This window comes from Ixodes scapularis, unplaced genomic scaffold (genome assembly GCF_016920785.2).
Source record: "Ixodes scapularis isolate PalLabHiFi unplaced genomic scaffold, ASM1692078v2 PGA_scaffold1__304_contigs__length_218370807, whole genome shotgun sequence".
Classification (NCBI taxonomy): Eukaryota; Metazoa; Arthropoda; class Arachnida; order Ixodida; family Ixodidae; genus Ixodes; species Ixodes scapularis.
In genome coordinates, this window is record NW_024609846.1 from 91,877,999 (window position 1) to 92,022,177 (window position 144,179).

At 45.4% G+C, this 144,179-nt stretch overlaps 1 pseudogene; it reads left to right on the forward strand.

Moving 5' to 3' along the window:
• The first annotated feature begins 7,669 nt into the window (after positions 1–7,669).
• On the forward strand, positions 7,670–79,996 carry LOC115319935 (annotated as a pseudogene).
• The last annotated feature ends 64,183 nt before the right edge of the window (positions 79,997–144,179 follow it).

Below are 144,179 nucleotides of genomic sequence, written 5' to 3' on the forward strand. Positions count from 1 at the left end.
TTGCCGGTGCCCGTGTTCTACCAGATCCGTTGAAGTAAAAATCTACTAGTAATCTTTTTTAGAGCGCAGCTCTTAGGGGCCCGTTCCCGGCTTGAGCGGCGTCGGCGTAACCGAGGTCACCCCAAGGTCACGCGACCCCCAAGGTCATCTCAAGGTCACGTGGCCCCCATGGTCACCCCAAGGTCACGTGACCCCCAGAGGTCATGTGACCCCCCCCGAGGTCACGTGACCTCCCCGATGACGTTATCGTCACTGATGACGTCACCGGCATCCGCATCATCATCGTCACTGATGACGTCACCAATGACGTCACTGATGACCTCACCGGCATCCGCATCGTCATCGTCATCATCACTGATGACGTCATCAGTCACGTCACTGATGACGTCACCGGCATCCGCATCGTCATCGTCATCATCACGGATTACGTCATCAGTGACGTCACTGATGACATCACCGACATCCGCATCGTTATCGTCATCATCGCTGATGACGTCATCGGAGTCCGCATCGTCATCGTCACTGATGACGTCATCAGTGACGTCACTGATGACCTCACCGGCATCCGCATCGTCATCATCACTGATGACATCATCAGTGACGTCACTGATGACGTCACCGGCATCCGCATCGGCATCGGCATCATCACGGATGACGTCATCAGTGACGTCACTGATGGCATCATCGGCATCGTCACGTGACCCCCCTTGGTCACTTCACCCCCCCCCCCCAGTACCCTTCCCTCCTCCTCCTCAAGAGCTGCGCTCTAATTCGGTGTTACAGGGAGTTGTAAACGGCTTTCACTTTTTTTCTTTAAAGGACCAATGCAACAATATTTGTACTTTGCGCAAATACCGCTTAAAACGGATCCCTAACGTTAATGACCTATGAAACACGCGTTCGTTTTTAACCCCACGCAATAGAAGTTCCAGAAAAAAATTTAAGAAAAACGAGCAGCGTTCACCCCCTCAACTCGCAGCCAGAACAAGCGGCCACGTGATCTGGAGCCGATTATATGCCGCCAGTGTTGATCATAGCCACGCGCTGGGGTTGGCAAAGCGCAGGACACGCGCTGAGTTCCAGGCATTGTTATGGCTCGGCTGTTGTCGTCGTTGCAGCGATTGGACACGGGTCAAAACCCGAATGCTTCTCGAGCTAGCAATTGTCACGAGCCCAAGTCGAGTGCCCACGCAATGCTCGGGTCCAATCTATGAACCGCATTCAAATATCGTCACTTGGGTGTACTGGGACCCCCGAGTTACGTCATCAAATTTTGCAAAGGAGAGATTGAATGAAAAGGATCGCTTTTGTCCTTGAAATTACACCGCAACAAAGGAGTTTCTTGGCCAATGGCGTTGCGTGTGAGTATCCTTGAGTCCCAGGTGTGCCAGTAAGCTCGTGTATAGAGAGATACATTCCAATTGAATATCGTTGCACAGCTCCTTTAACTAAAAAATATATGCACATGATTATATCAGTTGTACCGATAATTGTCAGAGGGGTGTGCTCGAGTTAAAATGCAAAATTATAAATTTTTTAAAGATTTTGTTTTATTGCTTTGCACTTCTGCTACGGCCGGGAGTTCGCTTATATTTTGCCTAAACGGACAGTCGTGCAATCGACCGGAAACCAAGGGAAAACATTTCTGCTTGGAGTTTTCAATAGACAATATAAAAAATATAGTTCGAAGCTTTTTGGCTCTTGTTTACATTTGTCAAAGCATTGCAGCAAAGAAAGTGTTTTCACCTCTTAGATCAATCAGGCTGCTTGTGTTCCAACAAGACGTATGGCGGTGTTTACACAAATAAAAGAAAGTTTCTAATTAAACTGTAGTCTACGGCATAATTACGTTTACACTTTACGACATTTCTAACGCTGTTTTCAGTGGTTCAAAGTATCAAACGATGAATTGTTTATGTCTAAAAAAGTTTATAACAAAACACATTATTTTGTAAATAAAGCGATTTAAAACGTGTAAACTTTATTTAAAATAGTTCTGATTTAAAAAAAAACTGACTTTAATCAAAATATACCTTACTTATTATGAACAAAATTTGAATGTGTGAACATGTTTTATATAACGTTCCACCCTACACGTGGCAGCAGCGGATGCTACGACCCATCGAAGCCAATACAAGGCGGCGTGAGTCTTATGAGACCATTGCGAGGGGGCGCAGTGGCGTGCGGAGAGCGTGTCACGTGGTACATTCACAGAGCTAGATATGCTGGGGTGGCTAATAGTGTCCGCCGCGATCGGACTTAAGGTGAAATAAAATAGAGTAAAACAGTGAAACACAAGTAGATATTTTATTTCATTTCATTTGTAATTATAACTGGCTCTCGTTATACCACCGTGCGGCAGACAAAATACCACACGTTTTTAACTTTTTAAGTTACAACTATTCAAAAGTCCTTAGTTTCATGCAAGCCTTGTAGTAGGAAATGATCGCATCATTCGGTAAAACGTAGACGGTAGTGACTTTGTTTAATGTCATGATCACAGAAAAAGCTCCTCGGTAGGGATTCTATAAACTTTTGTTGGTGAACAAAACAAGAAAAAGTAGCATACTGCGGTCTCTTCAATTACGCCTACTCACTGACACTTGAACAAATAAGGAGTGCATAATATGAACATGCATCTAACCCAACCAATGCTTTGGCTACACATGCACGAACTAGGGGGAGACAAAAGCGGATCTCTCTGCTCCGTCGCCAACTTGTTTCCGGTGATGTTGGCACCGGGCGCCATAGGCAGTGATAGGGGCACACAATCCCGCTTATTTTCAACTTCCCATTCGACATCGGGCAGTTCATTTGTGCTTACACAAAAGAAAAAAAATTAAAAAAAGGCAATTGTTTTATGTTGTTATTACTCTATGTACCCTTTTCGATCCGGAAAAACAAAGATCTTGTTGCTTTTAAAGCTGCTTCATATGTGCGTCATTAGACTCAGCATAAACATCTAGTTTGGGCATTGACCTCGCGCCCGTATTTTTTTATCTGCACTGCAGTTAACAAAACTTCGGGAGAAAAAAAGAGGAAGGGTAGTGACTGCAGGACACGTAGTAGGAGCTAGAAGTGGAAGCTCCAGAACCCTGCCAATCACGAGCGCTCGTTCTGCGAATGCATCCTTCAGTGCAACATGCCCCTGCTTGTGGCTTCGACCTCGCCCCCACATAAAGGGAAAGAAGCTATGCGCCGAGAAACTGAGCGAGACGAGGAGACAAGAGCGCGTGGGGACGTCAGACCGCCGAGCTCTGGTTGGAACGATTAGTGGGAAGAACTAAAGACTAGCTGCCTTTTTCTCCATTTCACTCATCGAAAACAGGATCGGTGGCCGAGTTGTCTAGCGCACACCACCTTGGAGCACCTGGAGTTAAAACTTGCGCTGCAGAAAACCCAGGATCCTGGATTCGATCCCCACCCCTGCCCGTTTCCATCTGGACGAGCATCGTACCGGCGTGCGGTCATGTCTCACTACTGCGTGGTTCACGTCAAAGACCCCAGGCTAGCGGTTGTGCTGCACTGGCTAAATTGCTATCTACAGCTGAGAGAGAATAAGTTGCTCGTTGAAGGCAGACTAACTTCAAGGTTGTATAAACATACACACATCCAATTTTTTTTTTTCACTCGTCGAACACGTTAGAAAGCGAAAGTCAAACGCTGGACGCCATGGCGTTCTGCGTTCAAACGGTTCGACGAGTGTAGTGGAGACGGCTTCTGCTTTTGTTTCCAAGCCACTCATCGAAAGGGTCTGTCAGCGAAATTGATACGTAAGACTCCGGCGTTCCGCATTGTAAAGCGTTCGACGATTGCTGTGGCATAGCCTCCTATATACTGACAAACCCTGGCAGATCGCCAAGAGAAGCGGCCTCCGAAATGGAAAATCTGGAGCGGCAGGCAGCGGATGAGAGGATGTGCACGTGACTGGCGCCCCCCTACGGCGAGACTCCGAAACACACTTCTGCCGAGCAAACAAGTGTGTTTCGGGTCCTCGCCGCTCCAAAAGCTGTGCGCTGACGTCCAGGTTCCCCGAGAAATGGGTCTTTGATGCTCTGTGCTACCACACAATCGCCCTCCAAATCTGCGACCGGGCACTCTATGGCTCCGTCGTCGAACTGCCAGGATTTGTGAGTATATAGGAAACTGTGGTAGTGAAGACCAAGACAGCTAGCCTATAGGTCTACCCACAAATCATTCCAACCAGAACTAAGTGTTCTGACGTCCCCACGTGCTTTGTTCTCCTCCCTTCAGTGTATCGGTGCGTTGTAATATCCGCAGTGCTGGGCTGAGGCGCGTGAGCCTATCTCTGGCGAATGATTTTGTTTCTACGAGATCGCATACAAGGCGTTTTTTAATGTCACAGGCTAACGACATGCTTTCGTCAGCACTGCAGATGTTTGTGTAAAGTAATTTATACTCCAGATGAAGCGCTGCCCGTAGCCGGAAGCAGTAAAAGACACCTCTAGAAAATCCGCATCCTAGGTTACTGAATAATAAATGAACCACACCACCGCATGCCGTGAATTTCTGGCGGCGGATAAATATTGTCACGGATGGTGACTAAGAAAAACAATAAATAAACAGGAAGAAATTAACGTTTAATGTGGCGAACTTGTGCCAAAAATAAATGGGTACAAAAGATAATAACAAAGCGTCGCGGGCGTCGAAGTCGGCGTAGCAGCAGAGTCAAACGCTGGGGCGAAACTGACTCCGGCTTGCCCGCGGAGCCGCTTTTGTACACACGTTGGCTTCTGGAGCTTTCGACGTAGAAGGTTCGACGCGTAGAACATTCTGACCTCGAATCAGCTAGACGGTTCTCGATTTCACCAGAACATCACATTACAGTGTCAACAAAAATGCATAGCCGCGGCCAGGAATCGAACCCTGGCCCTTCGCGTGGAAGGCGAGCGCGATAACCGTTAGGCTACGGCCGCGCTGCCTACTTGGCGCGCGGCAATATAGCGCTGCGCGGACTCATTGATCACTGCCGCGTGGTGTTTAGAGAGCACGGTCACGGGATGGCGCTGCTGCGTAGAAGCCGAAAAATGGTGTTTAGCAGACGCCTTTTCGATTTCATAGAGGCGCAAACTTCCTCAATTCATATTGTAAGGGCAATGCGTCAAGGAATTATTTTAGCATATATAAATAAAAAATGCATATACACTGCAATGCAGAACTACACGTTCTATTTTTCTTTTAATGACTGCTGGGAACCTTAAAAGCGAAAGCCAAGTATAGCCTTTCTTTTTTAGGAGTTTGAAGCCCCGTAAAATAATATTGAAAGCAAAATTGAAAGATGTAATTCAGCAAAGCAGCGTGCTTTTTTTTTAGTTTTTTTTTACCATTTTTCGAAATCAACCACTCTGACGCCAATAGGTTCAGTAGTTGCTTAGAATAAGTACAATTTCTCATAAGAAATATATGGGCTCTTCTACTGCGATATCCTCTTGAAGGGGTCATGAAAGATTATCGGGCTGGAATGATCATGACTTTGCAGAGGCTTAATGGTCCTATTCTGGCTCAAGTATGGTCCCACAGACGGCCACTGAAACAAAAGCTTCTTTCTCTCGGTGAAATTGCGAGGATAAAAGGGGACTACTTCTTTCAGTCTTGCCTTCGCAGAGCTCGACGACGGAATTGTGGGATTAAAACAACAAGCATGACGGCAGTCAGGCGCGGCTCATGAATTGGCCACGAGAACTGCGTGGAAACTCAACTTCGACTCGGAAATATAAATGCCTCAGCGGACAGTCGGGCTTGTGTCCAGCCACTGCGGTTATAAGAATAGCCGAACTCAAACAATTCATGGAGCTCAGCACGCGCTTTCTATTTTGCTAACCGCAGCGCGTGTCTATCATTAACGTTGGCGGCGTGTGACAGGCACTAGGGCACGTGGCCGCTTGTTCTGGCTCCGAGCTGACGCGATAATAAATGCTGATATTTCTCAAATTCCTTTAGGCGACTGTCATTGCCTAAAAAAATGAAACTAAGGCAACTTTATTTAAGCATTAACTTTAGTGAGTGGCGCTAAGTAGTATTTAGCGAAACTGGAAAAATCGTTTGATGGCTTCTTTAACATGACAATTAAGCGTAGTTCCACTACTTATTCATAAGACTCCGGACAACCCTATTTTACGTTCTGACGATATTTCTGAAATAACCTCCTGGGAATCGAATAAAACTTTTCGAAAGACACATTTCAATTTATGTTTAAGGTTACGCCGTGGCATTTGACTACACAAAAATAATTGGTGACCTTCCCTTTTGCCTTCGGCATCTCATTTTACGAAGCGCGAGGCCAACCCAAGCACAGCAGCTTCCAGAGTCGTCTGCTCAGCTCACACGTACGCCTAACTGGCGTGCGTCGACAGGGGAAGGAGCGGCGCGGCCAAGCTTCCAGCCGGACAGCCCTATACTCTTCGTTCAGCGTACTTGCGGTAGACTACCGGTAGACTAAGCACTGATACCCGTTCCCACCTCAAGAAAAAATGAAGTTTCGCTCATTGTTCGTACGCTGCGCGAAGTACTTCTTTAAAGATATGGTCGTCGGAGGAAAGAGCAATGTTTTGGCGTTTGAAACGTGTACGTCTTGATAACACATGTATCTAATCTAAAATTCCCCTACATATATTTTAACTTTTTACATACAGGGGCTTAGGCGTAGACTACGGGGGGGGGGGGGGGGGGGGGCATCGGGGCTCGTGCCCCCCTAATGCTCTGCCGCCCCCCCCCCCCCCCCCGGGCCCGGGCTGTGATCCTTACCGAGACGCTGTTAACGTGCCATGTAACGAGTTTCTAGTAGTGGCATGTTAACAAAAAAATGCACACGTTGCCTTTATTGACAAAATACATGGGAAATAGAATCCCAGAGCACTTCCGGGGAGGGGGGTGCTTTTCCGCTTGGGCGGAAAAGCCCTCCCCTCCCTCCCGGGAAAAATGGAAAGTCTACGCCGCTATAAAGGGGGAAGCTAGTCATGCTTTCCTAGGACCAAGTCTTTTTTTACTTCGGTTCTTGAGGTGAAAACGAGAATAGGTTTTTTCATGTTTAGACTGGGTGTTTTTTTCTTTGATTGCTCCGCACAGAAATTAAAGGATTTGGTGTTCACTATTTGATTCGACGTTAGAGGTTTTTGAGCACAATTCGGCACCATTACATTCGAATGCAATTCGTTCTCATCTTCCCCTTTTTGCACAAATATTAAAATATAAAATATTTGCTCAAAAACAGCAAGAAATACGTCATAATAGAAGAAAAACGCAACGATCGTGAAAAAACCTTTACATCCAGGAATGCCTGCCACGTTAATGCAGCTGTCAAGTAGCGTAAACGCGGATATGTTTCCAGCTGTTTAGAAGTTATGTTTCCTTAGATCCTGGTTGCCCTTTCAAGTCAAAAACAAAATGAGCGGAATGCGAACGCTGGACTTTGAACAGATCTTTTGAAGAATAGATTCCAGTGGCTTCTTTGCGCGGAAACGTAAAAGATTCAGAGGTGCGTTACTCTTTATGTGATATTTTTGCTGAAAACATGAAAGAGCTATCGAGCATTTCAGGAACTTGATAATAATTTACGTATACTCTTTTTCATTCGTAGAAACTCGTCTATAGATATATAAGGAGGACCTCATTCAACATTCGCTTTTTGTTATCACTTCGGTTTAAAAAAATGCTTATCATGGATAGAAGGATTGCAACACTGATATTCATCTTGACAGCATTCTCCAGCTCAAGGACTGCGGAAAACAAAGGTATTATGCGTCAATTTGCAAGTAGACCACGATGATTTATAAAACACAATTTAGTCGATTCATCTTTAAAAAAAAAAAAAAAATTTAAATCTTACATTGAAGCGTTGGTGGCCGCGTTGTGGCGAGTTGTGCCTCTTTCCTGCGGTGCTGCGCTTTAGTAAACGTTTCCACGTGTTTTCAAAGGACAGTCTCACCATTTACATAAGATTCTAAAACACTTCTTCGGCGAATGACGATGAACGAGCTGAAACTGTCTTCAGCTCTCTGCCACCAGCTTCAGGCAACGCTCCAAAAAGGCAATTGTTCGACATGCGAAATGGCCGTCCAGTGGCCGCACTCACGTAGCGGGGAAGTGCGATCCAGCAATCGTCATAGAAATCAGTGGTTGTAGCCATTTGACGGAGTTAGCGTCAGCGAGTGGTGTATCTGCTAATACATTTCTGTTCAATCTAAATTTAGAATTAACAATACTTAGTTGAAATCAGTTGTTAAGCTTATAATGAAAAGTTTCTATTTCTTAATCTGCCACACTCCTACAATCACGACCACCTATACACGAACTCAACTCTGTCTGTTATGTCACGGCGTGGTGGTGGCGCGTCGAGCGAACTTCCGGTCTGGGGCTGTGGGCGAAAGTCATCATGCAGGACGGGCATTCCTGCCTTGTTTTGACAGAAACCAGACAAAAACCTGCCGTCTCGTCAAAACGCCGCGATTGGAGCTATATCAAAAGAGTCGAGAAAGGTTTGAAGGTCAGTTTTCATGTGCTCGGTTCGTCCGAGTACGTGGATATGTGATATGAAAAGGGAAAACCAGACGCTGTCGGAGCACGACTGCTTGGGCGGGAAGCACTTTGGGTTGAATTCACGGATGCTTGTGGTCATCAAATTTATTTGTTTTTTTCCAACATGAACGTGGGAAAACAGTCAAGTTGTACGGACCACCTGTGGACTACGTTCAGTGCGTTTTCATGTCAAAAGACCGCCGAATCGCTCGAAACTGTCGTCTGTATTTTCAAACGTTTCTGCTTGCCGTCTGCTCTTTCAGACGACACCGGCCAATACCACCTAGAACACGAGGCCTGCGCGTTTCCTCCTCTAAACGTCATCACTAGTAGATCCCCTCAGCGCCCCCTAGCTAGCCCCGATGAGAAACATCGTCTGCTACATCGTCTGCTCCATCGCCTGCTTCAGTGGTTTGTGTAACAGATAATGAAACAGATGCTCACGCCGAGTTTCTCTTGCAAATAGCATACGATGAAGTTAGACGTTCACGTGGAGCGTCAAATGCATGAGCGAAATTGCCTTACTGCTGCGCGAAGGGCTGAAAAGCCCTTCGTTGGACGCTGGACGCTGACACTGGACGCCATTTTCGAGGGCGCTGTTCATACCCCGGGTAGCTGCTTCGAAGCGTTCTACCGCAGAACGAGCGCGCGCGCTAGAAATGCGCGTCTCAAAGCCAGGAGCGCGTGCTAGCTCGCGCTCCTGGCCGAGGGAGCGTTCGCGTGCACGTCGCAAATGCACTGGAAGCTCGCTATCAGCTCGCGCTCAGCAGTCACGCACACAGCTGCGGCAGTAAGTGAATGCGACGTAGTTGCGACGCGGCCCCTACTCTCGTCAAGCTTCGGGGTGTTTGCCGCTTGGGGCGGGTCGGGGATCTACTAACGAAACGTCATGCGCAGGCCTTGTCTTCTAGGTGGTATTGCACCGGCACGTAGACCAGCCGTTGGCCTGGTAATGCCGATAAGAATTAAATGCAGGCCTCAGAAGACTTTTAAGTTTGACATCTAGCAACCAGTAGCGTAGGCAGGGGAGTGTTGGGGGGCGGGGGGGGGGGGGGGGTCGGGGGTCAAACCCCCCCCCCCCCCCCCCGAAATTCCAAAGCTACACCCATTCCCCGGTGCCCGCATTGGGCCCGCTCGCTACCCTCCTCACGCAGTCGGTCTTGCACGGGGCACGGAGTAAAGGGGGGGGAGTGCGGACTATCTCCAACTTATGTGGTTTCGGGAGGAATGTTTGTGGGGTAGAGAATGCTCACATAAGTAAAATAATCACTATTTCTTTATTGATGCTTATTTGATGGGATGCGGAACTTGATCTCGGATATATAGAGAACGGATATTTCGAAACATTTGTGGGGTGAAGGATGGCAATTTGAAGGCAGATTATAAAAAAAACTATCCTCACTAAATACATAGTTAAATCAAACCAAAGCAAACATAATAATACGAACACATGGGGATACTATAAGATAATGACATTAATATAAGTAATATTAAATTAATTATAAAAACCAGTTTCACTGTAAGCAACGGGTGGCGCTGAGCTCACGCACACCTTGTGTATTGATCAGAATTACGTGCTTTCGACTAGAAATTACCGCGAATAAAAAAGTAGCTGTGACTAGTTCTTTCAAAAAGCAATTTACAGGCTCTCTCTAGATTATTTCATTTATGCCAAGCGCCTGTATATTAAGGTGCAGCTGCCTGCGTTCACGGCAATGAATACCCAGGATGTCCACCACTTGAACTTCAATGTCGCGGTGAACATTCAGAAGCACTAGACCGAGCGGTCGCTCATTCGAAGTAAACGCTCTCAGTGCTCTCAGGTGTGTTCTCAAGCGCCGTAACGAAGAACGAGCGCTCAGCTTCCGCCGTTGTTACGCGCAGAGTCGCTGGGATCTTGAGGAGACGATAGACGTTTGGGAGTAGGGCCTCCGGTCAGAGGGTGACCGCCTGTAGCGCTGACGTGACGGGCGTTTCATGTTTCTCTCCGTTTTATTGGACGCGCAAGACTTTTTTTTTTTTTTTTTTTTGCGAATTTTTTGTAACTTTTTGAAATTTCCCTCTATCGAAACACCCTTCTCAGTGGTCGCTTCGAATGCGATGGAGTCCATCTTGCTTTCTGCTTTGCATGTCGAGGTGATATACGATGCAATTTGTTTATTAGATTAACTTTTTCGTTGCACGGAACATCAGAAAATTCGAACAGCCTTGATATTCCCACTACGCACAGGCGCAAGGGTATTCAAGTTCGTTTCCATGTTCGGCGTGTGGATTTCACATTTGTGCGTTGTTGGGGTGTCATTTCTCCGAGTGACGAAACGATGAGTTCGGACTGACGACTTCTCATTGCCCGAGGATATGCCGCTGCTGCGTTTGGACCGCACTGCAAGATGAAGCGGCCTAGCAAAATAAGAGTCTCTTTCCTTTGATATTTGTTCTGTAGCAGGAATTTGTTAAATCTTTAATAGATAACAGATTTTGGTTTTGTGATTGTTCAGAACTTTCCCTCGCCCTATATATGGGTCCCTAGTGTGTTTGCGAGAACGGTTGCTCTGTTTTTAGGCGTCAAAATTTTTTTTTTTTTGCTGTTTAATTTTTTTGCGACAGTATAGCCCGCCGGTAACAGCCAGACGGCGCCAATATATAGTGAGAGTCCCAGGTTATACCCTCCCTCGGTGTACCTCGGCAAAGGGTGAACGATAAGCCCCCAATTGTGTGCCGACGGCTTCGATTTGCGCTACGTATACGAGCGCAACGCCCACACAGTGGAGCATGACGCAGCGAAAAGCCTGATACTTCTTCGCAGTAAAAGCGCACTCCAGTGATACGTATTCACGTTCCGCGATCACGGCTTCCCGGCCTACCCAGTATTTCTGGCTTCAGACAATAGGCTACTGTGGCGCCACCAGAGTTATAGCTCACGTTTGAACAATGCAGCTGTCACTCCCAGGCATGCCCAATGTTTCTTGCTTCAGTCGCTAGATAGCGCCAAATCGAACAGCACTGCACGTTGCCCATAGACCAGTGTCCGAGATTCTAGCCCCCAGCGATAAAAGTGTGAAATACTAATCTCGAGCGCGGGCTCTGGTGGAGGGGCTGCGCATAAAACAAGGCTTTTCCTTTTGGCAATGGTGTTGTTCTAGCTTCGTGACTATGCCTTTCCGACATTCTAGCACTACGGTATGTGCGAAGGTTTCTAAAAAAAAAAAAACGGAGTCTCGCAACAAACCCAGCCTTCCCATCCCCCCCCCCCCCCCCCGGCATTTACTGTGTCATTGCGTCATCATAAACAAACATGACGGCGCCCACGGAGCAGAGCAACCACTGGTCTAAAGCTATCCTTGTGTTTTGTCTGACCTTCACACCTTGGTAACGCAGCGCTACCTCAAAAAGCGGGGGGAGTTGTATGCTGAGAGGAAGCTTTTAAAGTTGGTGGGCTGCAACTACGACGACAGTAAAACATTGAGCCACCACGCCGTGCACTCTAAAAAAAGTCTGTGCGTCTACTTTCACGCAAAACACTCGGAGAACCAATCAACGCAACTTACAGAGGCAGCTCACCGAATGACGATGCCGAACATCTGTTTAGACCAAAAAACGCAGACTGAGTTGTGACATTAAGCAATGCGAACGTGACGTTTTGCATTGCTTGATGTCACAACTCAGACTGCGTTTTTTGGTCTAAACATATGTTTCGGCATCGACATTCGCTGAGGTGCCTCTGTAAATTGCGCTGATTGGCTCTCCGAGTGTTGTGCGTGAAAGTAGACGCACAGACTTTTTTAGAGTGTATATTCCTGTAAATGAAGCCTGCTCTGTTTTCAAAAATTACAATGCAGCTTTACCGGTTTAGCTTAACAGTGCCTCTCTAATCTTTGCGTGAGCGTCCGTACCGCTGAAGTCACCCTGTTTCGTCAATGGGGGGGGGGGGGGGGGGGGGGGATTCATGCTATTGGGTACCCCCCCCCCCCCCCGTGAAATAAAATCCTGGCTACGCCACTGCTAACAATGCTTGGGTTTCGGCTAGTTGGTTTGCCATTCTGAGGTATACGCGTGTTAAGGGGGTATGGAAACCAAATTCTGGAGCTTACTTCTTTGCTTCAACGTGAGCAGGGTTAAAATAGGACTTCACCAGTACCAATATTCTGTAGGATAATCCGAGAAGACGTATTTAAACAGAATAAAACGATAACCAAAAACCACCCCGTGGATGTCTGTGAAGCTTCGATGGAATGTCGTGACAACAACATGTTCGTAAGAGCAGCGCCACAACGGTAAGTACGGTCACTCAAAGATATTACTCATGCCTGAACGTAGTACCGAGGCGTTTTGGTGAAGAAAGTAACAGCAGGGTTGGCCACCGTTCGTTTTACTATCGGGTGTTCTTACCGGCAACGCTTGTTTGGGGTGGTTTGGGGATGCGAAGTAATATTCACGCTACGAAATGTATAATTAAACGGGCCCTAATGCCCACCTTTCCTGATGACGGGATAGCCACCTTGGTCGACAGCAACTGATAACGGACTCGATCGCTAAGAAGTTAACATATCCGCCATCGTTGCTAGAAGGAGACGGCCCGTACGGCTCTGCAAAGCGGCGCGCATGTAAGCAAATCGCTGCGGTGTTTTTCGTGGCTTCGGGGATGCAGGAGAGAGTCAACGTCCAGGAAGATACGTTTGAAGTAAAAGCGTGTCAGCAAGATCCACGTAAATACCTGTTCGCACTGGGAGCGGAATCGCACTGGCATTGCCTTCTTGGCAACCGCTTCGGAAACGATCTTTTACAACCGATGTTATGAACCGCTGGGCCTCTAGACAATCGTAACTCAGTGCTGACGTGACGCTCGGCAGATAAAGATTGGACCGGCATTGAGCAGCACCCAAAAACTGCTCTAACTCGACATGTGTTGGCGTACCATCATGTCGGAATAAAATTGACATATGGAAAACGTGTACTACACATGTTGCGAAGGCAATCCATATGGCGTTTATTTGAGCTGTATAACACAAAAAAGAGGAGATTGGATCGAGAAGAGAGTTCCTTTGCGACGAGAGCGTTCCTCACCGCTGCACCTGAAAACAAGCTAGATACGACGAAATAGAGGTCAGGGTTCAAACTGTTCATACGAGAAGGTTCCACAAAGGTCTCGTAGGCGTATTCCATTAGCCGCCGGTCGTGTGAAGGTCTTGTCCCGGGTCGTCGAAGTGTTTTGCTAAGCTTAGCGTCCCTAAATAGTCTTCGGTGGTCGCTTGGTCGGTGGGATCGTTGTCGTTGTAGCTTTTTGAGGTATCCGTGGTTCTAGCGTTTGTCCCGCCGCGGCGTTCAGTTTCGAGTAGTTTGTTTTTGTTTTTTTTTCTCCCTCGTTGGGGCGCGCACAGAGCAAATAGAAATGCACGATGTTCGTCGCGACGGCGTCTGCGAGCGATGTTGCCGGTGATGTAGATTTGATCATTAAAAGTGCGTAAAGCTTTGTAGCTGTCGTCGGCGTGGTAGTAAAATTTCATCGTAGCGATGAAATTTTACCCGCCGCGGCGTTCAGTTTGTCCCGCCGCGGCGTTCAGTTTCAAATAGTTTTTTTTTTTTTTTTTTTTTTTTTTTTTTCTTCGTTGGGACGCGCACCGAGCAAATAGAAATGCGCGTTGTTCTTCGCGACGGCGTATGCGAGCGATGTTGCCGGCGATGTAGATTTGATCATTAAAAGTGCGTAAAGCTTTGTAGCTGTCGTAGGCGTGGTAGTAAAATTTCATCGTAGCGATACGAACAACTTGCGATAATTTAACTTCGTGAACACGCATCCCTTCTTAGGGTTTGCTGTAAGATCGTTTAGTGAATAACCTGTTGCCTGTTATGGACGATGTAGACAAGGCAGACGGGTCGTACAAATACGACTCTAGGCCTAATCGCTTCTCAACCATCATGGCCCCTGGTGATGTAGCGGCGTGGCGGCGTCTCCGTCCCTATTAATGTCATCATACCCACCCGTTTCCTTGCCTTGGTCGGCGACCGTTCACTGGAGGCAGCTCCGCCGCTCCACCGGCTCGGCTCCGCGATATGCTACGGCCCTCGGGTACTCCGACTATGGTGCCTGGAACGCGTCTCCGACTGGTGTGTTTACCGTGCCCAAAAGAGTGGTCCCTCGATTTCCGCCTGATGACGTCATAAAAGTGTCATGCTGTCGCCGGTCGCGACCCTGGCGGCGTCGCAACAGTTGAGGTATAAATGGCAGACGCCTGTTCTGCTGCAGGACGCTCTCCACTGTGACAGTTCACGGAAGCTAGGAGAGCCGGAAGTTGGGAGGCCTGAAACGCCGTAACGACAGCGACACTCGCGTTCGCTCGTGCTTTTCGTCGGCATTTCTACGGCCGACCGCCAGGATCGCGACAGGCAACAGCATGACACTCCGGCTTGTGTGACGTCATTTGTTGCCCCTTGGGGACAACCTTTGATGTATGGGCGGAATAGGACGCTAAACACACCAGTCGAAGACGCGATCCAGGCACCATACTCCGACTAAGCGAGACTGCAACACGTTGACGCCTCCAAGTGGCAAGACTCGTAACAACGGTACGCTTGGCCCTCCGTGGCATGATGACGTCAAGACCGCGCCGGATCGGCCGGATCTCCCGAGATGCATCGCGTTCTTTGACGGCTGATTTTGAAGCGCTTGCCAAAATCTAGACATTTAGAACGAAAAATATAGCCATCCGCTTAAACTTTGACTATGCAATTATCAATTACAGGGTTATCCGATTCTATTAACTTATCTCTAGATGTTTTCTATTATATTTTAAGTTTCGATACAGTATCCCTTTAAGTGTTATGAGTGTTTACACTTTATACATATTCATGTTTCAAGTGTAACTTCGCAGTGCGGTATACCTCAGAATTCTAAGTTTGAAGGTTGGTTGAGGTAAGCAAACTCGCAGTAAATAGTAGATACAGGGAGATGTTGATCATTGCTAACAGTGGCCATCACCGACTTGTTAAGCCTGATTCGCTTGTTCCGATTCTGCTTGCGGTTTTCAGTGTCGGCGTCGACCATCTCAGCAACGGTTCACGCTTTTGCAGCCCGAGTGACGTCGCGACTGAAAATTGCGAGTGGAATCTCATCATGCAAATCACGCTTTAGCGTCCATTCAGTGGCGTCCACGCGGAATGAATCGCCGCATGTCATATTATTCACGCGAAGTTTTGCAGTGTAACAATACATAATAATAATTTTTATTTTCACAGCGCTGTTGTGTTTGACGGCTTCCTCTCAAACACAACATTGCTTGTGTGTGTCTGCCCAAACAGAGCAGTTCGAACAAATGCGGAGGGCAAGTTCGTCTGCTCCTTGCGCAGAAAGGGTAGCGGTGACGTCAGAACGCCGAGCCCTGATTGGCTGATCGCGACCCCCTATCTGAGCGTCGTCTGCTCTTTTGCAACGTCGTCTGCTCGCAACGTCGTCTGCGTCTGTCTTACCTTCCTGCGACTTTCGGAAGTGCAGAAGCCAGATTCACGAAACAATCTTACGCCAAAAATGTGCGTAAGACAAAACTTAAGAACAAATTCGTATTCACGAAACGAAATTTTCGTAAGTTTTGCGCAGCTTACGACAAATCCTACGACAGCTCCGAAGCTGTCTTACGCACTTCTTACGCGATCGCGGTCGTGACGACCCACGGACGTTTTGTTTTCTACGTGCGCTTCTCACGCGTCCCGACTTCAAGCAGCAAAAAAAAAAAGTAAAAAGTACTTGAAACAGACCACGACGAACAAGAACGCTGGATCCACAAACACCCGGGAAAAGCTCCAACGGCGTCGATTCCACCGAACGCGACCAAGCGAGCGCGGCACTTAGGCCTAGCAGGCACTCCGCGACTCGGCGACCGTCTGCCCACGACCGGCTGGCGTGCTGAATGGAATATGCCCGCGCGACCCTTGTGAACCCTTCCCGTATTATACTTTCATCACTGATCTCAATTTTAGATTAAGAGGTCTATTTCTTCCTTTTGTTATCTCCTTGTTTCCCGAGGCAACGGTGACTCCAGCCGGTGAAAAAGCGGTGAATCTCCGGCAGACGCAGGATAGGTAAAGCAGCCATCGCTTTGACTAGCAGACGTAAAGCAGACGACGTTAACTGCGCCACCCCGCCGACGCCGTTAAAGAATGAGGGGTCTCGCCGCACACGAAAGGAGGGAAAAAGTATTTGGGAGGGAACTTGCGGACACTAACACGCTACCTCTCTGTTCTTAGCAAACAAACCTCGGCGCCTCGGGACACATCGCCAGTGAGTCCTTTGACTTCCCTCCTTGATGCGAGTCTGCTAGTTGTTAGACAAAAACAACGTACCGCTCGATTTATTTCGTCTGGCCCCTCTGAAAGGCCAAGTCGAGCTCGCTTGTAAAGACCTGCACTTCCGAAAGTCGCAGGAAAGGTAAGACAGACGCAGACGACGTTGCGAGCAGACGACGTTGCGAAGGAGCAGACGACGCTGAGATAGGGGTCGCGATCAGCCAATCAGGGCTCGGTATTCTGACGTCACCGCTACTTCCTTTCTCATGCGCAGAAGACGAAAATGAGCCCACTTGCGAGGCGTATAGGCTATGTCCCCAGGAGTGTCGCGTGTTCGTAACAAGTCAGACGTGAAACTACTTTTCTTACCTTATTGCCTGGGCTCTAAAATCTAAAATAGCCTTATGAAAACCGCGTCTGCAACTGTATCCACGTGATTGCCATTCACGGGATCGCCGCGGTAGGTGGACGTTGTCACAATCACCAATATCTCCACCCATCATCAAAATCACGAGTCTAGTTTTTTTTTTTTTTTTCTCTCTCTTTTCTGGGGAAAATGTGTTGGTTTGTGTCACGAACAGGCGCTTTATTGCATACTGGAAAGAAAACTCTGGCTCTCGAACTTCGAAATTGACGTTTCTAAAATTGACGTGAAACCGAACCCCAGGTTCGGTTCCATGTGAAAAGATATAAAGTACATCTCTGATATAAATTCACAAAGTTTATGTTTGCTTTCTATATTTTTTATTGTCTGCGTGTTTTTGCTAGAGTTCGTTAAAAACTCTCACATAAACCACCTGTTTACAAGCTCCTATGCACCCGAAAATCAACATCAATTACGACTCTACTCAAAGAACAATAAAAAAAAAATAATGATAAACACTAATATTATAATGAGTGTGTCGAACCGAAAAAAATACGGGTTCGGTTCCGGTTCAGGTAAATTTATTTTTGTTCCGGTTCAGTTCCGGTTCACGAACCGGTTCGGAAATTATAAATGACAAATTGCAACATCAAAATAAATTACAAATAAAACATCTGAAATCAGCACATACGAAACGGGATACATCGTAGTGTAAGGCTCAGGGATTTCTACCAGGAATGGTTTCTTTATGTGCACTCAAAGGTTACCTCACCGACGTTTACGCATTCGGACTTCATCTAATTGGGTCCGACGCAGTAGCTGTAAAATCCGCGACCTCCTTACAAACCCACTTACAAGTAGAACTCGCTAACTATCCCGCCACCTCGTCGTGTAAGCAATTGAAGGAACAGTGGGGAGAAAATACAGATTTCTTTATTTGAACTAGCCTTCGGTAACTCAAATTAGACCCTTAAAGAAGTTTTCATTACACAAGATACGGAATATGAAAAACACTTCACCGAACCCAACGCCAGAAGGACGTAATAGGATAAATATTAAAATAGAAGAGTTCGCTGTCTCACAAATATGTTAGCTTCTTATACGAAACCGGATGCATTATTATCAAACTCCACAGCCTTTTCTTTTCTCATTCCGATGGAAGCAAGCTTCAAGAACTCGCGCGTTCTAGAAACGTGTTATGAAATGAGCACACAGCAGCATTTAGGATTTACGAGATTTTAGAAAAATAACATCCCGTGACGCGATTTTTTTTTTTTTTTTTTGCACAGCTTTCACATTTTTTTTCTTTCGTGCAAGCCGCGACCGGCGCAGTACTGGTTCCTATGTCAAGATTCATGGATGCAGCGTTTGTCAAGATTCATGGAGGCAGCGTTTATATTCCTAATACTGAGTGGAGAAGAAAAATATGTAAGCGAGGTGTGTGTCAGTTGACGGCACTTAAAAAACAAATGGCATTGATAGCACATTCATTGTCAACAGCGCGTGGCCGAACCGTTTTGACATGAGCCGGTAACCGTTATTTTTTTTCCGGTTCAGTTCCGGTTCGGGTTTATCGCGATAACAATATAACGGTTCGGGTTCGGGTTCAGTTCCGGAAAAAATACCGGTTCGGTTCCGGTTTTCGGTTCGGTTCGGTTTCGACACCCTGATTATAATCATGAAATATTTGGTGCAGTATCAAGTTGTTCTGTGTCATTGGTCTGTGTTATGGAAACCTGGGTTCAGGCTAAAATATAAAGTTATATTTGGGCGTATATTAATTAACATTTTAGTCAATCCTTTATTTGCGTAAGAACTCAAGTGTGATTCGTTCGATCAATTTTCTTCGCTGTCCAAAAGAATTCGTTGTGTGCATCTCTCATTTCAAATTCAAGCGATCCTTGAGCTGAGCGTGAAATCGACGCGTGCGTGACAGAGACTACCCGCGTTCGACGGCCGCGGAGTCGCTGCTCGTTCACTCTAAAAAATTCCCATGTGTCTACTTTCCCACAAAACACTCGGAGAGCCAATCACCGCAACTTACGGAGGCAGCGTAGCGAATGACGATCCCGAAACATATGTTTTAAATCAAACGCGGCCTGAGTTGTGACATTAAGCAATGCAAAACGTCACGCTTGCATCGCTTAATGTCACAACTCAGTCTGCGTTTTTGGGTCTAAACATAAGTTTCGGCATCGTTATTCGCTGAGCTGCCTTCGTAAGTTGCGGTGATTGGCTCTCCGAGTGTTGTGAGGGAAAGCAGGCACACGTTCTTTTCTTAGAGTGTTGCATCTTTTATTCCGCGGAGATCTGCTACATCAAAGTTTCCCAGTCAACTGGAAAACATTACAGCACTTCAGGTAGCCAGTGGACGCGGAAAATATTAAAAAACAGAGATTTAATTTCGAAACACACGGAACATAGCGGTCATATTGCCCTTTAAAAGTATGCAAACAAAATCCGAACCGGAAGTTTTCTCGGCTCCCTGTCATGGCAGCCGGAAGTGGCCCGAATGCCATGTATAGCAGTGACGGCGAGAAGGTGTGAATGGTTCTTCCAGCACCCAGTGGGAACTTTTGGGGGTCATTTACAAACAAGCACTGCCGAACAACAAACTAGAGATGTTTCTTTTTGTTGCATAAAATGCGATGATCTTCGAGTAGCGGTGGTAACATGTATGCTTGGGTATCAAACTATATAATGTAAATAGGTGCATCGAACATTTATTAGAGCTAGAAACATGTGCAACCTTCGACCAATTAGAAGTACTAAGATTTTCTGAGATCTCGTTATTACGAATGCCCCGTTGTTGGTTATCTGGGACTGCTTTAAACCGTTTATTGTGAAATGGGTTCTAGCATTGCAATAAAACAAATTATTGAAGAAGCCGGGAAAAAACGGTCGGTAGGAATATGTAACAGCTAACCGAAAACTTAAAAAAACATTAAAACCGTAAAAAACCAAAACGAAACTGTTATCAACAGGAAACGGTAATCGTAACCATAACCGAAACGTTATATTCTACGGTTTGAGTCCCTGATGGTAACTACAGCACTCTATATGGGTTCTACTTGCAGAGCCAGAGGGCCGCGTTCCTTTTATTTTCGCCACCAACTGCATATTGGCGGAGATGTGGTCACGTGCACCGAGGTCGATCCAACCTTAATGCGGGAAAGCGACCTTGCAGGCGTCGGGTTTCAAGCGGAGCATCTTTCTCGCTTCGCGTTTGCGAAATATACATCCTTCGATAAAATAGAACTACGTGGAAGATTCCTTGACCATTGAATATTATGTTTAGTGAGTGATTAAAACATAATGGCGTTTTTTTAAACTTCGTTACGCATGTTCTTTACATGTGAGGACAGATGTTTCATAAATGTTTTCATCACAGAAATCAGACTCACTGGTAGTTTGCGGCATGGTGCCCTCAAATTAAGACGGAAAAAGCATTTTGCAGCTGGCAGATAGATGGCAGCACTTGCATGCGGTCACCCGGCTAGTATACTACTTCGCCTCCGCTCGTATGATTGCCAATCACCAGTGCGTAAAAGTAAATAATTTTTTAACTGCCAAGTTCTGCCCGAACGTGGAAACAAAAATAACTTTCAGATTGTTCTAGCCATTAATGAAATATTAGCAAGCAAAATCTAGAAATTATTTCTCTCCATTCGTTTTTTTTACGCTCAATATATCTGTCCACAAATGGGGACACTATGCAGCAGGGTTGGGCAGAAATACTCAAAAATGTATCTGGAAGTACATATACTGGGATACATTGAAATAGTAGCTAAAATACTGATACTAAAATATATCTATAAAAATGTATCACAATATGTATCGGAAATGCTTTTCAATAGAGGCAAAAGTCTTTGGAATTACAAATACAGGAATACATTTAGGGAGGGCAGAAATACAAATATAGAAATACTGACAGTGCAATACATTTTTCAAATTTGTTTGAGACGCCAAATGAGATGAAGCTTTAAGTTTCATGTGGAAGTTTTTGATCCCGAAATTACTTTCCCGTAGGCTTGGCACTTTGCTTTGAAGGTAGTGGTTTCGGACGACGGGGAGTCTTCAATAGGCTCTCAAAAAACATTCCATCTAGAACTGACCGCGATCCCTTCCCTGACATCCTGTCTGTCTGACGAGGGATGCGAAACGACTTTGACCTCTAATTAAATTCTATGTCACCCAAAATCTCATAAAAACGTCACCACGCCCCTGTCCAATAGGGACGACCCTGTCAACATTGATCACATGACGTCACGGAGAAATGAACTAGTATTCTTTATCTGTAGGTGTGGTCTTGAACATGAAACTTTACCACTCTGCTATATGAAAGGACAATACGTACTTTCGTTGTAGGTTACCTCGTTGAAGATCGTGCAGGCAGTGTCATTTGGAATTTTTGAGAATAGTGGACCACTTGAAGCATCCTGGAACACCTGTCTTATCTTCTGTTACGGTTGAAAAACTTCTACGGTGGCAACCACGTTGTGAAGGTCCTTCCTGCCGACTCTCCGCCACCGACGCATGGATTGCAGTCCTCAAGTTTTGCCCAGCATCATCCAAACATAGGCCTCATGGATTGCGACCTGATATTGCCGGCACAGGTGCGAGCTCTCCGAGAAACAGTGCGCTTGAAACGAGTCGCAGGTGTACGAAGCCTGGGTCGGCACAGCAAGGCCACGTCTGGCCTCCTTCCTCAGTTCCGGATCACCAGAGCAGTGGGTCACGTTCACACCGGCTGATGACGTACCCTTGAGCCGTGCAATATTACGAGCGGAGCTGCAGACGGATTCAAATAAGTGCTGAACTTCACTGCGTGAGTCATGCTACTATTTCAAATCAACCACCGCCTGGCTCGTGCTGCAACAGACTGTGGCTCAGCTTTGCCGGCTTGGTGTACTGTGCACGTTGAGGCGAGAGAGACGGTTAGCAGCGGGCATTAGATGCCAGCAAACAATGACTCAAGAAATCCCTACCTAAGGACCTGCGGCAGAAGATGCTCTGACTTCACTCCTGGCACGCCACCTGGTTCGAGTCCCTGACTACGCAACACTTCTCAGAAGAGTTAAGAGGACGCATAGAAAAATAGTTTGGAGAATCGGAAGGAACCTTGGTCAGCATAGTAACAATACCCCAGCATCTTCCTAACCCTGGTGCCCTCAGAAGTAAAAAAAAAGCGTTCGGACTTGTATTATTCTTTTTCTTTCACGGGGGGGGGGGGGGGGGGGGTATTTCTCAAGAAATGTAACGAAAAACATTTCATCCTGATTGTATCGCTATACAAGGAAACATTCCAAATATATTTCGGTACAGGAAGACAAAGACTGGTGAAAAATACGAATCCCGATACAGATCGAAATACAGATACAAAATGTATTTCTGAAATATTACCGCGATACATTTGTATTGTGATACCCCCCAACCCTGCTATGCTGTAACACTGCCCTCTTTTGGCTAGGATGCTCTCGACTTTGCCCGCAAAACACGTTGACTCGTTAGCTTGCGAGTTTTGTATCGCTCTGGATTTTTACGGCGGAATGAAGAAGTCTACAAAGACGTTATAGCACACAAGAGACGAAGAAATTGACCCAATTTTAGATATAGCTGTTCAGTCTGAAGACAGCCTTGACGTCAGCAGTGCTGAAGGATTGCAGGGTGCGGAGGATGTCGTCTGTGATGTTTGTGAGATGCGTGACGCACCTGTAGGGCGTTGCGATCCCCCACTTTTGCCCGAGTACTTTAAAGGATTTCATACAATGGCACTATTAACTCTCCCACAACAAATATTGCGAAGAAGTGTTGCCTCCAGTAACAGTTATCCCTTAAAAATAATTAAACTCCTGGACAAAGTCGCGTGGAAGCATGGAAGCTTCAGCTGCCCTACCCCTCCTTTGAAATGTACGAGTTGATAGCTATGGCCGTTATAAAACACTACCCCTTCTTCCTCTAACAAGCACACAAATAGTATGGTCCAAACTAGAAATCTAAGTACTTGCTTTTGTCGTGAACCATAGGTATCATAACCCGTCGTCCTCAACGAACATTGTTGAGCGTAAGCGTAAACCCTCCTTTGTCAGTATTCCGAGATTAAAAAAAAAAAAAAAAAAAAAAACAATGGTGGCATTTCCTGGACCACTGACCCGGTGCTCTTAGAGATTATATTTTTGAAACAAAAATGTGTTTTTTTTCTTATTTTGCTGTCGTGTCCTGGAATTACTTAGTTTTTCTGATAAATCTCAATTGACGAAACTTTTACCGGAAAGTGTTTTTCAAATATTTTTCGGATTGATAAAAAAAAAGAAATAAAACGGATACCTAGTTATATGCAACGAAGGACACCTTTGGATTAGAAATTTAGGCGAGGACCAACCTAAAACAGTAATGCAGCCGCATGCACGTTGAAGCAAAAACCAACCAAATTGAAACAACCTAATGGTGGGCAGGGCGTCAGAGCCCTCTATCCACCGATCATGCAAGTACTGAGATGAAAAGGTCTATACAGTCATTCTACTCGATGGAAAACACAGTTTCGAAACGTAATCGTAAATCTAGATGGCGCTTCAAACCACAAAAGACCACGGAAGACGAACGGAAGGGGTAAGGGCAGTACCTCCTCACTCCATCTTTCGTGGAACTCCCACGGAGGGGCCCACCGGTGACACAATGCCGCACAGGCCCATATTTACCGACGTTTTGTCCTTTCTTCAACGCCAGCCTTATTCGCGGAGAGAGGCCTATAGACTCCCCTTCCCAATCCGCGGATGATTATGACTCGCGACCACAGCTACTATGCAGCTTTGGTAGTGAGTCACCGCAAGCCGATCTGACGACGTCACGGTTTTTAAGGGTCACGTGATCGCAGGAGCGACAGGCTTTCTGCGTTTTTTTCTTCTACATTTGTTTCAGTATAACGGATACCATACTGAAACAAGAGCGATGGCACATTTTACACGGCGGCAACAAATTTGCAATTGAAATGTGCCAGCCAAAGCGCGTATCTTCGAAAGTAAGAATCTTTAAGTAATTAACTTGTTAATTATCACTTTCCATTCCCCCCATGACGTACTCCCCAGAACTTTATCCCGAGTAATAATTTTTTTAAAATTTTAATTGCTCCTTCATGTATACACAGTCGTCCGTAAAACTTCCTGTATATATCTAGGCGTTTGCAAATGCGGCTTCTGGGTGCCTCCAGCTTGCTCCTGGTGTGGGTAGATAGCCTGATAGTCAAGCGCTTCTGGGGCTTTTCAGACTAGCGCCCAAACAAAGCGTTTTAGATGCGAAGCATCTCTTGCTCGGGTCTATGTCCCGAGGCGTCGTAGTCCGCACTCACACTACGCATGCGCAACTCTCCTCCTTCCCTCTCTCCAACAGCTGCGCGTTACTCTCTCCGCTCTCTCTCTCTACCAGCTGCGTGCACTTCGCGTGCGTTCGCTTCTACCCACACCGCGCGTGCATGCGCAACTCTCCTCCTCTAGTCTCTTGTCCTTCAAGTGTGAATATAAGCAGCGGTAGCGCGCTGCGCGCGTTCAGTTCACCGCCTGTTGACTCCACTTCACTCCGTTCTTCCGATGAAGTGTGATGGAAGCAACAGTCCCGTCAGTTAGTGGGTTGGCGCAAGCAAGCGTCAGCACCACCCCACAAACTAACAGCAACGCTACGTCCACTGAAGACAAAGCTGCGCAGCGAAGGGCACGCGACGTTGAGCGCAAACGCTTGAAGCGAGCGGCATACCCTGAACTACGGAACGAGAAGCGGCGGATGCTGAACTACGACAACGTGAAGCAGCGGCGGTTCGAGAACGTCGAGCAGCAAAACCTGATATTCGGGACCGTGAAGTTCAGCGTAAACGTACGAAGCGAGCGGCGGAACCCGACCTTCGAGAACGGGAAGCCGCGTTGGTTCGTGAACGTCGAGCAGCAGAACCTGAGGTTCGGGACCGTCAAGTTCAACAACGTTACTAACACCGTTAATAACACCGTTAATAACGATCCGCGATGCTCCGCATCACCCCATGGTTCCCCTCGGGAAGATGGTGTAATTTTTTTTATCCATGGTGGCCAGACTAGTTTTCGAAGTACGGCTGCTTGCAAACGTCTGTAGCACTAGAAATATTCTCTAAATAAACTGCTCTACTTTAATATTTCAGATCCCGTGAATCCTGATCTTCATGACAATGTATGCAAGACGCCTGAGTGTAGAGAAGTGGGTAAGAGCGGACTTGCTCCGTGCCGCGGGATAATCACTCCAGATTTGTATTACCTAAAATGTATTTCATACTTTTACAGGCATAATGCTCAGCCATGCAATTGATAGAAATAAACATCCATGTGATGACTTTTATGATTACGTGTGCAAAAATTGGAAGCAGAACAACACCATTCCGCCATATTTGCCAAGCTACGGACATGTGTGGTTAATACGGGAGGAACTGGCCAAGAGACTTAAAGGTAATTTCGAACTTTAACAGAGCTATATTTGTGTGACTAAAGTAGAAGTATATTTAACTTACAGCTAGAAATTCTACAGATTTTTAATAATAAATATAAAAGTTATTGTATGAAGGTTAAGGGAAAACCCGTGTGATGTCTCAGGTTTGCTCACTATTGAGAAGCCTCCAAAAGAAACATTAAATGTTTCTAACTTTCACCCCACCATACCTAGGTCACGTTGACATGTATTTTCAAAGCAAAAGTTATTCTTAAATAAATGATTGTACGCGTTTATTTTGTCACACACCTTCTATTGCATACCGTAATATCACTAGAAATAGCGCGCCTAAAATTGAGAGCGAATGGGGTACGAGATGTGATGAATGGGCTAAGCTTCGGCGCGAGATAAAAAGGAAGTAAAACAAAAATGCTAGTATAAGATTTAGTTACCTGACTGTGAAAGTCCTTCCGAGTCAGCAGTGCCCGCTTATCTCCCACTGTGGATAAGTAACACCATTTCTGCCGAGCTCCCCATTGGCCAGCGCCTGGATTCACTAGAAGTGGGCTATATTTTGGTGTTTATGAAACAATATCAAATCATACCGAAGATAGGGGTGGCATATCTTTCGGCAGTCCGAGAACATGATTGCGCTTTTAGAGACGGACGACAGCGGAAAGCCAACAAAATTTACTAACTTCAGTTGGTTGATATTCAGGGAGACATGAGTATAAATACTCTGCGCCATCGCGCCAATCAATTTATACTTTGGCCTGCCGCGGTTCGCAAGAACTGGGTCACTTTACGTGCCAGATCAATCAAGGCCATGCTGACGCACCGATTCACATAACATTTTATCAGGCCTGACTCTATATTTTAGCAAACCGTCACCATATTCCACGCAGCGCACTGCCGGAGTCTTAGAAGCATGCTTTACAGCGGGCTTCCGAGTGATACCGTGGCCGAGTGGCGCACCGCTTAAAAAAACGCTGAGCCTAAAAAAGCCTTTTTTTTTTTTGTCACCATCATTCTAAAGTGGTACACTTTCAGTTTCGGTTGCAAACTAAAAAGTTTGTATTGTAACATAAACCCTGGGAAAAAATTTTGTTCTTTTTCTTTTGACGATCATTAATTTTGAGACATGCATTTCCTAACCAGGTAGAAACATAATTCTTTTTTAGGTTCAGGGTTCTTTTAAAAGCATGCTTCAAAGGCTCGGGTTGTGCGGTACACGGAACACGGTAATGGTTTGCTAGAAGTCCCTTATGATATCTCGTACCGTTTTATCCTTCTGCCTGCTGATGATCGTGCATGACCTTAACTCGGGTTTGCACCGTCGACGAACTCCGCCGCCGGTGCGTCGGCTGCCTCTCTAGCTGGTCAGGATGATCCCGATACCCACTCACTTTTTTGTTAGTGAGCATTAGGATCGTGTGGACCAGCTAGAAAGGCAGCAAACGCACCGGCGAAGGGCGGAAGAGGGGGAGGGCCCGGTTGGGCGAGAAAGGGAAAGCGCACATCAGTCTCCACGGGCGGGAGAGGAAAAAAAAATTCTCTTTGGGGTAGTTTTGAGTGACTTTGAAGGAGATATTACAACAAAAGCCACTTCTTTTTAAGCCTACTATCAGACGGTTAGCACAGAATAGCCAGCAGAAGCCCACTCATTGGTTACATGTTGGCGGCTTTTTCAGTGCTGCTCACAACTAATCACGTAAGAGCTAAATATTTTTTTTTTTAGAACGGTCGATTGATAAGCTTTTTTCTAGTTTCAACTTTTCCTCCCACGTGCCTTCATATGGTCTGGGGGGTCTTCGTACGTTCAAAGATGGTCGGAAGAGCGTCAGGTCCAGACGAGCTTTCTTCGTTCCCAAACCCATACGTTGTTTTCATATGCGCCATCAGAAGGACGTTCCGAAGAGAAAACAGCTTGTTTTTTGGGCCCAAACGCTTTTGTTGGCATAGCGGGAAGCTACCTCTTTGGCATCTCGGAGTCGGCGTTAAAAAGGCCAGGAGCGGAACTCGGTTTGCCACCGCAACGGTGGCAAACCGAGTTCGCCACCGTTGCGGTGGCGAACTCGGTTTACGTTAATTCCATGCTAAACGTCTCAGGCGTAACACTAAACCCTAACCAATTAAAAAAAAATTCACAGTGGTTCATACTAAAATGAGTAGTCACTTCCACAAATATTTGTTGTAGAGAAAGCTTTTCCCTTACGTCAGCACAATTTGAATATCCAAGAAAGCGCGAAATATTGCCGCGCGCAATGCATCGCTCCAGTCACGAACTTCTAGGAAATTCATGTTCATTTTTACTCGGGACGTAAATGCTACAATTTCGTCCAATTTCCTTGCTCTCGAAAGTTTATGTTCATTCTCACCGCGAACGTTCGACGCTCGAATTTTCTGGGCTGACGTTTCGAGATACTTCTCGGGACCTTGTCGAGTCACTCCCTCTCTCGGTTGCTGTTACGCCGCCGAATCGCCGCTCGCCTTTCTGCTGTCTCGAAGCTCGTTCTTTATTTTGTTTGGTACAAGTTCGCCCCCCATTAAACTTTCAGTTTCAAACGGGCTTTTCGCCTCTTCTGCGCCTGTCCTTCGTAAAAATATGGTACTATCGGTGAAAAATGAAATGCGAACAGAGGAGCGCGTGGCTCGCGGTACATGCGGCGCCGCCTGTAAGAGAGCCTAGGAGCGAGGGTGCGTGGCCTACTCCGACGTGTTCACGCCCCTCCCTCTGCGCTCCCCAAGCTTCAGCAGTGCGCCTCTTAGTGCGCTGAAAGCTATCACCGCTATCTTTGCTGGCTCAGCGCGTGCGGTGCAAAAAAGCTCACCGCACTCGCCGAGCGGGCAAAGATAGCGGTGACAGCTTTCAGCGCACTGAGAGGCGCACTGCCGAAGCTGGGGGAGCGCCAATCGAGGGGCGGGAACACATCGAAGTAGGCCACGCACCCTCGCCCCTAGGTTCACTTCCAGGCGGCGCAGCCTGTACCGCGAGCCACGCGCTCCTCTGTTCGCATTTAATTTTTCCCCGATAGTACATATAACAATATACATGATTAATTAGCAATGCCTAATTTGTTTGTTTGAATTTACTTGCATTCATATTTAATATGAAGATAAATTTAAATAAATAAATATGGTTTTGTATTGTATTTATTCGATAAAAACAAGATCAAATTGATGTGTTTTTAAGGTAGTTTTGTTTGCATTTTCTTCTATATAACCGCAGTAAGAAAGTTTTTATTTAATATTGAAAGTCTATTTTATGCGTCGCATACCTTCATACCATTAGAAGAAAAGGTTTCTTTGGTATTAAAGCGTAAACTAGAGGAAACCGGCGTTTTATCTACAATTCAGCTGCAAATTTCGCATTGAGGTTGTCCAAGTCAAAATATACAAGACCACTCAAACGAGAGTACGCCTTAATAATTTGGAATATGCAAAGATTAATCTCATTAAAACATCTTTTAAGCGAGAAAAAAAATTTTTTTTTTTAAGTTGAACACTTAAGACATCGTGCTGAGTGGTTCCATGCGGCCACTTTTCCGCACAGCAGGTAGGCGAAGGGTTTTCTTTGATACGCGGTACAAGCTGAGGTGTCTCCTACGTGAAATATGTGCCTTGTTTCGGCGCTGTAGTAAGTGGCCACAACGCTGGTGAAAAGAAAACATAATTTATTATTATCGGCATTTTCCAGGCAGTGGGTTACGCCTCGCGAATCAACTTCTCAAACTTTTGCTTCTCGTAAAATATTTCTGGAAGGCCCGTTGCTGAAGTAAAAGTTTGTATACTCCGTAACATTGTACGGTGGACTAAAACCCAATGATACAGGCTGCTGGGTTCAATCACGAGCCTGTTTGATCCATATGTTATCATTGTTTAGTCGTACGTATTAGTGCGCCAAGACGCGTCAGGTGGAGGCGAGCTTTTCCTCTGCTTATCGAGCCCTGGCGGCTGCTCCATCTGCTTGCTACTACTGAAGACCACTGAAGAGATTAAATATCGTCTGGAAGCGATGTGGCGAAAAAAACCCGAGACCAAAACCAGTAGCCATTCAGAAATGAACATGAGTTGGATCGAGTCTTCGACAGAGGAGCGTATGTACAAACCACTTGCGGAAGGAAGATACGGGTCCGAATACGTATAAAAAGGTTGGATTGGATTGTTTTGGCTAAAGCGAAACGACGTTATGTCAGTGTTGCCTACGCGCCCTTTAAATTCTCCAAACAGTTGACATGCTTACAAAATATGGCTTGAGCGTTTATGGAACTCACTGCCACATACCTTTACTTCACCAATATAAAATAGCAAGCTATCACAATAGAGAACCATATGCGTAAGATTTCTGCTCTTCGTACTCTGCGTATCGGAATTTCTCTCGCGCACTCTTTTGCAATGCTGATGCAAGTTTTTCTGAGGTAGTGCTCCGCCCGCCATCCTTCGGGTCCTAGTCCATCGTAGGGTGAAAGGAAGTATAGTTTTCAGACCTTTTTGCCACTTGAACGTCTTCAGTCGCCGAGTACGACGTTATCAATACACAAAGCTCTCAAGTTGAAATTGGCTTGAAGTGGTGGATTCCACGTACATTTTATGGTGACTGCCATCTGGAATCTTGAAGCTAGTTCGTCTCGCTTTTTCTGCATAATGACATTTAGTACCGATAGGATGTTTACACCATTTATGTTTTTTTTAACCCATGTAATGAGCTCTCGTGGGATGGATATTTGGTCTTGGTACGGCTTTTGAACACTGGCTCTTGCTGCCAAACGTTTGACCTTTCCTCTAATGTCATTGCAGGGACTTTTTCCGTGGAAAGTTGCAAAAAATTTCATTCAAGCGAAAGACTAAAGTCTTCATCATGAAAACAGAACTATAAAATAATCTTTGTTTTTGTTTTTGTACTTTGAGGCTGCTCCGTCGGAAAAGTAATAAACGGTTCTTAGTTGTAGCAGGTCAATCTTTACAGGTTTCAGAAGCTCACACTTGAATGCATACACTAATGCAGTATCCTGTTTCAGACAGTCTGAAATGTCAGCAAAAGATCTGACAGATTATCTTTCAGAAATTTCCGGCAGACGGAAATAAAAAAAGAACAGGGCAGAGTGCAGCCCGTGCGTTGACCCAGCGATAAGGCTGCGGGGCGCCTTGTAGCAGGAAACTGTAATCCTCTGTAACATCCATAAGCACGATTGCTTCATCTTCATTTAGCTGTGCTTTTCTTTCACGCAAGTAGCGGGCTTGCTGTTTACTCATAAAATGGCGACTTTTCATTTTGTTCAACGTATCCCAAAAATTTCAACGAATTCCTTTGTACTAAACATAATAGTTTCAAGCATGCAACGCACACCACTCATCCACTGCTGAACTTCAACATGGTCGACCTGATTGGTGTTAAGGCCATAGCTTTTCTGGCGCCAGGTTAAGATGTATTCGGTACGGCGGCATACGTCGCACTTGTCAAATATTACAATCCTCTTCATGCCACGAGTGCCAGCGACGCAAGAACCCCCGGCGAGGCCGGCTGGCCTCCTACAGCCAACTCCTCCGCCAACCGCACCCTTCCAGCAGATCAGAATGAATCTACTTGGCCCTTTTCCGCCGTCCACGTCGGGGAACCAATGGATAATCGTTGCCACAGGTTATCTCACGAGGTACTCCGAAACGAAAGCCCTTCCTTCAGGGACGGCTGTGGAAGTCGCCGAGTTTTTCATCGAGTTCTTCGTCCTCCGGCACGGCGCTCCCGAAGTTCTGATCTCAGACAGTGGATCATTGTTCAAGGCCCAGCTGACGCAGAAAATCCTCCGTCTCAGCCATACCAACCATCATCGTATCACTGCGTACCACCCGCAGACCAACGGGCAGGCGGAGATACTCAACAAGACCATCGCCGACAGGGTCTTTATGTACGACAACGTAGAGCACAAGACATGTGACGAGGTGTTGCCGTGCGTCACATTTGCCTACAACAGGGCCGTGCAAGAGACCACCGGGGTGACAGACACCCTTTCACCTGGTTCACGGTCGCAAAGTAAAGACAATGCTGGACGCGATGTTACCCCACGAACCAGCTGTTGACGGTAGCGACGACACCCAGGTGGTTGCCCAGCGGGCAGAAGAAGTCCGTCAGCTCGTCAGATTCCGGAAAAAAGCCCAACAACATGCCGACTCTGGGCGCTACAACCTACGTCGTCGGGACGTCCACTTCCAGACCGGAGACAGGGTGTGGGTATGGACACCGATTCGCCGCCGTCTTCTCAGTGAGAAACTCCTGGAACGGTAGTTCGGACCTACAAAGTACTTCGTCGACTTGGAGATCTGAACTACGAGGTGATGCTTGACGGAACAAGAACATCATCATGCGCGCCGCCCACCAGGACCTGAGGTCGTCCACGTCGTGCGCCTGAAGCCGTACCTCGCTCAATAGGACTGTGCACATTACGTGTGCCAAACGACTTTTTAGTTTGCCGTTCTTTTTATTGGCTTTGTTTTGTTTTGTGTTGCATCGGGACGATGCACGTTTTGAAGGAGAAAGTAATGCCGCGCGCGCAGCTGGCCAAGTAGGCCGCGCGGCCGTGGCTTGAAGGTTATCGTGCTTGCCTCTCGCGCGAAGAGCCAGGGTTCGATTGCTGGGAGTGACGTGTCTTTTATTCATTCTTGGAATTTCGTGTCCTGGTAAAGAATCTTGTTGCTGGTTCAAGGTCCGAATGTTCTACCCGCCGAACCGTCCACGCCGATTGTTCCAGAATCCCCCGCGTGTACATAAGGAGCTCCGCGTGCTGAGGGGCAGTCAGTCTCGCCCCAGCGTTAGACTCTGCTGTTACGCCGAATTCGACGCCGGCGACGCTCTGCTGTTATATTCTGTTTCCTTTTAATTTGTAGGCACAAGTTCGCTTCATTAAACGTTTCAGTTTCCTCAGTTATCCTTTGTTTCCTCGCCTGTACGTTCGTGACAATATATAAGCGCGGTATAAGCACGCATCACAGCTTAGAGGGCTGCGACCTCCACCTTCTGCACCTAAATTGCATCAAGCGGCGTAAATATTGCTCAGAAAAAAAATTATTATTGGTGGAAAAATTTTCTTTTTTAAAATACGTGTTCCATCTAGGCCGTTAAGAACTTTTTATTGCAGTGTCCCTTCAAATCACGTGTGAAGCGCGGGAGTGCGCTAAAGTTACCATTCGAGCAGCCAGCAGAAGGTTGGCAATACAAAAACAAGGGTGATAAGAATTTCACCCGCGATTTCTGATCGCCAGTTTTGTCTTTGATCTTTTCTGTGCTTGTTTATTTTTTGGGGACTAAACAAAATTTCACCATAGTGTTTTTATTGATTTGGAAATTCGTCAAATGTGCAAATCATTGACCATGCATGTACTATTTTTTACAACTTCTTCCTTTCGAGCAAATTGCAGACTGGAATATCACGTGCAATTAAAATCCGAGTTGACATTCGATTAAAATTTTGGCTTAAAGGGAATCGAACTGCTGTCAAATTGTGATGTTGACAAACAACGCAGCCCTGCCTCATATCATCTGAAAAGCCTACAGGTAGAATATTACGGCGACATTCCGCTTAAACGTTTATTGAACCGGCCAACGAAGTCGGAGCAGTTAAACGTTCACGAAAATCGGTCCATCTAGCGGGCGACGTGCGGCGCGAGCAGCAGCGCAGTCAACGCCACTGTGTGGACACAGCCAACACTGTGCGGAACGTGAACTACTGGAAGAATGGACCTTTTCCAAATACCGACGGCACCAGGTGGTGGCAGCACGAACTAAAAATCGAGGAAGTGACCTACCTGCGCTACCAATCGATAATGGGAGCTACGCTACCAGTTGCTTCGCTCTCTGAGCTGCGTCGCGTGCCCAACGCGACTTTAAAGAGGGAAATCCGTAGCGTCCACCCAAATGCCGTGTTTTTCTTTCTGTCCACTTTCTTTTTTTGTGTAACAAAATTATATATATGCTGCAATTACGTGTTCTACTTGTCGATCTACAACCTCATTCCGAATTTCCTCGATTTTTCATGCCGACTTCCACCGCTTGGCATCGGGCGCTCGCGCGTGCGCAGAACGCTTCTCGGTAAAGGTCCATTGTTTTGTCTGTTACTTATTTTCGAGGCGCGGAGCGCTAGGGGAAAGAGAGGAAAAACAGAGTGTGGGGCGCGAATGTGCCCATTCAGCAACGCCATCACGCCGTCCACCGCTTTCGTTCATGACATAGCCGACGTCTCCATAGCACGTGATGTCCAGTAGTAGACGAGCAGCACCAATGTTGCCTGCCCCGGGAAGGTTTCGGTTTCGCTTTGTGATTTTCGTTTCAATGAGGTTTTTAAGAGAACTATTTAGCTTTTCGGAAAATTATTGACATGAAACAGTCTATTAGTTATTTCGACATGATAATCCCAAGTAGTCCGTGACTTTTTGGAATTGACCGGAATTGTGATTAAATAGATTACGCGCTGGTTCAAATTCTAGAAACAGCATTTTGAAAATTATAGATGCAGGAACGAATAAAAGCTTGAAATTTAGCTCTTACTATCCGTGCTGACTGAATTTACAGAAGCAGCATTTTGCAAATGACGGTGCAGGAACAAGAAAAGCTCCTAATCTAGCCCTTATCTTATTATGCATCTTACAGATATTTTAAGCAATATGACCACATCAACATGTCAGGCTGAATCCCTCAATGACAAAATTGCAATGGCCTATCAATCGTGCATGAAGGAAGGTACGTATTTCGCATTAAAAGTATAAAAAAGCGAGGATTACAGAAAAAAGCCAGTAAAGTTAATGGCAGATATCTCTCTGCACATCCACATGTCTTGATGAGATGGCGCTTTACTAATTATTTGTCTCTTATAAAAAAAAAAAAAATCTCCATGCTAAACATGCACACATTTTACTTTCTAGCCTTCATTAATAATATTCTTTGATCTATATTCAGATTCTTCCCAACCAGCGGAAGAAATAGGCCGGCTACGAAAAACCTTGAAAGAATTTGGCATCCCTAAATGGCCGATGATACCTGGTTCAAATAAAACCATCAACTGGTAAGAAATATACCGAAAAATACGAGTTGGAGCAGACATGTCAGTTATTTTTAGCGTTGATCTCTTACCTCATCTTTTTAACACGTCGCAGCCAGCCATTTACGTAAGTGGCGTCCTAAATATTGCTCTTTGCTGTGTGATGTTAGCAAACGAAACCCAGAATTGAAAATGTGGGCTTGCATTAAGTAAAGCAATGTAATCATTAACTGTCAGACCCACTGAAGCCAAAACGATTCAATAGAAAAAAATGTGAAACTGCTAGAAGGTCTGGTGCGCGTTGCCATGCATGTAGCATCATGTTAGTTTCGGGGTCTTAGCATTTAGAAGGCAGTTGCACTCCCTCAGTGATTGAGATACAGAAACTTTATGATCTGCCAACCTAGACGACAGACTAGGCCGGCGTGCTTTTATTTCTGACAACACTTTATTTTACTTTCTTTTCGACGTGATGGCGCGAACGCCTTACTTTTTAGCGGTAAAACAATATTTAGCTCACCATCTTAGCTCTAAACCCATACATGCGAATCAAAGTTGGTTAACTTCGGGGGACTGTTACTGGCGAAAGCCTCGGTCGATGAAGATGTCTGAGTTTCCGTCAAACAAGCTGCTACCTTAATATTTTCTTTGAGGTGTTCCGTACAGCTCGAAGCAATTTTAGATAACTTCAAAATGAGTAGAACACAAATCGCGGACGTCGTGCTGGAATACGATTTGCCTGATCCTTGTAGAAAGACTGAATTTCGGTATCGATTTTGTAATATAAGATTTTTTTTAAACCTACCAAAGAAATTCCTTTGCAATACACAAAACTTTTATTTTAGCCACGAAAAGAAAAACACAAAAAACAAGAGTGGACACTAGATTAAGGTGGTGTGGCATTAACTTTTATGCTGAAGCCGATATCGAAGTTCTAGCTTCTATGATCAACCAAATCAAGTCATGTAATCAAACGTTCTGTTCCACAAGAGCGACAGTAAAATCGCCTCTCTGTCACTCAGTTTAGAGCGAACAGACACGCCGTCCCAATCTGTAATGGTTTCCTTTCTACATACATACATTCTAAATTCTTACCTGCTTGATTTTAGAAGTGTTGTTTTTACAAAACTGGTTTATGAGAGATTCATAGAACGGATGGATCAGCGGACGGAGCAATCACGTGACGACACGTCCGCGGATCGTCCGTCTTCCAATCGCATGCACACGAAGGAGACGACGAGCAGACGACAGCGAGGGGGGACTGAACCTATTTGCGACAGTACTGTGCCTCAGAGTTCCAACATCACATCGTGGCACCGTTGTCCAAGAGCGAAATTAAAGTTTCCCGCTACGGCTACGTCGCTACCGTGAAGAGGAATCACCGTGTGCCGCTGTTACATAAAGAGCGAGAAAGAACACCGTGATATACGTAGCGCAAACCGCAACTATCTTTAGTAAGCCAAGGCATGGCATTGCACAAGCATGATCCTGCTCGAGAAGGCTTCGGCCTAGAAGCGATGACGTCTTGGACTTGCGGAGGGGCGTATGAAGTTGCCTTCAAGCACTCCGTGCTTGCACAAAACACTCGGGTACAACACAGTAAAAAAAAAAAAAAAACTGTATGAACGGTTCATTGGACGTGCAAAAAAGATCGCGGCGTGCTAGACGAGTCATGGCGGAGGCTACTTGAATCTTCACACGGACCAGGACCGGAATCTGCGTCGCGTCAGCGAGGCAAAGTTTCTTTAGCTTATTTGACCCATGGAACCAAGAATGGAGTGACAACATGAACCAGCGAAAACAGAATAATGCGCCATCTTTATTTTGTTTGTCCAAAATTATAAAAAAGAGAACAACGAAAACATTGTACCACTGCCGGACTAAACGCCATTTCAAGACAATCACCTGCCAAATATCCGCGAGTGAAGACACGCTCGGCCGTATTCAGTCCGCGCGTCCGCGAACCAGGCGCGGATCGCAGGAATTGTAGATGACGGGTCACGTGGTAGACGTCCCGAGGACAAAAATAGTGATTCGGTCCGTCGTGTGAATCAGCCATTACCAACGCCAAGTCAACTGTATTGGAATCAGTGCTACGTACTGTCCTGGCTGTCCCAAGAATTTTTTTTTTATTAAATATAAGGGACTCGTGTTTTCTGCTCTTGCCGTTCATTGTTAACAATGCGCGCCTTGAATTACGTTTGTGGTATAGATTTGTGAGGGTGTACTTTCTTTCTGCTTCTCTTTCCACGTGCTTGGTCTTACGCACATCCGGTCAGCTGCTTTCGCGTCAAGAAAAAAAAAACTGACTAAAACGTGATAAAAACACAAACTTTGCTTAATTTGGAAGGCAATGAAAGGTTCTACACGTGGTATTATTTTAAAAGCGATACTAAACATAGTCGGCTCAAAACAAAATCCGCAATTTAGGTCACAGTTGTTCGGGAGGCATGTTTGGGGTTCTTTACAAAGATTGGAGCGACGAATAATAAATAGTAGTTATAGTGTCGCCTTACCTACTTGCATATATATCACACTAAAAACATATAAACGCTCTCCTTTGAATACTTTGAGATTGAGATTGATTCAAAAACACCACACACGACAATTGTCAAAACCTCGTCGTTCTTTCCCGCTTCTTTTTCTTTTTAATGGTTTACAGATTTGATTTAAAAAAAGCTTGAAAGCTGCCCTAATGCGGTTTGTGCGAGTGAGTTATACGGCCAGGGGGACATTTAGTGGGTGGCTAATTTTTCCGATATGTCGGCTAATTAATTAAAATTCGTTAATTAAATTTTTAATCATTGAAAATTGACATAGGGTTTCAATCAGGAACTTGCTCAGCGTCATCAAAAGCCATTATATCAGTAATTTTCAGAAAGACTTTGAGCGCGTAAGAAGCGTAGTAATGCACTATAGTTACCACTCGTGGAGCAGGTACAAGGCTAGCGGTTGCGGTAAGGCGCCCGCACGATTTTTCCGTCTGTTATCTAGCCCCAGCGTTGTACCTGCTCCACGAGTGGTAACTTTAGGGCACTACTACGTTTTTCACGCGCTCATGTCTTCCTAAAAATGACTGATTTAGTAGTTTTCGATGATTCTCAGCAACTGTCTAATTGGAACCATAAGTCTATTTTTATTAATTAAAGAGTTAAATAACGAATTTTAATTAATTAGCCGACATACTGCAAAGATTAGCCACCCATATAATGTCCCCCAGGCAGTATAACTCACTCGCACAAACCGCACAAGTGTAGCTTTCATGCCTTTTTTCACCGAATATGTAAAAAATAAAAAAAATCATAAAACTATATATAATGAAGTAAAATTTCGGGGATGTTTTGACACCTGAACACTCCCCTGGCTACGCACCTGGAGGACACGGGCATAAACGTTAGCAAGTGGTAACATTCGAACAATATATTGTACGTACCACACAATGGAGCGTTATCTAAAAATAATTTGTTGGAGAAAGATCTCAAATAACACAGTCGACGTTAGTCACATCTTGACGATCGGACGGAACCTAAGATGCCTTCGTTTTGGGGCATGTTTTGGGGAGAGCTTCCTTTTTCACACCGGCACCAAGGCAAAGGAACGGGCTCGACTTACTCCAACCCGAACAACTATTTTTGGCTATGAGTCTATGACTGAGAAAGACTCTACGCGGGTTATCTTTGGGAGAGGGGAGAAAAGTGGTCATTGTTCGGCAAAATAGCGTCGAGGTCCGTTCGACGTCCTTCCCCACCTTCGTTTCCCATGAACGTCGAGCAGAAACGCTTGAATATCAGGCACTTACCTGCCCTATTTGTCACAGTGGAAGATAACACAGAAAGGGTGCGCAGCATGCATCACACAAATTAAGTGGAAACTTGCAAAAAGGGCCAGAAAAGGTTGAATGCAAAACCGCGAAACATGTCTAGAGAACCGCGCTGAGTTGGTTTCAACAGTCCAAGAGAGTGGCAGAAAATTTCTAGCTGATAGGTGGGCACGAGAGTCGCACCGGCCGCATTAGCATCAGAAACATGGCGGCGGCCTAGGAGCGTTTTTGGAAAGGTGTATAAGACGGGCAATCATGTGGTTTAACACATGAGTCCGTGGATCAGAAAAAGAAATATTTTAGTCGAAGGAACAGACACAGAATGGGACGTTCCTAGGGAGCCTTTATGTGCGCTTTGCTAGGGTGATGCCACCCTTTGTAATACCACTCGCCTACAAACCTGCAGTAGCCATTTTGGTCCTCGGCGATAATCCGTGGGCTTATAACCCTCCCGGAAACAAGCACCTTATCCATTTTGTTCTTAGCCCGAGACTGAGGCAGGAAAAGAGGAAAGTTTCAAAGTAGAAGAAAAATGAACAGTCGAAGACACGTCTTTCAAAGTAGAAGAAAAATGGACAGTCGTGGACACGTCTCTCTAATAGAGACGTGTCCTCGACTGTTCATTTTTCTTCTACTTTGAAACTTTCCTCTTTTCCTGCCTCAGTCTCGGGCTAAGAACGAAATGGTTAACATCCACCAGCTCGCCTGCGCACTCACTACTTTAAGCACCTTATCTCACAAGTTCAGAGCAGCGTTGTGGAACCCACGGAGGGAGGAGTAGCATTTCCCCCCTCGGATGGAAGGACCGATGGACACAAAGGCCACTTTCCGGCGCCGGGGAAACAATGAGAAAGAAAATGGCGGTGGACGAGGGTGTGGGAAAGGGAAACAAGCAGTTGGCATCACCTTATGCGAAGCGCACATGAAGGCACCCTAGACGTTCCCATTTCTGACTGTTCCTTCGACTAAAAGTCTTTTTTCCTTTTCTGCGCCACAGACTCTGATGTTAAACGACACGATTAGCTGCCCCCAGTTCGCCTGCACATGTACAGTCTTTTCGCTAAGACGGGTGTCAGTTCAGTAGCTGAAAATAGGTTAGCGTTATGCCAGAATTACCAGCTTCTTCGCCTTGTCGCTGGTTTTGTCTAATTAAAAGCCGCGTGTAAAGTAACAAACAGAAATAACAAAAACTGAACCTTGTTTAAGTATGTGCCATGTTCCCGCTGCTTACGCAGGAGAACGCAACATTCGTTGGTATCGTAGCTGTTGCACGAAAGCGGCCGCGTATTTACATGTGTGCATTGCAGGTCGTTCGCAGGTTGCACTTTCTCGCCGCTACCAATAGATCGGGCGTAGGGGTCTGCTATCGATGGCGTTGTGCATTTCGCACACCGTACATTGGGTGTAATTCTCATACGGTAGTATCTCTTACACAAATTGTTAGTATTTAATGTTTTACTTTAGCAAGTACTTTTAAAAGAACAGCTGTTTTATGAAGAATCTGTAATCAACAATGTTAGGCTTTGTGTTATTTTGTTTCAGATTGATGTTTCAAAGTTTGTGCCCTCTTTGTATCAAATTTATATGGCGAGAAAAAATAATGACAGCGCTGTGGAAGCCTATGAAGATTTCATCAAGCAAACTGTGATTCTGTTTTCGGAAGATAAGGACATTAATATAACGACAAAGATTGCTCAAGATATATTTGACTTCGAAGTAAATTTAACAAAGGTAGTGTTCGATTTCATATATTTATAAGGATCGCGTTAGTTTCCCGTGTTATAAATATTTAGCATATACATATAAAACTAAAAATATCCTTTGCGCAAATATATATAGATTTGCACAATTAATTACATACGATGACATATAAAATCAAATCAGAGATTATAAACGCTTGATATGATTAATATAAGTTTTATCTGATCAACCATAGCCTCCTATATACTGACAAAGCCTGGCAGATTGCCAAGAGAAGCGGCCGCCGAAATGGAAAAGGTGGAGCGGCAGACAAGAAATGAGAGGAGAGCCACGTGACTTGCGCCCCGATGCGGCGAAACGCCGAAAAACACTTCTCCCGAGCGAACAAGTGTGCTTCGGGTTCTCGCGGCAGCAAAAGCTGTGGGCTGACATCCAGGTTCTCCGAAAAAATGGCTGTTTGATGCTCTGTGCTACCAGATCCCCGCGCTCCAAATCTGCGACCGGGCACTCTATGGCTCCGTCATCGAGCAGCCAGGCTTTATGAGTCGAGGAGGCTATGGTTCAACATACAAACAATTTGTATACGCATATTTTTTAATACGTGTTTAGAAGAACTCTGAAGAATTATAAAGTTAATAGTTTCGCTCTGGATGGATCAAAAATTATCATCCATGTTCGCATTCGATTGTGATTTCGAGTTAACTCTTCTGCTTGAACGTAACCGCGAGTGGTTAACCTCTGTAAGGAACATCAGAAAACAGCTGGGTCTCCTCATCTAATTTAAAATTATATATGCGGATGTAATCCAATCAGAAACAGAATCAATCTGCACACTAAACATTTTCACACCTATATTCGTGTAAAAGGGGTGTATTTTAGAACACACTTGCTACACCCTTCTTACACCATTTTTACACGCTTTTTGAGCATTTATAGGTGCAACAAGGGAGTAATGGTCATTTGCACCCCATCTTACACTCTTCCTACAACTTCAGGAAGAAAAATCGTGTAAAAAGGGCGTACGTGTTCTTTGTTAGACCTTTCACGCAGACCGTGCAAAAAGGGTGGAATGGCGAATGTAAAGGAGTCGTGAGGAAGCTCCTCCCCCGGGTGGTGTCTCCACGGCTACGCTGGGGTGTGGGGAAGCGGGGAAGCGGACGCACCCCGGCTGTGTTTGTTTTCTTTACGGTCACGGGTGACCGCGGATTTCCCGAGCAGACACCCCGTGGCGAACACGTTGTCTCTTATGCGAAGGGGGCGTTTTGTTTTGTGTCTGCGCGTGTTTTGTTGTGTGCTCCAGCGTCCCACAGGGTACGCTGGGGACGATCGAGTCGCAGGCCAGGAGCTCTTGTTTGATGCCACTCTGTCTGCAACCCAAGGCTGTGCCGATGTTACGGAGCTGTCAGTCGCGGCCGCTGCAACTTTGATGTACGGCCGGGTTGGCCCCCACCCATCATTGGAGGGTTGACATTACGTTACTTCGATATTTAACTATTGGTTGAAACCAGACTTTTGCCCATCTTAATACTCTACTCAAGATACTGTATTTTAAATGCTTTGCTAGTGTTTCGGTATCTTGCAAATATTTTCCGTCTAGGATATTTCCTACTTTATCTTAATTACATTTCTCACTATCTTGTACTCAGTATGTCAGATACATTTTTAAACCTTCCAAAATAGTAGTCGCCGGAACAATCTATGAATCTTTGAATCGTCAGACTTGAGGGAAAAGCTGAACCGATTACAGACTTGGAGGCAAGCAACCAAACACAGGACAGGAAACAAGGCTCGAGTAAAACGCAAAAACGCAGTCACCGAATGTCAACAAAATACCAAATGGATAGCCCCAATTACGTCCGCCTTTGTGTGTCCCCCTGTCCGTTTTTTTTTTTTTTTTTCATGTTTTATTTTATTGGCACTTACGCTTGGAGCTATAAGAAAAAAACAAAGTAAAAAGTTTATAGAAAAGTACTGGTGACGTCATTAGGATTTTACACATTTTGTCTGAAACTAGAGTGGTTCTGTCAGCGGAAGATTTTGCACCAACGCTTGGTACGGTAAAAATGTATCATCTTCGCAAATCGCTGCTTCAATGGGCTAGGGTATCAAAACGCACGAGCACGTCTTTAAGTGAGCACGAACCTTCTTGTCCAAGCAAGCGAGATCCTGCTGGCTTTATTGAGCTGCAGTGACTTAGATCAGGCTTTCCCAGGGCCCCTTGTGTGCCTATTGTGACTTACCTTTGGCTCCCATCGTTCAAACACGTTTCTTTTTCATCTCTTTCCGACTACGCACATAGTTTCATTCTCAAAATCCTCCTAACCCAGTTTTCCGCCAGGTGGAGCCAAGAATTGAAAGCGGTTTTGTGGACACTCGCTTGTTGTCACTTTTGTTACCCTCTTAACCTTTCTAATATTCGTTGAGAGTTTGAAGGTACAGGCGCTCTTCCTCGCGCTCGGCTGGGGAGACAAAATGCTCGCTTTTAGTTGTTGATCAGCCACACAGGCTGCTGTCCTCTAGCCGATGGTTCTCATGCGCGGGCGCGTTTGTCATTCACTCGCGTGCTCATCATCAAGTGTGGCTGCCTGATGAACTTTTAGTCCGACTGTTAGAGATGTGCCATGCCAGGCTATGTCTCAAGTCCATCGAATTGCCTCAAAGCATATTACGAACTTATTCAAATACATTTGTGTGTCATCCGTCTTTGGTCACCCAAAAAGGCTAATATATTTTCATTGTCCAGTCTCCTTGCACGACTAGATAAACTTCACTTTGCTCTTTGTACTTACTGTAAACGACTAAATTTTCGCGAGGACCTAATTTCGGCGAATTTCGCGAATCGCCTACAATTTCCGAGAAATACGTCCCGCAAACGATTCGGGCAATATGTGAACACTACGGAAGCTACACTCGATTCGCGAAAATTAGAACCCACGAATACTTTCAAATTTTCAGCATTGGCCCGATTCGCGAAAATTTGAGCGCGCGAAAATTAAGTCGTTTACACTATTTATTGTACAACAAGACTTTGAAATGAATGAGGCTGACGTTAGGTTTAGGTATATGGTGCCGTCACTTGGTTATGGACGGCTTTTATAGTATTTCTTGTTCAGTTTTGACATAGTTCGGCAAAAAAAAGCGTAATTAAACTTACAACGATAAAATGGTTGCTTACTCGTATTCTTTCGCAAGAACGCGAAAACCAAAAATATTCGAGGATATTACGTTTTACAGCCGCCTCGCGAAATTGTTTTGTGAGGTTATTTATTTCTTCACGTTGTATATTTTCAGAAAAGCACAATTACCGCAACCGGTGTCTATTTTAATATTAGCGTTCTGTCAAATAACGCAATCACATTTAATGTAACATTAATTAATTTTATTTTATTGCGTGTTACTGCCTTCTTGAAAAACACTTGCAGTGTTTATTTATTGAAGTTTAATATAACAGCAAGGCATTTTATATAATTATGAATTTTTTATAATATAACTATAAAAACTGGAGCTTTAATTTAACTTTAATTATAAAAGCTGGAGAAGTTGGTATTTGAAAAACGTTTACAACTTATTACAATTGTTATTCTAAAATAAGTGCTTGACAGCCAAAAAAGAGTTTCCATTTCAGTCACCTTCATGGTACATCCTTTTTCGATTACATATATGTGGGAAGCACTACTGTGTACGAATGAAATGGGAACAGCGAAGCAGATGGCTTCGGATACATGCTGCGCAACACCCAAAGGGTCACTGGGTACCCATAATCATACACAATAGAGCCCCCTTTCACTGACAAGTTTTTTTTTTTTAGTTCCGATGTATGCTTTAGGTGGCGCAGAATGTAACTAAGCCACACCGTTCGCGTTTTAGTAGAACCTGAAATATCATTCCCTATTTCGTGTTTCTTATGTTACTATTTGGTTGGTAATCAAAATTCTGTGTGAACTGGTGAAGCGATTATTATTCGTTGATTATTGCTATTATACCAAGTGCTTTGTCGTTTCTGCAGTCCGGAGACGAAATAAAAGTTTATAAGCTTTGAACAAGCTATTGCAGCAAATAAAGATTTGATCCAGCGGCCGAGTTTCGAATGAATAAGTTGGTTGAACACTATAGTTGGCACATCGCACATAAGTTTCGCCTCCCCGACACTAATTTTATTGTGATGAATAAACTGGAGAGGCAACTTGGGGGGGCGGGGGGGGGGGGGGGGGGGGCGAGCCTTAATACAATTCGGATTGTGTTTAGATATGATTCATTCTGCCTTTCGTTCTTTGTCATGCGTTTGATCATAGTTTCGTTGATTTTTCGCCAGAAATTCTACGACTTCGAGTTCGAGTTCGATTATTCAGATTACAATATTACGTATGATTACAACTATTATGATGAAAACGAGACCTCAAGTACCATAGAGCCTGAACTGGTAAGTGGCTGAAATCGGCAAAACAAAATATGAGAAATTATCTCATAATTATTCACGGGCTAAGTCTTTTTTCTCCTGAATACCGTTATTGTAAAAGGTGGATCAAAAGCTGCCTACGATTATTAAACAAAGTTTGAACAGTTTGAGTACAAGAGCTGCGGGGATTCTCCACCCAATATTCCAGCTTATATGGCACTTCCCAGCTGCATTGCATAGTCCAGATGCCGACATGTCACGACACTAGTAACAGTAAGAAACAAGACAATTTTTTAGATGTTCATATTGACAACAGAATGTTTTTCAATAAGAATATCCACCACCAAAATATTAGCTCTTGCTAAGTTTTATTCAGGTATTTATGACAGATGTTGTTTAAGTCGGGTGAGCGGAAACCGTTCACAAGAGTTGCATGACGGTCTCAATAATGAAGAGCAGTCAAGGAAAGTGCCTATGTCTTTGTGTTACAATTACACGAGTCTAATAGTGCTGTCTCAAAACAACTTTACTCAAGCGCTTTTTTTTTGTGTGTGATACGGTTTGAGAGTTTACAATTATGTTTTTATCGCGTACCGTAAAACGACAGTGACGCGGTTCGGGGAATGGGAAGGTAACTTTTTCCGCAAAATGGGAAAGCGTGAATGTCGTTCTCCCGCTCCCTTAGTTCGTCTGCGGAGTAGTGGCGTGGTCGGCCACGTTTCGCTACTGCCGGGGTAGCGACCGACGGCCGAGCGCGCGCTCTCGTGAAGTGGCCGCGCCACGCTGGGTTCGGCCGTGGAGCCTCTCCGGAGTTTGCAGCAGCTCCCTCCCACCGGCGGCCGAGCCGCTGCTTGCGCTGCACCGCCATGGAGAGGGCTTCTCTGGTGGCGTTCCTTGGAACTACGCCGCGCGAGAGCCAATGGGAGCCTCGTTCCGTAAAACTTTGACGCGCGCCAGCCAATGGGAGACTATCCATCGGATCGCTGCTAACAGACGACGGGCCTCTCTCCATTTGTCAGGAAAGTTTAGGTTCCGTTTGACGCGGCTTCAAAAGCTGATGCCGTCGGTTCGCTCCATGGGACAGCAAATGCTTTCGAATTAGTGTTGTGCTAACGTACGAAAGGAAGCCTTTAAAATTGTTGGAAACAAATTTAACGTATAGTACTTCGGTCACACCTGGAAAAATCGGCATGCGAAAATACGTTTTGGATTTGGGTCAATGAATTTCCGTACTATTGTTTATGCTTCTAGACTCATATTGCGACTTTCGACGAGATCGCTATTTGGTTTTCGCCACGGTGTAGGAAGGAGAGGTGTGTCAACGACTCGAAGATGTAGCACAACGGCCGCGTCCAATAGCTGTTCACGTTCTCTCCTTTTCTACAAGAGGGCGCCACGGGTAGAGCGGGCCATACCGGTCATAGGCGGGAGGTCCGTCTGGGTCGGAATGCATGTGTCTTCGATGCGCTTCGGTGTCTGCCGAAGTTTCCGCAGTAGCATTTTAGGAGCGAAGCTCCGTAGGGTCTAGCCTTGTCCATCTGTCCGGCGTCCGTGCTCACATCGATTGCAATGCCTCCGGAATCGGCCCACTTAATAATAAAAAAAAAAACAAAAAAAAAACGTATGCCCGCACGGGGGTTCGAACTCAAGACGGCTCGCATATGAGGCAGCCGTCTTAACCACTACGCTACACGTTGCATGTAGAAGCTCAACGTCTATACAGGAGAGGGCGTATCGGTCAAATGTGTATATAATCGCGTTAAACTTTGCATGCATTGGCTCAACGTTTATTAGACGAGAGGGAGCTGCGGTCAAATGCTCAACTGCGTATATAAACACGATCCATACCACACATTCTCTTTCTGACATGGACCGTTGACTCAAGCGGGGGAGGTGCGTTCCCACGGCTTCTAGCAGATCCAAGCTGATCCGCTACAAGAACTACTAGCTCTGCATTTCTGCAAGAGGAGTAGCTGAAGTTCAGCTACTCCTCTTGCAACGCCTATTCCTCTTCCCAGAAGCAATTGGAGGCTTCCCTCGAGCAGAACTTCGTCGCAGAAAGCTTCGGTGATCCCAACGGCTACGAAAACACTTGACCGCGGCGGTAAGTTCACGTGGTTTGCGAGGACTCGTACCGTGGATGACGTCGCTTTGGGTTTCTCCGGGGGTAAAACAGGTTTTTGAAGCGTCCACCGGTTTTCTCCGAGATCGATGGCGGCGCCATACTCGCAGAGAAGGTCCATTCCGAGGATAACGTCCTGCGCACAGTCTTCCAGAACGACGATCTTCACAGGACACGTATCACCGTGGATCTCGACGCGAGCAGTGCATCTCGATCCCGACTGGTGTGATAAGGTGCCCACCGGCGGTTCGTATTTGAGGGTTTTCCCACGGCGTTGTCAATTTTCGAAGTCGGCGAGAAAGCCTCCCACTCAAGATTGCGTAGTCTGCTCCACTGTCCACGACTGCAGACACGTCGTGGCCGTCGATAATAGGAGTTGTTGGACCCCAATGCAGGGGCATCGTCGTGATGCGCAGCGCCGGGGGAGTGGGAGGGCTCCATCGTTCTTGGAGGCTCTTTACTTCGGTCGTCTTCGGCAACGCTACCTGCAGGCGTTGCCGCACTCAGTTTTCCCGACGAGATAGGAAGGAAAGCCTGCCCTGACAAAAGCGGCGGAAGGGCGAGAGTGCACGTTGAGGTCGAATGCGAACGGGAACCTCGTGGTGGAGTCGGCAGCGGGGACAGAAGTCGTCGGAGGTACTCCTCGATATCTCTTGATCGCTCCCCAAGGCGGGGTCGCGAGTCGCTCGGCGCAAAACCTTGCAGGCCCATTTGTCGATACGGGCACCTTCGGTAGACATGACCGGCCTCGCCGCAGTGATAACACAGCGGTCGTCGATCGGCCGTGAGCCACACACTCGTCTTCCTAAATGCTAGTTGTTCGACGCAGACGAGCTGCGGCTGCCCTTCCCGACGTCGGAGAGTCTGCGGCGCTGGTAGGTCATGTTGAGGTGGCATCGAATACTGTCGGGCAGCTGACACCGATCTCTGAGCTACTGCAGCGTAGGTCACAGAGGGCTCGTCCGTTGCTGTCACGGTGACGGGAGTTTGTGGCTGGAAAGCTCGCTGAACCTCTTCTCGGACAACCTCGGCGTTGGAAGTCGAGGCGGGGTTATCAGCAGCGGGTAGAATGTTCGACAGCTCTTCCCTGACGATGTTCCGGACAATTTCTCACAGGTTGTTAGCGCCGATGCCGCCCTGGTCAAATCGAAGAGATGCCGAAATCGAAGCAGCAGGCGTGCCGCCGAGTCGGTTGTAGTGGCTGGCTGGGACCGACAAGGCAAGCTCGATGTTCGTTGCCTCGACAACAAATTTATTGACAGCAGTTGGTGGGTTACTAACAAGCCTGCCGGAGATGTCCTTCACGCCTTTCATCAGGATCCGCAGCTTTTTCTCGTCGGTGGCTTGTGAGTCGGCGCGACTGCTTAGGCGGAGGAAGTCTTCAGCGAAGCTGGTGACTGTTTCGGACCTTGGGTCCTTACTTGCATATGATCTTTCGCCCGTTGTCGTCGTTGCTGGTTCGCGAAAGTTCTCTCGAGTCCGGCCTTGCAGGTGTCCCATGACGTAAGGGAAGCCTCATGGTTCTCAAACTAGCGCCTCGCCGTTTCCTCTAAGGAAAAGTAGAGGTTTCGCTGGCACTGTTTAGCTGTCCATCCGCTGTGCTGTGCCACGCGTTAATAGTGATGGAGTCAACCTTCCACGTCTTCACAGACTTCGCCATTGAAGGGTATCGGTGTACGTGGAGCGACAGGCAGGAAAACGACTGAAGGGGTCATCGGAGTTTCCGAGGGCTGGCTTTTCATGGTTGACTGGGCTTTCTTGGATGGTTCTGGCTGTTGACCACACTTTGGGGGCAGGCCCTGGACGCGACGGCTTGCTCGGGATTCGGTGTCTTCGGCGAAGGGTATCTGGGTCTCAGCACCTCAATTGGACGGGATGTCTTCGGAGGGGTACGCTTTACGGGCATAAGATGCACTATCCCGCACCTGCACTAAAATGTCATGAATGATAAATATTGAGGCAAAAAATAACTGAAGAAACTGAACGTTTAATGGGGCAGACTTGCGCCCAAAATAGTATAGTAGTAAGTTATCGTCGCAGGCGTCGATTTCGGTGAAAGAGCAAGATCGAGCGCTGGAGCGAGACTGACTTCTTCTCGCCATGCGGAGTCCCTATGTACCTGCGTGAGTTTCTGGAATATTCGGCGTATAAGGTTCGGCGGCTAGAACATTTGAACCTCGAAGAAGCCCCCCCAACAGGGTTCTCGAATTTACCAAAATATTAAATTGCAAGAATTAAAAAAGAGACGTCGCTCTAAGGAATCGAACCCTGCCTCTTCACGTGGGAGGCACGCACGATAACCGTTAGACCACGGCCGCGCTTTTTTTTTTTTTTTTTTTGCAAACGAAACAAGTTTATTTACATATTAATTACAGAGATCCTTGCAGTAGGTTCGGCAAACAGTATACAAGGCCAAATTGAAAAAAAAAAATCAGAAAACAACAGGTGGATAGCTTGTATGGAAACGTTACACAAACTCTAAAGAGGAATGATCAATCAAGAAAAAAATAGAGATTCACTGCGCGGTAAATAGCTGTCACACAAACCTGAAGTGCTTAGACCAGACTAGGAGGAAACGACTGACAGGAAACGCAATCGATGCAGTATGAGACCGCGTCAGCGGTTATAGAATCTGTACGAAAATAATATATAAATAAATCGTACAATACAGACGCGCAATTCCAAGGGGGAAGAACCACGGTCCACTTTCGCGCGTCGCGCACCTCAGCCAACGCCAACGCGCCCACAGTTTATAGGCACTCGCCAGCTTCCCACGCTTGACGTACGTCGTTGCATGCAGCGGCGACGCCCTTCTTCGAGTTGTCGCTCGATGCACTCCCAATCGCCCGCGTTCGCCTGCCACGAGGTCACCGAGAGCACCCACCCCAGCGTGGACACGAAGTAGCTCCAGGTTGGACGCGAAGTCGAGGTGGCTTTGCACCATTGCGGTACGCGACTGCCAGATGGCGTGCAAGCCCAGCAGCATCATCACGTGCGCCACCTCCGTCTTATCCCTCTCCCCTAGTTGTAGATACTTGAAAGCGCTCCACTCCCATTCGAAGGTGTCCCTGAGCTTAAACGTCGTCCTCATCTCGTCCCAGAAGGGGTAGGCGTTACTACACTCGACTAGGACGTGCTGGATGGTCTCCGGCGCCCCGCAAGGGTCGCAGTTTAGGGATCCCTTGCGATAAAGCCAGGTTTTAACTGGAAGGACCCCATGTGCATCCGGACGAAAAAGTCCCTTGTCGCCACCGGGACGGGAAGGATTCGCACGAGTTTGTAAAATCGCGCCGCGTCGTCGCGTCGTCGCGCCGCGTAGAGCGGTGGCGGGAAGGATGCGGAAACGGCATCCCAGTACAGCCGCCTCTTTCCGAGGGTCGCCAGGTTCTCCCAGGAAAATTGGGCCTGCAGAAACTCGATGGAGCTGGCGATTTCGTTATAGAACCGCAGGGCGGCTCCCTTGGTCGTGCGGCCACTCGTGCTCACCATCCAATTCCCGAGATGTGGGAATCGAAGGTGGTGCAGCACGGCGATGAAGGTCGGGTCCCTTGCAACCCGGAAGAGCAGAAAACGCTGCACGTGCAGCTTGAGCACGAGGATAACGAGGCCCAGACCGCCGCTCTCTTGGTGCAGAAAGAGGTTGTTCCTTCCTGTGCTTTCCATGGCGGTCTTCCACACGAACATGGCCCAGCTCCGGTGTGCCTTTACGGCCTGGCTGCCCGGGCAGCAAACGGCCTGAGCCTTGTACAGTACGGTGGGGTAGCTGACTGCATTGCACACGTGAGCCCGGCTGAAGAAAGACAAGTTTCTGCACCGCCGGGGCGACAGCTTGGCGGCAACGGAGTTGGCGGTCGGTCTCCACACTGCGGCCGTTGATCGCTTCGGGTCCACCGGCACACCCAGGTAGCCGTCGAGCGAAGTGCTCCATCCTATACCTCCGAAAGTTCTTGGGGCCCCTGCCGACTTCTGTCGGTTGATTATGGCCCCTGGGGCAGCGCAGAACCGGTCCACATGTCGCAGGATGGTCTGCACCTGCACCTTAGACGAGCAGATAAACGAGACGTCGTCTGCGAAGGCCAGCACACGGACGTCTTCGTCCCCAAACCGTAAATCTGAGATGGATGGGTCCGCATTGACTGCCCGGCAGAGTGGCTCCAACTGTAGCGCGAAGAGGATGGGCGAGGAGGGGCAGCCCTGCCAAACCGACCTCCCGATGGAGATGGGACCTCCCCTCTGAACCGTTGATGAGAAGGCGCGTGGAGATGTCTCGGTAGCAGAGCGCGATTCACTCCCGCAGCTCCTCCCCCACGCTGAATCGATCCAGCGCCGCCAGGAGGAACCTGTGGGACACCCGGTCGAAGGCCTGCCGCAGGTCCAGCTGCAGGACCGCCAGGGGCTGGTGACCCTCCGCCGTCCCCTCGCCGATCGCCCGCATGATGTGGAGGTTCCTCGATATTCTCCTCCCGCGAAGGCCGTAGGTCTGATGGGTCCCTATGATGGACTTGAGCCCTGTGTCAAGACGCCTTGCGAGGATCTCGGCCTGGATCTTATAATCAGAGCAAAAAAGACTGATTGGCCGAAAGTCCCCGACCTCGAAAATATGGTCCTTTTTACATTTCTTCGGGACCAGCACCATGAAGCTTTGCCGCATGGTTGGAGGAAGTAGCTTTCGTCTCCGGATGTCATTGAAGACTTCAACCAAGATGGGGCAGAGAGCGTCAGAAAAGATTTTGTAAAACTCTGACCCGATGCCATCCGGGCCGGGAGCCTTGTTACGGGACAGGTGCTTGATTGCATGTAGGATTTCGGCCTCCCGGATTGGGCAGTTGAAAATGTCCATTGCCCCCTCAGGAACCGATGGAGATCCCCGGAGAAAGGGCTCGAAAACGACATCGTCAAGCCTCTCCTCCCGCAAGAGCTCCCCGAAGGACGCCTCGAAGACGCCCGCGATATCTTCCCTTGATGTGAAAACACGAGCTCCTTGCCGCAGCTCCTTGTTAGGGTTCTCTGTCGCCCTTTGCCGCTCGTGTGTGCGGAAGATATTTGAAAGCTGCGTCTCTCCCTTGAGTGTCTCAACTCTGCTCCTCACTTGGGCTCCCTTGTAGCGCTCCTCCAGCATCGCCAGCAGGTGCTCTTTGCAGAGCTTGATGTCCTCACTGAAGGATCCTGGGCTGCTCTCCTCCTCCTCCAGCAGTGCCTTGAGGGTCTTCCTGAGGTGAATCCGAGCTTGACGTTCCTCTGCGCTGCCTACTTGGCCAGCTGTGCTTGCGGCAATATTGCTCTCCTGAGTCACGTGAACGGATGAGTTATATTGTTCGCCAGATCATCAGGCTTTTGTTTTTAGCTCTCACGCCCTCACGAAAGCGCGAGGCATTTTTTCCGGAAGAAATACACTATGTGTATCTTCCTTTAAAAACAAACTAGACGTTTCCTTTGCGAAATAAAACAACATATAAAAAAAACCTAAAACGGTGGTAATCCGCGTGTTTGTGTAGTGCTAATTTTGTGTAGAATAGGGACGCGAAACAGTGTGGTCGCTATAAACTCAACCTAATAAACTTGTCTTTTACAAGAATATATTATCGATCAACCTAAAAAAGCGAGGAAAGTTTCCTCAAATGTATCAATATTTAAGATAAGGCTGCGACCCACGGCAGCCATCTTGAACAAGGCGTTAGTTCAACCAACAGATGGCGACACGCACCCGTGGGGTGGCCGAAACATTGGTTCACATTGGGATGGCTCGAGCACCATCACGTTCCCCTCGTGGCCTTGCTCGCACCGCTACCAGCTGTGCCAACACCACGCTGTGTTCAGCTAGCTCAAGTAGCGTGGCCCAGCAAACGGATGTATGCGAGAATGTCATGCTAGATATTAATTGTTCTTTGATATATGGAGATGCGGTTCGGCGGTTGTAACGGGCTTTCGAATAAACCTTACCAAGAAGGAATCAAATGTTGATTGACGTGTCAATATTCTATCAATGAAAATTTCTTCTGCAGGAATGCACGCTCAGTAGACTCAATCTTCCAAGGCACCAGTGGAAGCGGACGTCAAGTAAACTGCTTCGCGATTTACGGTACTTACCTCACCATTTTAGTGACGACTAAAATAACGTCACGAAATATTGTGTTTCACGGGGTCCGGAAGATGTTGTAAAGGTTGTTACATAATAGAGGGGGGGGGGGGGGGGGGGCTCCCAGAAAACAAACGCCGTTGCAATATTTTCGGAAGTACCGACACACATAATGTTGTATGTACAGCTTAGGAGGAATATGATGAAAACCATCAGAAGAAATAGGAAGACGTTTACTTGCAATGATGACGCTATAAATGAACGGCGTTTAGCGACGGCAAGTTAGGAGCGTTCGGCAATCTATAAGTTCACGTGATTGCTAACTATGGACATGCGTTTTTGTCGGGAGATGGTGTTGCGGTGATGACCTGATATCGTACGACTCGTGGCAGACGAACAAGCAAGTTTCTTCTCAGTGAATGGTAATTATCCAGTGTCAAGCACAACACGTGGCTACCGACGTTGTCGACGTTTCGAGCACCTACCGCTTTCGACAAAAGTCCTGGCACCTGGGCTAACTTTCTAGAAAGACTCGAAGTCTTCCTTGAGTGCAACGCCATCATGAACAGTAACTGAAAACGATCCACTATTCAATCGGTGGGTGGCGAAACGTATCCGCATCTGTGGAGTCATGGGCGATGCGTACTCTAAGTGGCTGGAAGTTTACACGATGCCTGCCACGACGTCCAAACACGTCATTGACGTTCTACGGTCTGTTTTACCTACTTTTTCCCTACCGAAAATAGTTTTCTCTGATAACGCGCCAAATCTTGCTTCAAACAAAATAAACAAGTTTTCTAAGGAAAATAAACGGCATCAGGCATCCCATTAGTGCACCATACCGTCCTGCAACTAACGAGCATGCAGAACAGATGGTGTGCGAAACAAAAAAAAAAAAAGTTCTTTTAAAGCTTACGGAAGAAGCAGTTCAGTGAAGAATCGCCAGGTTGTTGTTCCAGCAGCACACGACGGTCTCATCTTACACGGTAAAAACACCCGCCGAAGCAATATTTGGCGGACGAAGAGCCACACCCCTCGATCCCATGATACTATGGCTTACGAATGAAGATCGAGAGATTACCAGATCGGGAGTAATTGCAGTTTATTCGGTCGGACAACTCGTCTACGTAAGGAATTTCAGCGGAAGTCGGGCCTTCCATGTAAAACTTGAGTAGAAAAGGCTCTATGTTGGTTGACCAGAAGGTGTCATCTCTCTGAATACGTTGGATATCAATGTTCTTGAGTGTAAATGTAACTAAATCACAAAACTCTCTTGGTGTATTGTGTAACTGCCCTTGTGTTTGATAGTAGAAGCTATGGTGGTGATTTGGACCTTGCACACCAGGCTCCTTTTTCTTATTTTTCGCCTAATACTCCTTTGCGGTTTAAGTATGCTTCAAGAATCTTTTGGAACGGGGACACTTTAGGTCAGCGAGGCCATTTGTTCCAAGTAGTCAATCAGGGCTTGGGGCCAACACATCCATCGTGCCATTACATCCACCTTGCAATTACGTCCAATTTAGAGTCATTACATCCATCGTGCCCGTACATCCATAGTGCCAGTACATCCATCGTGCCATTACATCCATTTTGGGCCAGTTCATCCACCGCGTCATCACGTCCATCGAGCAATTTCGTCCAAAAGCGTGTGATTACATCCATCTTGCCGCTACATCCATCGTCCCATCACATCCGTGTCATTACATTCATCAATCAGCTTCGTCCAAAAACTTGCCATTACACCCATCAATCACGCTGGTTTATTTCTTCGTTTTACTATGCTGTATAATAGCTCACATTATTTTGAAGTTATACGCTAAATTGAATGTACTAGAGCGAGTAAAAGGACACTCTGTGCGTCATGCACTTTCTGCGGCCCTCGGCGTCTGCAAAGTCGAACACGCATCGCCGGCTTGTTGTTTGTTGTTTCCACATTTATCACACTTTAGTTACTGCTTTTTTCACCCTGAAAAGTATTTAAATATTAACATTATTATAGAATTGGGACGGTACACAGAACCACACCTTTTATAAGGCTTGCGAAAAAAAAAATGCCTCAGAGAATTTTATTGTTACACACTAACGTTCTGGGGTTTACCCTTTTTTTCCTTTGGTTCCCGAAGCAATGCGGAGATCACGTCGCCTGCTTCTTACGCAGGGGTTGCGGTGACGTCAGAAAGACGCCGAGCTTTGATTGGCTCTGACTAAAAGATAGTGGGTAGACCTGAAGGCAAGCTGGCTTGAGGTCTGCACACTACCCTTCATTCAGGAACAGTGAGAACTCGGTGTCCTAACGTCACCACAATCCTTGCAAAAGAAGCAGACGAACTTGCTCTCCACATAAGAATGCTAATAACGCAAAAAGCCCAATGGCGGCCATCATGGCTTCTATGGACGTACTAGCACGGTGGATGTAATGGCAAGCTCGGCGTCGTAACAGGAAGGATGAGCTATTACATCCATCGAGCAACTACGTCCATCGAGCAACTATATCCAACGAGTAACTACATCCATTGAGCAGCTACATCCATACACATGTCAACACATCCAACGAGCTAGTATATCCACCGTGCCATTACATCCATCGACGGATGTAATGGCTCGGTGGACGTACTGGCTCGATGGATGTGCTAACACGTAATCGTCAATCAGGGAATGATGCTAGAAATCCGTCCCTCCTATTAACGAATGAGCCGCACTTCTGCACAGTGCAGTTTTCCTGTTTCACGTACAGTAGTAAAGCAGCATCCTCATTGATTCTACCATATTCTGTTGCGGGCAAAGGAAGTCTTTGGGTACACGATACTTGAAACAGGTCTGGCACTGTACGTTGTGGTTCGACACCCACTAATGTCGTCGTCCTTATAGAGCTTGATCATTTAATCATTACCTGGTCACCTCCTATTGCTCTTCATCAACAGTAAGTACAATAGGCTACCGCCATATTACAATCGAAGTATTCAAAAATTGAGTCGTTCAGTCCTTCAACAAGTTTATTCTTTATATAATGTTATTACGTTACATTACCTCGAGACGATCGACGTCCATCGTCGATCTTCAAATACTTACACCTGTATATAAATTAGACGCACAAGGGGGGGGGGGGGGGGGGGGGGTCGGTGGCCGAGTGCATGGTCTATCTAGCGCACACCAGCTCGGAACACCTGGAGCGAAAGCTCGCGCTGCAGAAGCCACCCCACCCCTGCCCGTTTCGATCTGGAAGAGCATCGTACCGGCGTGCGGTCGCGTATCACTACTGCGTGGTGCACGTTAAAGACCCCAGGCTAGCGGTTGTACCGCACTGGCTAAATTGCTCATCTACAGCTGAGAGTCAGGCGCCCACTAAGGCGGACTAACTTCCGGCTGTATAAACATACACACAACAATTTGCAATTAGACGCATAATAACAAAGATCACAGCGTGCCGCCTCTTTTCTTTGGATGCCTTTCTTTTTTTTTTTTTTTAGACCAGCGCAAGTTCGCGCGTTCTCTCTTTTGAGATGGTTAGAACGGTCGCATATAAAACCCGCGTTTCTCCTACCCGGCCGCTTCGTCCTCTCCTTATGTGTAGTTGGTTATAACTAAATAAGCTATAATAATGGTTTATTATTCATATTTACTTTCAGTTTCAGTCAGGGAAAAGGAGTTTCGCGGGAACCAGAGCAAATAAATTAGCTGCGCTTAGGGCATCGGCACTCTCTTCCCCGACAGTGTTGTGAACGCCGCCATTCTGGTGCTTGTGCAAAGCAGGCGCAACTGCCAATCGTCATGATTCAAAGGTGCGACATCCTCAGCATTAGATTCGGTGTTAGGAAGCTCATGTAATGTTGCTTTGCTTTGTCGCACACTGTTTAAAGTGGAGGACGGAAAAGCGTTTCTTGTGATTTCAGATAAAGCTTCAAATAACTGGCAATCTTGATTTTAAGCCACAATATGGCCAAGTGTCGCTACTCTAACGAGTAGCTTATTTAATGACGCTATTCATGCTCTTCTTCAAGAGGCTTGTAATACCTGGAGGGGCCATGACGTAAGCCCCGTGGATTCCACAAGCCACTACTTTTGACACCTGCCACTTCCTCATTGTTCCCGCTTGTGCCAGTAAATTAGCTACGGTTCAAATTAACGGCACTTGGCCATATTGTGGCTTAAAATCATGGTTGCCAGTTACCTGAAGCTTTATCTAAAATCACAGGAAACGCTTTTCCGTCCCCCACAAATGTTTAAACAACCCGCGACAGAGCATTGCAATATTGCATCAGCTTCCTAGCACCGCATCTAATGCTGAGGAAGTCGTACTTTTGGATCATGACGATCGGCAGTTGCGTTTGCTCTGAACAAGACTCAAAATGGCGGCGTCCAAAACAATTTTGGGAAACGGAGTGCCGATACTTTAAAGCTCATTTAGTGACGCTAGGCATCAAGTGAACTCGGGTGCATTATTTTCCTCTTCGTCTTTATTGTTTATTGATTTCAATCATATCGAATAATGAACACATTATATCACGCTACGCGTGTGTAATCATTTGTCTTAGATTTATTAACCTGACCCAGTAGTTAAACCATTCATTTATTGATAGTAAATCTTCCAATATATTTTTAAATGTGAAGGTAAAAAGACACGGAGATTGATGATGATACAGACGCCAACGCCGCCCTCGGAAATTTTTTGAACACTAGAAATCAGCAGTTTGTCTGCCATCCGCCAGGTAGCGCAACAAAACACCCAAAACAGTTTTTAATTGTTTTTAAAATTAGCTAAGCTCTACACTTATTAAGAAACCAAAGCAAGATCATTTTGAAAATTTAATACATCGCAATGTATATCTATTCCAAACAATGAATGTTATTAGATGCCAATAAATCTGTTTGATGTCCAAAAAAGGTATGCGTCAAAAACAGGTAAGTTTGAAGGGATCCTGGAGCGTTATGACTTTGAAAATGAAAAAAAGCCATCGTCCACCCCTTGGGCAACCATTGTAGCTCTAAATGTTATAAAAGATTTTATCATAGTTTAATTATTTCCTTAGCGGCATTTGAAGTACCATGACTTGAAGCACAAAAAAGTGCTACGTTTGATATAAAATATCTAAACAAAAAAAATTTACACAACATTAAAGTCTTTTCTGCATATTACCAATTATAAGCACTACATCTGTAGCTAATTTCATTGCCCTAGCGCTTGTCATTAAAAACATATTTGTGCTGAAAGATGTCAATTTTAGGGCAAAATTTGGAGGGATGAAAAAAACAAACTAGTGGAAATATCAAAAAAGTGTATCGTTACATTCTGCTCCGACATCATCTTAACAAAACTGCTATATTGGAACCGTGCTATCTTTAATGGATCGTTCATAAAACATGAACTAGCGGAGCAAGTGAGGGTCCGCGCCATCATATTCGCAACGCTACAAACGCGCATGAATAGTAAAAACCGACACATACATAATATCAAATGAAAGAGGATTGCATTGCCTTTCGAGTGACATCAATCCTACTAAACAACATTTAAAAGGAGATGAGTAATGACCTGCCAAAAAGTACCTAAACTGCCACATTCAGTGGGACCGTGGCCTTAATGCATAAAGATGTTCGATTTCCTCAGTAAAAATACTACATTAAATTTCTATACATCTGGTTTCGACCGAGGACATAGTGGTAACGCAACTCCATCGAAAGACGACGTGCCACTCGAGCCGTAAAGTAGGGCCCATGTGTTTAAATGTATATGTTTAACATTGGTTATTTCATAGCTAATTACTGTCATTTGTGTAGACTAGAATATACTGAGAAGCTATATTGTGAGGAAAATGCAATAAACAAAGCGTCTAGTCTCTGTTTAAAACAAGGAGAATATTCCAACATTAGCGTTTCTAATCTTCCCTAATATCATTAAAATGCTTTAAAGTTTGAAGCTAAGGCCAACGCCTTTCGAAATTTATAAACACATTTTTTTTAAATATTGTCGGTGCTTACACAATATTATGTATGTCATATGTCCAAGACGAATTTTATCTATGCGGGGCTGCAAGCCAGTAATGAGCAGAGCCGCATATAAGGAGTTCGCCTGTTTACTGGAATGGCCGAAATGGCCCACAAATATATATATATAAAGAAATGCAATTTGTCGGAGGCGGGTTGTACACGTCTACGAATATATCCCTTGGTCAATCACCAAATTTGCCAGTGGTGGATGAGTCCAAATATTCTAAACATAAATCGCTTACTTCTTTTAAAATCGCTGCAGTTGAAGGTGACTAAACCTACTCTAAACTATGAGGTAGAATCTAGACACTCAAAGCATCTTTAAATATCGACTCATACAAGATACTCCAAGCGAAACTTCTGAGGTACAGCCAATGTCCGTTTAGTAATATTAATGATCAAAATCATTTGAAGCCGCTAGGTGCAAAATTGGTGTTGTTAAAATTTAATCTGTTCACAGGATGATCGCCTGCTCTTATATTGCAGCTCCAGGCGAGAAGTGACGAATCTACAAGCCCATCTCAAAAGAGCCCGAGCCATCCACAAAGTTGAAAGACATTGATAGGAAATTAAAATCAGTAAGCCTTACTTTATAAATAGCTATCCGAGAGCAGGTGTACGAGTTGGATGGGAGCAAGTATGATTTTTTTTTTTTTTTTTTTGCCAGGAAGGGTGGTTTCAGCTTCTAAAGAATATCTTCCAAGATGCGTCAATGAACTTAACCGGAGAGGAAGCAGTGAATGCTATCAATGAAAGATTCCTTAAGGGAGCTATGAAGTTGCTCAATGAAACATCTGGGTAAGAAAAAAGGCTTTACAAGGTGTTTTAACTCTCAATAGAAGCCGTAGTCATCGTGCTGGAAATATTTTTTACCACTATGTCTTTCGCGCTTGTCTACGAAATAATTACAGTTATCTTTGAGAACTTGGTAGAAACTAACATATATTTCATAATGAATAGTCATTACTTGCGGTTTTCCGAACCGAGTCGTCTTGTCGGCCCGATGATTTATGGAGTTATTTTGCTGAATATTCGATTCTAGAGCTTATTTATAAGTACTAATTAAACAAATTATGCGTGTCTAAGGCACTCCTAATACAAAAAATAAGTATGCACAAATTATTCTGCGATGGCGTTTGTCCAGAATTACAAACATTCATGCTATTGTTAAAATTAAAAAAAAAAACTGCGAGGCGCCGGGTTTTTTAAAACTTTATATTGCCTAGAATATTAATAAGGACCTAATAGAATACAAACTTTCTGCCTGCATATGCATGACATTTAGCAGCCTTTTTTTCTAAATTTGGCGCAACTAAAAAAAAAGAAGAAAACCGCGTATTTGAGATGGCGAAGATTGGTCTTCGGCATTGTAGCGGAATAGGCCTATCAGAAACAATCGATCTACCGTCTTTCCCTCAGGGTGACAGTGAACAACTATTTTGGATGGAGACTTCTGTACAAATTAGGACCGATTGCTTCGCATTATATGAGAACACTCAACTTTAATTTCAACAAAGTGTGGAGAGGCCTCCAGGGACAGGAGCCGCGATGGAGACATTGCATCAGCGCATTGAACGATCCGTATGAGCCCATAATCGGCTACGGGCTGGGAAAGCTGTATGTGGATAAGTACTTTAATTCAACACAGAAAAAAGATGTAAGTACCCTACGAATAAATGTGGTCAATAGTTTTGTAATATTATTTCCACACTGAAGCTAGCAGTAGAGATGTCAGGTTGCTTTATCCCGGACCTTGATTGGAAACGTTCGAGGTGTTTTTAGCGACGTGGACGGAAAAAATCGTAAATGAGGATGCCGGTTGCTGGTGCTTCTTTATGTAGCCGATAGGAGAGAATTCAAAAATCTTTAGGCTAATGCAGTAATAAATAAATCACAAAGAACTTTACTGATATGTAACGCAATTACATAAAACAGCAGAAATGTAAAATAACTATGACTAATTGCGCGTACGGTTTACGTAAGTTAACAATTACGAGACGGAAGCTTTGATGTCAACGGTCCTCTCGGGTACATTCAAGACGCCCGCAAATTTGCAACCGGAAAGCAGGGGCTGTCTCGCACGACAAAAGTAACACGGCACACCACGGGAAAAAAGGCCCGCGCACGCGTCAGTTCAAACTCAACAACCTCCCGTCCGGCCAGAGGTCTTATCAGTGCACCGAGGCCTGTCCTATCCAATCAGGGTCTAGTTAGAATCCCATCGGGTACAGGCCCCGACGCACTCTCGACCGATCGGACGAGGAACACCACCCTAACCGGAAGGCCAAAATGTCAGCTCTCAAGGTCATGTCCACGGCTCAGAGCCTAAGCATTAAGACACGAGCCCTGGTTTCATTTTGGTTAAAAAGTTTGCAAGCGACGAGGACAAATTAGAAAACAAACATGACAGACAAGCGTTCACTCTCAACAGGCAGTTCTCTCTCTTTTGTATTTGGTCTCTGATGTTTTATCAAACTGCCTGTTGCGAGTGAGCGCTTGTCTGCCGTTTGTTTTATATAATGTCCTCGACTTTCGCGTGCTTTAATCAGGATGAATAATTACTAATTAGCTCAGAGTTCAACCCTTCTAGAGCCATTGTTTGCTTCTGGCCGGTAAATTAAACTGATTCCGACGGTTCCGGCGAGAATCGCCAAAACGTGCATCATGAGGAAATTGGTTCCGCCACCACGAAGCGAGAGCATTGGGTACGTTAAAAAACTGGATAAACAGAAAACGTGCCCGGCACAACACGCGTTTCGCACACGTAAGCACAGCGAAGGACCACACAGGATTCTAAGAGTGCGGAGACCACTTTCATGGTTCCCCCCCCCCCCCCCCCCCCCCCCCAACGCTCCGACAATAAACGCAGCTCTTCTCGTAAACCTCAGTCGCGCTGGGGAGCCCCGCTGTTAGACCTTCCAAACCCAGGAACAAGATCCGAGGTCTCCGTCGGCGCGGCTGGTGTCCGAGTCAATGCAGATTGTTGGTCACGTCATGATGGCGCTTAAGACGAGGACAAAACGGAGACAGACAACACGAGACCCGCGTTGTGGGCACTTCGTCTGGTTTACAAAAACGGCCTGCCCATTGACAAGTGCACTAAGGTGTTCTTTTGGCTGTATATGTTTGTGCGTCTGGATGCTCCTGCCCTTGGGTTAGGGAGGAGACTTGCGGACAATTACCCAGACTGGGATAGATACCAACCCGCCTTTGAGGAAAAAAACAATGCGCCAAGAAAGTGAGGGACAGGAGTACCTGAGAGCGCGTGGGTACGTCAGAACGCCGAGCTCTGATTGGAAAGATTAGTGGGTAGACCTAAATCTAGCTGCATTTTCGCCACTGCACCCGTCTAACGCGCGAAAACACACAAAGCCAGCGTCCGATGTTTGGCTTTTGTATTCGAACGCGTTCGGCGAGTGCAGTGGAGACGAAGGCAGTTAGCTTTACGTCTACCCCCCAATCACTCCAACCAGCGCTCGGCGTTCCGATGTCCACGCGCGCTCTCGTTTCCTCCTTTCCCTTGATTTTTCGGAGCATACGTCCAGCACGTACCAGGACCTATGAAACAATTCTTCAAACAAAACGCCACATCGGTGGCGCGCAAAAATTCTGCCACATTTACACTAACCCTGTTCGAAAGAACAAAAATTCAACAACAAAAATGTATGCCAATGTGCAAACTGGTAAATAGTAGCTCTTTTTAGCACCAACGTGTTCATTACTTTCTTATTCTATAAACTTCTAGTCTACAATATGTTATTTGATTTTCTCTGTGGAAAAGAGAATCGGTACAAACCAATTTGATACAAATAATTTAAATTGTTTCTTATTGTCATTATGCCGCAAGCACCTTTAGAACGGAAATAAGCTATACTCGTTCTCTCACTGCGTGCAGCTAATGATTTATGTGTGAAATTCAAAACGCATATCAAGCATCATAAAAAACATTTCTCGGGCTGGAAATATGCACCTATTTTCAGGTTGAGTCTATCGCCGGAAGTGTTAGAGACGCTCTTCGAGCTGTCATCCAAAATTACACATGGATGGACAATGAGACCAAAGAATATGCAAAAGAAAAGGTAATTTGGCCAGAAATCAGAACTAAAGTATTTGACGGATTTATATACTAAATAATGTTTTTTTGTTTGTTTTCAGCTTAACAATGTTGTTTTTAAATTAGGCTACCCAGAAGGAATAAATCAAGAAGATGTCTTAAAAGAGATATATAAACACGTGAGCATATTGACGGAAAATTTTATTTACACGTGTTTAATGTATCTGAGTAGTTCATCACATAGATAAATAGAAAAAGAAATGCACAACTATATCAGTATGCAATTGCTGCTTTAATCAGGGTTTCGCTCTTGGGTTAAATTTATTTAACAGCAGCCGAACAATTTTTCTGGAAGTAGCGCCATTTTTGGGAAGCGCGAAAGTATAAAGATTTTATGACAAAACTCAAAAACGTTATTGCTAAAGGCACGGTTAGAACGCGTATTTAAGTGAATGCACGAACTTGAATGGTGTTTTATGCAGGTTGGAAACGTATCACTAGAGGACCCTTTCCTTGATACTTACCTGAGCTTCAGGAAAAACAATGCAATTCGTAAATTACAGAAGTTACACAGGCCTCACAATCGGAGCCAAGAGTAAGTATAATTTTTTTTTTATTTCTTACAAAAAAAAATATTTACAGGTGTCATTGTACCACATTGCAGTGCTCAGAGCTGGTGGTATTTAAAAAATTGGTTTGGACATATATTCCAGCAATAATTCAGTTATTGTATTTGTGTATAAATGTATCTTAAACTGCGACCATGACTTGTTATTTCCTATTTAGTTAATAAGCATCTTAGATTTGTTAACTTATTTTGCTGGAAATATCCTTCCTCTTGGATGGAAACATTTCTAGAGAAAAAAAAACATCAATTGGCTTTTGGTCCGCAACCCATGATTCTTCTCCATATTCTTCAACATGGCTTAAGCACACCAGCTGTAAAAGAAGAAAACCTGACCGAAAATTGCTAGACTTGCGATAAGCACATGCTCGTTCCCGAATGATTTCCTCCTGGGGAATATTCAGACCATGATATAAATTGTACGTAACACCAGACCAGTCGCATTATAGTACTTACCGGCCCCTATTAGCCTATTTATGCCTCAATTCTAAAGAAGTTCCTCTTCACTCTTTCGAAAATATATGCCTAATTAAATAACCCAAACAATTGCCATCTCCTTTGCTTTCTCGTTTCCTATGAGCATAATTGTTTCACAGTACGGAGAAGTTGGAAGAGTTACTAGAAAAGTTTTCCCGGTAGACTGTGCTGCTAATAATGGAAGGTCACGGCAAACATATTTGGGACTTAGCCGCCGGGATATTAACGGTGGTTCGCAAAGATGAAAAACATTGTTTTTGCTCTACATTTATAAGCAAAGAGGCGTTAAAAGTAGTAATGGTTGCTCCATGAGGCCATTTCGTCAACCTAATCCCCTTAGCGGGAAAACAACTGTATGAAACCTTGGTGTAAATTTCTAGATCAATAATGATAGGGTTCGCACTGTTCCTACACTCTGAAAAAATCCCGTACGTTTATTTTCCCGCACAATACTCAGAAAGCCAATCACCGCAACTTACGGAGGCAGCTCAGCGAATGACGATACCGAAACATATGTTTAGACCAAAAAAAGCAGTCTGAGTTTTGACATTAAGCAATGCAAGCGTGAAGTCTTGCATTGATTAATGTCACAACTCAGACTGCGTTTTTTTTTAGAATATGTTTTGGCATAGTTATTCGCTGAGCTGCCTCCGTAAATTGCGGCGATTGGCATTTCGAGTGTTGTGCGGGAAAGTAGACGCATGGGCTGCTTGTAGAGTGTAATACGGGATAAGAAATTGAGGTGTGCTGACCAAAGTATAGGCATGAGGAATATTTCTTTTCTTTTTGTTTACTACGACGCCTCACTCGAGTACCTGGTCACGCGCACAGACGCAATCACTGGTCGAGGCACTGGTGTGCTACCATTGCTCTGCGTTGTAGCACACTGAGTCTGCTGGCAGACTTTACCAGCTATGACTCTATACAGTAAATTGCGAAGTATGTCGGACAAGACAAACAGAATCATTCATTCTTTGCAGTGTCTTTTTTTTATTTCTATGAGTGCATAGTTCTCAAATTAGAAATAATTGATTTCTGAACCGCGCCCTCTTTTTTAATGATATAGTAATAGTGCTTGGAATTACGCTAGTTGGTTATTCATAATTTTATGAATGAGGTCTGTACGTCGTGTTTTCTTTCTCGTCTCAGTGTCGTTTGTAAAACCCTTTGCATGCGCAGTTAATGAATGCATGTATTAATTTTCCTTACTTCATAGTTCTCTTACATAATATTGCACACCTGTTTTTTACGCATTCCAGAGCTCATTAACAGTGACATTTCACTCATCCTTCTTTTCTCGCGTACCACAAAAATAAAACCACCTGTCCATTTCCATTGCTACCATCACAAACACTAACCTGTTGAGAAAGCAATCGCTAACCATTACTGCAATGGTCCATGACATATTTGAGTGCTTAATGTTATTTTATTTATATCATTCATGCATCGCTGTTTTCTGCTTGTTTTATTGTATATGCTTTCCCCCTTTATAATGCCTTCAGGTCCTCAGGGTTCGTTCGATGAATGAATAATTTAATATTGGCTGTACTGCCATTTGGTGTAAACAGAGGCAGTAAACTTAGTTTGATTCCATGCATCTTTCTTAAAAGACCCCGTTGCGAGAATTCAACTCTCTAACATATATCTATCTGACTGCACCGATGCGCTTCAGGCACGGGGTTGGGCAGTGAGAGCTAATCGCATGTGCGGAACATCACGCTGTCGCACTCGCCCAAAATGGTCGCACACACTCCTCGCAAAGATATGCTCAGACATATGCACGCCCTTGTACATTCAAACACAAAACGAACACATTTGTATAGATACGCTGAATATTGAACAGAAGAGCGGAAACCTAGACTTGCCTATAAACCGATGCCCGTGCATATCAACCCGCACCCAGAAGCAATAAAGCGCATAAAGCAAAAATGATAGAGGTAGCCAATACACACTTACCGTTTTCATGTGTGTTGTCTTACTGATATTTTGGTCTTCTCAATATTCGCAATAAAATAGAATGGTTTAGCAGCCAGGACGTTTCAGTCGCTTCAAGCAACTATAATCCTTCTGGAAAAATATGGATGTGTGATTCGTGATTATTGACAAGATAAACGGAACGATTCTTAAATAGTTAATATGAAGGAAAATGATAATGACGCAGAAAAACGCACTTGTCTGCATAGATGTGCATTATTCCAGGAAGAAGCAAAACAGCAAGTTTGCTTTAGTGTCGCTGAACTTTAGGGCCACTGCTGTGGTCTCGTGTGCTTCCGAATTAAGCACAGGTAGTTGTGGACTGGACGCCTTCCAATAACTGTTAAGAATTGCTTGCTGCCAACTTGACTGTGTTTGTCCATAACCTTTATTTTGGGTTTGAAGGGGAAACAGCTCTCTGGCGTGTGGTTAACGCCAGAATTCATGTGGCTACTTCTCAGCATTTTTTTTACTTAGCCAATATATTGTATTGAAAGCAATCCTTTATCTCTTCTGTTGCACTAGCATAAACAAGAAGCAGCCGATATCGTTCCTTACCTCATGGACAGTTTTAAAGACGCCCAGAGAGTGCCGAGCGCCTTATTATCGTTCTGTATCAAATATCTTAGAAGTTTTAACCATTAGCCGATTGTGCAAAAGAACAAATCGCGAATAAACAAACGCGAAAGATAACAAAGCCATATCATGCATATCTTAAATGTATGATGAATTGAAATTTGGATTTAAAAAAAAATGCACGAGATGTAGGCGGGGGACGCTACGACCCCTACAACACTACTCGTAAGGCGATATCTAGAATGGACGGCCGTATTTTTGGAAAAAAGAGGTCGAGATTGAACCAGGCCGACGAGGCGCGTGACGTAGAGATTTCTCGTTCCCTCCTCTCTTCGCTTCGCTCCCTCAAGGCGGCGAGGCGGAGAAGACGCGAGGCCGTTCGCTCTCCTTCTCGGGAAAACATGACGTAAACATTTCTGTCAAATGCGCCTCCTTTTTTTTTTTTTTTAAAGTACGGTCATCCGTTTGAGATATCGCTGTATGGGTGATGTTTTGGTGGTTGTAGCATCCCGTTGCACGCTTTTGCCGCGTGTTTTGTGGAATCCAGATTTTGGTTCAGCTTCCCTTTGGAGGAACACTGACAGGGTATTAATGAAACGACAGTGAGTGAGCAGGCAGGCTGGCGATAGTTAATCATGATGTTTAATACCGGAAACTTAGGTGAGGAAAACGAAAAAAAAAATATTGAAGGCGAAGACAAAAAGGCAAAGGAGAAGACGTCTCAAACCAAGCTAAATCGTTTATTTTCTCGCGCTCCTTGCACAATTCTGATAGACACCGGCACCAACGTTCACAATGCACCAATCGGTGCATTGTGAATGCACTGTATGTCCGGGGAGGAGTTGTTAGTGTCTAGGGGGGGGTGGGGTATATGAGTAAGCAGAGAAAATAAACGATTTAGTTGCGCTTGAGACGTCTTCTCCTGTGTATTTTTTTTTTTCGACTTAGATTCCTAATTTTTTTTCACCACAGTCTCGGGTTTTAAACATCATGATTAGGGTATTTGTGCTGGTTGAGAGTTTTTTATTTAAGCATGACTTGAAGGAATTCAACTGAACAAAACACAATTGGCGGCACGAGACTTGCTCTTTTTTTTTTCTTTTTTTCCCGAAAACAGCTGGCCGAGAAGCGGCCGGTTTCAGACACCCTCACTTTCTTTTCCATGATCACGTGTCGTTGAAACTAGGCGTGCCAAATATATTCAAAGTCACGGGTCAAAATATATTCAAAGTCATGAAAGGGGGGCATTGTTCTTAACTCTTATGCGGTTGGTGCAGAAGCTTGAAATTTTATTAACCTGACGCATAGCTATGGTCTCGTTCAAATTGTAAACGAACCCACACGGTTACATTCTGTTTTGGACCTTGTTTTCACCTCGAGTGCGGATAATGTGCGGTCAGTTCATATTCTTGAGAGGATCAGCGACCATAACACTGTTTTAGTTGAAATGTCTCTGCCATTAGTGACTAGAAAGATAAGTCCTAAACTCATTAATGTATACATCAAGGTTAACGAATGTGCCCTAAACGAGGCTTTTAATCAGTTTGCTCAGAATACGAACACCATTTTTATGAAAGATCTGTGGAGTCAAACTGGAAATTACTAAAAAACGAATTTAAGCAGTTGAAGTCTCTATTTGTACCTCAAATTATGTTAAAAACGAATGCTGATCAACCCTGGTTTACGAATACACTCAGAAAATTAAATAATAAAAAAAGCGTCTCTTTGCCAGAGCTAAAAAAACCAACCTTGTATCTGATATGTCAAAGTACTTAAACTGTTTTAAGGAATTCAAAAATAGCATAAAAAACGCGAAGAACAAATACTTCAAGCAAGACCTGCTAAATTTATTATTAACCAACCCTCGGAAATTTTGGAAAACAATATGTCAAAAGAAGGATGACTCTCTCCCTAAGCTGAGCAACGACCTCAACGAAGTATTAACAAACCTTGAATCAGCTGCCGTCTTTAACAACTATTTTTCGTCCGTATTCACCGTAGAAGACTTACCAGTACGCTGTGATCCGATCTGTAGACCACTTAAAATTTCTTGCGAACCTATTGCCTTTGACCGAAATGGTATCCTGAATGCAATCGAAAAACTCTCCCGCAGCTCAGCCCCTGGCGACGACAATATTTGCCCTAAACTTCTCAGAATAACAAAGCACATATCATCTTATCTTCTTTGTAGACTGTTTCAACAATCGCTTGACTCGGCGACCCTCCCGGAGGACTGAAGATTCGGGAGAGTTCTACCTATTTTTAAATCCGGAAACAAGCAGGACTACTCGAATTATAGACCTATATCGCTGACAAGTGTGCCATGCACAATCTTTGAACATGTCGTCTATCTCACATCATGAACTATTTGTCGAAAAATAAATTAATATGTAACAACCAACATGGTTTCAGGTCGGGATACTCATGCGAATTCCAGTTTTTGAGTTTGTAACCGATTTGCATAACAATTTTCACTCCTCCAAACCCACTGATGCCATCTTCATCGACTTCTCTAAAGCATTTGACACGGTTCCTCACCAGCGACTTCTATACAAACTTTCTGAACTTAACATCCATCCATCTATTATACTCTGGATAGCTGAATTCTTAACTAACCGTAAGCAAGCTGTTCACCTTGGGGATGCCAGATCACCAAGCCTGCCTGTACTGTCTGGCGTCCCCCAGGGCAGCGTTCTCGGTGCGCTTTTATTTCTTATATATATTAACGATCTTCCTCACCAGATAACATCATCTATTAGGGTTTTCGCGGATGATTGCGTAATTTACCGTCGCATCACTAACCCTGAAGATGCATTACTACTACAGCAGGACCTAAATGCTCTGTCTCATTGGTGTAACACGTGGCGGATGAAGGTCAATGTAACCAAAAGCAAACGTTTAACATTCACTGGCCAGCGATCTCCTATTGTACGTAACTACACTTTACTAACACTGCCTCTCGAAAAAGTACCAACTTACAAATATTTAGGCGTAACATTTTCTGACGACTTAACTTGGAATACTCATATTGACAATATAGTGGCTAGTGCATGCAGATCTCTAGGATACATAAAACGTAACCTATACCCCACTCGCCGTTGTGTTAAACTAACTGCCTATAAGACTTTCGTCCGATCAAAATTGGACCACGCCAACTTTATTTGGTGGCCTCATCAATCATATCTCATTACTAAACTCGAATCGGTGCAAAACAAAACCTCACGTTTTATAACACATGACTGCTTGCGAACGTCAAGCGTAACTGCACTAAAATTCAACCTCGGTCTATGCCCTCTATCTCAAAGAACTCAACTTGCTCGTCTTGTCCTTTTTCACAAAACTTACTATTCCTCAGTAGAGTCGATTGTTGGGCTAGTTGGTTTTGGAATTTGGAATACATTTTAGCGCTCAAAAAATTGGAATTTTTTTCAATTTTGTTGGGCTAGTTGGTTTTGGAATTTGAATCATTCGCTTGCTATTGGCTGACGCGTAAAGAGATGCCCCTCCCTTTTTCCGGGGTCATCTCAGAAAGGGGGGCGTGCCGGGGACTTTGATAGCAATTTTAGTAGGGAAATCCGCCGCGCATGACCGTAATTTTATGATTTTTAGGATCCTTAGGGCCTATAGATTGAGCGCTAAAATGTATTCCAAATTACTATTCCTCTTCTGATTTTTGAAACACAAACTGTCACCAATCACCTCACATCTCCTTGCGTCATGACCACAGCCTAAAAATTAAACCTCTATTCGACAGAACTAATAAATTCCACCATTCCCCACTTTCTCTCGCTATTACTAACTGGAATTCCCTTCCTGAATCTATAGTACGTGCATCTAACCCGAAGACATTTCGTGAACTATGCAAGGCACACCTGAAAGCGTTGATCCTTAAAGGGGCCCTCCGGAGCTTTCTGCGATCGTCTGTTTATGTTGTTATATTGCGTAGTAGGTGCAAGTTAATATGTATACAAAGTTTTAGATTACAAAACCGTTTATTAAGCAGATGGCAGAAGAAATATATCGGGACTATTTTCTCTTGGAAGACGAACCCCCATTCCCTGCTCATCGCTAAAACTTGACCAATGGAAATACTGCATCTCGCGGTGAATGCGAACGTTATTATTGCAACACTTTTTAAGCTTGTTGTAAATTAGAGTTTGAGAAAAACGTAAACTGATTGTGGTGCGGGAAACATAGTCCGCAATTATCGCTCCAAAACCAGCGAACTATGTTTTCTCCCCGCAAGCTTGTTGCTAGGGGGTGATGCGTCGGCGCGTCGGCTCGTCTGCTTCCCGGGGCGTCTGCAGGCGTGCGTTTGCGGGGCACATTTTCCTTCTTCCCGTGGATCCCGACTCCGAAGCCAGCTTTGCGATCCTTCCACGCCAACGAGTCAAAATTTGTCTTGTCATCTGTGGAATGCGACTGCGTATTGCAGTAGCAGCGCGACGGTGCGGTGCGACGAACGACGTCTGCCGAGCACAAAGTCCGGGTCCCTTGACGACGGTCCGGTCGTGTTCGAGAGATTCCTCCGCGGGTCGGCGGTCGGCCGCGTTGGTGACGCGCAGTGGCGCCGGAATCCTTCGCTTGCTATTGGCTGACGCGTAAAGAGATGCCCCTCCCTTTTTCCGGGGTCATCTCAGAAAGGGGGGCGTGCCGGGGACTTTGATAGCAATTTTAGTAGGGAAATCCGCCGCGCATGACCGTAATTTTATGATCTTTAGGATCCTTAGGGCCTATAGATTGAGTTACCGCCATAAATAGACCATCGCAGAACGCTCCGGAGGGCCCCTTTAAGATGTTTATCTGTTAATTACTCTTTCTACATGTAATGTTCTGATATCTATCTATTTGTAGTTTTTTTTTGCGTTTTTCTATTATTTATTTTGTCGTCACTCTTTTGCCATCTGTATATGTATATTGATCCCCCCTCATGTAACAAATTTCATCTGAAATGCCTTTGAGGTACACTAAACTGAACTGAACCGAACTGAATATTCAATAAAAAAAATAAAAATATATAATAAACCTGTTTTTTTGGCATGCAAAAAACCCAAAAACGTTGGCAAAAAACAAAAATGTTGCACAGATCACGGAAGTGCATGTACTACGTAGGTGCTCCGTGTTTGCTGAGTCTGTATTTCATCATGTTTACCTACTACGTGGGCTGAACGACGCAATGGCGGTGCATGACGGAACAACGTTGCGAAGGCCGTGGAGCCGCTATTTCTGAACTGTCGTTGGTGGTACCAGACAATCGATTTTTAATCGTATGAACATAAATAAGAAACGGCCGCACGACAAACGGTGCACGCAACTTCGTCGTCGTCGTCGTCGTCTGCTTCACACGCCAGAGAAGTGGAGAAAAAAATGCGATCGGGCGTAGCCACGTGACTTCTGTCCACTCTGTCCTCTACATTTTCCCCTCTTCCTCGGTACACATTGTCCACATCAGCTTCCGTGAGCCGTGAGCCGTGAGCTTCCGTGCTCATGTTCCGGTTTCGGTTTCGAGAAGTTGAAATATTTTGCTTTATTAAAATCATACGCTGAGGTCACACTGAGGTCCAGCGAACTTCGCTGTACCTAAGTGCTGCTTCAGAGCGCACACTAGTTGGATACAAAACCTATCATCATCATTCCACAGGTGTGCAGTTTCGGTTTCGCCCGGAAATCGAAATCTTCGCGTTGTAACATAAATATTGGGCAAACTATTTTTTTTTTTCGACGAACATAATTTTTGAGACATGCCTGTTCAAATCAGGTAGAAAAAAATGTTTTCGTCTTTGTTTCAGTGTCCTTTTAAATGGGTACTACATCAAAATTCCCGCGCTTATTTCTTAGTTCATTGGTGTTCAAGGCAGCGGTAACACGTAAGACGTGCCAATCTCTTGTTGAAAAAGAAATGAAAAGGAATTTTAAATCTAAGTATACGATTAGCCAGAAGCACCTGGTGGATGTCACTAAAGCCTCGTTTGTAATGTCCGTCTAGGATCCTTGACAGGTAGTGACGATGCCTGTCTCACGTCTGGCCACCGTGAGAGGAGAGGGGAAGGAGGAACTCTCCTCTCACCGGGACTCTCGTGTTTGTGGCCCAGGCGTCGCTATTACTCCTTTACAATAATATAGGAGATTAACCCGTAATTCAAAATTCGTACAAAAGCAGTTTTGGGGTTAGTTGCGGTGGCCCGATCGCTGGCGTGCTTTGGCCACTTCGGTGGTTGGAACGGCAAGGACATCCTCTCGACGCCAGCATTGCTGCGGCTTTGCTCGTCCCGACAGAATCTACGTCACGATTGCGCCGGATGTCAAGTGCTCTCCACTGGCTGCTCCCCGAGCGCCTGCCAGAGTGGGCCGTTTATAACGAAAAATACAGTCATCAGGCTCAAAATACAAACGTGCGATTGTCATTTACCGATATTGTGGATCATATTCAGCCTATCTCCAACACGACGGGTATATTTCAAATCTGCTGAAGTAACCCTTTAAGCAGCCGGTGACTATACATAACGCCAATCTCACCAAACAGTTTGGCTACGCCGCCGGTTCCGCAATGCATCACAAAATTTCACTGCTTCTGAACAGTGCATAAACCTTGCTGTGGCTCCGCGGCTCCCTGACCTTTGCCTCCTGCCTCCTGTGAGCTAAGGTTATGGTAGCGCCACGCATACTTCCAACGCTCTTGGGAAAATCGGTCTACTAAACGGCTGCCATCAAAAGTATAGTGTGGCAAAAAGTGCTTGTTCTGGGCTCCAGCCTAAACGGTGCAATTTTTCAATCAGACATGTATTGTTTCAGTAAAATTGAAAAAATCGCCGAAGTCGTGTTTTTGTTCACCCTTTCGCGTGGTGTACAACTAGCGAATATTTGCTTGAAGAGTCACTTCATTTTTCTCGGTTGCAAATCATAGTTCCCTTAACTTGGATCGAAGTTAACGCAAAATCAAGGAGTCACATAAACATGATTATGGAATCCTAGAGTGCGTCATTGGCGCATTCAAAGCGGTTGGGTTTATTAGCAAGAAATGACATGCATGAACAAAAGCAACGTTTGTTGTGAGGTTGCCTGGTTCGAGCTGCTTCACTGAAGCATCAGCTCGTACAATTTGCTGAAGTTGGGAAAATAGTGAAACAATGTGCACTTAATGTCACGCAAATAGACTTAACTGCATTTTTTTACAATAATTGTACATCCCCACTTGCTACATTAAAATTAAATTGAGAAGCATATTTAAAATATTCAATCTTATTTCTAGATTGCGCCATGACGTGACCGAAGTTGTTGCCGTTTATGAGATTCTGGAAAATTCAGTTGGTAAAGTTTTTTTGTGTGGGTTTTAATTATCGTGACAACATTTATAACTTATTTTACACTTTCCTTCATCAGGTTTGACGGCGGTGACATTGCAACACCCGTTCTACTCGTCTGGACTGCCATCGTGAGTTCCGATGAAAACGCTTTCAACAATCGAGCCTGGCTTTGCTACTCTAAAATTAACTAAAGTGTATGAGATTAATATATATTCACCTTCAACGGCTACAGCTCTGTCAAAATGGGAACCCTGGGATGGATTTTAGGACACGAGCTCAATCACGGCTTTTTTTACCCAGGTTTGTACATTATTAAAGCACATTTGATAAATCTATTTGAAACTATAATACGTTTTAGGAAATTACCACAACGATTATGGAAACAAACACCTATGGTGGAACGAAAAAACGACGCAGAATTTCACTCCCATCGAAAAGTGTGTCAAGAACCTGTATGATGGTCAGACGGAAGAAGAAACTGGCTTGAATGTAATATATTTTGCTTAGTTTGTTTGGAAACTTGTGCAATACCTAATGCATCATGCATTTTTAACAGATTAGTGGATATAAAACATTTGTCGAAAATATTGCCGATATGCAGGCCTTACAGACTGCATTCGAGGTGAGTATCAGAGTTAATTATGTACGACAATCAAAGCAGCTGTATGGCAGAGTTAATTTATGTTTTAGAATCTACACAGCACGTAAATTAATACAAAATCAGCAAATAGAAGTAAGGGGGGACCCAAAAACAACTGAATGAATTTCCGAAGGGCGGGCCGTTCGTAGTACCAGTTTCCGGCGCCAGCAGCGCTTAGGGGCACCCCTTTCGAGTCAATTTTCCGATCGGAATTTTCTGATAAAAATGTACGGGGTGTTGTCAATTTTTTCCCCAAGCAATTCAAAATCACACCACGGTTTTTTGCAATGTATGCTTTGAAGGACCTTCGAAGTTTACAAAACTTTTACTTTCAGGACTATTTCTAGGGGCGCACAGAAAAAAGTCAAACAGGCGAGGTTCGTTCAAATAAAAAAAGGGGGGAGAAGCGGTGTTATCCTAGTTTTGATCATACATTAGTGCACTCACAGGACAGTGTGTAATAGGGAATCGTCGTAATGAAACCATCCCCTTGCCCATCCCCACAAATCGGGGCGTCTCCCCTCACTGAGGTGCTCAAATGTCACAAAGGTCTCAGGTCAAACACCTAAAAAATAGTTTCACCAGAAAAAAATAAGCTCGAAGTGGACAATGCAGGAATTTTCTTGGTGTTTTTATCAGTTGAGAAGGTTGAGGGTCGACCTGTACCAGGTTGATCGTCGATCAACAATCTATCAGACTTGAAGCGAGAAAACCACTCGTATACCTGCGATTTCTACAAAGCTTCTTTTTCGTAAGCTTCCTGAAGCATTACATATGTTTCCGACGCCGTTCTAGCTAAAAGAAAATAAAGATTTTCACGGCCTCACACTGTTCCTTCAAATCGGATACTGCAAAAAAAAAGAAAAAAAAATCGAGGAAAGATTTTAAATAGCTTGGGGGAAAATATTCGGAACATGCCCCTAGAAATTTAGCAGACGACGCCGACCGGAAAAATGACCCGGAAATGCAGAGCCGAGTATAGAGAGCGTCTGGTCAATGGGCGGAGCCAGCGGGAGCCGGGGTGGAGCGGCGAAAGCGGCAGCGACGCCAGCGCCGCATATTCCCCCCGTGATAAAGCAGAGACGGCCTTAAAAAATTCGCGTAGCGCAGCGCAGGATTTTTTTCTTCTTTCAGTATGATGCTGGAAATACATGAATATATAATTGCAATAGATTGGGAGTAAATAAGAGCTTCAAAGTGCTGAGTGATTTTACTGAGCCAGGAAAGGTGACATTGACGAGAAAAAAAATTCTGAAACATAAGGAGGAACTGCGTATGTGGGGTTCGCGATCGGGGTTTCGGTCAAAACTCTTACTTAGCGGAAATCTAATTTTTTATCGTCCACTTCACCGCACAGTTACTGTTTTGTATCTGTACCCAAATGCCGATTTCGCTACACCCGTCTTTCATGTGAACCGAATCTTGCCAAGCTCCCCACATGTTGTACCATCCTGTACCTGTGAATGTTAAATACATATATCTGAAAGCAGTAGTGGTAGTTTTCGCCGCAGCGAGTGGAGTTAAAAGGAAGCTTGAGTGCGATCTGAATGTCGCCGTGACGACAACGTCACTTCCGTTGCCCTTTCAGTTACGAAGAGTCACAAATGTCAACTCTAGCCTGCTGAAATTAAATACTCGAATACATCCTTACCTAGAAATTGTGATTGGGGGTATTTTTTAAGCACATTGCCTCCGCTAGAAGAATATTTATGGCTGATGGTTAGTCTCAAGAGCTGGCAACCATCGCGCCTAAGGTTATTGAAAGATATTCAACCAGTGAAGTACCCTTATTTTCGCCCTATTCTTAACATTTAATGACAAAAACGTTTACATGGACGGCTTTTGGAAGGGGTAGAGTTCCTGTGTAGGCTCCCGTAGGGAGCCAGAGTTGCGTGTTCATCTTCGTATGGGTTGTCTTTCCTGCGATGCATGTTGATCCTGCTCTTCACGTGACTGAATTCGACGAATAGCGGCGCCGGGCTCAAAAGCAGGGGATTGTACGCCGGGGCGTATTGAACGTCTACTTTCATTCATTCATTTCATTTCATCCTGCCCCTCTTGTGTTCAGATCTCGGTGAATAGCGGCGCGGCGGCATGTCGAAAACAGACTCGCAACTCTGGCTCCCGAAGGGAGCCTAAACAGGAGCTTAAGGAGGGGGTGCCGCAAAGTGCAGCTAGCGGTGGAAGCTGGTATCCGAACTGCCCGCCATCCCGAAATTCGTTCAGGTTACTTTCGGGTCCGCCTTGTAGAATACGATGGTATTATCTCTGAAAAAAAAAAAATATATTTATATAGATCAGGGGTGGCCAAGCTGCGGCTCGCGAGCCACATGCGGTTCTTCGCGTGTTAAAATGCGGCTCGCGGCTCCCTCCCCCCTCCCCCCCCCCCCCCCCGGCCCACACACACACAGACTCCCCCGCCTCCCTCCCGGTCACACGAGCACTTCCCCAGAAAGATAAATGGAACCCATTTTAAATCTAAAGACAGGTTGCGGTTGGTAATTTTGTGCTACTGCTACTTTACGTACAGTTGGACTGCTTTTGACTCGGATATATTCAAAGTAGTCCAAGTTTCGTTAATTGCTCTAAACACAAATTTGACCCCCCCCCCCTCCCCCCCCCCCTCCCCCCCGCGGCTCTTGGAAGTTTCGTAGTTTTATTTGCGGCTCTTAGACCGGGTCAGCCTCGCCACCCCTGATATAGATGAAAATAAATAATTAAACACCCATGTGCCGAAATCAACCCGCTTTATCAATATAAGAGGGTTATCGGCAATAGCAGCGTGCTGTTTGAAAATGTCATTCTAATGTTAAAGACATAATTATTATTGTGGTGGAAAAATAGAACCGAAGTGGACCGACAATTGTTGGGTAAGCAGCCTGTTCAAAAGAAAAGAGGAAAGGGTAGGAAAACTGAATCAACTAGAGATCTGACGAAAATAATCCCTAGAGAAGGCTAAGAAGTGGGACAAAGGACAAACACAAGTTTTCAAAGACAACTAGGTGACTAGTGCGCATTTTTGGGGACGTACTCGTTGATTCCGTCATGGTTGTTCACATAGTTGTTGTTCCTTCAATGAATATTAAACTGTGAGTTGAACGCTTATCTTGTCCACTGTTGCTCGCTTGTCATCGTCTTTTTAGAGCGTTGTGTACATTTATCTTAAGAAATCCGAGAGTCAAATAAACGTGACAGCTTTTTTGTGTACTCTAGACGAAACAGTTCTTTGTTTCCGCAGGCTCATCAGGAACTGCTGAGGCAGCAATCCGGCAAACCGCAGCGTTTGCCGTGCGTGACTGAGTTTAATGCTGACCAGTTGTTTTTTATATCACTGGCATATGTGAGTAGTTTCTGCATTAATCTGTAATTAAAAGCAAAAGCTTTCTTTTCACCACGGGTGCACGGGAGCGCATGTATTTTCTATGAAAGTGATATCATGTTAAACAACCACGAAGGTCAACCTCTGTACAAGAAGGTATAGGTTGAAAGTATTGGAAGAATCACCGATCCTCTAGTTAGCTGAAAGGAGATTGCCGTTTGCTGCTATTGTCGTCCTTGACGAAGGTAACAACAGGTGCCTAAATATAAACACAAAAGAAACCAAAACAAAACTCTCGTGTGCATTCGGTTGCGCTTTATGAAAAACAAGCCGTCGTAAATTGCGAAAACTAAGTTGATGCGTGTCTTATATGATTATCAAGGTGTGAGTGAACTGATTGGCGCACATAAATTTTGTGTAATAGACGGATGATGCGTGATTTTAGGTTTTTGCACGAGGGTAATAATGGTGTTGTTCATTGCACAGTGATGCTATTGAACTTTGAATATTAACCTGTTACTAATAGGTCTAGCCTTGCACGCTCATTATTTTATCCATCCGGTTTACATAGCAGTGATCCCACCACCCAACCTGCCGCTGTTCTTTTTTTCAACAACTCAGAATCCAACTTATATACGTTTTATATTGATATTTTAGGTTGCGAACCAACAATTAAAAAAGTAAATTGGTGTCTTCCTTTCATTCTGACTTGTAAGCCCTTATCCTTGAGACGCGAATTCTTTTTATTACGACCTAAAGTGCACCTCTAAAAGGGCGCATTGCTGTTTGTGCGGCATTGAAAATAACACAAATAAAAATAAAGCAAATTATAATTAATAAAATAAAATGGCACCCCCGCACCCCGTAGGGCTATCACTGACTTTCTATTATCGCCGACAGCTGCAGAAATGCAGAGATTGTGTTTTTTAAGCTGTCCGTGATTATAACCAGAAAGTCTTTTTTTTTTCTAGGAATATATTGGTCCTTCTCAGAGCTTCTGATTGTGTTCCCGTTGATATCATCTTAAAGAATACGCTTTACTTGATATCAAAAAGGAGACTAAGGGCTTCTACGAGGGAGTTTTCACTCGCGGCGGTCAAATTGGTTTACTCATGCGTCTTTCCTTTTATAACCATGCATTAAAATTAAGATAAAAATATTACAACTCAAGTTGTATTCGCTCAGGGCACGGCCGCCTTTCATTCTGATCGTTATTATAGCTACCATAAAATCCTCCTTTAGGTGACATGACAATTTGACCTTTAAATGTTAGTTGATGGCAGCGAAATGCGAAACAGAGAGCTACAGAAGATTAACTAAATCTGCGTGTTTTCACTGCTTGTGTCTGAAACGAAGACAGTTCCCTCTACTGTAAATTCATTACACGAATCGAGAACACCAAACATTGCTTCGCATGTGGGCGTTGCGATAGCCAAATGTTACGTCTCGAGGTGATAGGAGAATGAGGAAGGTATTTTCACCTCTTTTGTCCATAAGGTATCTTGCCAGTTTAATGGACACAAGGTTCGTTTTCAGCCACTGGAAAATAGGCCTGCTACGGCAGGACCTCCAGCGCGGCGGTGAGAGATCATGTTAATCGCCACTCTGCTTAAATACCAACAAAACTTATTTTTACAAATAAAAGAAAAACGTGTTTTGTTGTTGAAGAATTATTTATACTTGGTGCACTTTCATGATAAATCTCTACCTTTTCATACTAGGCGCGCAAGGGGTTGAACACCAAATTCTTTTACATACTCTTGATGTTGAAATGCATCAACCTTCAAATTCTTGAATATTTTGCACTTCTTTTTTCAGCTCTAGAGGATTGCTGTTTTGACGTTAAAACACCCGTTCCGCTCGCAAAAATATATCTAAATATGGCATGTTGAAATCTCGGAAGTGTTCTTTGCCTTATTAAATGTGAATTTCAGTTATTAGAGGTTGCCCTAAGTGTACTCCTGTTTTGTTCTACAGAGCTTTTGTAAAAACGATCAGGCAGCAGAAATGAGGGATATTATCGAGCGGGACAGTCACGCCCCGTCTAAAATAAGGTACATTTTTATCATCATAGCTTTCACAAAATTCTTGAATTGAACTCAAGGGAATTTCCTTCAGTTAAAAGTTTTAAAAATCTTTAAGTAGACATGTAAATCTTATTAGTCTTAATTACTTGCTTCCTCTTTCAGGGTAAACCGGCAACTTGGCAATTCTCTCCTTTTTTTGAAGACATTCAGCTGCAATGCTACCAGTCGAATGAATATAACAAACAAATGCTACGTGTAATATGCACCAGTAATATTTTCATTTACTAGTCAAATAACTACACAATAAATATATTCAAAGTTTGTGAGCGCTCATTATTCATACTTCAAAGATTTCGTGTGTTGCAAGTGATATTTGTAACATGTAAATATTTTCTTAAGAAATGAAGACCAAAGATACGATAACCAACATATAAAAAATTAGCATGCAAAAGCAGTAATGAAAATAAAAAGAGCAGGTCAGTCACCCACACTTTTTTATTGTTTTGCAAAACAAAGTCAAATATAATTCAGGAAATAGAGAGTAGGAAAGCAGGATGTGGACATTTATCCCGTTGAGCCATGCCGCGCTAGACCTTAGTCGGCAAGCGTGACCTTTTTAATTTTATGCATTGTATTTTGTTAATGTCCAAATCCGAAAATAAATTAAAACAAAAATTGTGACCGAGTGGGTTAGCGCACACCTGCACCTTGCACGTGGAGCGAAGGCTCGCGTTGCAGAACCTAGGGATTGTGGGCTCAATCTCCACCCCTGCTTGTTTCGGTCTGGATGAGAATCGTACAGGCGTGCGGTCGTGTATCACTTCAAGGGCTGTAAAAGTTACTTCAAAAATGTACCTAAGATACAGTTACAGTTGCTCACACGGAAAGGTATCTAGGTACGTACCTAGGTACTCGCTTAAAAATGCACCTAGGTACCAGGTAGAGTTACTTCAAAGATACTTTCTTTATTTATTATTTCCAAATTTGTCAGAATATATTGGAAAATATGCTTTTTATACTAAGAATACACACAAAAAATTAGTTCAATAATTGTGTTTATTTTTGTCAATGCGAGAAATAAGGAAAACCGCATTCACATGAGCATTCCACGACATGTTATTTTTCTCACCTAAGTGCCCTATTTGACTTTAGATTTAGAACCTCCTCAAAGTGTTTCTGACGTCTTCGATCGCAGTTTAGTAGCAATTGTTCCTCCTACGCTAAAAACGCGCTCCACCGCCGCACTGCTGGGAAGCCGAGTGTTGAATTTTAATAACACACTTTTCAGCAGCAGCACATGTGCTTGAGACACTCAAGACTTCTTGTCGGAACAAGTTCGGTGTACTGTACAACCTGCTCTTATGAACCAAATAAGGACGATGCTTCGAAGTTAAAGAAGTGCCTGCAGTCTTTGTCGTCCCCTCTTTGTTCGCCTGACGACGATTTTGTCATAGTTAATGCTTGCGTAAGTTCGTTCTTTACATAATCCCAGGCCCACTCCCGTTACGCTTCGTTGTTTATCCACGCTATACCCTAAATCTTGGATGGCACAAGGCAGATATTATCGAATGTTTTTGTTCTGTAGAATATAATTCGAATTTGGCGGTTTGATATGATAGGTAAAAACGCTTGGTGATTCCTGTGAAGCTGAAAGGGCGAACACGTACCCAGGAGACACTGATCGACAATGAAACTCGGTAGGGACTATTGGAACGATCATATAAAGCAATTTTTGGATCCGCGGTTGGAGGAACAGATCTAGAGCGGCTTCAGGGAGGTTCGATGCGAATCCGAGCTGTAACTGAGGTCATTGCACACATATATCACGAGAAAAGCCCACACACTGGCATCGTACTGCTTCAGCTGATCGAGTCGTTGAGGCGCTCGGGAGCTTCCAGAGAGCCCCTCCGTAGCAAACCGGAAGTTAGACATGGGGTAAGGGTGGGCGGCTGGAGGGAGGGGGAAAGAAAATGCGCAATTTTTCCCAGATACCGGGGCTTTCACAGAAACTGTGCACATATTTCAAGTTACCTCCTCCTTAGTATAAGGAGTTCCAAACACGCAATGAAGTCGATTTTGGCTTCAGATGACGAAAGTACGTCGCTATTTTCCCTAAAATCAGTTCCGAAGCGACTCGGCAAATTGGTGTCCGTAGAACGGCATCGCTAATGCACCGTTCGCTCAAATGAACACCGCCATTCACTAAAGTGTTGTTCGATTAAACATCTTGAACGGGGCTTCGTTCGCTAAAATGTCGTCCGATCAAATCAGTGCCTCCAAGGTCTTACCCAATTCAACGTTAATCACGGCACATGGTGGTGTGTTAATACCTCAAGGTATAGTTTCTATCATTTTGACGATATGTATAGAAAAGTACCTTTAAAAAGTAACTTCAATTAATTACAAGTTACTGGAAAATGTACCTAAGATACAGCTACATATACCGAGAAATGAACGTACCTAGATTTGTACCTCAGGTACAACAAAAGTGCTTAGATACCGATTTCCAGTTCCTTGTACCTAGGTACTTTACAACCCTGATCACTACTGCGTGGTGCGCGTTTAAAACCCCAGGCTAGCGGTTGTAATGCAATGGCTAAATTTCTCATCTAGAGCGGGGAGACAAGTCGCTCGTTGAGGAAGACAATTTTGTTGTGGTATAAACATTCATACATGCCAACTTTTTATCGCATTAAGCCCCAAACTGTGACCCAAAAGGGTACATAAAACACAAGTCACTTAATGAGAAATACGATTTCGATTTGTGCTGTTTTTAATATGAGAAACGTTTACTTTGCGTGTCACAAATATCATGATCTATACTCTTTGTCACTAGTTGTGTTCAGTGCAGGCGAAGGCAACGCCAGGCGAAGAGAAAAAGGAGGAGCACTAGGAAGGCGAGAGGCGCGAGGGGTCAATGGAAGGCGAGGGGAGAAAGGGAGAGCACTAGGAACGCTAGAGAGAAGAGGAGGTTTCTCTACTCCTTCCCAGCCTTCCGAATGTTTGTCCTTTCTCCCCTCACCTGGCATTCCCTTCACCTGTTCTGCAGGCAACTAGTGACACGGAGTGTAGCTTAAACTCGCCTGAAATACAATTTTTCTCTCTTAATTTCTTTTAAAATTCGGACTTTTTTTTGGTATAAAACGAGGTATTTCCTTTGCCTAAGCGGATCAATTTCGTTAATAAATCGCACGTAAAAGAACAGGTTATAGCTCACAAGTAAGCGTTTCTGCAAGCCTTTCCCACTCCCCCCCCCCCCCCCCCCCCCCTCGCTACCTCCCGCCCGTGAACGCGAATGTGGACTTCCACCTAATGTGGAACATCTAAAGGGCCTTTGAGGAGAGTGTCTTGCCTCCAACGCTACCCACAGCATGATGTATGAAGATATAGTTTTCTATACAAGAACAGAAATGGGGCCGAAATTTCTTTCAGAATTCGCACCTGTCTCGGCAGGGCACTGTCGGGCTTGGGCTACTGCGCAAACGTGGTCGGGCGCTGCGCGGTCTTGAAAATATTTGGGCGAATAAGGATATCCCAGGAACCACAAAATGTATGGCCGGGGCCGCTCAGTTTCTCGCTAGCCGCTGGCTGGCCAAAATGCTCGGCCCATCGTTGCTTATGGTTCTTGGCCGTTGACTAGAAGTCACCGGCTGCCGGAGGCCAGCCAATGAGATTCGGCCAGGCATCGGCCAAGCGAGAAATTTTCTTGTCACTGGCCACTGACTTGTGACCGGGCCCTGCCCGCTGACTTGTGCCCGGGTACTGGCCGAACATATGGTAGTAAAGTGGCCACGGGTGAAATAACCAGACTGTGGCCAGCCCCTTTCCGGGCGCTTTTTTGTCATTGGTGGCCAGCAATGATCCGGCCTTTTAACGGACAAATTTTGTCATCGGTGGCCAGGGATGAAATGACCAGTCAGGGGTCAGCCTCTAACCGGGCACTTTTTGCCATCGGTGGCCAGCAATGAACCGAAGAGTTGGTGACCGGCATCTTATGGACAGAATTTTCTCATCGGAGGCCAGCGTTGAAACGACCAGTCAGTGGCCAGTCCCTTTCCAGGCACTTTCGATAACGTCCGTTGTTACTGTTCGATTTTTATTACTTTGATCGGCCATTTTGGTGCTGAAACGTATACAGCGGAAGGGTTACAGGGCAGCCAAGCCCCGTCTCGCAAGCGGACGCGCCGCGATTAATCACAAAAGTTGGGACGCACCCAGGTCGGGACGCGCTACATTAAGTCGCCGTTAAGACGTTGGTGCATAAAAACATAATAATTGTGCTGCGAAACCCTGTACACTAACGTTTTAGGCAAACATCACGTTTCTGTCATTTTATAATAATCTCCACTAAACTTTCCTACAAAAGAAGCTTTTCCTGTTTGTTTTACGCAAAAACATGATGTATAGAAGCTCCCCAGGCAACACAAAAAGCATGGCCGTACTCTGGCCCACTCTATAAGGGCCGGCCTGTTTCTGGCTGGCCAAAATGCTCGGCTCATCTTTGGTCATTGTACTTGGCCAGTGACTAGCAGTCAACGCTGCCGGAGGTCAGCCAATGACATTTGGCCAGGCATCGGCCAGATGTCATTGGCGGCCAGTGCCCGGTCATGCGTATGACCGGGCACTGGCCGCTGACTGGCCGCTGACGTGTGACCGGGCACTGCCTCTTGACCTGTGCTGGGCACTGTATAAATGAATGAGAAAAAAGTAAAACAGGTACATAACACAAAAATGAATGTATATCGGATACTTTAAAATACCGTTTATGCCATGGTAATAAGCAAGTTCTTTAACAAATATCTTATGTAATAATACACCCTGTATATTCCTTTATGAATAATAAAACCATCACTTTTTATTGAGCGACTTTATGTGTTGGAACTAGGTGGAGAACCGCATTAAAAACCGAAGACTCAAATAACATCAGGAAATGATGCAGTTTCCGGTTACAGGCCCGCTGACCTGTAACCGGAAGCTGGCTGAACACAGTTTTTGTCATCAGTGGCCAGGGGTGAAACAACCAGGTAGTGACCAGTCTCTTACCGGGCAATTTTTTGTCGTCAGTGGCCAGCTGCCTGCCGGTTGCCAGGCTGCCGCCAGCCAGGTGCCAGGCTAAAAACGGTAATTGCCCAATGGCTGGCCAAAATTTTGTGCTGCCTGAGCAGCTCCTCGAGCTTTTTCCATGCAGCGCGGACTTCCGCGAGGCTTTGCGGCGCCGTTAATAGTATACTTTTTGATCGATATATTCCGGTGTGTATAACTTTTGTTGCGCCAACATGTTTAAAGCAGAACTGTGCTAAAAAAAGATTAGGACAATCACTAAGAAAGAACAGCGATTTCCGATATGCATCTATTGAAAGAAGACTTTTTTCGAAATCAGCGTTTTTTGTTGTTTTTTTCGTACAAGACGTAAAAAAATCTCCGCATAATGCAATTTAGAAGTGCACCACTTACCGCCAGAAATGTGGCAAAGGAACCTCACCCACCCTATGGTGGTCTATTACGCCACAACTCGGTTTTGGCTCGCGTTACTGACCCATTCTGCATAAACACCAATCGAGACCGCAGAAAAGCGGGTTTACGGTTGGGTGACTTCTAAATGTTCGGAGCTTCTGCAACCGAAAGAAAACTGAATAGAAAATGTACACAACAACTCATCTCTACCCAAAATTTTCAGGTGTCTTGCATGGTTGCTTCTTTCTGAGATATGCAAGTCGTTACGGCGCGTCGGGCGTGGTCTTTTTGTAGATCGTTTCTTCTTTGTATGCAGGCTTCTACCCGCAGTTCATCTGCACCCTATCGCACAGGCTTCCAACCGGAATGAAACGACTTTTAGAGAACTATCACTACCCGAGAAAGTCAATTTATCTCGTCTTACTTTATTGCCGATTAAACATTATGCACAAGCCTAAGTTCTACCAAGTTCAGGTTTCCACCGATACATATGTTGCTGTTCCGGGGTGTTACAACGAGCCGATGGTCCCTCCAATGTTTCTGTTGTTTCCCATTGAACAAGATGTTCACTCGTTTCCAAGTTCACTGAGACGTCCGAGCATCCGGAGTGTTCGAGTAGTGGCGTCGTTGTTTTTCCCGTGGTCACAGTGCAGACTTGTACGCGTTAATAAGAAGAAGTAACGATTTACAATTACAATTACCTTATTGAAAATGTAGGTGAGAACAGTAAGCAAATATTGCATCTGAAGACTAATTTAAAAATTATCAGAAAGTAATTAATTACTTTTCACGTCACTTCTTTAAACTTTCTAACTCTAAATACGAAATGCATGCATATGTTCAAAGTAATTAGATTTTGTTTCTTTTTGACATTCACATATTGTTAAGCTTCAAAATTAGTTGTCGTTCGAAGGTCTCATCCTGTACTTGGGAAACGAGGCACTCTCGACCGCTCGACAATCAAAACGTCGAGGCGCGCGTCGGAATTCTAATTATTTAATCCTTTTGGCACTTTATATTTTTGTTTAGATAATTGGGGTAAAAAAGGTGTCCAACGTTGTTTCAAATTCGACGAGTGAAGAACGGGGCAGAAAGATCGATTTGTTTACGTAAAAAAATTTCAACTGAATAATTTTAGCTTTCTTAAACATGTAAGTGGTTACTTGTAATTGATTACAGAAAAATAGTAACAGCGAACGTTACCTCAGATAAAAATGCAATTGAAGCTCTAAAAAGTTAAAATATTATTTAACTGATTTCAAGTAATTAGTTACTTGTAACTGGTTACGTACAAGTCTGCCCCAGTGTTCCCAATGCGGGAACGTAGTGGGTTCACGCGTTCAGGAAGACTGAGAAGCAGACGACGACGAAGCAGACGGCAAAGCGATTCTAAAGCGACAAGACGACTTCAGCTGTTTTTCAGTGCTTGGTGACAAACAAATACCCCGGTCAGACGGGCACGTTAAAAGCCTTGAGAGCGAACTCCTTTAAGGAACCGAAGAGTCAGCTCGCGATCTCGCGCTTATCAGAGGGCGCTGGTTCGCCGACCCTTTAAAGGAGTTCGTTCTGAAGGCCTTTATGTGCCCGTCTGATTCGGAATCACAGACAACACAATATGAAGTACACACATGCAGTTGAATCCAAGATGATACCGGGGCGTCCGATACGATGATGTACGATGATCTACACGCACAACACCTACGCAGTTCGCTTGGTCTATCGGTCTATTAAAAGAATGTGCTGATACATCTAAAAAAATGAAGAGAAGTGTTCCAACACCTACGATCATATGATTTATCTTAATTGGATCCCATACCCTACATCTTATGACTTGAGAAGGCCGTGATGCCTTGATTGCTAAAACGTAAATCATTAAACCCTTTTGAAAAAGCCACGGACATCCACACGCCCTATTTCCCCATCACACCATACAAACATCTTATATAAAACAAATATTTTGATTAAGTAGATTTATTACATGAGAATTGAAGTGGTTCAATGCAATCTCACTTAACTTATACGCGTATTATACACAAAGAACAAATAAATCAATGTCGGTGCTGCGCGCCGCGTCTATTTAATTAAAATATCGCTAGTTAGAAATTAATTAGAAATCTGGAAGAAAACGATGAAAATTCTGAGCAATCTGAGAAGCGTATGTTAGGCAATTATGACCAAACATCAACTTGACCTGTGCCCTCTTCATTGAGAGAGAGAGAGAGAAAACGTTTATTGAAACAACAGGAACGGGGTAGGGGAGAAAATTCTTCATTGAGAAAAAAAAATATAACATGACATGCGATTCTTTTGTATTACATCTTGAAAGGGGGTCATAAGTATGCGTATGTCTTTTTGTGTTTTTCTTTTGTTACTTCATCAGGCTCTTGCTTATTGCTTGCGCGCGCGCTTAAAAAGACAACCTCGGAAATTACGAAAGTTCCTTTCCTTTCTGATTTCGCTTAAAATAGCTGGCTAATCTCAGTCAGAGCAGCATTTTCGCTTTATTCTTGTGGTCGCATACGTATTTTCATGCGTACGCATTAAACACTCGCCAGATTACAGCCGCCGTTGCTGACTTTCTCTTGTCTTTTCAAAATACAGAGCCACTGAAACGGCAGTTGACGAGTGTCAAGAGAAGCCAATGCTATAAGGAAAAGGACACGATGAAATCTAAAATGGCAATAACCTGGCCTGCTGTGGTAAAGAAGAAGTGACGGAAAGGTAATAAGAGGGAAAAACTGAAGGTTGGTTATTGCGGCGCTCATGCACAGCTGCTTAAAAGCGTCTATACACCTTTAAAAAAAAAAAACACTCGACCTTGGTGGCTACAAACCGTTTTCGAGTCTATAGCCGGTGTCAGGTCGAGAACTAAGTGGAAGCTCTTCCCACCCATTTTCACTTCAGCGGAGTGAACGGTGGAGAGGAGGCCAACTTCTCAACAGCGTTCGCTCTACTAAAGTGGAAAGAGGTGGGAAGAACTTCCACTTCGTTCTTGATCTGTCACCGACTATAGTCACTGTGTTTGAGTGACTCTCACCGGCGTCCTTGCTAACCCTAACCGAGCGAACCGTGATTTCGATACGCGCAGCCTGTGTAGGAGCAGTTTTAAACACTGCTGGTGGCTAAATTCTTATCTTTTCCCGCTGTATTTTCTGTATTATTGTGTATCTCTTTTTTTCGGAGACATTGAGAAAGCATTGCACCACATTTGAAAAAAAGAAAATGCAACGAAGAAAACTGTAAACTATTTTTGTTTGGTACTCGCGCGACAGAACGAATGCAACTGGAATGTTAGTAATCGTTTCTGTCTTTTTTTACGATAAGTTTTGACGGCGCCGCCCGATTTGCCGGGTGTCAAACGACAAAGCGCCTAGCTGTCGAAAATAATTTACAACAGAAGATAGCCGAAAGGCATGCCTTTTTGAAGCTCATAAGTAACGCGTTTACGAATGGACCGGACACGGACATACAATTTAGCAAGTGTTAACGTTAGAACAATATATTGTACCTACCACACAATGCAGCGTTATCTGATAGAAATGTAGTTGACAAATATCTCAAATAACACAGTCACAGTCAACGACAGTCACATCTTGACGATCGGACGAAATCCAAGATGACTTCGTTTTGGGGCTCGTTTTGGGGACAGAGCTTAAGTTTTTCACACCAACACCAAGGCGAAGCATAGGGCACGACTCACTTTGTCTCCAAGCCGAACAACTATTTTTGGCTAAGACGTAGAAGGACTCTACACGGATTATCTCTGGGAGGGGGGGAGAGCAGTAGAATTGTGTGTAAAATCGCGACGGGGGTCGTTTGACGCACTTCCCCTCCTTCGTTTCACGTGAATGTCGAACAGGAACGCTTGAATGGCAGGCACTTACCTGCCCTATTTGTCACAGTGGAAGATAGCTTAGAAAGGGTTCGCAGCATGCATCAGAAAAATTAAGTGGAAACTTTCAAGAGGTGCCAGAAATTGTGGAATGCAAAAACCGCAAAACATAAATAGAGGAAACGAAAAACAGCACCGAAAAAAAAAACACAGGGATACAAATGAAGGAAAACAGGACAAGGCGCACTCTCAACTAAAGTTTAAGGAAATTTCACACGTTATATAGCCAGAAAGAAAATTAATGTTAACCCTATCTGCTAGCACGCGTTTCGAAAATTCAAACTCATCTCTAGATAAAGATAGGGACGTGTCACTTGTACATTTCTTCTTCCTGGTTCTAATTTCAAATGCCTCATGTAATCCTCGCAACACTTTATCTTTGTATATAGTGAAAGCCTTGTGGCTATATAACGTGTGAATTTTCGATAAACTTCAGTTGATAGTGCCCCTTGTCCAGTTTCTCTTCGTCCGTGTCCCGGTGTTTTTTCGGCGTTGTTTTTCGTTTGCAATGAACTAACCGGCCCAAATATCCACTTTGCTGCATAAGTTGAGAATCGCGCTGAGCAGGTTTTCACCATCCAAAAGAGTGGCGGAAAAGGTCTAGCTGATAGGGGCGCGAGGGTCGCACCAGCCGCATCAGCATCAGCAACATGGCGGTGGCCTAAGAGCGCTTTTTTAGTTGCTTAAGTGATCGGTCATACAAAAAATCGGTTTTTTTTTTTCGGCTATTTTCCCCTTCCTGATGCTTTCTGTTTTGTTGAACTTGCTCTCTTTATGCTGCTGAATGTTCCGCTCCTATTGCTTCAGTTACTGTATTATGTGCATATTTCTAAAAAGTAACGAGTATTTAAAGTAATCCGATAGCGATATTTTGTAACGGAATTACATTACAAATTACTTCGGAAAAAGTAACGTGTCAAATACAAAGTACATAAAAAAGTAACGGATTACAAGAAATCCATTACTTGTAACAGATTACTTCTCAAGTCTGTATACGGGTGGCCCAAGGTGGATTAACATGTTGTAATGAGCCATCCGTCGACTCTCAACGCGAAGCGGCGTGAACACCCCAGTGATACTTTTTGTTTTGTTTTGTTTTTGTTTGTTTTATTTTGGAGACAGGGTCACAAGGAGAAAAGACAAAAGACAAATAATCTCTGCCTGACGAGGCCCAGTACCCTCAGTACACTGCACCAGCAGTCAATGGAAAAAACAAATACAAAACACCGGAAAAAAAAAAAAAACATTGGCAAGAAACACCTGCTGTCCCCCTCTGGCCGGCGCCGACATTGCCAAAGGCGGACGTCGTCGGCGATCTTCCGTTGCCTAGTGTTAAGTCATGGCGTCGCTTGCTATAACCAGCGAATCCAGTGCAGACTCCGTTTCTATGCGTCCTATCGCCAAGCCTTTCAAAATGCGCACCCCGCCGCCACCTGCCGGCGCTTGCAGAAGGTGTTTCTTAGCCAGTTGCCACAGCCAGTGGGGGTGTGGCGTCATCTCGTGGCGACTATGGAAACTTTATATACGTGAGCTCCAAACCAGTTCAAGGAAAGCCTGCGGTGTGAGCCCTTACCAACCACGTAACCTGCCGCCGCTGTCGAGTGTCTTTGTGCCCGTCGGGACTGCAGAAGCCACCTGCGGTGTAGCACTGTTGGAAGGAAGCGTCCTACTTCTCCTTGGACGAGGGATTGGCATTGCAAGAGGCGTAACCGAGCTCCAGGACGGGCGTACCGTAGCCCTCGTCACCAAATTCCGGGAAGAGTTGTAGCAGAAGCAGCGTACAAAGGGCATAACTGTGGGCTACGTCGAGGAAATTCGGGACTCAGCCGCGATCGCCGAAATCTCAGAGGACGCCTCTCCGACGCAGCACAAGAGTACCATGCCATCAGAGCTCGACATCGACCCGTCCCTCCCAGCCTCAAAGCGACAACAGCTGACTGACGTTCTCGTTGAGTTCAGTGAGTGCTTCGCCACATCGTCAAGGCTACACCAGAGAGCGGTTGCGAAGCATCAAATTGTTACAGTCGATGACGTGCCCCCTATTCATCAGTCGCCGTACCGCGTTTCCGTCAAGGAGAGGGAAACCATCCACAAACATGTCCAAGAAATGCTTGACGACGACATAATCCAGCCTTCAAGCAGTCCGTGGGCCTCTCCAGTCGTGCTGGCGAAGAAGGAGGACTGAACTTTTAGGTTCTGTGTGAACTACAGGCGGTTGAACGCTGTTACAAAGAAAGATGTCTATCCGCTTTCCCCCATAGATGCCCTCGACCGTTTACGCCACACCCGATACTTTTCGTCGATGAACTTGAATAGTGGCTACTGGCAGACTGAGGTCGATGAACGGGACCGCGAGAAGACTGCCGTCGTCACGCCCGATGGACTCTGCGAGTTCAAGGTAATTTCCTTCGGACTCTGGACGGCGCCGACGACTTTCCAGCGGGTCATGGATACCATGCTAACGGGAATGAAGTGGAAGAGCTGTCTGGTTTACCTAGACGACGTCATCGTATTTTCGCACGACTTTGGCGAGCACTTGAAACGGCTTAGGGCCATGCTCCAAGCCATAAAGTCCGCAGGGCTCATACTCAAGCCAACAAAGTGCCGCTCCGCCTACGGAGAACTTAAGTTCCTTGGCCATGTCGTTAGCAGCGAAGGAGTACGCCTTGACCCCGTGAAGATATCCACCGTAGCCAAATTTCCTCGACCATCGGGCAAGAACGCCATCCGCAGATTCCAGGGGCTGTGCGCGTACAACAGGCGCTTCGTTCAATATTTCGCAAAAATTTCGGCGCCCCTCACATATCTCACGAGAGACGCTGTGAAGTTTCCATGGGCAGAAGAACAAGAGCGGGTGTTCAACGAGGTGAAGCGGAGACTTCAGAAACCTCCGATCCTCGGACATTTCGACCAGTACGCCGAAACCGAAATTCACACGGGTGCAAGTAACTCCGGACTTGGCGCGGTATTGGTACAGCTACAGGAAGGCACAGAGCGGGTCATTGCCTACGCAAGTCGGACATTGTCAAAGGCGGAGAAAAACTACTCCGCGACGGAAAAAAGAATGTCTCGCGGTTGTATGGGCGATCACAAAGTTTCGTCCGTACATATACGGGAACCCATTCCGGGTGGTCACAGACCACCACTCGCTCTGTTCGCCGGCAAATCTCAAAGAGCCTTCCGGACGCCTTGCTCGCTGGAGTCTCCGACTAGAAGAGTTCAGCATTAGCAGTGGCGTACCAACTTGTTTTTGAGTGGGGTAAGGGCAAACCAGACCCCACTCCCCCCCCCCCCCCCCCAAGGACCAGGGTGCGGTGCCCTTGGTATCCCTTGGGCGCCGCCGGCCAATGTTTGTCCTGCCCAGTGGCGGCTATTTCAGGGAACGAGGGGGGGGGAGGGGCAAAACACATGCCTTGTCCCTCCACTCTGAGGACTGGGGGGGCAAGCGCCCCCCTTGCCCCCTCCCTCCCCTCCCCCTTCCCGGTTGGTACGCCCATGAACATCGCCGTGGTCTACAAGTTGGGACGAAAACATAGTGACGCCGACTGCCACTTCAGAGCATTGTCGAAACATCAGGCTGTACCGACGACGATGACGACGAGTGTTTTTTAGGTGCCGTGGACACTGACGACATGGCAGGACTCCAACGAGACGATCCGGAGCTGCGCGCCCTGATTGAGCATCTAGAAGGACGAGGAAGTACCGTTCCTCGTGTCTTTTCACGACCTCTGCCCACATTTCGTTATTCGACGAGGTGTACTGTATAAGAAGAATTCCGGAACCAGTAATTGGCCGTGGAATCTGGTAGTCCCTACCAGCCTTCGAGAATAGATTTTTGAAACCTGCCACGACGACCCGACCTCAGGACACCTCGGTTAAAGCCGGACACTAGACCGAATACGTGAAAGATACTACTGGCCAAGCTTCCGAAGACCGCCCATTTCTACACATGATTGTGCCATGAGTGCCAGCGACGCAAGAAACTGCCGTCAAAGCCAGCAGGTCTCCTTCAGCCCGATCACCCCTCCAACCAAGCCTTTCCAGCAAATTGAAATGGATCTGTTGGGTCCTTTTCCACCATCGAAGATGGTAAACCGCTGGATAATCGTCGCCACGAATTATCTTACAGGTTGCGCCGAGACGAAAGCCCTTCCGTCGGGGACTGTTGTCGAAGTCGCCAAATTTTTCGTCGTGTCCATCATCCTCCGGCATGGCGCCCCCGAAGTCCTAATCATAGACCGAGGGTCATCGTTCATGGCGCAGTTGACCCAAGAGATCCTTCGTCTAAGTCACACGGACCACCGTCGAACAACGGCATACTATCCGCAGACCAACGGGTTGACGGACCAGCTCAACAAAAAAATCTCCGATATGATATCTATGTACGTCGACGTGGAGCACAAGACCTGGGACGAAGTGCTGCCCTACGTCACGTTTGCCTACAACACGGCAGTGCAAGAGACCACAGGAGTGACGCCCTTCCAGCTGGTGTATGGCCGGAAGGTGACGACTATGCTAGACTCCCATGTTGCCGCACGAGCCAGCCGACGACGGAAGCGATGACGCTTCCGTCGTCTCAACTCAACAGGCGAAAGAGGTCCGCCAGCTAGCCAGACTACGGATTCAAGATCAGCAACATACCCATGCCGGCCGATACAATCTTCGCCGGCGTGACGTCCTCTTTCATCCCGGGGACAGAGTATAGGTTTGGACACCAGTTCGGCGACGTGGGCTCAGCGAGAAGCTTCTCAAGCGCTATTTTGGGCCTTACAAGATTCTTCGCCGTCTCGGGAACTTTATCTACGAGGTGCTTCCCGACGGAACTCGACCATCAAGACGACGCCAACCGCGACCCGAAGCAGTTCACGTCGTGCGACTTAAGCCGTATAACGAACGATAGAACTTTGGACTCTCGTCAAACTTTGAACTCTGGCTCGCGACTCTGCTGTTCTTTTGCTGTGGATTTGTGCTTTCGGTTTGTGCTGCATCGCGGCGATTTGCTTTTAAGGGGGGGGGGGGGGGGGGGGGGGGGCAATGCAGCGCGCAGGGCCCAGAAAGTAACGCTCGGTCACAGCTAGACTTCTAGAGGGTTCTCGTTTATTCTTGCTCCGGGCGTAACTTCTATCATTTATTCCTGCTTTCTTGTTCTAGAAAGTGCGTGTTCATTCTCGCCCCGAGCGCGCGACGCTCGGGCCTTTGCCGAAGCTTCGACATAGAGACGCTTTCTAGATAAGGGGCCGCCCGCGACCTTGTCGAGTCAGTATCACCCCAGCGTTCGATTCAGCTGCTTCGCCAACTTCGACGCACGCGACGCTTTGTTATCTTTTGTTTCTTTATTATTTTGGGCACACCCATTAAACGTTTACTTCTTCCCGTTTTTTGGCAGACTTCGATTTGGCTGGAAATTTGCAGACCGCGTCAATAACCCTTTTTCAAATGATAACCAAAATATTTTAAGATTAAGAAAAATTTTCCGTGAAGTTATTGAATTTTCAAGTTACGCCGGCCGCGAGCGTTCCAGGAGGCGACTCTCTACTGGCAACAATGAAAAATCCCTACTTTTCCCTACCCGCGTACGTCACGAATGTGTAGGCAGACGAGCGACTCCGGCAGCCGCGGCCCGCGAAGTGGCTTTCCGGACGCCAGCGATCGAGATAATTTTTCCGCAGCTTCAAGGTTGAAAGTTCCTTTGCAATAGGTAGCAATATATGCTCCGCGATAGATTGTAGAAACAGTGCCGGGAAAAAGCTTTTTTTTTTTTTTACCCTTGTTTTCGTGGGAGAAACAAAACAAAAAGCGTTCCTCGGCAGCAATGGAGGCCAGCCGCGTCAAGGTGCTTTTGCGCGAGCTGTGTGTCGAGAAAACTAGTGTCACGTAAAACTTTTTCACTTTTGCTCGGAATACTTTATAGCCGCGTGCTGCGAGTTGAGTTTGCTTCAGCAGCTGGAACAGCTTCAAGAGCGGCAAGCGCAAACTCAAGCCGGCTGTGACCATTACGACACCCGTCTAAAGAAAAGTGCTAATAATATCGCCAAATATAGTACACGATCTAGCACTATAGTCGACATTTTGCACAGTCACATTTGTTATTCACAATTGGTTTAGTGATTTTTAATTTTTTTATTATTTTTTTTATAAACACTATATTTGTTTCGGACGTCGAATCTAGCTCGGGCTACTCTCGGAGTTCCACTCACGCGGCCGATATGTTAAAGACGAGAAGTGAAACGTCTAAACAAAGTTCAAGTCTGAATTTAGACATGACTTTCGACATATTGTCACGGGTGGTGACCAATAAACAAGAAATAAACAGTAATAAATAAACGTTTAATGTGGCGAACTTGTGCCAAAAATAAAAGGGTACAAACGATAATAACAGAGCGTCGCGGGCGTCGAAGTCGGCGTAGCAGCAGAGTCGAACGCTGGGGCGAAAAACTGACTCCGCTCGCCTTGCGGAATCCCTTATGTGCCCTTGTGGGTTTCTGGATCGTTCGACGTAGAAGGTTCGGCGCGTAGAACATTCTAACCTCGAATCAGCAAGACGGTTCTCGAATTCACCAGAACATCAAATTACACTGTCAACAAAAATGTGTAGCCGCGGCCAGGAATCGAACCCTGGCCTTCTGTGTGGGAGGCAAGCGCGATAACCGTTAGGCCACGCACGCGCTGCCTACTTGGCCAGCTGCGCGCGCGGCATTACTCCCCCCTTTAAAAAGTGCATCGTCCCGATGCAACCCAAAAACAAAACGAAGGAAATAAAACAGAACGGTAAACTAAAGAGTCATTTGGAACACATAAGGTCCACAGTCCTATCGAGCTTTGTACGGCTTCAGTCGCACGACGTGGACGACTTCCGGTCGTGGAGGGCGGCGTGACGAAGTCCGTGTTCCGTCGGGCATTACCTCGTAGTTCAGATCCCCGAGTCGACGAAGCACTCTGTAAGGTCCAAAGTAACGTTTCAGGAGTTTCTCGCTGAGACCGCGGCGGCGAATCGGTGTCCACACCCACACCCTGTCTCCGGGCTGGAAGTGGACGTCCCGACGACGAAGGTTGTAGCGGCCAGTGTCGACACGTTGTTGAGCCTTAATTCGGAGTCTGGCGAGCTGACGGACTTCTTCTGCCCTTTGGGCAACCACCTGGGCGTCGTCGCTTGCGTCGACAGCCAGTTCGTGGGGTAACATAGCGTCCAGCATTGTCGTTACCTTGCGCCCATGCACCAGTTGAAAGGGTGTCACTCCGGTGGTCTCTTCTACGGCCGTGTTGTAGGCAAATGTGACGTACGGCAGCACCTCGTCCCATGTCTTGTGTTCCACGTCGACGTACATGGAGGTCATGTCGGCGATGGTCTTGTTGAGTCTCTCCGTTAGCCCGTTGGTCTGCGGGTGGTACGCCGTGGTGCGGCGATGGCTGGTGTGGCTGAGACGAAGAACTTCTTGCGTCAGCTGGGCCATGAATGATGATCCACGGTCTGAGATCAGTACTTCGGGAGCGCCGTGCCGGAGGATGATGGACTCGATGAAAAACTTCGCGACTTCAACAGCCGTTCCTGACGGAAGCGCTTTTGTCTCGGCGTACCGCGTGAGATAATCGGTTGCGACGATGATCCATCGGTTTCCTTGCGTCGACGGTGGGAAAGGTCCGAGTAAATCCATACCGATTTGCTGGAATGGGGCAGATGGCGGCGCAATAGGCTGAAGAAGTCCTGCCGGTCTCGTCGGTGGCTTCTTCCGTCGTTGACGCTCGTGGCAAGATCGGGTGTAGCGGTGCACTGTCTTCGCAAGCTTGGGCCAGTAGTACTTTTCGCGTATCCTGGCAAGAGTCCTGCTGTAACCAAGGTGTCCCGCCGTCGGGTCATCGTGGCAGGCTTGAAAAATTCCTTCTTGAAGACTGGAAGGGACCACCAACAGCCGCGCCGTGCTGTTGTCGCTGAAGTTCTCCTTGTAGAGCACACCTTGTCTAATGGAGAAGGTTGGCAGTGTTCGTGCAAAACCGCGGGGAACGGCGCTTCCTTGTCTCTCTAGGTGCTCAATGAGTGCTCGCAGCTCAGGGTCATGTCGTTGGAGTGCAGCCATGTCGCTGACATCCAGAGTGCCGAGGAAACAATCATAGTCGTCCTCTTTGGTGCAGGAAGGACCGGCCTCGACTGGGGCCCTCGACAGGCGATCGGCGTCATTGTGCTTCCGGCCGGACTTGTACACCACGCTCATGTCAAACTCCTGCAGTCGTAGGCTCCACCTTGCGAGGCGTCCGGAGGGGTCCTTCAGATTCGCCAGCCAGCAGAGCGAGTGGTGGTCTGTGACCACGCGAAAAGGACTTCCATACAAATGTGGGCGAAACTTAGCTATTGCCAAGACGACAGCGAGGCACTCCTTTTCAGTAGTTGAATAGTTCCTCTCCGCGTTAGACAGCGTCCGACTTGCGTATGCGATAACTCGCTCTGCGCCGTCCTGCATTTGGACTAGTACCGCACCCAGTCCGGTGTTACTGGCGTCGGTGTGGATCTCGGTTTCAGCAAACTGGTCGAAGTGACCAAGAATCGGGGGCGTCTGGAGTCTTCTTTTGAGCTCGTCGAATGACCTCTGGTGCTCTTCTGTCCACTCGAACTTTACGGCGTCCTTCGTGAGGTGTGTCAGCGGTGCAAATAGTTTGGCAAAGTCTCGAACAAAGCGCCTATAGTAGGCACAGAGTCCGAGAAATCTTCTCACTGCCTTCTTGTCAGACGGCGGCGCAAATGCAGCTACGGCGCAGGTCTTCTCGGGGTCAGGTAGAACACCTTTGTTGTGCACGACATGGCCGAGGAACTTTAGTTCCCCATAGGCGAACCGACACTTTGTTGGCTTGAGTGACAGGCGGCGGTCTTGATGGCTTGAAGCACGGCTCGAAGTCGTCTGAGGTCTTCATCGAAATCTCGTGAGAATACCACGACATCGTCCAGGTAGACGAGGCAGCTCTTCCATTTCAGACCTGCCAGCACGGTGTCCACGACGCGCTGGAAGGTGGCTGGTGCTGTACAAAGTCCGAACGGCATCATTTTGAATTCGTACAGTCCGTCGGGAGTGACGAAGGCAGTTTTCTCTCGGTCACCTTCGTCAACTTCAATCTGCCAGTAACCACTCTTCAGGTCCATCGACGAAAAATATCGGGAGTGGCGCAGTCGGTCTAACGTATCGTCGATGCGGGGGAGCGGATAGACGTCCTTTTTCGTCACAGCGTTCAGTCGACGATAGTCCACGCAGAATCGGAGGGTTCCGTCCTTCTTCTTTACAAGCACGACTGGACTTCTTGAGGGTTGAATGAACTGGACTTCTTGAGGGTTGAATGAATTCGTCGTCGAGCATCTCCTGAACTTGATCTTGAATCACTTTCCTTTTTTTTAAGGAGACTCGATACGGCGACTGGTGGACAGGGAGTGCGTCGTCGTCGGTAATAATGCGATGTTGCGCCGTTGGGGTTTGGCGAACTTTCGATGTCGTGGCAAAACAGTCACTGCATTCGGCGAAGAGATCAACTAGTTGCCGGCGCTTCGAAGCTGGGAGCTCGGGGTCGATGTCGAGCGGCGGCGGCGTCGTGCTCTTCTGCTGTGGCGACGAGGTTTCCTCGGAGACTGCGGTGACCACGGCTGGCGCCTGAAGCTCCTCGACGTAGCCCATGGTGGCACTCTTCGTTAGGTGCTCCGGTTCCTCTCGAAAGTTTGTCACAAGAACAGTTTTTCGTCCTTCTTGGAGATCTGTTACGCCTCGTGCGACGCCAATTCCTTTTTGAAGGAGCAGTTGGACGCTGCCTTCCAGAAGAGCTCCACCTTGCATGGCTGCGTCGGTTATGACGGTGACGAAAACACTCGACCGCGGTGGCAGATTCACATGGTCGGCTATAACTCGGATCGTGGATGACGTCGTGTTGGCCCCCACCGGCGGCAGAACAGGCTTTCGCAGCGTCAACTGATTTGCCCCGAGGTCGATGACGGCGCCATACTCGCATAGAAAGTCCATTCCGAGGATAACGTCCCTCGAACAGTCTTGAAGAACGACGAACTTGACAGGGCACGTCTCACCATGGATCTAGACGCGAGCAGTGCATCTCCCGACTGGTGTAATGAGGTGTCCTCCGGCGGTTCTTATTTGTGGTCCATCCCACGGCGTCATGACTTTTCGAAGGCGGCGGGAGAGCCTCCCACTCAAAACTGAGTAGTCTGCTCCGGTGTCCACGAGTGCCGATGCGTCGAGGCCGTCGATCACAACGTTCAGGTTGTTGGACACCGATGCAGGAGCGTCGTTGTGATGCGTGGCTTCGGGAGAGTGGGAGGGCTCCGTCGTTCTTGGAGGCTCTTTACGTCGGTCGTCTTCGGCAACTCCACCTACAGGGGTTGCCGCGCCTAGTTTCCCCGGCGAGGAGCGAGGGGCGACAGGCTTTCACGTCGGGGTCGGTGCACCGGCGAAGCTGGACGTCGCGGCGATGGCGACCGGAACTCTCGGCGGGACGCAGGCTCGGGGAACTGGGGTCGTCGCAGGTACTCGTCGATCTCCCGAGGGCGTTCACCATACCGGAAGCGCGGGTCGTTTGGGTGGAATCCGCGCAGCCCGAGTCGTCGGTATGGGCATCGGCGGTACACATGGTCGGCTTCCCCGCAGTGGTAGCAGAGCGGGCGTCGGTTGGCCGTTCGCCACACGTCGGTCTTCCTCGACGAGGGTTGCTCCGGGCGAACGTCCTGGACTTGTCCTTCCTGGCGTCGAGGATACTGTGGCATCGGAGGGTCTCGTCGGGGTGGCGCCGTGGTCTGGCGGTTAGCTTGCGGCGGTCGTCGGGCCATGGCGGCGTAGCTCAAAGTCGGCTCCTCTGGCGTCGTCGTGTTGACCGGAACCTCAGGTTGAAAGGCTCGGTGGACTTCCTCTCGGACGACCTCCGCGAGCGACAGGGAGGACGGGCGATCCGTAGCGGGGAGCATCTTGCAGATTTCTTCCCGGACGACTTCACGGATGATGTCACGGATGCCTGGGAGGCCGGTACCAAGGTCGTATCCGGATGTCGCCAGAGTAGTCACGCCAGGGTGTCGCTCGTAGTGTCTGGCGCGTGCTAGTAGGGCACGCTCCATATTCGTCGCCTCCGTGACGAACCCGTCAACAGTTGTCGGAGGATTGCGAATGAGACCTCCAAATATCTCGCTTTTCACACCCCTCATCAGGTGTCGCAGCTTCTACTCCTCTGTAGCCTGAGGATCGGCGCGGGCGCTCAGGCGAAGAACATCCTCGACGAAGCTGGTGATGCTTTCATTCGGACCTTGGGTCCTTGTTCGAAGAATGTCTTCCGCGCTCTCGCGTCGGTGTTGGCTGGTAAACGTCTTCTTCAGTTCTTGCTTGCACAGTTCCCACGACGTCAAAGAAGCCTCGTGGTTTTCCAGCCAGTGCCTCGCAGCTCCTTCCAGCGAAAAGTAAAGGTTCTGCAAGCAGTGCTCAGCTGACCACCCGTTATGTCGGGCCACACGTTCATAATGTTGCAGCCAGTCCTCGATGTCCTCGTGGGCGTCTCCGTGGAAAGGCGTCGGAGTGAGTTTTGGGTGCGACGGGCAGGTATACGACGCTGGCGGTGGACGGGTTCTGCGACGACTGGCTGTCCATCGTTGGCTTCGTTGGCTGCTTAGTCTTGGGCGGCAGAGGTCCAAATTCCGGCTGTAGGCCTTGGGTGCGACGGCTGAACCGGATCTCGGAAGTGCTTTCGTTGGTTCTTCGTGGGCTAGGCGTCGGACTTGCACTGCGGGCCCTCGGAGGGGTACGCGGCAGGGGCATGCGGTACCCAGCACCTCCACCAAAATATCGCGGGTGGTGACCAATAAACAAGAAATAAACAGTAATAAATAAACGTTTAATGTGGCGAACTTGTGCCAAAAATAAAAGGGTACAAAAGATAATAACAGAGCGTCGCGGGCGTCGAAGTCGGCGAAGCAGCAGAGTCGAACGCTGGGGCGAAAAACTGACTCCGCTCGCCTTGCGGAATCCCATGTACCCTCGTGGGTTTCTGGATCGTTCGGCGTAGAAGGTTCGGCGCGTAGAACATTCTAACCTCGAATCAGCAAGACGGTTCTCGAATTCACCAGAACATCAAATTACACTGTCAACAAAAATGTGTAGCCGCGGCCAGGAATCGAACCCTGGCCTTCTGAGTGGGAGGCAAGCGCGATATTGCTATATTGCTATTCCTCTCTGCTATTACAGAGGTTCATGGAGCAGGTTTTAAGCTCCATTAAAATACGTTAGAGCCTTGCCTGATTTGTTAAATGGTTGGCGTGTAATATTCTTTGCAGAAAAAGTGGTGAAAACGTCTTTAATTTATTTCATTGCGGAGAAATTTTATATAGAGCTGAGAAGTTTCTTTTTATTTAGCCGTGAAAATATTAATGTTGGTAAAGGGAGGCATTCAGATTTACAGCTGATGAAAACTGTGCTAAACCAACTTAATTAAAAAAAATCTTATATAAAATGACCCTTTTCCCAAGTGCTCTCGTGGATGGGTGTTTGAACGCGTTGCATTCAACCCAAAAAGAAAAGAGAAAAAATACGGGCACATATTTTTTAGCAACTTTTGTTAACTTATTTTTAATTAAAAGAGTTATGATGTCTTTCTGGTACCTCACGCACTATTGTATCTTCAAGCAAAAATTCTTTATTTTGAGATGAACAGTGTATTTGTGTATTTTATACGCATTCCAAACCAGTCCCATGACCCGTATTCAACACTTCTACAATACCCTCAGGGGAGCAGATATTCATGTTTTTAACCCAAATTTCGTAGCTTTCAAGACTGTTGTAACTAGCCTGTGAACATTTTGTTTTGCATCATTACCAAGGCGTCAAGCTGTTCATAAGCACAGAAAATAAACAAATGAATGAATGAATGAATTCCATTGCACCTTGATGTTTGGCTTGGTGGTTGCGAAGTTTTTTTAATCGTCATTTTAACACGATCTTTATGACCAGTAACCTGCCATCTTATCTACACGAATGCAGTTCATTCTATTCTATACATTTCATTGTTTACGACAATCACAGTCTACATGTCTTAGGTCCCAGCCCAGCACGAACGTGTTCATCGCTTTGGAAGGCGAGCAATGTACGCGCCACACGCACGAACGCTAAAAATGGCATCGACCAGAAGCGCTTTTCAGAAATGGTCTACAGATCTTTTGCTAAATTACTTAAGCACCAAGGAGCATATTCATGCCACATGGGTAGTTACATTTGCTGACGCCTGCAACAGCAACTTTTCAAAAGATCTAAAACAAATGGTAGGTTCCTTCAGGTCATACGAGCGTGTGGGGCAACTGTACCCACATTCCGAGCATTTTCCGCGGTGCTTTGGCAATTCGTCAAAAAAGGTATTGCGTGCCTCTTCGACCTTTCTTCGCCAGCCATCGTCTAATAAAAGGAGGACGGGTTTACTGGCGATATTACGAAACTAGCGAGCCGCGGCTTGAGCGTAGCGAGTTGCAAAAACGGTTTTAAGAAAATTCCATTTGCTTCCGTTTTTCTTTTATTTTTTTTTTTTTAGTTTCTTATAGTTAGGCACGTAGGCCAAGGCTATACTTTGTGCAAATATAGATAATTATCAGCTTCAAACAGCACGACCGGCCAGGTTCTTTTGCTGTTAGACGCAAGAAAGGCGGGCGCGAGAGTACCCGATTGCCGGCCGCGCGCCTCGCTGCACACAAGTGACGTCACGCTTGGGCGGCGGGGAAAGCTGGGGAAACACTAGGGAGAACGATGTTTCGGTCTCGGCAGCAAACAAAATATCACTTTCTTAATTAACTAGAGGGAATCTGGGAGAACGACATAGCATTTCGGAATCAGGAAGCCATCCGCATTCAGATTATGCCTTTGGATTAGGTAGCTCAAAATGTCGGCGGAGTTCCCCTTTAAGAGATAGTTTCCCGAAGATCGTGTCCCCCGCAAAGAAATGTCGACACAAAACTCAGGTTGCCGCCGCCGCTCATAGATGGAGGTAGCTGTCCAGAGTGTTGCGTTTGCCGGTTGTTCGCTTGCCCCCGTCGCTCATAGACCGCCGCAACATTTCTTCGGGGGAAGAACCCTGTTGGAAAATCTCGATGATGGAAAGATGACGAAAAAGGCTCATACAAGCGTAACCGTAATATGGGACATCCTATACAAGCGAAAAAGGCGGCTCCAGTATAGTGGAATAAGGCGGAACGATACAGGTGGGCGGAACCATACAAGCGTGTCGTATTATGGGACATCCTATACCAGCGTAGTGGATATAGGCGGAACCATGGAGGTGGACGGAACCATACATGCATAACGTAATATGGGACATCCTATACCAGCAAAAAGGCGATACCAGCATGGTGGAGCCATATGGCTCCAGCGTGTTGGTTTCGCCTTTTCACTGTTGTACAGGGCGATTTAGTTTTAAGCTTTACATATATGTTTAGAAAGGTCGTGAAAGCTATATTAATGCGGTTTGTGCAGGCGAGTTATACGGCCAGGCGTACGTAGTATAGGGATTTAGTCGTAACGATCAGTCAGATAATTAAATACAATTTGTTAATCAACTTTTTAATTAGTGAAAATGAAAATATGGTTTCAATTAGAAACTTGCTGAGTCATTGAAAACCACAAAATCAAGTTTTTTTTAGAAGGATATAATTCAGGGGTAGCGTTTTATGCATTCTGTAAAAAGCTTTATTTGGACGAGTTTCTAGGTTTTAGTTTCTTATCAGAGCTCATCTCTGCGCCCACGGTCCTGTTCCCCAGGGGCATAGACACGCAACACACATGCGCCTTGCCTCCCTTCATCCTACGAGGGAGGCGAGGGGGCGGCTTCGCACTGCGGTCACCGGGCAGCTGGACCGCAGGTGCAAAGATGCGCTCTGGTAAGAAACCGAAGTCTGGAAATGCGTCCAAATTGACCATTTTTTTATAACGCCATAAAATGCTACTCGTCTTATATCTTTACAAAGAAAATTGATTTAGTGTGTTTTGATGATGCTTAGCAGGTTTCTAATTGGAACCATGGGTCTATTTTCACTGATTAAAAATTTCACGAACATACTATACTTAGAGAAAGGCTGAAGCAGTTTTGTATTTGAGAAAACACTTTTAAATCTCCTTCATTCGACCTCTAGAATCTCAAATATCAAAATTATTTGCTAATTTAATTAATCAAGGCTGCATAGTCATTTTTAAAGCGCTGTGAAAGCACCTCCCTAGAGAGCGGCGTCACAACAGCAGCTTTCAAAATCTTTGTTCGCGCATCTTCAGCGCCTATTAAAGCTATGCACGCACATGCTATTTTTTTAAAAGGGCAGAAAAATGTGTCACGACTGGTGCCAGTGCCGGAGAATATACCTAGAAAACTTGCGATTGGACGCGCGGCCCTTAAGCGACACACGCTTGGCGGCCGAAAGGTCTTCTTACGATGTCACTGTTGGTGGGATGTTTTTTGTGTTTTCTCACGTTTAGTTATATCTTTGAGGAAAACGAACGGGATATTCAGATTCGCGGGATAAAACTACGCTAGAAGGAACCTCCATCTAGTTTTCTGAAAGAAGTCTGGCACATCTCTGTAATAAGCCGACGGATCATTACAAATTAGCCTTTTATACTATGCCGCCCTGGCCATATAACTCACGTGCACAGACCGCGTAAATGTAGCTTTTACGGCTTTTTAAAAAAAAATCTGTAAAACATAGAAAAAAAACTCTGTAGAATGTCCCCCAATACGATACGATTGTATGGTTCCTTCCCCGCTTGCATTGTTCAAGAAAGACTTGTGGACATCCAGCGTTTCATTGGAATGCTGGATGTCAGCGAGTCTCTACATCAGTGAGTGGTTTCAAACAAGCATGGTGTTTGCACACCAGTAAGCTCTTATCCGAGGCTCACCAGGACCACTAAGAGCAGAGGCGAAATGTCGTGACCTGGTAAATTTGGTTGCAGGTATTTATTTTTACAAGAACTGCATGCAGCAAAGCTTAACTTTGCTTAAAAGAAGATTATTAAAAATTCAATACTGAATAATGGTGTCCCTTGAGCTGTCAGACCAAACTCCCACTCTTGCCACTCAGGAGTTCCTAACTTGTGCGTAGAGGATCAGCACAACCCAGATTTGTGCTGCGAGCGCACCTGCAATATAAAAGTTGAATAAACATGAGATGAAATATGAGACGTTTACAATTCTCTGTAACGTGAAATTAGAGCACAGATCTTGAAGAGGAGGATGGGAAGGTATGCCCCTCCTCCCCCTCCCCTCCTCCTCTTCTGCTCCCTCCCATTTAGCAGGAAACTTCCATGAATTTAGCGGGAAAATTTCCCCACTAAATTTAGCTGGTTAAGTTTCCCACTAAATTTAGCGCAGAAATTGATGTCACATGACCTCAACACAAATGCAGTTTTTCCGCTAAAAGTAGCAGGGAAAATGACGTCGCATGACCGTGTCACGTCAGCCATAAAAAAATTCAGTTTCTCAGCTAGACTTAGCGGAAATATTAACGTCACATGACCACAACATTAATTCAATTTCCTGCCAAGTTTAGTTGGGTGGTTACGCCGACAGCGACGCCGCGAACCGCGGAAACGGGTGCTAAGAGCTGCGCTAAAAACTAAATGCATCAGGTGAAATAAAGTGAACATTAGAAATACTGTAAGAAAAAGAAGAGAATCTAAGATACCGTTCTCAGATCCTTCCTTTTGTCCGTTCTCAAATGTTTTGATTTCAAGAAATGTTTATCTCTTTATTCATACCCAGAGAACCCCTCCCAGTTTCAGCATGAATGCAATAAATCAATGCAGACTAGACCTTGTAAACTATAATCCACATGAAAATTAATGTTTGCCACATAGTCATGTATGAGTCAGTGGCTCAGATCTCTAAATACATTTGTATTGAGGAACATTCTTGAATAAAACTTCTGGGCTTCGAATTCAACAGTTTGTACTTCCATAAGGAACACTGTATGGCACTGATTTTTTTTTTTTTGTGACACATCAGAAACAGCACAGCACTGTCATCCTCGCATACCTAACAAGAATTTGTATTTTTTTTTTAGCATGGCATGTGCTATTCTAATGCCCATACAGCATCCTTTAACAAAATTTCCTTCGTAGAGCTTTTTATTGGTTCTTATTTAGCTCGCACGACAGATTCGGTACCTTGAATTCTCACTCGGCATCAACAGTTTTATATATTAATGTAATAGCGAAATGGACTTGAGTACGGCTCAGCAAGCACAGATGTTGAGAAAAGTACTGAAGAAAACTCAAATGTCAAAATAAAAATAAGCTGGAATGTGGAATTATGGACATGGACATGAATACAGTTAGCAGATTCAATATGAAGAATATGTGTTAGACGCATGCTCAAAGAAACCTGTTGCATCTATATTCATTCAAATTACTTTGCAGAACCCAGCGCTGCAGTCTCAGGTGGGAGTTCGCTGAATGAGTCTACTGAAAATGAGTGTAGACGGAAAAAGCAGTTTGATCTGCGATAATGAACATTACATAAGTGACATGTCATTATTACTGTTACAGTGCCGAATGTTCCAAACTGTCAGTCGCATCATTCTGTGAGTTCCCTCCGTACATTACAGGGTTTGGCTCTCTCGAATGCTTTGCGAGAAAAATGATGAACTGGAAATATCTAGAGTAGTTCTAGAAAAACTATTTCCAGAATCTTATCTCAGCATCGCAAAGAATATAAAAAGTTTCTAAAGACAAGGTTAGTGCAGGAGTTGAATAAACTAAATACTTTGTTTTTCGAAACCATCTTGCCGTAGTAAACGTATGAAGTTCCCCTAGGTAGAGCTAGTCATTACGGATGATTGTGCCCATTGCGTACCATAAAAATTTAATTTGCGACCTGCAATATTTACAAACTCAATTAACTCTGAATAAGTGGACCACTTGGCATTAAAGATTGGCCTCACCATGACTGTCTGCCAACATCTACATAATAATTTCCATGAACCTATGTATTTCAAGAAAATATTTGGTGCGAGCTGCTTAAAACACAATAGCCCTTTTTAGCAAGTGCTGATTGTTGGGCAAGTTGGTACGGTACGTTAGAAAACATGATTGTGCTTTGAAGACGGGGACATAGGAAGGACAGACACCACAGAGTGCTAACTTTCAACTGATTTAATTCAAGAACCTCGGCGTAGAAACACACTGCGTCACCGCACCACATCTCAACCAATCCGTGGCCCTGCCACGGACCGCAAGTACGCCAACTCCTTATCCGCCAAGTCAATTGACGCCACACTGACACAACACGTGCCGGAACTATTTATAGCATCAGCCTCCATAATCTCTCTAACAGTCATATCTTTGTGCCTAGCAAGAACAGTAGACTGAGCAAATAATGGTTTGCACTCGCAGTCATGATTTGTCGTGTCACTGTCATGACTGCGGGTGCAAACCATTATTTGTTTCGTCTATTGTTCTTGAGAGGCACAAAGATAGGACTGTTAGCGAGATTATGGAGGCTGACACTATAAATAGTTCCGGCACAAGTTGTGTCAGTGTGGCGTCAATTGACTTGGCGGATAAGGATTTGGCGTACTTGCGGTCCGTGGCAGGGCCACGGATTGGTTGAGATGTGGTGCGGTGACACAGTCCGTTTCTACGCTGAGGTTCTTGAATTAAATCAATTGAAAGTTAGCGCTCTGTTGTGTCTGTCCTTCCTATGTCCCCGTCTTCCAAGCGCAATCATATTTTCTACCGCACTTTTTAACACTAATAGAAAGCCTGTAGTGGGCCACAACTTAAGCAGTTTTCACTTCATTATAAAGAGCAATTACACATATGTGAACCATGAATATAGGCCTGCACTGAATTTTTTTTCTTAAGCTGAACGTGCTATGCTCTGTTTACTATATAAATCTTTGCAGAGCTGACAATGTGCAAGTTCCTGTTTTTTTATATTTCACATGTCCCGACTGGTGAGTGTGGTAGGGACATAAGATTGATGACACCAACGAAACACAATGATTATTTTAAGAATTTGTTTGGGTATAGCACGAGCAAGGAGATCTGCGGGAAGTTATTTCTGTGACACCGTCGAACCTACATCCGCGGGCTTTAAGTTCACATGTTAATCATGTCTGCAGACTCCTTTTTGTAATTGGAATTTCATCCAACCCAAGATTTGAATGGTTTTTTTTTCATTTTAGGCTTAGTAGTGCTTTTGCTGTTCTATTAATAGGTAAGAAAAATGCTTATTTCAAGTGGCATACCTAACACCTGGTGGCACGAGGACTCCCCTGTCGTGACGCAGACCGAAAGTCACAGCCAGGGAGATACTGCGATGCTCTTGTTGCTGGGATTACCTCCCCCATGGTCCTGCCCAGACCACAGAAAAAGATTGAGTCCAAGCCTGTGGCCACTAGGATCTCCAGATCTTGAGGCACCCAAGTAGCTGAAAATAAAAACAAATCACAATCAAGTACTTGGCAGAGCTACATTAGAATGGCTAGCATATTCTTTCGTGATCAGCACATAGATCCTCTTATTTTAGTCATAGTCACCCCCCAGGACAAAGCTACGTAGGCGTTAAAATGATGGGTACCGAATTTAGGTGAATGATCAAATGCATTCATTTAACCCCCTTTCGCCCCAACCTGAGACTTCTGTCAAATATTCACATTCAATTGTAAAGACTACAAATAAAACTACTACTGTAGTTTTATTTGTAGTATGCAGACAAGTGTAAACAATCTTGGGCATGAAAAGTTTGATATTTTTGATAGCTACGTAAATCTCAGAAGACAATTAGATGAGATTATTTTCCGTCGCTAAAAATGTACTGTCTTGTTTTGTTGCATGCTAGTTTTATCAGTTGAGCATGTTTTACAGTTGTGCAATTTGTTTTTTTTTTTTCACTGTGCCACATTGTAGACCTTTGTTGGTTGTTAATTGGCACAAATAAAGGCATTATGATGATGATGATGATGATGACTGCAATGCAAAGCCGTATAGTGGGAGAGTTTAGCCAGCGGGTGTGGCAACGAAGGCGCCGGAGAGGAGGAAAGGGAGGAGAACGCCGAAGGAGGGAGAGAGAAGGCAGCAGAGAAACAAAGAGGAGACGACCACCATTTTGACGCAAAGCTGTCTGCACGGAGCACTGTTGAGGCTACGTGTCGTCTGCTACGGGCTTATTTATTTTTTTTGCCTAAATAAAAGTGTGTTCAAACATGGAGGAACTTCTTTCTTTAGGTTTTTAAGCCACCGAGGAATAACACTATATCATTTTATTGCCAGAGCCTGCCAAATAAAAGGAAAGAACCGAAATTTGAATATCGATCCCATGCCGGGCGAATGAATGAAAATGGCGGCCCTCCCCGCTCAGCTGGGAGCAGCCTAGAGTTCACGCGCATGCGCTCACGCCTCTTGCTCTGTGCCGCGGGCTGATCAGCTCACTCGGAAGGGAGACGTTACGGCAGCGAAATCATAGACTGCCAGACTCTCCCCATATATGGCTCTGCTGCAATGGAAAGATTTTCCTACCCTCGTGCTCAGCGAGTGTCGACTGTGGATACAACTCCGGTTCATACAATCGCTGAACATGAGGGTAGAGTGTACCAGCAGAGGGCAGGTGTCTGTATACAAAGAGTTTAGTTGGCACACCAAGAGGCTAACGAATAAGAATGGGTACCACTCTGAGCAAAATGCCAAAAAAGCGTGGATCTCGGCTTGACACTAACAGCGGCACATAGTATCTATTTTAGTGACAAAGGGGTACTAAATCATTATTTTCAGCTTCCTAACTAAACTAAATATTCTTCCCGGCTTGCTTTTTAGGAAAATCTCCAAATTTACAAGAACTACATACTAAGACAATGTCTAAAAAAAAAAAAAAAGCAATGGCAAAACCAGCAATCGAATTCGCCTGCTCTCCAGTAGCACGACATCTATGGCAGGCAGACCTGCAGAATGAGCAAGCAGTTTAAGAAACAGAGTATGTCCTATGTATAATTTTTTTCTATGCTGCAAAGCAAGCGCTGGAAGGAGGTTTCACGACATTAACGAAATTTCTTTCAATCAGTTGAGAACAAATTAGAGCAGTGAACTTGTCCTTGCTTCTGGCATAACGTTTTAGAGTTGCCCATGGAAACTCACATAAATTTGAAAATAAAAACAAAAAAGACTAACCTTCATAAAAAAATCTAACTTTGGCAAAGAAAAGTTACCTTGGAAAAAATATGTACAATACAGTTGTACAGCGTGCATTTGTGTGCTTAACCAATTTTGAGGCAAATCGGCGACAATGAAAAGAAGACGTTTGAGTACAATTAAAGGAAAGACAGAAAGGATGCATACCTACAACAAAAACATTTAGAACGACCACGGGCAGGAAACTCTGGTGAGGCTCTCGGAGTGACTCCCTCATATGGGCCTGCGCAGACCACAGAACAAGATCGGTCAGAGCTTGCAGCCATAAGGTGCTTCATACCATGAAGTTACAGAAGCGGGTGCAATTGGAAGCAAAGTGCATTTCATTTCTCTGAAAAACGAAGAGTTTAATAGGTAGCTTGCATTCATAAGGTGATACAGTCATGAATGCACAGACTTTTCAATGCAGCGCTATATCACCAACTTGTTAACCATGCCGGGCAACACTAAAAACTGAGAGCATTATTTTAAACTATCTCAGCTTAAAGTTAACCACGACAGGAGCTTCAAGCCATCCTTGCAAATTCACTGCACAAAGCAAGCCATGTGACCTTCTAGTTGGACGCCATGGTACGTCGAGCTTATAATCATGCGTCATGCTGTTTTTGCTGCAAAGGCTTGTAGTTTCAAAAGTGGTCCAGCTTAAAGAGACTAAAAGTATAGACGTTTATGAGTGGGGCCCTCATTTAGTCTGCAGCTACATTGCGAAATAGGACGTTCCAACCGGGATGTTTGTTGCCTGTAACCACACGACCAGCTTGTGCCCAGCGATTGTTCGAGCTAAATACATGTCCTCGACAGTGCCATTATTTGACAAGCATTTCTATGACTGTTAAACATGACTGACTTACAGAGAGACTCCACCTCAACGACTAATGACTTGGGATACCTAACTGAATACTGATATATCAACTAAATGCAAAACAATTACCTGGCAAGCATTAAATTTTTCAAGAGGCTGGGTCGACTCCGCATTAAGTTGAAGGAGTCGATGCGTAATAGGACAATACAAACAAAAATATGCCTTAGAATTACTTTTGCACCCCCAAAATGATGTGTTTTTGAAGGTAAGGTACACAATGTTCTTGATTTAGAAAGTGCCTCAGCTGTACAAATGCATATGCAATAAGGGCACTTGCCAAGCCTATTCTACTCAGCTCTGTGCAGGTTAAGCTAAGTTAGAGTATAGAAGTACATGCTCACTGACACCATCAGAAAGGCAGGGAGAAGTCTCCGTTGTTCGACCTCCAGCCCGTCTGCTACCTTCGATGACGTTTCAGCGCCTGATGAGCCTGGAGCGAGCACATCTGTCTAAAGCGGGGTGAAAAGCACAAGCATGTGCTGGAGGACGCCCAGCCATTCTCTTTTTGTCATCGGCTATACTACATATTTTAGTAAGACATATTTTTAAGTGAGGAAAAGTACTGCAAATATGCAGTCCACCTTAAAGATAACAACAGTTGCCATTCACCATTTTCCAAATAAGTGCTCCCACGTACCGGAACATCTACACATGTGGTGCGTGAGTAGGTTCAGGACTGAGAGGCTAGAAAACGAAGCGCTCGCAAGGCTTGTCTGGCCCTTCCAACCATGCGGGTACATTCGTTGCAAGTTCCCGATTTGTAGACAAAATGATTTAGAATGAGCAAATCTTGTCTACGCCCGAGGTAGAACATTGAATTGCGATTCCCCCATATTGTGCGAACCATCCTTCAAACTGCGGTACCACCTGCAAATAAACTATGTTGTGCTGCGGCACGCGTCCATGCTGCCTGCTTCAGAGGAAAACCACTGCTCGTGTTGAAGACGACATCCCACAGTGGACAGGCAACAATTTTTAACGAACAAAAACAAAATTGATATCATTCAATAGACACAGATAGGCTCACAAAGTGTCGGCACCATGATTGTTGTTGTTGGTTTTACTCTTGCATACAAACAAAGGTGACTTCCTCTCTCCTCCGATGGACAGTAAAACCCCCTTATCTTGGTGGCCCCTATTTCTTCTCGAATCGGTCACAGAGGACATAATCGCAGTCACTGAATTCCGCAAAATTAAAGGCCGCGAAAATTAAAGGTTCGCCAACATTAAGGGGTTTACTGTTCTTCTGAGTGTCACATGATGTTAACATTTCAAGGAGGCTGAAGGTATTGGTTTAAGAAAAAATTGACGTATGAAAAAAATGCCCTTCTCCAGGTTAGGCACGCGAGGTTCTTTTGCACTACCTATAAGGTGGCAAGTTAATTTCGGCAGAGCTTTTGGTAAAACGGAGTCACAAAAGTAGCTATACTTGGCGTCAACTATTTTGTGCTGCATTATAAAGCCAGAGTAGATTCCACAGTGCGTGCTTCAGCAGAGCACTGTTTGTTGCGAGAGCATATGTGGTTTAGTGTTGCATCCCATTTGCATAATCTAGAGAAACTAGCGCTGACAGAGTTGGAGCACTCCAAATATTAACAGCCGACTGTAGAAGCATTGAGAGATGCACACATGCGAACTGTGCATTTCTTAAAGGTGGGTTCGAGCAAAGGTAAAAACAATATCTATACTTACGGCGGCCATACTTGCCTTTCCCAAGCACGACCACTTTTCCCTCGGTAGCACCATCCAGTAAGAAGCACCAGCAACACGCCCATGAGACGCCGCCGCCTCCTGGATTGAATGACGACCCGCCTGAGGTCTTGGAAGGAGATCCGGAACACTGCTTTAGGCCAGATGTTGTATCTGGTGGGGCAGAGACTAAAAGCAAAAATTAACAAATTTATCTGAAGCGCTACATTCCTATAGGACAGCAGTATTTTTTTTAGGCCAGTGATTCGCTTTAATTAAACAGAAATGGTTGGTTTATATGATGAACCATCAGCCCCTATTTTTCTTAAGTGTAACGCAGTGTCTAACGTTACGTCCGACGGAACCCGAAATAAAAATTAAAGTTACGCCCAACGTAACTGTCAAGCATTCGAGTTACGTCCGACGTAACCCAAAATAAAAATTAAAGTTACCGTATTTACTCGAAAATAGGTCGAACTCTATTTGTTGGACCCACCGAGAATAAAAAAAAAAATTCAAATATAGGTCGACTTTTTTTTTTTTATTTTTAAGAACAGGGGAAATTTTGGGCAAAAGAAAGAAACCTTTATTTACATCACTTCACAGCTTGGTAGACATCCTCGCAAATCCGCCACAATACTTCACTGACACCGTTGTAAAATGACGACAAGAAACGAAAGAAGGTGCGAAGCGACGAAAGACAAACTACAAAGACGCAAACAAAGCCGCCGTGTCGCCATGAGCAACACGCGAGCCGAGCCGCCTCAAGCAACTAACAAAAGTAACATCTTTTTTTTTTCTTTTTTAGAGCGCGTTTGCGAGGATGGAGGACAAAGTGCATGGCGCATGGCGTTCCTTTCCTTCCCCATTGCCCAGCAAGGGGAACGCTAGAGGTGCGATGGCGAAATCCAATGCCCCAAGAGGTGCGCGCGATAGCGGCATCGGCCACCGCTGTTGTTTTCGGTTGTTTAACAAAAGCTTTTGGAAACAAGAAGCGGCGCAGCTCTACGGCAACGCCGGCTCGGTGACTCGATAGCTTCATGCCTCCGGTACGGTCGCAAAATTTGGTCGCGAATGTAGGTCGAAATTCTTTAGTCACGATTTCCGAAAAAAAAAAAAAATAAATAAAAGAAAACAAAAAAAAAGGTCGACATATATTTGAATAAACACGGTAGTCAGCTGCGCGACGAGACACACATTATGAAAGCGATTGGTGCGAGCGATCAAGGTGATGAGCGACGTTTTCTAGAAGCCCAGGAACCGAGCGGCGCAAGCAGCGAGAGTGAGAAATCTTCGTCGCTCGGCGCCGGCACTCGTAGCTTCTCGTCGTCGCTCGTCTCGTTGATCGCTATATTGCTTACATGCTGTTCAGAAAGGTGCTCTAAGTGGTTACCATTGCATTGGGACCAGCCTCGCATCCAACCGTAACCAGTCTTGACTTTTTTTTAAGCCGCCCAGGTAGAAGTTAACATCGTACATACAGGGTGTCACAAAAGAAAATTTACACGGTCTTTTTTACCGCAAAAAGAAACTAGGCATCGCTGAACGCTCATTCTCCGCCCAAAGGTAGAGCTAGAGGTCACAACCAGATGCCAAAGTTTCAACCCGATCCGATAACTTAATCAAAAGTTATAAGTGATTTTCTGAAAATTTCAATGGGAAAATGGCGGCCGGTGGAGTTTTCAAACACATGGGGCTCTATGGCACCAGAAACCGAAAACGGGCGAAAATGGGCTCCATTTTCCCATTGAAATTTTCAGAAAATCATTTATAACTTTTGATTAAGTTATCGGATCGGGCTGAAACTTTGGCATCTGGTTGTGACCTCTAGCTCTACCTTTGGGCGGAAAATGAGCGTTCGGGGATGCCTAGTTTATTTTTTCGGTAAAAAAGACCGTGTAAATTTTCATTTGTGACACCCTGTACATCGTTTTCAAGCATGGCTCCTCGTTCATTGCTCGATTTACTTTTTCGTAAATGACAAACCGCAATGAAGCACAATTATTCTAGTTCAAAATTGTCACGAACACTTGGCACGCATGCTTACACTGTAGCGCACCTAACGTAATTTAAAAGTAGAACGAAAACGGGACGAGATTCGCTTACCGCTTCACGGAAACAGAGTCCTTCGGATCCTAGGCCTAACGGCCGAAATCGGAAGTCGCCTGCGGTCCGGCGATCGGACGAGTTGAGCCGGCCGCGCTGTGCTGACCCCGGCTGACCACGCCTGGTTGAACCATGAGAGGCGTCGTCGAGTTGAGAGCCAGAGACGCAGTAGAAACGGACCGTAAAACATCTGTCCCGTAAAACGCAGAAGGAGCCAGCGCCAAAACCGCTACGTCTGGCTGCGTCGCCATCTCCACGACGACCGGAAGCGTGTAAACCGGGACTGGCCGGGAAGTTAGAAAAGGCGCGGCAGCGGAAGCCACTGGGCGGAAGCTTTACGTTTCGGTTTCGCTTTTCTCCGACATCGGCCACGGTCGCGGGCTGGTATGTTTGCGGCTGGTTGCGACGACGCGAGGGGCCACGAAAAGACGCCGAGTTGGCCGAGTACGAGTCACGGCCCACGATACGAGCAACGGGCCATTTGCCCCTGTCGACCGGCGATGCGGTATCCGCGGCTTAGTGTCACGATCGGTTTGTTGCCGTGCACGTTGACTCAAAGCTCGAAGTTATGCAGTTCCGTCAGTTCCGTTCCGGCACCAGCCGCACCACGTTTTCCGGTGCATCGCACGTGGAGGCCTTTCGACGCATTCAGTGAACGTAAAGATCGCGCCCGCTGTCTTCGGTGCTGTGGAAGAAGTTGGGAGACGGAAGAAGCATCAAAACCAAGGCGTTTAGGACTCCAGTCCGGGCCGCCGGTCCACTCTGAACGAGAGGCGACGTGTGTGTGCACGCTTTGAGGAAGCCTCCACGTTTCGCCGCGCCAGACCTCGCCGATCGCGACCAGACCCCGAGTCCGAGAGGCTCTTGCGCAGCCAGGAACGGCAGCGAGGTAGGAGCTGCTCGTTCTGCGCAACCATGCAGTGCTCTACAGTGATCGGAGCTCTCGGTGTCATGCGTGCTTGCACCGAAGCCTTTGTGACCCCTTCGGACGCGCATGTCGTACTTCGCAAAGGTTTGGACGGGGCCGCCCTCACCGAGCAGCTCCGCTAAATTCCGCTTACTTATGATCGCAATAAAAGCTTGCGTTTGTTCTCGGGAAAAAAATTGCGGGACCGCTCTCCGCGCCGCCGACGAGGTTGGCCGCCACCATGTTCTCAGCTGTTCACTCGCTCCCGCAGCGAGCGCCTTCCGATAATCCTCCCCGTTCCAAAATGCGATGCGATCTTCGTTTACATGGGCTGAATGAATGCGCACTCGCCATCTCGATCCACCTCTGTGTAGCGACTTTAATGCGATGCGCTTTGCGCATTATGCCGTTTACATGACCGCATATTGAATGCGGCAACTGGATTCAATGCGACTAAGTCGCATTCATGTAAACGCGGCTTATGTTATTTTTCGACATGTATGATGTATGTAACGATACCGGTGGTAAACGATGGACGTTTTCGTTGGAAGATGGCGGTCGTCTTTCTGCATGTATGGTTTAGTTATACCGGTGGTCTTGTGGTATAGGCGTTTCGTTGGAAAGATGGCGGTCGCCTACGTCATCGGACGCAAAATCATACCAGCCATACCGAGTCATATCGGCGAGCAAACCGGCTGCCAGTATAGACAGACCCGGAGCCATAGCGGTGCCGGTACCTCCAGTTATGGAGAACGCAAAACCAAACTAGCTGCATGTATAATAACAATAAATTATGGTGGTGTCATACCAGGACTGTACAAGCAGCAGGTTTGTTTCTTGTACGTTTTTCCAATAGGGAAGCGCGGGAACGGTATGAGCGGTGAAGTGCGCAGCAGCGAGAATGGTTTCGTAACCGCCGCGAGGCCGTTACCGCCTAAAGTAACGCTGCGTCGAGCGCTTCAGATTCCCTTGCGAAAGAAGAGCAGATCGCTTGCCTTGAAAGCCACCGCCGCGAACGGAAGCTACAGCTGCGCTGCTCCTCCTTCTTCACCAAAGTGGAAAGGCTGAAAGTTTTTTTGTCTTTTTTATTGTTCTTTCGTTCACCACTCGTGACAGTATGCCATTCCGGAGATATATGCTCCCCGGCCTGGCTTGACGCGTTATCACAGTCTGACGTTCACCGCGTGAAAATTACCCAGGAATAAAAAAATGAAATTTATGTTGGCTTAGCATTTTGTGTTTTCAGAAGGCAAAAAAAGGCAAAAGAAAAGCAAAACGAAGTACAGGATTACCTTGTTTTATGGTCATTTCATTTTTCACGTGTTCTGTACTTAGAGTGATCAAATAGCAGAAATCGGCACGATTCTATACTTCGTTTCAGCTTCGGTCCGAGCGCGGCCGATATTAAGAGCCGAAGTGCCAATCAAACTGCGAAAGAGGCACAACGTCACGGCGTGCTCTCTGCAGTTGATAGGACCAGCCGGTATTCGCCGTCTCTCTGTGCACTGCTCCTCCGCCGGCTAGTCTTATCAAGAGCTGAGAGCACGCCATGAGGCTGCGCTTTTTGCGCTCTTTGATTGGCCCTTCGGCTCATAACATCGCGGCTGCGCTCGGACCGAAGCTGAAACGAAGTATAGCATATTTGAAGCGTCCGTGGACCGTTTATATATATATAAACAGCCCACAATACCACTCCCCGTGCAGGGCAATGTGGGATATTTGCGAGGTCTCCTGGGCCCGTTTGCTCGAAACGCTAACCGCGGCTAAAGTTAGCCGCAGCACCTAGGAGAGGGATTTTGAAATCACGTGACTGGGCTTGGTAGGGATGCGGGGAAACATGGCGGTGCCCCGGAGAGTAAGCGCCGCTCGCTTCGGAACTATATAATATGTCGTTGCTGCAACATCGGGCGCGTTAGCCAGCAACGAATGGTGCAGGAAGCTTTCGATTTGCCTTACCTCACTTAAATCGCAAAGCATGAGCAATGACCTCGCCGCCTTTATCGACAGTCTTCCGATTCTGGCAATTCCCAAGCCTAAATGAACGCGGTAATTGTCGGCGTGGCAACGTCTTCGGAAAGCGGATTGCCTTGGCTCAATCGGCCGGGTATTGATAGCACACAAAAGCAGACAGCGTCGCAATAGACTTTTTTCTAAATTACCCAAGCACCGAGGAGAACGCTAGAGGTGTAATACTAGGTCCGCGCGCGCTGGCCTTTCTCTTATGAAAGATTCGAAGAAAATAATCTTAATAAGGCTTTGATGAATGCGCGTGCCAGGCAAAATTTGTTTTAGACTTTCTGCTTTAGAACAATTACTACTGCAGACGCCAGCACGTGCAACGCGTGTAACTACACTCGTAGGATGCATCACAGTGCTTGGGAAATTTAAAAAGAAAGTCTATTGGGACGCTGTCTGCTTGTGTGTGCTATCAATACCCGGCCAATTGAGTGAAGGCAATCCACTTTCCGAAGACGTTGCCATGCCAACAATTATCGCGTTCATTTAGGCTTAGGAATAGCCAGAATTGAAAGACTCTCTGAAAAATGCGGCGAGATTATTGCTCATGCTTTGCGATTTAAGTGAGATAAGGCAAAGTGAAAGCCTCTTGCACCATTCGTTGCTGACGAACGGGCCCGATATTGCGGCTACAACGACATATTAGTATTAAAGCGAGCGGCGCTCACTCACCGGGACACCGCCATGTTTCCCTGCATCCCTACCGAGCCAGTCACGTGATCTCGAAATCCCTCTGCTTGGTACTGCACTCTTAGAAAAAAGTGTATCGATGGTCCTCCCTTAGGGGCGGAACGGTCTTGTAACCTATGTTTCTTTAGAAAGGGAGAAACTTTCGTCCCTGAAGCAGGGGAGCAACTAGTTCCTCCGTCGCCTGCATCTCATTATGGCGGCCCTGAATCGAGCAAGTCGAGCTCAATAGTGCTTAACGAGGACGCTACGTCTCTTGTACGGGACGAGAGCAGCAGCAAATAAAAGCGTAACACGAGCTTTCCGCGAACTGTGTTTATTTCCACGGGTACAGAAACTTGCGTTCGAAAGCAGCTACTCGGTCTTCTCGTCGACAGCACTGCGATGTTAGACGGAGACAACCGATACCCAGTTACTTCGCGCACTTTACGTCCTACCATTGGTGATCCTCGAATCACAATGCCTTCATCAACCGCACATCTCGGGGAGGAATGGCAAACTCAATCCGCGAAACCAAAAGCCGCTCTCAAAAGAACGAACTCGAAGCCACTGTTTATCGCGCAGCGTGAAAGAAGGTCAAATCGCTTGCCACCAGATGGCAGGGTCAAGCAGAGTAATTGCAAGTAACTAGGCTAGGTGGTGCTAGGTACTACCAGTCCCAATTCATGTTCTACAAAAAAAAATACTTTCATTTCCTCAGGCTACCATTGCGCTTCGGGAACCTCTACTTTACACACATTTCGCATACTACAAGCATCAGGTGAACATACATTGAGCACATACACATACACATACATTGCACATACAAACATCAATACAACGGCACACTAATCCTAACGCCACACCCGAGCCTGCGTTTCCGTCTTTTATACTGGTCGTTTTGAATGTACGGAATTTCTCGGTGACTCAATGAGCAATAAAAAATATTCCCAGCATGTTGATTTTTTTCCAGCAACGTTATACCTCTGAGAGTATTTTAAATGACTCAGGGGATGAATCTCTTATTAAAAAGTAAACGCTCGATCATGTCGTAACTATTTGAAAGCCAGGTTCCGATAAGCGGCAATATTGATCGTGTGAAATGCACGTTGCAAAAGCGTTGTGGAAGCTCGCCGTCAGCACGTGTGGAGCAGCTACGCACTCAGCTATGAACACCTGTGAATACGTTCTATATAAACGAGCTCCTGCGACTATTTTATGAAAAAAAAAATTATAGAGGGTTGCAAGAAATAAGGGGAGCGCGGGTAACGCACGCCGGCCTGCCCCCAAGTGAAAGAGACCGCCGACCTCCGCCAGTTTCAGAAATAATTTAGACGAGCAAACAGCTGGCAGATTTCAGCTCAGCATAAGCGCTTCCTTTCGTGACGTTGAAGAATCAGCGTCGGCTACCCTCACAAACAAGCTTCGTCCTGTACATGCAAGCGTCTCTCCAATCACTTGCAAAAAACGCTCTACTACAAAAAAAAAATTGTTTACAAAAGTTACGTTGATAAAGGAATTAGAAGCGTTGTCTCCAGCGCGGCAGAACACTTTTTTCCCATTTGCCTTTGAGTGCGTGCGATTTCGTTGTATCCTCATGAAACCGCTTGCCAGAGCGAATTCAATGGCACGCCCACCGATGCCATATATGAGATACCAAAATAATACTTACAACATACGTGTATGCCAAACGGTGAAACATAAATAACGAAAATAATTCCTGGACAAAGGGGGTCAAAGGATGAACACAAATCTAAACACAGTCAGGTTTCTGGTGCGTTTCCCTGTTGGAAAATATCGATGGTGGAAAGATGATGGAAAAGGCTCATACAAGCGTAACCGTAATATGGGACATCCTATACAAGCGAAAAGGCAGCTCCAGTATAGTGGATTACGGCGGAACGATACAGGTAGGCGGAACCATACAAGCGTGTCGTATTATGGGACGTCCTATACCGGCGTAGTGGATTATGGCGGAACCACGTAGGCGGACGGAACCATACATGGATAACGTAATATGGGACATCCTATATACCAGCGAAATGGCGATACCGGCATGTTGGAGCCATATGGCTCCAACATGGTGGTTTCGCCTTTTCACTGTTGTACACGGCAATTTAGTTTTAAGCTTTACATATATGTTTAGAAAGGTCGTGAAAGCTAAATTAATGCGATTTGTGCAGGCGAGTTATATGGCCAGGCGTACGTAGTATAGGGACCTAGTCGTAACGATCAGTCAGATAATTAAATACAATTTGTTAATTAACTTTTTAATTAGTGAAAATGAAACTATGGTTTCTAGTGGAAACTTGCTGAGTCACTGAAAACCACAAAATCAACTGTTTTTAGAAGGATATAATGCAGGGGTAGCATTTTACGCGTTCTGTAAAAATGCTTTATTTGGACGAGTTTCTAGGTTTCAGTTTCTTATCAGAGCTCATCTTTGCGCCCACGGTCCTGTTCCCCAGGGGCTTAGACGCGCAACACACGTGAGCCTTGCTTCCCTCCATCCTACGAGGGAGGCGAGGGGGCGGCTTCGCACTGCGGCCACCGGGCAGCAGGACCGTAGGTGCAAAGATGCTCTCTGGTAAGAAACCGAAGTCTGGAAACGCGTCCAAATTGACCATTTTTTTAGAACACCATAAAATGCTGCTCTTGTCTTATATCTTCACAAAGAAAATTGATTTAGTGTGTTTTGATGATGCTTAGAAGTTTCTTATTGGAACCATGGGTCTATTTTCACTGATTAAAAATTTCAGGAACATACTATACTTAGAGAGAGGCTGAAGCGGTTTTGTATTTGAGAAAACACTTTTAAATCTTCTTCATTTGACCTCCAGAATCTCAAATATCAAAATTATTTGCCAATTTAATTAATCGAGGCTGCATAGAGTCATTTTTAAAGCGCTTTGAAGGCACTTCCCTAGAGAGCGACGTCACAAGAGCAGCTTTCAAAATCTTTGTTCACGCATCTTCAGCGCCTATGAAAGCTATGCACGCACATGCTATTTTTTAAAGGGGCAGAAAAATGTGTCACGACTGGTGCCAATGCGGGAGAATATACCTAGAAAACTTGCGACTGGACGCGCGGCCCTTAAGCGACACACACTTGGCGGCTGAAAGGTCTTCTTACGATGTCACTATTGGTAGGATGTTTTTTTTTGTGTTTTCTCACGTTTAGTTATATCTTTGTGGAAAACGAACGGGATATTCAGATTCGCGGGATAAAACCACGCGAGAATGAACCTCCATCTAGTTTTCTGAAAGAAGTCTGGCACATCTCTGTAATAAGCCGACTGATCATTACAAATTAGCCTTTTATACCATGCCGCCCTGGCCATATAACTCACATGTACAGACTGCGTAAATGTAGCTTTTACAGCTTTTTTTTTAAAAATCTGTAAAATATACAAAAAAAACACTCTGTAGAATGTCCCCCAATACAATATGATTGTATGCTTCCTTTCTCGCTTGCATTGTTCAAGAAAGACTTGTGGATATCCAGCGTTTCATTGGAATGCCGGATGTCAATGAGTCTCTACATCAGTGAGTGGTTTCAAACAATTATGATGTTTGCACACCAGTAAGCTCTTATCTGAGGCTCACCAGGAGCACTAAGAGCAGAGGCAAAATGTCGTGACCTGGTAAATTTGGTTGCAGGTATTTATTTTTAGAAGAACTGCATGCAGCAAAGCTTAACTTTGCTCAAAAGAAGATAATTAAAAATTCAATACTGAACAATGGTGTCCCTTGAGCTGTCAGACCAAACTCCCACTCTTGTCACTCAGGAGTTCCTAGCTTGTGCGTAGAAGATCAGCACAACCCAGATTTGTGCTGCAAGCGCACCTGCAATATAAAAGTTGAAAAAACATGAGATGAAATATGAGACGTTTACAATTCTCTGTAATGAGAAAATACAGTACAGCTCTCGAAGAGGAAGATGGGAGGGTATGCCCCTCCTTCCCCTCCCCTCCTCCTCTTCTGCTCCCTCCGATTTAGGGGGAAATTTCCCCACTAAATTTAGCGGGTTAAGTTTCCCAATAAATTTAGCGCGGAAATTGATGTCACATAACCTCAACACAAATGCAGTTTTTACGCTAAAAGTAGCGGGGAAAATGACGTCGCATGACCGTGTCACGTCATCCATAAAAACATTCAGTTTCTCAGCTAGACTTAGCGGAAATATTAACGTCACATCACCACAACATTAATTCAATTTCCTGCCAAGTTTAGTTAAACGGTTACGCCGACAGCGACGCCGCGAAACGCGGAAACGGGTGCTAACAGCTGCACTAAAAACTAAATGCATCAGGTGAAATAAAGTGAACATTAGATATACTGTAAGAAAAAGAAGAGAATCTAAGATACCGTTCTCAGATCCTTCCTTTTGTCCGTTCTCAAATGTTTTGATATCAAGAAATGTTTATCTCTTTATTCATACCCAGAGAACCCGTCTCAGTTTCAGCATGAATGCAATAAATCAATGCAGACTAGACCTAGTAAACTATAATGCACATTAAAATGAATGTTTGCCACATAGTCATGTATCAGTCAGTGGCTCAGATCTCAAAATACATTTGTATTGAGGAACATCCCTGAATAAAACTTCTGGGCTTCGAATTCAACAGTTTGTACTTCCATAAGGAACACTGTATGGCACTGATTTTTTTGTTTTTTGTGACACATCAGAAACAGAACAACACTGTCATCCTTGCATACCTAACAAGAATTTGTATTTTTTTTTTTTTAGCATGGCATGTGCTATTCTAATGCCCATACAGCCTCCTTTAACAAAATTTCCTTTGTATAGCTTTTTATCGGTTCTTATTTAGCTCGCACGACAGATTCGGTACCTTGAATTCTCACTCGGCATCAACAGTTTTATATATTAATGTAATAGCGAAAGACAAGATGTATGGACTTGAGTATGGTTCAACAAGCACAGATGTTGAGAAAAGTACTGAGGAAAACTCAAATGTCAAAATAAAAATAAGCTGGAATGTGGATACAATTATGGACATGGTCATGAATACAGTTAGCAGATTCAATATAAAGAATATGTGTTAGACGCACGCTCAAAGAAACCTGTTGCATCATTATTCATTCAAATTACTTTGCAGAACCCAGCGCTGCAGTCTCAGGTGGAAGTTCGCTGGATGAGTCTACTGAAAATGAGTGTAGACGGAAAAAGCAGTTTGATCTGCGATAATGAGCATTACATAAGTGACATGTCATTATTACTGTTACAGTGCCGAATGTTCCAAACTGTCAGTCGCATCATTCTGTGAATTCCCTCCGTACATTACAGGGTTTGGCTCTTTCGAATGCTTTGCGAGAAAAATGATGAACTGGAAATATCTAGAGTAGTTCTAGAAAAACTATTTCCAGAATCTTATCTCAGCATCGCAAAGAATATAAAAAGTTTCTAAAGACAAGGTTAGTGCAGGAGTTGAATAAACTAAATACTTTGTTTTTCGAAACCATCTTGCCGTAGTAAACGTATGAAGTTCCCCTAGGTAGAGCTAGTCATTACGGATGATTGTGCCCATTGCATACCATAAAAATTTAATTTGCGACCTACAATATTTACAAACTCAATTAACTCTGAATAAGTGGACCACTTGGCATTAAAGATTGGCCTCACCATGACTGTCTGCCAACATCTACATAATAATTTTCATGAACCTATGTATTTCAAGAAAATATTTGGTGCGAGCTGCTTAAAACACAATAGCACTTTTTAACGAGTGCTGATTGTTGGGCAAGTTGGTACGGTACGTTAGAAAACATAATTGCGCTTTGAAGACGGGGACATAGGAAGGACAGACACCACCGAGTGCTAACTTTCAACTGATTTAATTCAAGAACCTCAGCGTAAAAACACACTGCGTCACCGCACCACATCTCAACCAATCCGTGGCCCTGCCACGGACCGCAAGTACGCGAACTCCTTATCCGCCAAGTCAATTGACGCCACACTGACACAACACGTGCCAGAACTATTTATAGCATCAGCCTCCATAATCTCTCTAACAGTCATATCTTTGTGCCTAGCAAGAACAGTAGACAAAGCAAATAATGGTTTGCACTCGCAGTGATGATCTGTCGTGTCACTGTCATGACTGAGGGTGCAAACAATTATTTGCTTCGTCTACTGTTCTTGAGAGGCACAAAGATAGGACTGTTAGCGAGATTATGGAGGCTGACACTATAAATAGTTCCGGCACAAGTTGTGTCAGTATGGCGTCAATTGACTTGGCGGATAAGGAGTTGGCATACTTGCAGTCCGTGGCAGAACGGATTGGTTGAGATGTGGTGCGGTGACAAAGTTCGTTTCTACGCTGAGGTTCTTGAATTAAATCAGTTGAATGTTAGCGCTCTGTTGTGTCTGTCCTTCCAATGTCCCCATCTTCCAAGCGCAATCATGTTTTCTATCACACTTTTTAACACTAATAGAAAGCTTGTAGTGGGCCACAACTTAAGCAGTTTTCACTTCATTATGAAGAGCAATTACACATATGTGAACCATGAATATAGGCCTGCACTGAATTTTTTTCTTAAGCTGAACGTGCAAGTTCCTGTTTTTTTATATTTCACATGTCCCGACTGCTGGGTGTGGTAGGGACATAAGATTGATGACACCAACGAAACACAATGATTATTTTAAGAATTTGTTTGGGTAAAGCACGAACAAGGCGATCTGCGGGAAGTTATTTCTGTGACACCGTCGAACCTACATCCGCGGGCTTTAAGTTCACATGTTAATCATGTCTGCAGACTCCTTTTTGTAATTGGAACTCCATCCAACCCAATATTTGAATATGTTTTTTTGCATTTTAGGCTTAGTAGTGCTTTTGCTGTTCTAGTAATAGGTAAGAAAAATGCTTATTTCAAGTGGCATACCTAACACCTGGTGGCACGAGGACTCCCCTGTCGTGACGCTGATCGAAAGTCATAGGCAGGGAGATACTGCGATGCTCTTGTTGCTGGGATTATCTCCCTCATGGTCCTGGCCAGACCACAAAAAAAAGATTGAGTCCAAGCTTGTGGCCACTAGGATCTCCAGATTTTGAGGCACCCAAGTAGCTGAAAATAAAAACAAATCACAATCAAGTACTTGGCAGAGCTACATTAGAATGGCTAGCATATTCTTTCGTGATCAGCACATAGATCCTCTTATTTTAGTCACAGTCACCCCCCAGGACAAGGCCACGTAGGCGTTAAAATGATGGGCACCGAATTAAGGCGAATGATCAAATGCATTCATTTAACCCTCTTTCGCCCCAACCTGAGAGACTTCTGTCAAATATTCACATTCAACTGTAAAGACTACAAATAAAACTACTACTGCAATGCAGAGCCGTATAGTCTGTTCTCAAATGTTCTGATTTTAAGAAATGTTTATATCTTTATTCATACCCAGAGAACCCCTCCCAGTTTCAGCATGAATGCAATAAATCAATGCAGACTTGACCTTGTAAACTATAATGCACATGAAAATGAATGTTCGCCACATAGTCATGTATGAGTCAGTGGCTCAGATCTCTAAATACATTTGTATTGAGGAACATTCTTGAATAAAACTTCTGGGCTTTGAATTCGACAGTTTGTACTTCCATAAGAAACACTGTATGGCACTGATTTTTTTTGTGACACATCAGAAACAGCACAGCAGTGTCATCCTTGCATACCTAACAAGAATTTGTATTTTTTTTTTTTAGCATGGCATGTGCTATTTTAATGCTTATACAGCCTCCTTTAACAAAATTTCCTTTGTAGAGCTTTCTATTGGTTCTTATTTAACTCGCACGACAGATTCGGTACCTTGAATTCTCACTCGGCATCAACAGTTTTATATATTAATGTAATAGGAAAAGACAAGATGTATGGTCTTGAGTACGGCTCAACAAGCACATATGTTGAGAAAAGTACTGAAGAAAACTCAAACGTCAAATAAAAATAAGCTGGAATGTGGATACATTTAAGGACACGGTCATAAATACAGTAGCAGATTCAATGTGAAGAATACGTGTTAGACGCACACTCAAAGAAACCTGTTGCATCTATATTCATTCAAATTACTTCGCAGAACCCAGCGCTGCAGTCTCGGGTGCGAGTTCGCTGAATGAGTCCACTGAAAATGAGTGCAGACGGAAAAAGCAGTTTGATCTGCGAAAATGAGCATTACATAGGCAAATGACATGGCATTATTACTGTTACAGTGCCGAATGTTTCAAACTGCCAGTCGCATCATTCTGGAACTCCATCCGTATATTATAGGGTTTGGCTCTCTCGAATGCTTTGCGAGAAAAATTATCAACTGGAAATGTCTAGCGTAGTTCTAGAAAAACTACTTCCAGAATCCTAACTCAGCATCGTAAAGAATATAAAAAGTTTCTAGAGATAAGGTTAGTGCAGGAGTTGAATAAACTAAATACTTAGTTTTGCGAAACCATCTTGCCGTAGTAAACGTATAAAGTTCCCCTAGGTAGAGCTAGTCATTACGTATGATTGTGCCCATTGCATACCATAAAAATTTAATTTGCGACCTACAATATTTACAGACTCAACCAACTCTGAATAAGTGGAACACTTGGCACTAAAGATTGGTCTCACCATGACTGTCTGCAAACATCCACATAATAATTTCCATAAACCTATGCATTTCTAGAAAATATTTGGAGCGAGCTGTTTAAACTGCCATAACACTTTTTAACACTAATAGAAAGCCTGTAGTGGGCCACAACTTCAGCAGTTTTTACTTCATTATGAAGGGCAGTAACAAATATGTGAACCTTAAAACTAGGCCTGCACTGAATTGCTTTCTTAAGTTGAACGTGCTATGCTCGGTTCAATATATTATCTTTGCAGAGCTGACAATGTGCAAGTTCCCATTTTTTTATATTTCAAATCTCCCGACTGCTGGGTGGGGTAGGTACATAAGATTGATGACACCAACGTAACACAATGATTATTTTAAGAATTTGTTTGGGTATAGCACTAGCGAAGCCATCTGCGGGAAGTTATTTCTGTGACTCCTTCGAACCTACATCCGTGGGCTTTAAGTTCACATGTGAATCATGTCTGCAGACGCCTTTTTGTAATTGGAACTCCATCCAACCCGAGATTTGAATGGTTTTTGCATTTTAGGCTTAGCAGTGCTTTTGCTGTTTCACTTCAAGAATAGGTAAGAATGCTTATTTCGAGTAGCATACCTAACACTTGGTGGCATGAGCACGCCCTTGTCGTGATGCTAATCGAAAGTCACAGGCAGGGAGATACTGTGATGCTCTTGTTGCTGGGATTACCTCCCCCATGGTCCTGGCCGGACCACAGAAGAAGATTGAGTCCAAGCTTGTGGCCACTAGGATCCCCAGATCTTGAGGCAACCAAGTAGCTGGAAATAAAAACAAATCACAATCAAGTACTTGGCAGAGCTACATTAGAATGGCTAGCATATTCTTTCGTGATCAGCACATAGATCCTTTTGCTTTTATACTTTGTACTTGTACCTATTAAAAAACTGCTCCTTCACAGCCACAGTCATAGACACACCCCAGGACAAGGCCACACAGGCCTTGAAATGATGGGTACTGAATTAAGGCGAATGATCAAATGCATTCATTTAACCCTCTTTCACCCCAACCTGGGAGATTTCTGTCAAATATTCACATTTAACTCTAAAGACTATAAAAAAAACTACTATTGCAATGCAGAGTCGTATAGTGGGAGAGTTTAGCCAGTGGGTGTGGTGACAAAGGTGGCGGAAAGGAGGAAAGGGAGGAGAGCGCCGAAGGAGGGAGAGAGAAGGCAGCAAAAAGGAGACGACCACTATTTTGACGCAACGCTGTTGGCGCGGAGCACTGTTGAGGCTATGTGTCCTCTGCTACTGGCTTAATTCATTTTTGCCTTTATAAAACTTTGCGTTTAAACATGGAGAAACTTCTTTCTTTAGGTTTTTAAGCCACCGAGGAATAACACTATATTATTTTATTGCCAGAGCCTGCCAAATAAAAGCAAAGGGCAGGTGTCTGGATAGAAAGAGTTTAGTTGGCGCACCAAGAGGCTAACCAATAAAAATGGGTACCACTCTGCGCAAAATGCCTAAAAAGCGTGCATCTCAACTTGACACTAACAGCGGCATACACTATCTATTTTACTGACTAAAGGGTACTAGATCATTATTTCCAGCTAACTAGTCAAACTAGATATTCTTGCCAACTTGCTTTTTAGGAAAATTTTTAAATTTACAAGAACTATTAAGACAACAGCTAAAAAAAAGCAATGGCAAAACCAACAATCGAATTCGCCTGCTCTCCAGTAGCACGACATCTATAGAAGGCAGACCTGCAGAATGAGCAAGCAGTCTATAAAAGAGTATGTCCCATGTATAATTTGTTTCCATGCTGCAAAGCAAGTGCTGGAAAGAGGTTTCACGACATTAACAAAATTTCTTGCAATCAGTTGAGAACAAGTTAGAGCAGCGAACTTGTCCTTGCCCTTGGCATAACGTCTTAGTGTTGCCCATGGAAACTCAAATAAATTTGTAAATAAAAACAAAAAAAACTAACCTTTATAAAAAAAATCTAGCTTTCGCAAAGAAAAGTTATCTTGAACAAAATATCCAGGATACGGTTGTACAGCATCCATTTCTGTGCTGAACCAATTTTGAGGCAAATCTGCGACAATGAAAAGAAAACGCCCGAGTACATTAGGGAAAGACAGAAAGGATGCATACCTACAAGAAAAAAATTTAGAACGACCACGGGCAGGAACTTCTGGTGAGGCTCTCGGAGTGACTCCCTGCAATGGGCCTGCGCAGACCAGAGAACAAGATCGGTCAGAGCTTGCAGCCATAAGGTGCTTCATACCATGAAGTTCCAGAAGTAGCTGCAATTGGAAGCAAAGTGCATTTCATTTCTCTGCAGAATGGAGAGTTTAATAGCTAGTATGCATTCATAAGGTGATACAGTCACGAATGCAGATTTTTCAATGCAGCACTATATCACCAAATTGTTAACCGTGCCGGGCAACACTAAAAACCGAGAGCATTATTCCAAACTATCTCAGTTTAAAGTTAACCACGGCAGAAGCTGCAAGCCATGTGACCTTCAAGTTGGACGCCATGGTACGTCGAGCTTATAATCATGTGTCACACTGTTTTTGCTGCAATGGCTTGTAGTGTAAAAAGTGGTCCAGCTTAAAGAGATGCAAAGTATAGACGTTTGTGAGTGGGGCCCTGACCTAGTCTTGAGCTACATTGCGAGGAAGGACGTTTCAACCGGGATGTTTGCTGCCTGTATCCACACAACCAGCTTGTGGACAGCGATTGCTCGAGCCGAGTACATGTCCTCGACAGTGCCATTATTTGACAAGCAGTTTTATGAATGTTAAACATGACTGACTTACAGAGAGACTGCATCTCAACGACTAATGACTTGGGATACCTAACTGAATACTGATATATTAACTGAATGCAAAACAAATTACCTGGCAGGCATTAAATTTATCAACAAGGTGGGTCGACTCCGCATTAAGTTGGAGTCGATGCGTCAGGCACGTAGCCAGGATTTTGTTTCAGGGGGGGCCCACTCATAACAAAATGCTGTATGAGGGGGAGGGGGGAGAGGAGGACCCATGCAAAATGGAAGATATCGGGGGGGGGGGGGGGGCCGGGCCTCATAAGCCTCCCCCTGGCTACGTGCCTGCGATACGTAATAGGACAATACAAACAAAGATATGCCTTACAATTCCTCTTGCACCCCCAAAATGATGTGTTTTTGAAGGTAAGATACACAATGTTCTTGATTCAGAAAGTGCCTCAGCTGTACAAATGCATATGCAGTAAGGGCACTCGCCAAGCCTATTCTCCTCAGCTCTGTGCAGGTTAAGCTAAGTTAGAGTATAGAGGTACACGCTCACTGACAGCATGAGGAAGGCAGGGAGAAGTCTCCGTTGTTCCACCACCAGCCCGTCTGCTACCTTCGATGACGTTTCAGCGCCTCATGAGCCTGGAGCGAGCACATCTGTCCAAAGTGGGGTAAAAAGCACAAGCACGTGCTGGAGGACGCCCAGCCATTCTCTTTTTGTCATCGGCTATTCTACATATTTTAGTATGACATATTTTTAAGTGAGAAAAAGTATTGCAAATATGCAGTCCAACTTTGACCATAATACAGAAGTCTGATAAAGATAACAGTTGCCATTCACCATTTTCCAAATAAGTGGTCCCATGTATTGGAACATCTACACATGTGGTGCGTGAGTGGGTTCAGGACTGAGACGCTAGAAAACGAAGCGCTCACAAGGCTTGTCTGGCCCTTCCAACCATGCGGGTACATTCATCGCAAATCCCCGATTTTTAGACAAAATGATTTAGAATGAGCAAATCTTGTCTACGCCCGAGGTAGAACATTGAATTGTGATTCCCCCATATTGTGCCAACCATCCTTCAACCTGCGGTACCACCTGCAAATGAACTATGTTGCGCTGCGGCACGCGTCCATGCTGCCTACTTCAGGGAAAACCAGTGCTCGTGTTGAAGACGACATCCCACAGTGTACAGGCAACAATGTTTAACAAACTAAAACAAAATTGATATCATTCAATAGACACAGATAGGCTCACAAAGTGTCGACACCATGATTGTTGTTGTTGGTTTTACTCTTGCATACAAACAAAAGTGACTTCCTCTTTCCTCCGATGTACAGTAAAACCCCCTTATCTTCGTGGCCCCTATTTCTTCTCGAATCGGTCACAGAGCACATAATCGCAGCCACTGAATTCTGCAAAATTAAAGGCCGCGAAAACTAAAGGTTCGCCAACATTAAAGAGTTTACTGTTCTTCCGTGTGTCACATGATGTTAACATTTCAAGGAGGCTGAAGGTATTGGTTTAAGAAAAAATTGACCTATAAAAAAATGCCCTTCTCCAGGTTAGGCACGCGAGGTTCTTTTGCACTACCTATAAGGCGGCAAGTTTGTTTCGGAAGAGCTTTTGGTTAAACGGAGTCACAAAAGTAGCTATACTTGGAGTCAACTATTTTGTGCTGCATTATAAAGCTAGAGTAAATTCCACTGTGCTTCTGCACAGCACTGCTTGTTGCGAGAGCATATGTGGTTTAGTGTTGCATCCCATTTGCATGATCTAGAGAAACTAGCACTAGCAGAGTTGGAGCACTCAAAAAAAAGAAAAAAAAACACACAGCCGACTGTGGAAACATTGAGAGATGCACACATGCGAACTGTGCATTTCTTAAAAGTGGATTCCAGCAAAGGTAAAGACAATATGTATACTTACGGCGGCCATACTTGGCTTTCCCAAGCATGACCACTCTTCCCTCGTAGCACCATCCAGTAAGCAACAGCAACACGCCCATGAGACGCCGCCGACTCATGGATTGAATGACGACCCGCCTGAGGTCTTGGAAGGAGATCCGGAACACCGCTTTAGGCCAGATGTGGTATCTGGAGGGGGCAGGGACTAAAAGTAAAAATTAACAAATTTATCTGAAGCGCTACATTCCTATAGCATAAACTCTAGGATAGCAGTATAATTTTTTTTTTGAGGTCAGTGATGCATTTTAATTAAACACAAATGGTTGGTTTATATGATGAACCAGCAGCCCCTATTTTCCTTAAGTGTAACGGAGTGTCTAACGTTACGTCCGACGGAACCCGAAATAAAAATTAAAGTTACGCCCAACGTAACTGTCAAGCATTCGAGTTGCGTCCGACGTAAACCAAAATAAAAATTAAAGTTACCGTATTTACTCGAAAATAGGTCGAACCCTATTTACTGGGTCCATAGAGAATAAAAAAAAAGTAATTCAAATATAGGTCGACTTTTTTTTTATTTTTAAGAACAGGGGAAATTTTGGGCAAAAGAAAGAAACAAACCTTTATTTACATCACTCTCAGCTAAATCACGGGGCGATGCCAAAAACTTCATCACCGTCAGAACTTCTGGACATGTCATCGTCGTCCGAAGCTTCTTCAGCTGGGTAGACATCCTCGCGTATTCGCAGCAATACTTCACTGACACCGTTATAAAATGACGACAGGAAACGAAAGAAGGTGCGAAGCGACGGAAGACAAACTACAAAGACGCAAGCAAAGCCGCCGTGTCGCCATGAGCAACACGCGAGCCGAGCCGCCTCAAGCAACTAACAAAAGTAACTTTTTTTTTTTTTTTTTTTTTTGTGTGTGCGGGCTTTGCAAGGATGGAGGGTAAAGTGCGTGGCGCATCGCGTTCCTCTCCTTCCCCGTTGCCCAGCAAGGGGAACGCTAGAGGCGCGATGTCGACATCCGACGCCCGAGGAGCGGCACGGGCCACCGCGGGCGGCGAGCCATTTCGGTTACCAAAAGCTTTTTGAAACAAGAAGCGGCGCGGCTCTACGGCAACGCCGGCTCGGTGACTCGATAGCTTCATGCCTCCGGTAGGGTCGCAAAATTTGGTCGCGAATACAGGTGTCGAAATTCTTTAGTCACAATTTCCGAAAAAAAAAAAAGAGAAAAAAAAAGGTCGACTTATATTCGAATAAACACGGCCGCGCGACGACACACACATTATGAAAGCGATTGGTGCGAGCGACCAAGGCGATGAGCGACGTTTTCTAGAAGCCCAAGAACCGAGCGGCGCAAGCAGCGGGAGTGAGAAATCTTCGTCGCTCGGCGCCGGCACTCGTAGCTTCTCGCCGTCGCTCGTCTCGTTGATCGCTATATTGCTTACATGCCGTTCAGAAAGGCGCTCTAAGTGCTTAACATTGCATTGGGACCAGCCTCGCATCCAACCGTAACCAGTCTTGACTTTCTTTAAAGCCGCACAGGTAGAAGTTAACATCGTACATACATCGTTTTCAAGCATGGCTCCTCGTTCATTGCTCGATTTACTCCTCGTTCATTGCTCGATTTACATTTGCGGTAAATGACAAACCGCAATGAAGCACAATTATTCTAGTTCAAAATTGTCACGAACACTTGGCACGCATGCTTACACAGTAGCGCACCAAACGTAATTTAAAAGTAGAACGAAAACGGGACGAGATTCGCTTACCGTTTCACGGAGACAGACGCCTTCGGATCCCAGGCCTAAAGAACTCGGAAGTCGCCGGCGGTCCGGAGATCGGACGAGGCGAGCCGACCGCGCTGACCCAGGCCGACCACACCTGGTTGAACTATGAGAGGCGCCGTCGAGTTTAGAACCAGAGACGCAGTAGAAACGGACCGCAAAACATCTGTCCCGTAACCGTAAACGAGCCAACGAACCACATCGCGCTATCTTCGCCATTGTTCGCCATGTCCGCGACGACCGGAAGTGGAAGCCGCGAACTTAGAAAAGCCGCGGCAGCGGAAGCACCGAAGCCACTGGGCGGAAGCCTTAAGTTTCGGTTTCGGTTTCGGTTTTCTCCAACGCCGGCTACGGTCGCTACGGTTGCGGGCTGGTGAGTTTGTGGCTGGTTGCGAGGACGCGAGGGGCCACGAAAAGACGCCGAGTTTGCCGAGTACGAGCAACGGGCCGTTTGCCGCTGTCGACCGGCGATGCGGTACCCGCGGCTTGGTGTTACGATCGGTTTCTTGCCGTGCACGTTAACTCAAAGCTCGAAGTTCCGCAGTTCCGTTCCGGCACCAGCCGCACCACGTTTTCCGGTGCATCGCACGTGGAGTCCTTTCGACGCATTCAGTGAAAGTAAAGATCGTGTCCGCTGTCTTCGGTGCTGTGGAAGAAGTTGCGAGACGGAAGAAGCATCAAAACCAAGGCGTTTAGGACTCCAGGCCGGGTCGCCGGTTCACTCTGAACGAGAGGCGACGTGTGTGCCCACGCTTTGAGGAAGCCTCCGCGTTTCGCCGCGCCAGACCTCGCCGATCGCGACAGGACCAACCGGACCCCGAGTCCGAGAGGCTCTTGCGCAGCCAGGAACGGCACCGAAGTAGGAGCTGCTCGTTCTGCGCTACCATGCAGTGCTCTACAGTGCTCGGAGCTCTCGGGTGTCATTCGTGCTTGCACTGAAGCCATTGTGACCCCTTCGGACGCGCAAGTCGTACTTCGCAAAGGTTTGGACGGGGCCGCCCTCACCGAGCAGCTCCGCTATATTCCGCTTACTTATGATCGCAACAAAAGCTTGCGTTTGTTCTCGGGAAAAAAAATTGCGGGACCGCTCTCCGCGCCGCTGACGAGGTTGCCGCCGCCATGTTCTCAGCTGTTCACTCGCTCCTGCAGCGAGCGCCTTGCGATTATCCTTCCCGTTCCAAAATGCGATGCGCTTTGCGCATTATGCCGTTTACATGATCATATATTGAATGCGGCAACTGGATTCAATGCGACTAAGTCGCATTCATGTAAACGCGGCTTATGTTCTTTTTCGACATACATGGTGTATGTACGATACCGGTGGTGAACGATGGACGTTTTTGTTGGAAGATGGCGGTCGTCTTTCTGCATGTATGATTTAGTTATACCGGTGGTCCTGTGGTGTAAGCGTTTTTGTTGGAAAGAAGGCGGTCGCCTACGTCATCGGACGCAAAATCATACCAGCCACACGGAATCATATCGGCAAGCAAACTGGCTGCCAGTATAGACAGACCCGGAGCCATAGCGGTGCCGGTATCTCCAGTTATGCAGAACGCCAAACCAAACTAGCTGCATACATAATACCAAGAAATTATTGTGGTGTCATACCAGAATTGTAAAAGCGGCAGGTTTGTTTCTTGTACGTTTTTCCAATAGGGTTGGAAATGTGTTTGTCCCGTTTCCCCCACATTCCCCGCCTCCGGAGATTATTTTCGCTATTTTGTCCAGGTCGCTTGCACCTTTTCATTACCTGCATTATTTTGCGTATATAATGTTTCTGATTTCTTGTCATCTTTTCACCGTAGGCTTCGAATATTTGTGATAACGTTATAAACGAGCATTCCTCATAAATAGTGCTTAGGTTTAAGAGCGCAGATGCAACAGAACCTCAATTATGGTTATACGCAGATCGGAGGTTGTTCCAGGGGCACCCGAGAGATGGCGCCAGTGTGCCCTCTCGTTGCATATGGTTACAGTCGGGCACAATGCACTCAATCAAACTGAAGCGTAAATGTGTGAACAACCCTTAAAGGGGAACTCCGCCGATCTTTCGAGCTACCTAATCCAAAGTCATAATCTGAATACGGTTGGATTCCTGATTTCGAAATGCTATCTCGTTCTCCCAGATTCATTCTAATTATTTAAAAAAGTGATATTTTGTTTGCTGCCGAAACCGAAACATTGTTCTCCCTAGTGTTTCCCCAGTGAAAAGACTGTGAGTGTGCAGGCGAGCTGGTGGTTGCCAATCATGAAAGTGAGACGTTCCCTTCTGTGTCCCTTCCTTCGACTATTTTTTTTCCTTTTCTGCTTCATCATTTCAGATATTAAATTACAGTGAACGAGTCGCCTTCGTCACTGTCACGAATGAAACCGGACAGACGTTTCCTGTCGACACCGTCGACATATTGGGAATATACCCTTTTCAGAAGTATGCACCATCAGTAGCCTCTGCGTTAATTATTTAAATTGGAAACTGCTTGCGCATGTACACGAACATGTATTAATCAAGAGGAGTGTGTTAGCTTTCGGCACGAACTCGTCTCAGCTCTTATCGAAAACGAGCGCTGCGTCATCCTTCGGCGTAGGCGATCCAATCACACGCTTCGTGCCAAAGAAAGAGCGATCGTCAATGTTGCTTGATGGGGCTTTGAAAACGGTATACTCTCATACTTCGTATTACCTTTGTGAACAGGTTGCAGCCCAATGGCGACGGAAATGAGAGCAAATACGAAGTGAGACGCTGCATAGTCGACAAAGCACCTTCATGGCAGGGGCCCGCGGTTGCTCGGCCTACGTTCTTGCTCGACGCAGACATTTTCCATTATTACTTCGCAGAAACCGAAATTGCATCACGCCGTGCCATCTGAAAAGTTCACGCCCGCAGTAACAAACGCTTTCGAGGCACAGGATGCAATGTCATTCACCTGCTGTTATAAATATCCGCTTTCACTAACTGTTTTTCTCCGCCTATGTTTTCGAAAAAGGTTTCTAAAGATATCCCTATAATTTATTTTGTCGTATTTGCTTCTTGTAAAATCAAAGATCCCAAGGGTTCACACAATACCTTAAATTACATATGTAAAGGCGCACTCAAGGGCTAGAAAACGCACAAACACACGCACAAAAAAATTGCAAGGGCATAGAGCGCTCAGAAAGCCTGATAACACGCACACAAAAAGACGATGATCGCTGTGACGGTTAGCGCCTTTCGTGCCGCTTGATGGGCTCCAGTGTTTTGCAGCGTCCACTGCCGTTGAGACTTATAAAAATAAAAGAACTAAAATATCGCTCACTGCAAAAAAATATAGAATAAACTTCCTTACCTTTAGACACATTTTAACACTTCAAGTCATGCTTAAACATTGATTGAGATCTTTTTATTATTTAATATGACCATTCCGTGTCACATTCTCCTTTGCCATAACCCAGTGTTGCAGATCGCAGCATCTTAAATTTTTAAATAAAACTTTCCTTTAAACTGTCCATGATGGTCGTCCGATCGAAGTACAAAATGCCAAAAGCTCAACAATTGTAAGCAAACAACAATATCGTAGCTGACCTTCAGCTACACGTGTGTCTCAAGCAACGAAAACGCGTATATAGTAGCAGATGTTTCAGCTTGCTTTTAGACACATTGCAGTCGATATTCTAACCTTAACAACCAAAGGCACAAAAAATAGATCGGACTAGGAACACGTCGTTTCACGATAACTCATTTCTAGTGCGCAAATACTTGTTCCAATCATATTGGATGCAGAGGTGCGTACATCAGTCTGTATAACTTTCCAGTTGAAAACCAAGAACGACCCAGTATATTAGAAACTTGCTTAGATTAGACATATACACCTTCAACATTTTAAAGCAGGACTTTGAAATTCATAAGCGCACTTCCCCATATAGAGTCGTTATTTATTACTACACTGTTTGTTTGTTTGTTTCTTTTAGGAAAGCATCGAAGATGAATTTTTGGACAGCAACGTATATTTTCCTGGCTTCTGCAGTCATCTTTCCAACAGAGGGAGCAGAGAAAGGTATGACATATTAATCTGAAAATGAACAAACTAATTCAGCTAATGGTAAACTGCTTAGAAACCTATGGAGTAAATGTAATAATGAATCAATATGTTCCCTGTGTTAGGCCACTTCATTTTACTTTGAGAAACTCAATACATGAAAATAATAAATATTATTGTTTCGAGTAAACATTGTAGATTATGTTTTGTACATTGAAAAGTAGTCGTAATGATGCCTGCGGCGCCCTTATTCTAGCATCATTTTCCTGAATGGTGGGTGCCATTAAATGTGAAGGTGCTTCTGCACTGTGGTCCAGAAGGTTCTTAGGATATGTGCGACGGCAGCGATAATTTTCTTTATGCTTTGGTAGTTTTTTACTGTGAGTTTAGACAGGGGGCGAAATTCAATTTTGTCGAAAACGTTTTGGAGCGTATTTTATCAAACAGTTCCCTAAAAGCAATGTTCGATAAGCATGTTTTCGCTAAAGTTATAAATTTCTCCTAGCTTTTGACATTGGTTCTAATGGATGATTCACTTTATAAGGCGTCATTTTGGAAGCTTCATAAAACGTTAGCTTCACCCAGGGTGATTTTATTTTGACTAAGGAAGCTTCTACCAGGCTAGAATTATTTTTAAGCTTCTTGTTTTCACCAATCTTGGTAGAGTTTTTAAAAGGACGGTAAAGTAGGTGATTTTTTTCTCCAGTCTATTGGACCAATGGCTGTTGTATAGAGGTGCTTTCATCAGTGTTTCGGAATGTGCACCCCAATTCCATTTTAATTTCATTTCGGGGAATTGGGACGGAGTTTCAGACAATTCTATTTCTTTCAAATCTTGAGAATGATTAGAGCCATCAATGAACTTCCACAGAAAGACCTTCAGTTACAACAAAAGCAGGTTTAAAAGACATGGAACACAAAATCGTAGCTTCCATGTCTTTTAAACCTGCTTTTGTTGTAACTGAAGGTCTTTCTGTGGAAGTTCATTGATGGCTCTAGTCGGCCTTATATTTCTGGGTGTATGAGAATTCTTGGAAGCAAAGGAAGTAGCTGAGTATGAGAGGTCCCCCTTTCTGTGTCTTCTCCTTCGATTAAAAGTTTAGTTTTTTGTGCCGCAGTCTCCGGCACTAAAAAATGGATCAATGTCTACCAGCTCGGCTGCACTCGACTGTTACCAAGTGTGACGGCCTGGAGCTGAGCCGGTTGGTCGTTCAGCTGGTATTCAAGTAAGCATGTTACCAAGTGGCTTTACGAGGACAATTTCCTCTTCGTAAATTTATTGTTTTTATATTCTTAAAGTTCCCCACTTAGAAATAAAATACGAATTACCTCACTAGACAAAAAAAATAAATAAACGCCGTTCCTTTTTTTTGTTTTCGTGAAAACGTAACGAGTTCCCGTCCCAGTTCCACCAATGTAGACGGAACATCGGCGTTCCTCCGTTAACGCTGAGGTTTTTAAAGGCGAGCATATTAACAAACAGAACCTTGATTACGGTTTTTTCTTCTCTTGGTGTCCTTCCATCATGGCACTCAAAAGTTGTATGTCGCCATTGGATGGTATATATAGGGTGGTTCAAGTCACCAGGCTCGATCTAAAATGGACCGTAAACATCGACGCCTGCACGTAGCACTCTAAACTCTTCGTCAAAGATGTAATTCACAGGTCGGTTTTTTCTTCTAAAATTACAAAGCGTCGCTCCCTTTCTGTAAAAATAAGGCCAAGAAACTTGCGAGGGTCTACGGTGGGCAGCAACGCAGACGATGGGGGTCCAGTAGTGGGGTGTGTTTGGCGTTCGTATTGATAGATGGCGCTACCTCCTTATCGCGACGGCTCGCGACCACCGTGGTTTATTAAAATGAATATAATCTTTTTGAAATCTACATTCGGTTAAAACATAAATGCCAACAATGAAAGCAAAACCTAACGTAAAAAATCGCGTCTGCATAACGGCGGCGCTTTTGCTGCCAACGGATTTCGTCTGCGTGTCGTCTGCTATCTTTCGCTGGTCGGCTGCACCTTCAGACGCTGCTCCCGACACCATCTATCAATACGAACAGCAAACGCACACCGCTACTCAACCCCTGTCGTCTGCGTCGCTGCCCGCCGTAGACCCTAGAGCGTTTCTTGGCCTTATTTTTTACAGAAAGAGAACTACGCTTTGTAATTTTACAAGAAAAAACCGACCTATCAAATACACCTTTGACGAAAAGTTTAGATGGCTACGTGCAGGCGTCGATTTTTGTGGTCCATTTTAGATCAAGCCTGACTTGAACCACCATATATATATATATATATATATATACATGTATATATTGTAACGGGTGGTGACCAATAAACAAGAAATAAACAGTAATAAATAAACGTTTAATGTGGCGACCTTGTGCCAAAAATAAAAGGGTACAAAAGATAATAACAGAGCGTCGCGGGCGTCGAAGTCGGCGTAGCAGCAGAGTCGAACGCTGGGGCGAAACTGACTCCGCTCGCCTTGCGGAATCCCTTAAGAGGGCGCGGTACCTTTATTTATTCGTCCGTTTCAGCCACCAGATGGCGCGCGGATCGTAACGTGGTTGAACGAGCACGTCTATTTCACGTAGCGTTATCCGCTACGTGAAATAGATCCCCAAAATAGGGAGTTTTCGTAGACCGCGCTGCCCCCTCCGCTAAGCGTTCCGCAACGAAGAAGTTGTTACTGCGCCTGCGCGCCGATAGCCTTGACTGTGGAGTTCCCGCTATCGTAGACGGTTGCGGAGGGCCTTGCGGGACGGCGAAAACGATCTAGGAAAACTCTTTAATGTGTCGTGTTCTCCCGGCGGAGGAAGTTTCTCCCTCCCTCGCGCGCGCTTGGTATTTCTGCGGGCAGTCAGCTCAGAGTGCATAGCATCGGACGTCAGTGATAATACGCGCGGTGGCCGAGTCCGGCCTCTACTCTGTGTGATGCGGTGGGTGGCGCTCGTTTCTGTTCGGAGGTAGGAATAAAAATGTCGGTCCCCTTTTTTACGACGCTCGTTTCTATAGCTTGGTTGTTGTTGTTTTTTTTTATCTCAAGTGACCTAGAGTACCCCCTCTTCGAAATCGTCCTTTGCGGCGAGCGATTGAAAGTCAGGTTAGCATTTTATTTTGGTCAGCACTACACGTTCAATGAAGACCTCGGGCGGCGATGCAATTATGTATTGCTTCCCAAAGTGTGTCCAAGGTGCGCAGTAACAATTGGAAATGGTATTGAAGGCGCGCGACCGTCGGTTGGTAAAATACGTGCGTTAGATTCACTTATTCGGTCTAATCATTTTTGCCAACGTCTTTTATCTGTTTCGACAAATGACATGGTCGAGTCTATTGATAATCTTAGCTAGGTTGGACGTACGGAGTGTCCGGGCTTTAAAAAAACTTGCTTCGTTTATGCGAATGAATATCTGTTTTCTCTTTTCCGTGCTCGGTGCTATGCAAAATTCGCTTAGATGTTATGGTAGCCTAGTGTGGCGGCGTTTTGCACGCTGACTCTCTACTGCATTCGCTGTGCACAGTATCTGCTCAGATGGAATGTGTCAAATCGTATTTCCGATCGATATGATGGATTTACTTTGATACAGTGTTAATTATATTTTCCTGATTTACACTGGTCCGTCCCTTATCTAAGCTAAGTTTAAATTCGAGGGTGCAGCCAGACTTAGCGTCGTAACAGCCGTAATGCGCAGAAAGAAATTAGTACCATGAAAGAAAAACAAAAGGATACGAGACGGCTCGGTGTTATAGAAGTCATGAGTGTACGATCGAATGATGCCATCGTACGCTTTTTTCTTGTTGAACGGTCTGCATCGCTTGGAAACGCTCAAGGTACCAGCGAAGACAACGAGCTGGCGTGAAATTTCGGAAAACAAGCGTCACTTTCATCATGCGCTTTCATTTCGATATGGCGCAAATTTCGCGCGAAATAGGAACAGGTAAGGCAACAAAATGTAGATGTTAGGTCTGGAACACCACCAGACTCAGCCGTGTTGGGAGCATCTCTCGCGAGTCAATACGTGAAAGGTATTGCGCGTCGAACTGTACGTGCGAGTTATCCATTTCAGCGAAACCTTCATCTCGCAAAACTATTGTGTGTTAGAATATGCACCGTGTTAATCAGCTATGACTATACCTAATCTCAAAAGTTGCGCGCAGTACTTGGAAGCCACGAGCGAGAAATAAATGAAAGTTGATATTGTAGGACAATCGCGACGTGGAGACCCATAAAAGAGAGTCGCGATAAAAAGAGAGCTCCGTCTTCCCCTTCTCTTCAAGTGCTTGGGTTACTCTTTCATTCCTGCACCTTTGGTAACACTGCGCACACCTAAAATCGCCTCCTTCCCTGAAAAACGCCGTGGCCTTCAGAATTGAGGGGTGCTACACGAAAGCGAGCGACATGGTTTTCTTTTTTTTTTTTTTGTCGAGGCACAATTTCTTTTTTTTTTCGTCTAACTTGATCAGCGCAAAAACGGGATACGGTCCATTCGTCACATGCACACTCGTCACAGGACGATTGGTCACAGGACGATTCGTCACGCTGGAACATTCGTCCTAGGACGACTCGTCACATGGCCAACCGGTCCCACAATAGTTCGTCCCCCCAAAAATGTATTGTTCAATTTGGTTCGGGCGGACAAAGTTGCTCACCTCATATCTTAGTATATGTTTGGCTTCTCAAAGGCGAAGAATTTGTAACAAAGGTTTTAGCTTCTGTTTCTGTCCCGAACATTGAATGTTGGTTCGACCTCACAAAGTGGGTCACATCTTAGCATGTCTTTCGCTTCTCAAGGTCAAAGAATTTGTAACAGACGTTTTAGCTTCTGGGTCCCTCCCGAACGGTGAATGCGGAGGCCATATAAGAGTGACTATTTTTGAACTCCGACTACATTCAAAATAATGGAGGGGATCGCAACAGAGAGAGGCTGTACACATTCACTCGTACAGATTCAGCAGAAAGAATGCCGATACTTATTAATTTTGTCGAAAAGGTGTATGCAAGGCAAAAGTAAAAACTGATTTAGCTGCCAGTCGGATTATTGCTCCTTCAAGCCAGCAACTGAGATCAACCTGCTAAAGACTCGTAATATAATGAAAGTAAAAACGGAAGAGGAGCATTGTAAGATTAGTTTTCCTAACCATTGGTTTATGTGATAGTGGGAAGTCGTGAAAGTCCTCATCAGGGAATGTGGGCAGTTGTTGAAATTTGCGATTTACTATCTCGCCTGCCCGATCGATGTGACCAGTTGCCCGCATGACGAGTCATCCTGTGACGAATTTTCCTACGTGACGAATCGTCCTGTGACCAATCGTCCTGTGACGAGTGCGCATGTGACGAATCGTCCTCATCCCCGCAAAAACTACCATGAACTAAAAAAAAAAAAAAAAGAAGAAAAGAATGGGCATACAATGACAACGCACCCACTGGGACCCGAGTCAAGGCAAGTACAACTAACTACTAAAAGGGAAGAAAATCATGTTGACATACACAGACAGAACGCCTCCATCGAAAGGGGTAGCGGACATTTCATCGAACGCCGTTTCATCGAACGCCGTTTCATCGAATGAATGGACATTTCATCGAACGCCATTTCATCGAACGCCGTTTCATCGAATCGCTAAGGGCCGTTTCATTGAATTTCTCTGTATCGAGTGTTGGGGCATAACAGTGCTTTATAGATGTTTTACCTTACGTTTGTTAAGACTGATGTAGTCACTTGTGAAACTGTTTTTAGGGTGGAGCCAAATTACTAGAAATAAAAACCATTGGTAAAAAAACAAATGGGTATGCGACTTACTGAAAAGTTTTACGCATGTACCTGTCAGAAAACACGAGACTGGAGGTAAAGGACCGACACTTAAAACACTTTTGAATGTCTGTGTCGTTTTTTTTTTTTTTTTTTACCGGCTGTCCGGGGGTTTCGGTAATGTGCCATTCACACCAGCTGGTTTGCACACTTACGCTTAGTTGAAGGTTTATTCACGAAAAGCATTTAACTGCCGGGGCAGCACGCTTATAATAAAACGATACACTGCCAGGAGAGCACACGAAATAAGATATAATGATACTCTGATTATCAGCTTTCTGCTCAGAGTAAACGTTTCTGCTTTTTTTTTTAGTTTTCAAATTCTACAGAGACAAAAGCTGCACATAGTGTCAGCCAACATGGTTTCGGGCTACACCTGGACTGGAACCACCTCCCCTTCACTGTCAACTTTATCACCGACCCTTTTGCCTATGAATCATCTTCAGGACGCTTTTTTAGGCAGGCTAACCCGCACCAGACAATAGTAAAGCCCTGGGCGCACTCTGTCACCCAAGAAGACAGAACCCTTTCGCATCCTCACATAACCCAAGGTTACAGGTACACGCTGTCAAACAATAAAACAATACCCGCTTCCCAGAAAGCACATCGTGCTTTCTGTTTCTTTTTTTTTTTGTGTCTCATTTTTAATTGTTCTGTGTGACATGAAGAGGGGTCATTGTTTCATGGAGGCTTTCTTCTCGAAGCAAGACATGTTCACAATGGAACTTATCTCGTCACTGCATATTGTGATTTAAAAAAAAGGTAGAATTAGATGACGTTGT